At 40.6% G+C, this 144179-nt stretch overlaps 2 protein-coding genes across 2 annotated transcripts; one reads left to right on the top strand and one right to left on the bottom strand.

Annotated features, from left to right (window-relative positions):
* The first annotated feature begins 431 nt into the window (after positions 1 to 431).
* Positions 432 to 59988, top strand: LOC126094965 (probable isocitrate dehydrogenase [NAD] subunit alpha, mitochondrial). The gene is made up of 6 exons (XM_049909619.1): positions 432 to 582; positions 860 to 991; positions 29263 to 29435; positions 39213 to 39476; positions 46471 to 46720; positions 59464 to 59988. Exons 1-6 carry the CDS (start codon positions 556 to 558, stop codon positions 59698 to 59700), a joined length of 1083 nt encoding a protein of 360 aa, XP_049765576.1. The 5' UTR covers positions 432 to 555; the 3' UTR covers positions 59701 to 59988.
* Positions 59989 to 73438: 13450 nt separating this feature from the next.
* Positions 73439 to 75978, bottom strand: LOC126095028 (uncharacterized). The gene is made up of 2 exons (XM_049909689.1): positions 75752 to 75978; positions 73439 to 75023 (listed from the first exon to the last, which is right to left on the bottom strand). The coding sequence occupies exons 1-2, from the start codon at positions 75865 to 75867 to the stop codon at positions 74303 to 74305; spliced, it is 837 nt and encodes a 278-aa protein (XP_049765646.1). The 5' UTR covers positions 75868 to 75978; the 3' UTR covers positions 73439 to 74302.
* Positions 75979 to 144179: the final 68201 nt, after the last annotated feature.

Consider the following 144179-nt stretch of genomic DNA (forward strand, 5'->3'; position numbering starts at 1 on the left):
ATAAATTTTTTTCCTCTCTTCTGTCAATAGCATCTTGAAAATAGGAGCAAATCTTTTCCTCCAAGCAGTGACTGTTAAAACGAGTAAAAATGTCGTCTCATAATGGCGCCGATGCTGCAGTCCATCTGCTTACCTTATCACTTCATGCAAAAAATTGTATTAGGTGTCTCTAGTCAAACACTGACCTTCATGCGAGAGTTATTATGTATGTGAAATGCCTTCTTCTAGACGTACTTCTGGCAGTAATTTCAATTAATCTCTTTACTGCGCGTCCCTTGTTTCCCTTTGTCCTTAGTCTTAGTAACAAACGATGGAGACGTAGTTTTGGTTCACCCAAATGCAAGCACAGCAATGGAAAATTTTAATTGCTATGAATCTTCACCCTGCTTTGTTTACAGTTGATAATGGTGTACACCGGACTTTCAAGTTGGCGCCTATTGCTTGCAGACGACATCGCGCGGCCTCTTCCAAAGAACTTGGCGTCTTGCGAGACCTATTAGATGTTGCAATCTATTTTCACCGAGGTTTCGGTGAAGATCTGCCTCCACAAGGAAAATGGCTGGCAGAGTACTAAGGCACTTGGTAAGGTCGTGAAGTTTTATGAACTACATTGTTTTTCAACGTTATTGCAATTTGTTTCGTTCATTCTATAGCATAAGAATTCGAGTTTACTTGTAAAATTCAGTTTTGGTACATATCTTGTGGCGTGTTAATTCACATCCTTAATAGGTATAGGGATTTGTGTTGGTAAAACGAGTTATCTTCATTATGACGTATGAAAACGCAGATACACTGTCGTTAGCAAGTAGCGGCGAATCGGTGTCAGTGTGCAAGTACTATGTAGCAATTTGATTTTCAGGTTAACGGAGTGGTGGCGGCTCCGTTGCGACGATACAGTAGCTCAGGGCCGAAAAAAGTGACCCTAATTCCTGGTGACGGTATTGGACCAGAAATTTCAGCGTCGGTACAGAAGATATTTGCTGCTGCTCAAGTAAGTTCAAGTACAGAAAAAAATTTCGCATAGTATGTGTAACGGGTCGACGAAAACTGAATCACTCTCTCCAAGTGGCCTTATGGTATAGTTTCGTTTTAATTAATTTACTAGCGGCTGGGAGCTGTTTTATTCCGGGAAGTATGTGAGAGTAAAATTGTCGGACATATTCTTCGCCCATCCATAGTAGGTAGTGAGACAGCACAGTAACAATGTCAATTAAAATACTGAATGGATATAGATTATATGTATATAACAACCATAATAGAATTTTTCACAAGTGACTGCTTTGTGCAATTTACCACACATGATTGCTGTAATGTGTTTGGTAATTTTACTTTATAAGATTCCATGTTAATTGGTAAATAATTCATTTACAGAGTAGAAACTTTGGCCAGTGAGAAATGGATTAAGCTGTTTTTTGAGCTAGCTTTCTGCCTTTAATAATTCGATGTTACGGCTGTGATTGTGTACCTTATGAACAGAGCGAGGTGGCGCAGTAGTTAGACACTGGACTCGCATTCAGGACGACAACGGTTCAGTCCCGCATCCGGCCATCCTGATTTAGGTTTTCCGTGATTTCCCTAAATCGCTCCAGGCAAATGCCGGGATGGTTCCTTTCAAAGGGCACGGCCGACTTCCTACCCCGTCCTTCACTAATCCGATGAGACCGATGACCTCGCTTTCTGGTCTCCTTCCCCGAAACAACCAAGCAACCTTATGAACACTTTTCTGGTAGGTTGAGGTTCTCACATAGGAGACATAGATGTTATTGTCATTTCTTGTTCTGTGCTGTGCTTGTAAAGACTATTGTTTCAAATATTTACAGGCATGGAGGGTCCTTATTTTTAGTGCCAGGAAAAGAAGGGCAGCACAAATCTTGTCTGCTTATGTTGCTTACAATTCTGGTAGCTTGTTGAATGCAAATCGACTAAAGGGTGCATTCCCCCAGAATATTATTCAGTATCTGATTGCAGACTGGAAATGTGCATGCTATTCCTATATTATAGTTTCTCTGTTACAGCTTGTGTTTAGCTTAACTTGTGGTATTGCATTCATTTGAGTTTTGGTTGTCATTGTGCTAAGGTGGTTTTAAGTTTTGGTTGTCATTGTGCTAAGGTGGTTTTAAGTTTAGGTAGTTGGTGCAGATGAGGGTTGTTTGTGTTTTCAGTGAGTTATTAAGGTTATTTTTTGTTCGTATCTTTGGTATTTTTGCTAGGGCTGATAAGGCTGTCCTGCGGAAATGTCTAATTTTTTTATTGCTATTTCATTAGCTGTGGATATGACAGTGAAGTTCACAAGTGTATCATTATGTTCTGAGATGGGTGATGATTACAGTTTCTGCAGATGTTCGGTCTTATTGCTGAATATGTTAGGTGTCACATTTGTGGCGTGGCATTGTTGGTGCACGTGTGTGCGTGCGTCGGTTATATTGTATAATTATTGTGATGTTTTGTGTTGTATATTTATGGTAGGTAGGTTGCGTTGTAATTGATGTAGTGAATATGAGGTATTTGGGTTTTTGAGTTGTGGGGGGAGGGGTTGTTTCCACTTTACGGAGTTGTATGTGTTGTTTTTTTGGTATCAGTAGCTGTGGTTGAGCTCTGTAGGTCAAGGGAAATGTCCAGTTCTTGTGTTTTTGTTGGTTTAGCAGAATGCCGTAATTTAATTTTTTTAACTATTTGTTTTGGGTTGGTTTTTTTATTGTTGTATATCTAGCTTGTCCCTCATCTTAAACCCCCAGTTTTCTGCAATTATCCCGTTAGTTTCATTTTGTTTTTGAAGTGAGACATTGTGTCATTTTTAATGTGATGCACATTAGGAGTCTGAAAGTTGCTTTGGATAAGATCGTTTGCTATTCTGCTAAAGTACTTCTTAATGGTGTTAGTTACTGAGATTATATAAGATACGTCTCCATTTTCCAGGTTTAGGCTTATACTTTTTGCCACTGGCTTGGTGCCTGTTTCAGATCTGGTGCATCTTTACTAATTTTGTGGTAGATTCTACTGTAGGGCCTATTCCTTGAAATAATTTTGCATTTCTAATCACACGCCATTGTCTGTATTCTGGGCTCACTGGCCACTTTCTTCGCACAAATCGTCGCCCAGATGAGCTGAACGTATTTTATTTATTTATTTATTTTTTTTCCCAGATCAGGTTTCTTTTAATTGAGTCTGCTATGTACTAAATTTTGGTTAATTTAATGCCATTTGATTTACAGTGCAGGATTCTAAAAATGAGGTTTTTTGGAACAGTGTGAAATAAATTTTTCTTGCTTGAACTCTTGGAGCAAGAACTGTTGGTCATTTTAACAACCTGACCTTATTGGTGCTTAGTGTGTTAATTTGAATTCATGCTATTTCATTACATTCATTTAAGAAAAACTATCATGCACATGAAAGCCCAAGCAAAACCAGTTTTTCATTGTATGTTGATAGGGTTAAATGGTAGGTTTGAGTAGACATCTCTGTGCTTTAAAAATACGTATGTGCATGTTGTCTGTGGATTACCCATGTAGTAGTAACGTTGATCTTACCAGCAGACCTTCCATTATGTTATTTAAATACCTTGGTCCAGAACTTTGTTTTAGGGGATCAGCGGTTTGGTAATTATGAACAGTTGAAGTATAGACTCAGTATTCTTTCTCATCAAAATCACTACTAGTAATAATAGTTGAGAAGGTGTGTCATTATCTTTATTGGTAGCAAATGTCATGGTAATAATCGTGAAGGATACGTGCTAACACAAAAGAAATTAGCAAAGCTGGAATATGTATTCATTTAGGCATGGTAATAAAATGTGGTGGTAAAACAGGAAGGTTTAAATCATGGTAGGGAGAATAGAACATTAGGTCAGTGTATACATAAGATATCTATAGCCCCTACTTTGCAAACAATTGTGAGGTGCATGTTTATAGCCCAGGATATTGCATAAACATCTCCATAATTCCTACGTGGGCCATACATAGCTTGCCACTGGTTCTTGAAACTTAGTAAGTAGACTTTCATGGGATGGTTTGCGTATATCTTAGCGTCTGTCAGTTCTCTGTAACACACACACACACACACACACACACACACACACACAGTATGACCATATGCAGTGCGGTCAGTTATTGTTAACAATTTGTTATTGTATGGTGTTAATATGCTAGAATTTGTCATGCAAATGTTGGAAAGATATATGAACTTGGGCAGAGTTTGTTCTGAACTTTGCATTACCTACAGTTCATAGACTTGCGGAATCTGTTGCCAAGCCACCTGAATCACTTTTAAAGAATATTGTTTTAACAGGAGAAAGTTCTCAACAATTTGTATGGCTTAAGGTTCTCTGTCTATAGTAACTCAAATTAATATATGTGAAATTGGTGACACCATGAAAGTGTCCTGTTTGCATCAACAGTTGCTTAGTTGTCTACCTAATATTCACAAAAATATTCATTGGAGATTGTGTGTATTGTATAATGCAGGTTTCTTGAATTTACCTGGTGACTCGTTTTTATTGAAAACTCGTATAAAGATTGAACATAGATCTTCGGCTATGCTCATATTAGTCTGTTACTACAACATTTATTTTGTACTCACATTCATTGGCTTCATGAACTTGTAACCAAATTGTCACTTTGAACCTGTCCTATACTTCAGGTCATGCTAGAAATAAGTCTGACACCACAATCAGTATCTTGCTCAGTAACACTATCTCGCTCTAACCCTATGTTTGCAGTTTCATACTCGTGTACTGAAAGTGCTTTAAAAACTTGACGCATTTTCAGTCACCAAGACGGAAGCACATGTAATGCATGACACACAAATGTCATGAAGAAAAATAAGCAGGTAGTGATGACTATATTTAACTTCATATAAAAATGATTGTAGATAAGATAATTATCTGTACTTAACAGGTATTGAGTATTTTAATGTTCTGAAAAGTGTACACTAGTATTAAAGTTGGATTTGTGTACACATACTTGAACCAGAAATCTGTAGGGAAAACTCTGCAGTTGCAATGCCATGTACATATCAGTTGGGGCCACTTCCAAAATTTTGTCTGATAGTTATCCTGTATGTGCTCCCAGTTTCACTGAGACTGCATGATGGCATTATTGACGTAAGTATATAATTAACAATATACCATGGAAGCTTACACTGAAACTTCACCGCAGTGCTTAACATTTGAAGCATATTTGCTTTACCTCAAGTGTTGGTGCACAAAATATTTGCGAAAATTAAAATCTAGGAGCTAAGAAGAAAATTGAATGTAGGTATACAAGAGTGCTTATGCCGATAATAAATTGAGTAAACTAAGTTTTCTCCTTATCCATTCACAAAACTTTTAAATGTTTTTTGACAAAAGTTGCAGTTGGGGCACAATTTTTTTATGGAAATATTTAGTGCTAGATGGTGTGCTGATATTGTATTTGAGTTCCTTAATGGCAGTGCTTTGTTCTGGCCATGGTAACACTGGCCTTCTTAAACCAGTCTGAGAATGCAGAATTAAGTCTTCATGTGGAATACTTGCTTGGAAAGGCTTCTGTGAGAAGCACCTATGTTAGATGGTTAATAGGTTTCTTTACTTCATTTTATACAGAGTTGATTAGATAGATGGAGCTGGTCAATTCTGGAAGTTATCACAATCCATTGCATTTATTGTGTTTACAGATATTATTCCCTATGTTCTACCTTCAGGATGTCCAAATTAGTAACAATTTGACAATAGGTGTATATGTAATCCATCCAGTATTAATCTACAGTACACTATATTCAGTGGTCAGGTTATGTGCCCTTGTGGTAGAGCTTTCCAACAATGCAGTCCTCACCCTTCTGCTGTCTGAGCTGCTAGCTCCTGATGCATGCCCAGCAATAATGCCCATCTTCCTGAGGCATTAGGACTCGTGGCAGTGGCTGTCGTGCCCAATGAGCTTTGCTGTGGCTCGGTGGCACCTGTGGAGGAGAGCCTTGGATCGGGGTAGATGGCATCAGGGCAACTGCTATAGCACCTGAAACTGTATCAAATTGAACCAACACAATGGCTGTTCTGACTCGGCCATCTAGTTATTCAGCATGGACAGTTACAGTCCTACTAATTTCCCTGCCCTGTTCAGTGCATGGGAAGAGGGACAAGCTGTACTGGGACTGAAGCAATTTTCTCAGTTCATGGTTTGTACTAGAACAGATGGAGCTATATTTGTGGTGACAAAACAGTTATTTTTTGAGGAACACACAGAAGACAAATATGGAGAAGTTGACTCATTGGGAAAAATTTTCTGTTTCACTATTGATTAAAACCTCATGTGCTGCACATTCGCAAACTCTTCAGGCATTTGAATGACTGGGCTACATACCAGTGACTATTCCGTCAAGTAAAACTTTGAATGTAGTGTAAAGAGTTATCTTTGACAGAGATGTTAAACTCCAGACAGAAAAGACGATATGAGCTGATCTTGAATGACAAGGCTTATGCAAGAAGGCCCCAACAATAACTGAACAGGTACTTTCATCTTTTCCATTGAAGGAAATTTTCTCCCAGAAAAAGTTGAAGTTATGGTATAGAAATGTGATACGAAATCTGATCTCTGATGTGTACACTTTGGTCATGTCTCCAATGTGTGAATTGTGGTAATGTCACCCCACTGCACAGCAGACTCTGTGGACGATCGACTCCATGAAGGTCATCCTTATGAACAATCACCTTTTGTGTATCAGTTGTACTGAACAGCATTCACCACTTTCTCTGGTTTCAACAGTATTTGAAAAAAATCAAGAAATACAAGAATATAAATCATTTGACTGCCTTCTTTATTTGCCATGTACTGAGGCAACAAAAAATATAAACACCTCCATCATGTTGATGTGAGTTACCCAAGTCATTGCTGTCACACCCATCCCCCATACTTCAGTTATTTCCAAACAATATCTACCACTGCTCTCCACACTCATGGTTCCTGTGACTCCATCTTTGGTAAACACTTCCCCCACCCAACTGGAGAAGCGGCTTCCTCTTCCAGCATCAATTAATATCAGGGCTCCCTTCTGGGACCCATCTTCCTGGAAACCCACATATCAAAGGCCTGACACCAGCCATGGCTGAAGGAGCTGTGGCCTGTGGGTCCCAGCACTACCCACCCTTCATCCGTTAGCCCACAGCAGATAAGTAGATATGAGAAAAAGTAGTTTATTTTATGGTTAAAATTGGTGTTAGTTTTGGCTAAAGTCTGTGCATTTTTTTTTTCCAATTTCAGTGTTACTTTGCTAGTTTTGGTGTTATTTATTGCCAATTTTGGTACTATTTTTGCTAAATTCAGTTCTATTTTGTTGTCAAATTAGTTTATTGTGAACTTCACTGTTACTGTTTTTTGCCGATTTTGATGTTATTTGTTTCCTTTTACATGTTTTAATCAATATTAGTGTAATGATTTTTTTTTACGATTGTGGCATCTTTTTCTGCCAAGCTTGCAGCTGTTTTTTTAAAGATTCGGTGTTACCTTTTGTTCCATATGTAGTGCAATTCTTGCAACATTTGGTGTTTCTTTGCCATCTATTGCCAAATTTGCTATTTTGCAATTTTAGTGATTCATGGTTTTTTGTAATATTTTGGATGGCACCTACCACTGCTCTCCTCATTCACGGTTCCTGCAACACCGTCTTTGGGAAGCAGTTCCCCCACTCAGCTGGAGAAGCAGCTTCCTCTTCCAGCATCAGCTGGTGGTAGGGAACCCCTTCGGGACCAGTCTTCCTAGAAACTCACAGAAGGAACCAGTCTTCCTAGAAACTCACAGAAGGAACCAGTCTTCCTAGAAACTCACAGAAGGAACCAGTCTTCCTAGAAACTCACAGAAGGAACCAGTCTTCCTAGAAACTCACAGAAGGAAATGAACTTTCATTTTAACATTATACATGAACCTCAGCCTTGTGGAAAAAAAAGGCAAAACGCAACTTCAGTTCTGAATATTTACAATATTTGTCCTCAGATTTATAACATTTTCAATACAAAAAGGTGATACAACGAAAATTTATTTTGTAAAATTCTTAAAGTTCATGTTATTTTGTTAAAATCTACCAATTTTTTGTTATTCATATTGTTGCTTTTACAAAATTTACGTCTGCCTATAGATAAGCCCTTCCAAGAATCTTGGGCACTAAAAGAAGTGAAAGAGGAGAAGACTACTCTGGTGACCCTGGAAGCACTAGATACCCCCCATGCCGTCGGATTCCAAGCCATTGTTAATTGATGTTATCCCACCCGCACCCATGCCAGTGGTCCTGGGACATGACTGGTCCTCACGCCTCACCAGGACACCCTCCATGAGATGATACAGTGGAATAGCCTCAACTAATTTCCTCTTATTCAAGTCTGTATTCCCTTCAAGAAACTCACTTCGCTGTGACCATTTTCCAATACTTAAAGGATACTGTACATTCCATTGGAATCGTACTGGCCTCAGGGGGGGTAACTGGAGAGGTCTGTACTTTGGTTTGCACAGATTTCATCAGTGAATGGATTCCTCTTCATTCGGAATGGGAAGCAGTAGCATGTGCAGTGTGGACTGCCCCACTGATCACCATTTCTAACATTTCTTTACCTCCAGGCAGGGAACTTACTTCCCATGAGGTGACCATCTTAATCCGACAGCTCCCTACCCTCCTCCTCCCCCTTCTCACCTTCTTAGGGATTTTACTGTGCAACATCTCTTGTAGGGGAAAAATACTTCATCTGATAGGTGCCTTCTGGTTGACCAGCTTCCTTCCAGTCTTGATCTGGACCTGCTCATTGATGGTACTCTAATCCAATTCAGTGCCATTCCCGCTATCTTCTCACCTGCTGACCTTATGATCTCTTCCCCCAGTGTTGTGGCTTCACTACATTAGCTGATCTGTAATGAACTTCACAATGGTGACCACTTCCCAGTGATCCTGTCACTTTATCACCGCTCGACAGTCCAGTTAACACAGTGGGCTCTTCAGAAAGCCAACTGGCAGTGGTATACCTCTGTCACCTCCACCCCCTCTGTCAAATTGCATTGACAGGGTTGTGGAAGACATCTCTGACGCAGTCATCCTCATCACTGAAACTGCTGTTCCTCTTTACAGGCACACTTCACCACTGGCCAGTCCCATTGTGGACCAAAGACATAACAGCTATTAAGAATAGTCTTAAAGCCCTGGAATGTCTCAAGTAACATCTTTCATAGGCTGCTTTCCACACTTTCCAGTGTGGATCACTATCTAATTAAACGCTGTATTAAGGAATGGTGGGAGCACTCCATTGTCTTGGTAACTCTTGCTTCTTCCTCACAAGTGAGGGCCACCAAAGAACAACTGTGCTGGGTCTTGTACTGATGCATTGGTTCGTGCTGAATAGCTTGTGACTCACTTTGCAACAGCAATGATGTCCGCATCTTACCTGGCTACCATTCTAATGCGAAAAGAAGAAGTTGAAGGCATACGTCTATGTTGCACCCCCACTCCTCCTGCAAAGGGTGATAGAATGAACCTTTCACTGACAGGGAACTGCTTTAGCATCTTGCCTTGTTGTAAGGTACAGCCCCAATCCATAATCAGATAATGCAATATCTAAGTGTTATTCAGAAGTCATCTGCTCAGAATATTCAACTGTATTTGCCTCGAAGGTGTTTTCCCTTTGTAATGGTGAGATAGTGTCATTGACACAATCCTTAAACCAGTCAAAACATCGTCTTTTGATGTGTGCTGACTGATGAACCTCACCAACATGCTTTGCAACTGGATACGTTGACCCACTCCGCAACAGCGATTGAATCCTCATCTTACCTGGTTACTATTCTGATGCAGAAACGAGGATGGTTGCTGGCAAATTATACTGGATTCTCGAATCTTGCAGCCTTTTGTCTCTATTAATGTGATTTCCAAGGAATAATACACAACTGACCATCTGATTAAGTTCGAAGTGGCAATCCAGTAGGCATTTTTCTAAATGTCAGCACCTCATTTTTGCCCCTTTTTTTTACCTAAAGGCATAAAACATCTCTTGGTCTCGTTACATTTTACGTACCCTCCATGGCTGGTGTCTTCCGCATCTGCATCCATGTTCTGCAAACCATTGTGAGGTGCATAGCATAGGATACATCCCATTGTACCAGTTATTAGAGTTTCTTCCCATTCCGTTCACATATGGAGCTTGGGAAGAGTGGTGTGTGTGTGTGTGTGTGTGTGTGTGTGTGTGTGTGTGTGTGTGTGGGGTGGGGGGCAGGGGGGGGTAGTAATCATTCTAATCTTATCCTCATGATCCATATGTGAGTGAGTGATATGTAGAAGGTTGTAGTATATTACTAGAGTTGTAATTTAAAACCAATTCTTGAAACTTTAACAGACTTCACATGATCATTTAAGTTTGTCTTAAAAGGTTACCAGTTCAGTTCCTTCAGTATCTTTGTGACACTTTCTCATGGATCTAACGAACCTGTGACCAATTGTGCTGCCCTTCTCTGTATATGTTCAATATCCCTGTTAGTCCTGTTTGGTACGTGTCCCACACATTTTAGTTATATTCTAGAAACATTCGCACGAGTGATTTGCAAGCAATCTCCTTTGTAGACTGATTACACTTCTCCAGTATTCTACCAGTAAACCGAAGTTTACCACGTGCTTTACCCACAACTGAGCCTAAGTGATCATTTCATATCCCTACAAAGTGTTACACCTAGGTATTTGTATGAGTTTGCTGATTCAGATAGTGACTCATTGCTATTGTAGTAATAGCATACAACAGTTTTCGTTTTCTGAGGTTTACTATTTTACATTTCTGAACAGTTAAAGCAGGTTGCGAATCTTTTACAACAGCTTGAAATCATATCAAGATATGACTGAATATTTACACAGCTTATTTCATACAGTACTTCATATAGATAACAGCATCATCAGAAAAAAGTCTGAGATTACTGTTAATGTTGTCTGAAAGGTCATTGATATACAACATGAACAGCAATGGTCCGAACACACTTACCTGGGACACACCTGAAATTACTTCTATGTCTGATGGTGACACTCCATCCAAGAAAACCTGCTGTGTCCTCCATACCAAAAAGTCCTCAATCCAGTCTCACTTGATACCCCATAAGATTGTACTTTTGACAACAAGTATAAGTATGGTACTGAGTCAAGTGCTTTCAGAAATCAAATAATAGTGCATCTATCTGACTGCTGTGATCCAAAGCTTTCAGTATGTCATATGAGAAATGTGCTGGTTGGGTTTTATGTGATCCGTGTTTTCGGAATCCCTGCTGGTTGGCATTGAGTAGGTCATTCTGTTCAAGGTATCTAATTACATTTGAGTTCAGAATATGTTCTGATAATCTGTTACAAATCGATGTCAAGTATATTGGATGGTAGTTTTGTGGATCACTTCTACTATCCCCCTTGTAGACGAGTGTGGCCTATGCTTTTTTTCCAGGAACTGGGTACGGTGTTTTGTACATGGATCTACCATAGGTTATAGTTAGAAGTGGGGCCAGCTAAGATGCAAATTCTGTATAAAATCTTATAGGGATTCCAATGGGCCCTGGTGCTTTGTTCAATTTTAATGATTTCAGCTGTTTCTCGACAACGCAGACAGTAATACTTACTTTATTCATCTTTTCAGTGGTATGATTAAATTGGGGCAGTTCTCCTGCATTTTCTTTTCTAAAAGGAATGTTTGAAAATTGAGTTTAGCATTACAGCTTTTACTTTGCTACCCTCAGTTTAAGTTCCTGTCTCGTTCACTAGGGACTGGACACTAATTTTGGTGCCAAACAGCCTTTACACATGACCGGAATTTCTTTGGGGTTGCGAAATATCATTTGACAATATTCTGCTAAGGTAGTCATTGAAGGCATAACTCATTGCTCTGCTGACATTGAAATGCATGTCATTCAACATCTCTGTCTACAGCCCTGTGCTTTGTTTTACAGCTGTTAATGCAGTAATCTCTGTGTCTTTAGAAGTTTCTTTACAGTGACTGTGTACCATGGAGGGTACCTCCCATTATAAACTGTTCAACTGGGTACATATCTAACCAGTGCATGGTCAGCTATTCTCTCAAGCTTAAGCCCTGGTTGTTCTACATGCTTCTGCCCTGTGCTAAAAGTTTTAAGTTCCTCATTGAGATTTGACATTTGACTTTATCTAGTTTACTGGACATGTATATCTTTCTGCTCGTTTTAGCTGTCCTTTGTAGTTTGGTAATCATTGTTTGACAACCAGTTCATGGTCACTGATACCAGTTTTGATGTGGACATCCTCAAAGAGGTCAGGATTATTTGTTGCCATTAGATCTCATCGTGAGTGAGGTTCCTATCTATCTGTTGTTGGCAGTTTTCAGAGAAGGCATTTAGTGATGTTTCACAGGATGTCTTATCACACCCAACACTAACAATACTGTAATTTTCCCAATTATTTTTTGGATGACTCGTCTCCAGCGTAGATTACGTTATGTTAGGGAACTTAGTACAAGTGAACTGAGGGTTTCTCTAATTTCCAGGTATATCAGATAATTTCCAGTTACATCAGATCAGTCTGGTGGGTGATAGAAGGATCCTGTTATCATTTTATGCCCACTTGCCCGAACAATGTCGCATGCAGCTTCAATTTGTATGTAGGTGATTAGAGTCTCGTGTCTACTGCAACAAATACACCATCTCCATTGTCCATTTGCCTATCCTCTCAATATACTCAAATTTTCCCAAAAAATCTCACTGCTATCAGCTTCAGGTTTCAACCAGTATTCTGTACCTGCTGTTATCCAAGTGTCACTGCTTTTCAGGAGCACTTTTGAACTCGGGCACTCTGTTGCGAATGCTTTGGCAGTTAATCATTAGTATTTCAATACTCTTACCTGTGGGAGGCATTTGTTTTGATCATACACTGATGCTTCTGGGTTTCCTATAGCTATCGTTACCTGGAATGTATGGTGAGTCTCACAATCTAAAAATCCATTGTTTGTGCCCCGTACACAGCTACCTGAGTAGCAGTCTCTGCCATGTAGTGCATGCCTGACCCATTTAGGGGGACTCTGCAGTTCTCAACCCTATAGCACAAGTCCAGGAAGTCACAGCATAGATCGTCACAGAACCTTCGAAGTCTCTGGTTCAGTCCTTCCACAAGGCTTAGAATGAAAGGGCCACAATCAGTTGTGGGGGCAATGCTGCAAATTTTGAGTTTCATTGATAGGCCTACTCCAAACCAAGACTTAGCTTCTCAACCTTCTCTGCCAGTCACTTGAGTGGCCCAAGTATGACTTCAAAGTGCAGATGACAGAAATCATTTATTCCAACGTGCACCACAACCTGCAATTGGTTGCACCACATTCCCTTAATGGCTGCTGGAATACCCCCTTCAGCTTGCTGAATGAGGCCCCCAGGCATACACACTGAGTGCAATTTGTCCTTTTTCCTGTCCCTTACTGTGATTTCGCTAAGGAGTTCCATCGTTTGCCATATGTTTGAACTGCCAATTATAAATAGACCCCTACCCTTTTGCATTTGCCTCTTCTTGACACCAGACAAAACAGGTTTCCCCAAACCAAGTGTAGTGTGTCCCACTGACTCAGTTTTAGCTTTGGTGGAAGACAGCACCTCTAATTTGTAGGTTAGGGGGATTGCTACAACACCCTGAGTCCTGCCTGGTCCCCACCACCCTGTATAGAATGTCTAGATCTACCATTGACTAGCCACTCACAGTCAAATGGATGACTAATGACAGATACTGTACTTTCTGCAGAGGAGACAGTCTCCACAGGAGAGGATGCTTCAGATACCTCTGGTACTGGTATCACAGGTTCACAGGAACTCTTCCAACACAGATTTGCAGCAGCTGCCAGTAGTTTGACAGTAGTCAGTAGTGATTTTCAGCTGCTTACAGGTGTCAACCAAATCATCCTGTGTTCGAGAACAGCAGTAACAGTAGGGCTGCATTTTGGTTTGTCTGGTGCACACTGGGAAATGAAGAACTAACTTTAAATGAAGACCACCGATTATCTTTTAATCTTTTGAGGTAAAAGTTTGCTAATTCCCTACAAGAATTGAAGCAAATACACAAAACTAGATCTCGATTAAGTCAAAACAAAAACCTATGGTAAAAGTTACTGGTTTCCTAAATCATTTTGAGAGGTTAATTATAGTTGTTGGCAAACTTGAAAATACAGTTAATTTACGATGAATGTGGATAATATATATGATTACTCTTTAAGAGAAAACCAGATGTAGCACAATATGTTAGTTAGAATATCTGTTGCAGCAGCTAAATCACAAATGCCAATTTACTACAGATTACTAATATATTATGCAGAGGACAGTGGTAGCTTCCGAAAATTCTAAAAAAATGCATGTTTATTTGCATTTATATACAATAAAATTCAGGGGTGATGTTTTCTTTGGAAGGAACTGTGAACCACAAACACTGATTTCCTGCAGAATAAATTACATACCCAAAACACTCGGGTGATGACTTACAAAAATATAGTTCTGTAAATGTCGGAAAATTCTCAAATAACCAATTACTCATGTAATTACGCAATGAAATCGGAGAATTGATACTCTCTACAAGTTTGTATTCGTCAGTTTTGATACCACCAGTTGTTCCTGTTTAGAGCTGGTACTTCAGTCAGCTCTCCACATGTCCAAGAGAATGGTGTACCTCTGGGCTACGTTCTGAGTGTCACAATCTTCAACACTGTCAATGGGCTCGTTACCTCTAACGGGCCTCTGCTCAACCCAGCAGTGTATACAGGGTGTTACTAAAAGGTACGGCCAAACTTTCAGGAAACATTCAACACACACAGATAAAGAAAAGATGTTATGTGGACATGTGTCTGGAAACGCTTAATTTCCATGTTAGAGCTCATTTTAGTTTCGTCAGTATGTACTGTACTTCCTCGATTCACCGCCATGATTTCATACGGGATACTCTACCTGTGCTGCTAGAACATGTGCCTTTATAAGTATGACACAACATGTGGTTCATGCACGATGGAGCTCCTGCACATTTCAGTCGAAGTGTTCGTATGCTTCTCAACAATAGAGTCGATGACGGATGGATTGGTAGAGATGGACCAATTCCATGGCCTCCACGCTCTCCTGACCTCAACCCTCTTTATTTTCATTTATGGGGGCATTTGAAAGCTCTTGTCTGCACAACCCCGGTACCAAATGTAGAGACTCTTCGTGCTCGTATTGTGGACGGCTGTGATACAATACGCCATTCTCCAGGGGTGCATCAGCGCATCAGGGATTCCATCGACGGAGGGTGGATGCATGTATCCTCGCTAATGGAGGACATTTTGAACATTTCCTGTAATAAAGTGTTTGAAGTCACGCTGGTATGTTCTGTTGCTGTGTGTTTCCATTCCATGATTGATGTGATTTGAAGAAAAGTAATAAAATGAGCTCTAACATGGAAAGTAAGCATTTCTGGACACATGTCCACATAACATATTTTCTTTCTTTTGTGTGTGAGGAATGTTTCCTGAAAGTTTGGCCGTACCTTTTTGTAACACCCTGTATAATGGCTTTTGCAACTGGTACAGTTCCCAGTCTGTAGTCTTGGCTGAATGCCGCCTCCAAGATGTCATCTGTAGGGTTGCTGCTTGGTCTGTTTAGTATGGTTACTATTTTCTCATGCAGAAATGAGCGTTGTGTATTTGTCATTATATCGCAGTCTGTCCTAACCCAGAGCTCTGCTTGGGTAGTTAGTGCTTGGATGTTGTTTCATACTTTTTTCTTTTTTTCCCCCTATATCTTTTATGAATGCTGACTTGGCTGCTCCATATCTGTCAACTAAAGGCTACTTGCATGTGGAAGCTTAACAGCCTGCTTCTTTGCCCACAGCTCTTAAAGTGGAGATCATGCTACTCCGTATTTACCAGGCCCTGGTATCATCCCAGCTGGACTATAGTTGCCAGGTTTATGGCTCAGAACCACCTTCAGCTTTGAAATTGTAGACCCAGCCCATCATCGTTGCAGTTGACTGGCCATTGGCTCCTTCTCGACTGGTCCCTCTGTCATTGCAATTGACGAGTCTCTGGCACATTTCAACTTTGTCTGTAGGGAGCCTCATTACATAAGCAAGAATATTTCCTTTTTTGCTCTGATGTTACTAACTGTTGCTCATTTACTTAATCACTATCTGATGATTTTTTTTGTCATCCAATTTACCACATAATTTTTTTTAACCTCCATAGAATGTACTCCCTGGTGTTTCCCCACACATCCCCCATTGGTTAGCACCCAGACCACAAATTAGGACCGATCAATTCCAGTCCTGAAGTATGTCACCCCTTATGACCTTCTGGCATCTGGTCCTGTTATTTCTTGAAGAGTATCAGGGTACTACCATCAATTATACTGATGGCTCTGGAACCATGGATATGACGGGGCATGCTTTCATGTCACACACTAGTCAGGAACAACATTGTTGCCAGCAACATGTAGCTAATGGCCATTAACATAGCCGTACATTTTATTAAAGCTTGCCTTGACTGTTTTAATTTGCAGTGAGTCAATGAGCAGTCTCCCAGCCCTCTGATCGCTGTTACTCTTCTCATCCTGTGATATATGCTATTCGTGACCTCCTCTCTGACCTCAGTCATACAGCTTGCACAGTTTTCTCTAGGTCCCAGGGCTTGTGGGTATCCCAGGAAATGAACTGGCCAACTGTTTGGCTAGAGGAGCAATTACTTATCCCACATTCGCTTTGACAATCCCAGGGTGTGGATTTGGTGGTGCAAATACTGCCTCTCCTCACTCCCAAATGGGACAAAGTATGGTAAGCTCCTGCCCCTCGAAGAAAATCTGAACTATGGAGGAGATTACTGCTGCATGGCACTCCTCCTCCTCCTCCTCCTCCTTCCGTTTGACCCAGAAGCAATCACCTGTCCATGTCATCTCTGCATCAGTGATACCAGACTTATCCTAGTTTAATTCATTTTGTATACTGAGTCGCTTCCACATTGCGGTTACAGAGCCTTACAGACAGAAGCTCAGATCCTGGTGGTACATCCCCTCTTCCGGTCCTCCATGTTAAGCATTTTCTTCCAAATCATTGCCTCTGGCGTTGATTGATGATTCTTGAACAGTTGACGTGGTTCTCCACTTTCTCCGTGAAATTGGTTTTTATTCTCAGTTACAAGGCTTTTAAAGTACATTCATGGTGGGGTGATTAGGTTTGGGACATCTACTTCATTCTGGGTTTGGGGATCCCCAGCCCTATATGCTCTTCCAGTTGCCTCTTTCATACCAGTTTTGTATCTCTTTTACTCTGTTTTAAATTTTAATAGCTTTTAGAAGCATTTGCCTCTTTTGCTGCCACACCATATTTTCCATGGTAGGGATTGCTTAGTGGGTGCTCTTTAATGCCTTGACTATAATGGGTCAGGAGGATGGCTCCGATTCTATGCGGAGCCCCAAGATCACCTATTTCTCTCATCTTGTTTTTATTGCTGATGGTCCAACTGATGGCCATTATGTTTTTAGACTTTTAACTTTGATTGTCCTGAATCTCCCAACTAGAAGGTTTATTTTGCTCTGAAGTTGTCTTTGCACACAAGGCATTGTTGAGAGTCTGATGTCAGTCTGGTTTTTCTCTCCATGAATGAGCCATGGGAAACCCCTCATCTGCTCTGACGTACGTATTTGGCTTGACCCAGTTACTTCTGCATAAATTGTTTCTCAGCTCCGACATCTGGATTGCCTTAAATGCCTCGATTTTACTGCTGCTATGTACTTTCATCATCAGAACACGTTCCTGGTGGCATTGTAAACTCCGGATAAACTATCCCTGGACTGAGAGACTAATGATCTTCCTTTTAAGTCCCTTAACCACAAGCAACCAACCATCTTCAGATACTCAGTTTCAAGTAATTGTGACCATTGAGGTTAAAGATTTGAAATGTCAAACACAATGAATTATTCAAAAGTTATTCATAAATTTTTATTATTAGAGATGAAGATACACTTTTTCGAATGGATATTGTTGTTGACCAATAGCTTTATGTGACTTACCTTGTGATGTACAACATGTTGAAACTGTCCTTTACAGTTCTGAATTTTTATGTGGGACATCTGTGCAGGCAAGGGATTAGCGAGATATTCTTTTAGTTCTTCATTTACGTAATGAGTATTACAAACAGCTTCAACATATACTTTTTCAGCTGTATCATTGGTGTGGCACTGAGCGAGGTGGTGCAGTGGTTATAGCACACTGGACTCGCATTCGGAAGCACGACGGTTCAAACCCGCATCCGGCCATCCTGATTTAAGTTTTCTTGATTTCGCTAAATCACATGAGGCGAGTGCTGGGATGGTTCCTTAGAAAGGGCCGGCTGACTTCCTTCCCTAATCTGATGGGGCAGATGACCTAACCATTTGGTCCCCTCTAATTAATCAACGAAGTGGTGTGGCACCATTGTTGCCAGCACATTTTTATCACTATCAGTTGGTTTTATGTCCATGAGAAACAGATTGAAGAAGTCGAGGTATACTTGACACGGTGACCCTCTCTATAGCTTCTGGTATATACCAGATGTTACCGCTTGTGGGCAATGAAAAGTGTGAAAAGTGCATTACATATCGAAACTTTTGATAGAAGTGTTAGCAACTTACAGTGCTGTTGTGTGTCAACAAAGTTTCTGTGTAGGGGTGACAATTTCCAAGTAAAGAATGCAAAGGGCTGCCAGTGACAAATTGCACATTGCTGGGAAGCTGTTCCAGTCAAAGTAAATAGATCATTTGCCATAAGCTCTGTAGGTGTCAGCAGTGTGGAGTGAGATAAGTGTCATTTCCACAACAGATCCTTTTCATTAAGGCAATCTCTTTCTGTCATCCACTTTAATGTCCTTCTTAGTGGGTACGTGCACATGCGCACACGCACACACACGCACACACTTGTACTAAGAGAGCATGATTTAATGAATGTGTGATCAAAATTTTTAAGCCTAAATATTACCACAGTTTGTATGCTGGTATTTCAGTAGTGCAAAGGTCACTTCTGTGTTGTCTTATTGTGATAAATTTAACATATATGCGTAAATGCACCTCTGTTGCTCCAAAGATTTAGTTACAGGGATTGATCACCGATCCATGTTCTCGTAATTGTGTAAATATACTTTGCAGGTGGTTAAAGTGCTTTGCTTCATTGCACTACATGCTGAAGTCATCAATACATGTTACAAATCAATAGGTTTGACTAACCCATAATCTTGAAATTCTGTATTACATTGTGTAGGGTAAGTGGCAAGGGACTGAATTCAGAAAGGTCAAATGGGCCTCCTATGAATGGTTATTGACAAGTTCTCAATGTGTAGGACAGGTAATCATCAAACTCAGTTTGGATGTTGGTTGTTTGGTAATAAACACAGGGCTGCTAACCTATCATTTACAATTTTATAAGTGCTTTTGTCCAAGGAATGGCAGATTCCTTAGGCAGATATAAGGAACCTTGCAAAACTTTTCTGAGCCAATTGACAGGATCTTACCTATTGCCTATCTGTGTTTTGGGTCTGTATGATGAACTGTAGATTTTTGTACTGATGCTGAAGTCTGAGGGGCAGTTGAGCTCCAGTAATGGAGCTTTGGTAAGCAGAACAAAATCAACACACAATTCTCTGGATGTTTGTCATCGGTAGTGTGTAAGTGTCAAAGACTCAGCATCTGGGTCTTCTAATTCATAAGATGTATTTGGTGGAGGCCTGCAAAAGGCTATTTGACAAAGCCCGATCTGATGACTGGATGAACAACAGGGTCAAGACTATCAGTGCGTGCCAAGAATCTTCCATGTGTCAACTGGTTTGCTTGACATACCTAAGTTTTCCAGTATGTCATCAGTTACTGCAGCATTTGCAAGAGCATTAGGGCATTGTAGCAGTAAAACATTGTCAAACTCTTCCTTATGCATTAATTCTCAGTTATTTGATTCAGACTGTGACACTGCACAGCTATTTGTGATAAAATTCTATCAATTATTTATTGTCTTGTGTTAATTTTGTGTGTGGCTTGCTGTGAGATTATATAATTATCACATAGGTGATCAACACTATTGTCAATTAATTTTACTGAAAACACAACTCATACATACCAACAGAAATTACATAAGTCAGTTTTGGATTCTTTGTTGCAAAATAACATCATTGTAAAATTGTTGAAAAAGAGAATTTTATGACAATGGAATGCAGGTCAACAGCTTTATTTGATTTTATGTCAACCTATATTCTTTTCAATTGGTACAATGTCCATGGTTTTCAGTGAAACTGGAACTGTCAGTAGAGATACTTGAAGGAGAGTTGTTTCTCAGACAAAACTGATGTTAAATAAACGTCCAATTTCTTTTGGACGGACATATTTGAGCTTAAATCTAAGTTAACAGATTTTCAATTTCTGTACCCATTTAAATGCGCAGAACTTCCTACAAATAGTGGAAAATTAAAATTATTTGCCATTTGACCCTCTTTGCTCTATACATTTATTGAATGAACTGTAACATTTGCCTCAATAGTTCCAATCTGTTGATGCCTTTGTCAGTTTTTACACTACTGAGCAGCTACAGTTGTGCAGCAAAAAACTGTATATTGATGCAAATACAGCAAGCATTTCCATCCTCGTTGTATTTTCTGTGCTTTCAATAGATTGGGAAAATAAAATACAGGAAATATTGTTGAAAACAAAACAGTTTTAAAGCATTGAACAAAGTTTTCCAAGGCTTGTTCCATGTTTTAAAGCATGTTCTTTATTTACTATTGGCTTTCTTGGCCTATCATAGCTGGAGTTAGCAGAATTTTCCCTCGGAACTTTTAGTCCACAGGGGGTATTTTATTTCATTCCTACCCTTATTTCACTCCTACCCTTATGTTAGAGCGGTTCTAGGTGCTTCAGTCTGGCACTGCGGGCCGCTACGGTCGCAGGTTCAAATCCTGCCTCGGGCTTGGGTGTGTGTGATGTCCTTAGGTTAGTTAGGTTTAAGTAGTTCTAAGTTCTAGGGGACTGATGACCTCAGATGTTAAGTCCCATAGTGCTCGAAGCCATTTGAACCATTTTTTCCTACCCTTACACAGCCAGGAGTTGCTGGCGAGCATTTGCCAGTCCGGCACCTAGGGATGCACTCTATAGGGGTAAGGCTCCTCTGAGTAGGAATATTTTGAAAGAGTTATTAAAACCATGTATTCAGGGGATTCTTTGATGACACTGATCATTATTTAATCTGCAGTGAAATTGAGATTGTGAGGCCGAAAGTGCAGGAGGTCAGGTCCATATGTAGGAGGATAAGAGTGGAGAAACTTCAGGATAAGGAAATCAGGCACAAGTACATAGCAGCGATCTCAGAAAGGTACCAGTTAGTTGAATGTAGTCAATTAGTCATTGGAAAAGGAATGGACATGGTACAGGGACACAGTACTAGAAGTGGCTAAAGAATGTCTTGGAACAGTAGTGTGTAAAAGTAGGATGAAGCAAACAGCTTGGTGGAATGATACAGTCAAGGCAGCCTGTAAAAGGAAAAAGAAGGCGTATCAAAAATGGCTACATACCAGAACCCAGGTAGACAGAGAAAGTTATGTTGAAGAAAGAAACAAAGCCAAACAGATAATTGCAGCATCCAAGAAGAAATCGTGGGAAGACTTTGGAAACAGGTTGGAGACTATGGGTCAAGCTGCTGGAAAACCATTCTGGAGTGTAATTAGCAGTCTTCGAAAGGGAGGTAAGAAGGAAATGACAAGTATTTTGGACAGGTCAGGAAAACTGCTGGTGAATCCTGTGGATGCCTTGGGCAGATGGAGGGAATATGTTGAAGAGTTGCTCAATGTAGGTGAAAATGCGATCAGTAATGTTTCAGATTTCGAGGTAGAATGGGATAGGAATTATGATGGAAATAGGATGACATTTGAGGAAGTTGAAAAAATGGTCAATAGATTGCAGTGCAATAAAGCGGCTGGGGTGGATGAAATTAAGTCGGAACTCATCAAATACAGTGGAATGTCAGGTCTTAAATGGCTACACAGGATAATTGAAATGGCCTGGGAGTTGGGACAGGTTCCATCAGACTGGACAAAAGCAGTAATCACACCAATCTTTAAACATGGAAACAGAAAAGATTGTAACAACTACAGAGGTATCTCTTTAATCAGCGTTGTGGGTAAAATCTTCTCAGGTATTGTTGAAAGGAAAGTGCGAGTATTAGTTGAGGACCAATTGGATGAAAATCAGTGTGGGTTTAGGCCTCTTAGAGGTTGTCACGACCAGATCTTTAGCTTACGGCAAATAATGGAGAAGTGTTATGAGTGGAACAGGGAATTGTATCTATGCTTTATAGATCTAGAAAAGGCATATGACCGGGTTCCTAGGAGGAAGTTATTGTCTGTTCTACAAGATTATGGAATAGGAGGCAAACTTTTGCAAGCAATTAAAGGTCTTTACATGGATAGTCAGGCAGCAGTTAGAGTTGACGGTAAATTGAGTTCATGGTTCAGAGTAGTTTCAGGGGTAAGACAAGGCTGCAACCTGTCTCCACTGTTGTTCATATTATTTATGGATCATATGTTGAAAACAATAGACTGGCTGGGTGAGATTAAGATATGTGAACACAAAATAAGCAGTCTTGCATATGCAGATGACTTAGTTGTGATGGCAGATTAGATTGAAAGTTTGCAAAGTAATATTTCAGAGCTAGATCAGAAATGTAAGGACTATGGTATGAAGATTAGCATCTCCAAAACGAAAGTAATGTCAGTGGGAAAGAAATATAAACGGATGGAGTGCCAAATAGGAGGAACAAAGTTAGAACAGGTGGACGGTTTCAAGTACTTAGGATGCATATTCTCACAGGATGGCAACATAGTGAAGGAACTGGAGGCGAGGTGTAGCAGGGCTAATGCAGTGAGCGCTCAGCTACGATCTACTCTCTTCTGCAAGAAGGAAGTCAGTACCAAGACTAAGTTATCTGTGCACCGTTCAATCTTTCGACCAACTTTGTTGTATGGGAGTGAAAGCTGGGTGGATTCAGGTTACCTTATCAACAAGGTTGAGGTTACGGATATGAAAGTAGCTAGGATGATTGCAGGTACTAGTAGATGGGAACAATGGCAGGAGGGTGTCCACAATGAAGAAATCAAAGAAAAACTGGGAATGAACTCTATAGATGGAGCAGTCAGGGCGAACAGGCTTAGATGGTGGGGTCATGTTACACGCATGGGAGAAGCAAGGTTACCCAAGAGACTCATGGATTCAGCAGTAGAGGGTAGGAGGAGTCGGGGCAGACCGAGGAGAAGGTACCTGGATTCGGTTAAGAATGATTTTGAAGTAATAGGTTTAACATCAGTAGAGGCACCGAAGTTAGCACTGAATAGGGGATCATGGAGGAACTGTATAAGGGGGGCTATGCTCCAGACTGAATGCTGAAAGGCATAATCAGTCTTAAATGATGATGATGATGATGATGATGATGATGATGATGATGATGATGATTAAAACCATGTTGGAGATAAGAAAGAGGATAATGAGAAGCCAGGGAATGTAGAGGATGTCGTATGAACGTAATCTGGACAGTAGAGGAAGGGATAAAGACCATGAAATTGGGAAAAGCAGCTCACATTGCTAGAATGCAGTGGCTCTGTCATGTCATGTGAATAATATGGAAAGGAATTACACCTGAAGACTGGAAAAAGGGCATCATAGTACCAATTTTTAAGCAAGGTTGCAGGAAACTGTGTTGTCATTATAAAGGAGTTACTTTGATGTGTCGTGCTGCCAAGGTATTTGAGAAGATTGTGGAAAATAGCACAGAATATAGTTGGAGGAGGACAGAGATGGGAGCAGTATGGGTTTACACCAGAAAGGTAAACCATGGATCTAATTCTCTGTGTAAGGTAGGTCCAAGAGACGTACTACATGTATGGTAAATATTTAGTAATGGTGTACCTGGACATTGAAAATGTATATAGTAGTGAGAAAAAAAAACAAGATGTAGTAACCCTGCAGAAAAGGGGATTGGGAGGTTGATTATTAGAAGAATAAAGAAAATGTATCAAGGAAGTATGAGTTGTGTAAAAGTTGGAGGAGAAAACTGATTGAAGCAAGGGAGTAAATTATTTCCTCTGCCTTTCATTGCCTTTAAGGATGAGATAATGACAGGCTGGCAGTGCAGATAGGAGGTTAAAATAGGAAAGCAATGGTGTTTGCAATGATTCAGTGGTGTGGAGAAGAGGAGGAGGAGGAGAGGGACAAGAAAGTCTAAATGTATGGGAGGAAGTGATGGAACAGTATGGATAGAAAAAAGGTTAAAGTGATGGTTACAACAAGGAATAAGATAAAAGTATTAGAGGCCAAGTGCTAAAGAAAGTGAAAAGTTTCAAATGCCTGGGAAGCACAATGGAAGAGAAAGGGAGGAACAATGTGCAGATTAATGAACGGGGAAAGCAAGCATATGGTTTCCTGCAGAGTGTAAGCAGCCGGGCGTGGAGCAAATGTGTGCCACCAAAATGAAAGTAGTTTTATTCTGAGCATATTATGCTCCAGTGCTTGCTCCATGTTTCAAGGCTTTTTTTATCTAGTAATGGCTTTCTCACTTTTAATGAAGAAAAGGCAGGTGAACAGGATACAGACTGGTGAGAAATTTCAAAAAAGCAGAATAGGACTTCCTGCCGTAGCAGGGAATGAGACAGTGTAAGATGTAGTGAGAGAAGCTGATACTAGAGACCATAGGAAAAGGGCAAGATTAAAATGGTAAGAGCATTTCAAAGAAATGAGGGTTGGCAGGATACTGAGTCTGGGAGATGGACTGACAATAGGAGTCAAGCGACCTAGAGGAAGATTGAGATAGTTGGATCATTAGAGTGAAAGAATGTGTGGTGAAAGAAGACTAGGATGGAGTGGAGAGAGAAATACGATGGGAGGATTGGAAAACATGGAGAGGCCAGGGGCTGGATGTAGACGACAAAGATGATGAACTTATTAACTTTACATACGGATGGTACAGCTACTGAAATAAAATAAATTTAGGGAATTCATTTTACAGTGGAGAAAGTAACAGTTTCCATTAATTTCAAATAAAATATCTTTTATATGACACTGTAAAACATTGCTGTAGAACACTTTGCTGAAGACTTTAAAGGCCAGTAAATCTGCTGTTCCAGTATGGAAGTGTGCAGTTGTGACAGTAGGATTTGAAAAGGTCTCTCCCATTGCTCTCCCCTCCCCCCCCCCCCCTCCCAATATTGTCTTCATTGTTCTGCTTATGTTGTCCATTCATCTCTCAAGGTAAGAAAACAGTGGTTTCAAAGCTTAAGTACACTATTTTTGATTGCTGCCACAAGCTGTTGGAACTTTTGATGTGGGCAATAACACACAAAAGACTACTATCTTCAGTAGAACAATTTCTGATTCCAAACATTTATCCATGTAGCAGCTTGGCAGTATCACCCCTGTATCTGATATAGTTAATGGATGAGTCTGTTATTGGTGAATAGTAAAATGGTTGTTTATATTTTTATGGCTTTTAGCTATATGTGAAAAATGTTTTATAGATCTGATTTTTTCTTTTTTATTGGGGGGGGGGGGGGTCTGGGACACTAATTTGTAACCTAATTGGTCCTAATTGATACTGAGCTTCAAATATTAATCACCAAAATGTACTCCAGTTGACTATGGTTGTTCTTCATGATGTGTTTCTAGCATCAAGTTTAGTAAATTAAGTCACTCTCATGAATGATATTCTTGGGGCACTGGAAGCTAGATGGATACTTTAATGATAGTCTCCAGGTCTGTTTTTACTAAGTTTCGAATTCTGTCAGTCAGCCTATAGCCCAAAGATAAGTATTTCCAGAGTGTTTTAGATGGACTATAATAGTAATGTTTACGTTGATAGACATATGTGCTGATGGTTGTTCAGTATCGTGTCAGTACCCAGGATGAAACGAATTTCAAGAAAAAATAATTGAAAAGCAGTCACTCCAGTGTAGTGTCAACTTTTTGACAAACATACACTGTGGTGTGCTGTAGCTGTGAGGTTACGATGGACATGTGCTGTGTCATGCCTTATTTTCATATTGACAATGAACAGATTTGAATGTGTTCAATTGGAAACATTATAAAACATATTATTTTAGGTAACTGATGTGGTTGCCAAAATTATCACTTCGAACTTTAGTGGATCAATCTGCTATGCTGATTTAACGATAATAATTTTGTTTAATGGTTTATTCTTATAAGGACCAAAATAACATGCAATGTGCAGATGTTTTACCACATTTTGTTATTGCTCTTAGAAGTTTATCTAAACAGCAGAGCTATATGCTGTGTGCTTTATATACGGATGGCATGGGAGGAAAGGAGTATGACAGGAATGCTGACATGAATGTGGACATGTGGACATATGCCCTATTCTGAATGATTTCAGTACATTCTCTTCCATTAATACTAATTACTGATGAAGCCATGTTTGTACAGAATGTTAAGATCAACAAGTGTAACAAAGGTAACATGTTGATAGATCAAGTCATTTTAGAAGAGTAGTGATAGGACAGAATTACTTATATTTTTTGCAAAAATCAGTTGTTGGGCACCTTGAGAATGTTCCTTTGAACATGGAGTGCAGTGTACTTGTAGCATGATGGAGCTGCTCTACATTTAGCCAGACATGTGAAGGAACATCTCTGCTGCCCTTATTTGTAGGTTTGCTCCCGGTAATACAATTAACTGGCCATTAAGGTTGCCAGACCTTACACCATTTGAATTTTATTCGTAGAGTTGGATGATGTCTGAAGGGTGCAAATGAAAAGTGAACAGATAGATGAATAGCTTTGGCCACATCGTGGACACTACTGCACTCATTAGGAGAATGTTCAGAGGCAGAGAAGCAATGAAACAGATTGTCCTAAGAGTGCACAAATGCATTGAAGTTGATGATGGGATATTCGAACATTTACTGTGAACTATATAACATCCGTAATGTGACATGTATGACAATGCTTAGAGGTGAATGTGTTAAAAGTATTTTTCAATTAATGCTTTGTAAAACACACATTGTAATGGTTACCAACTGTTGTACCTGTGTAAACCTGACAATGCATATAATATAGAAAATAAATAACAATGTTCTATGTGGGACCTATAATTTGGCACGTGGGCCCCCAGTTCCTGATTAGTGGTTCTAAGCAGCTGTTGGAAGATTTCATTCTGTAGTGATTTGCAGATATATGTTGCCAACTGTGCAGCTTACTATTAGTTGGTATTGACTGCATTGTTTTCTACCTTGTCACTTAGCAGACCTGTTGCAGTCTGTGTTTTTTGTGTTGTTTTCATAGTGAATTTTTCAAAAATTATTGTAGATGGCCCATGCAGGAGTTACATTCTACTCCAGTTCGGAAAAGAAAGTCAGTTATCAGGAGCGAGTGGCATTAAGTGATCTTGAATATGATGAAGTGCTGCAATGCGGACAAAACTAAAAAGAACTGTTGCTTCCGAGTATGCAGTTTTCCCTCAGGATTGTGACATACACTGGAAAGAGATGGCATAGCATTGCTAGAATTAGTGTTTGCCAGGAATTACCCAGATGTGCCTCCAGGAATTTCTGGCAAGGGTTAAGCTTCAGGTCTAATTCTATTAGAGAGTAATTCAGAATAGCTCCGCATTTGGCCCTTTTTACTTTAAGTTGTGTGCTCTATTACTGACAGAGCACTTTGTTTCTGCACATGTGTCGTCAGGAACACAATAGTACAAAGTGAAAAGGTAGTGCCTGATGTGTGACAACTTTTGCCAGTTCTTGAACAGGAGATTGGCTAGACATGGAGAAGTATCTTCCTGAGAAAAGTGTTGAAGTCCATTGGTTTTGTGTGGAGAAAGGTTGGAAATGAGAAGGTATGTGGCAGGATTGTGCATTGGTACTGGTTTCTTACCAAGATGAAAAATATTAGGTAGGCTGTCACAGAAATATTTTATTTCGACAAATCTTGAAGGAACAATAATTTAACATGCAGCAAATGCTGTCAGAAAAAGATGTGGGTATTACTGTGTGGAAAAGTATCTTGAGAATACTAATAGTTGGAAGTTTGGATTCCAAAAATGGATTTGTTAGGCAAGAACGGAAGTTCTGGGCCATATCAACCCAGGAAGCCTATCATTGGCAGATGAATTCCACTAATTTGAAAAATGATTGAAAGTTCTAGTACTCCCAGATCTTCCTCTCCGCTCTGTAATAATCATGGACAATGCACCTTATCACAACAGGCAAGCCAAGAAACTGCCCTCGAAATGTGATAGGAAAGTATCTATGACTCACTGACTTGGGAGAACAGATCTGCGAAGTCATTTGTAGTTGACAGATTGGTGACAAGCAAGGGCCACAGAGTAATTTGTTTGCCGCTACAAAATTGAAATTAAAATAGACAAAAATAAAGACTTATTGGGGGATCACAACATTGCAGATGATGTATCACCTGAAAATTTGTTGAATCTTGCAAGCCCTTGTTTCTGGGCTGTTACTGAGGAAGACTGGAAAAGCTGTTGCAGAAAGGGACTACTGCTTGAGCAGAAGTACTGGAGGCACGACAGTGTCATGGAAATAGCCATCGAAAATCTCACTGTCGACATCAGCATTTCAGATACCAGTGACAATTCTGAAAACACTTCGGTGCAATAGTGAAACTGCTAGTGCAGCAGAAGCTTCAGAAAACTGGACTGTTTCATTCTTCTTTTATTTCTTCATCCATATTTAATATTATTGTATTTTTGTTAAATTGTGGGGCATCCAGTAAATTAGAAAATCAGTAAGTAGTCTTTCATTGCTTGTGTCATAAGTTGTACTTTCTTCTACTTCTAATTTTGTATTTTGGTAACTGATAAGTAAGTTTCAGAAGTTAATGCCTTTATTTAACTTGTCAGTACAATTGTCTAAATTTCTATACTGCAAAGTATGTAACTTATTTGCTCCATCGTACATACAGCTGTGTTTGTGGAAGCTCAAAACAAAGGTTTGTGTTGCCTGCACTGTTTGTTGACAGTGTAGAGATGCAGAGCCCATTCCTCTTCATACCCTGCTTCTCCCCTCAGCTAATCGCCCCCCCCCCCCCCTTTCCCCCTTCTGCATCCCCTCTCGAGATACCAAGTTATGGTTTGCAAGTAATACTTTAAATTTGTTTTATGTTGAAAACCATTTGGATTAGGGCACATGTCCATATGAAGGGTGTTTGACCATCCCACCCAGGTCCCCATGTGTAGTGTAATAAGTAGGAAATAAGATTATGGTAGTACAGTTTCTTACCTAATTTATATTGTTTTTGTGCAGGTTCCTATTGAATGGGAGTCAGTTGACGTGACACCTGTTAGAGGTCCTGATGGGAAATTTGGCATTCCACAAGCAGCTATTGATTCCGTCAATAGAAACAAAGTGGGCCTCAAAGGCCCACTCATGACACCTGTTGGCAAGGGCCATAGGTCTCTCAATCTAGCTCTTAGGAAGTAAGTATTAGTTTACTAACCTAATTGGTGCTTTAAATTGAGGCCGTAGGTGTATGATGATTAGTTGGAGTTGCAATTGTGTGTACTCGTGTGTTTGTATGATGTGTGGCGGTGATAAGGTAATTCCTCCCTTATTTTCCTGCTCTGGCCCATTTGACTGTGACATAATCTGTCAAGCTGAGATGGCAGTGTTTTATCAGAGCAAGACTCAACCAGATTGTCTGATAAACCAGTAATGATTGTTCTTTAGTGTCACTCCAAATACTCATGCCATTTGACCCCAGAGCAGCAATGCAGAAGTGTCTAATGGTAATCAGCACTGTTGTTTGCTGTCCTTGTACTATTATTCCTGGAGTCAAACCTTGTAGGCACAGACTTTTTCATGACTACATGGCTTGAGGCTTTGGAAGTGCCTCAGAGCTATGTAAACTGAATTGAAATGTATAGCAACCATCCACTGCAGTGTAAACCTATATTGTGTCAACAAATGAATTTATCTAGGCCCAAAAGAAATTGGAACCAATCAAGACAAGCAAAATAGCATTCAGCAATTCAGCTCTGTTCACCACTTCTGTATTTGTCTGTTAACCATATACATTCATCCTGTTACAGGATAGTGTGTGGTAAATATGTATACTGCTTGGTATTTTTAAAGAAGAAAACTTGAAGATTGTGTATCAGTTTCTGCTCACAGGCAATTTCTTAATGCGGCTCTGTAGACAGTCTGAGTTACCACCAACAGTGAAAACAGAATGTAGTTACATTTTACTGTCTAGCCTTTTGAAGTGAATCCACATTGTGATCATGCTGAAACAAGAAAAAATTGCTCATCTGTTGAAATGACAATAGCACGTAATTGCTATAACAAACAGGGCTGCAAATGTAGTGAGTGCCTGTTTGAAATACTATTTATTGGTGTAGATGTGCCATTTCTCACAAATTTGGTTCAACCCTTCTTCACTGGTTATGATCTCCCTTTCTAATTTTCAATATTCTTCTGTAATCCCATTTTTCAAAAACTTTGTTCTCTGGTCTGTACAGTTTGTCCATGTGAGATGCTACAGTGATGTCCTCTCACTGACCCACTCATTTTAAAGCTTCCAAGTTTTGGAAGTGCAGCAGTTAATTAAGATAAGCAGTTTAGAAATGTAAGCTGTTTGGGTACAGGTTTTTATTTGAGAAAGTTGTGCAAACTGCATTGTGATCTGAACTTGGGATCACAAGATTTTGAATTTTGATTGAGTCTTATAATCAGAATTGATAGTAGTGGGCAGTGGCCCCATGCAGTCATTGCCACATTGTGGGATGACAGTGTGTGTCAAAATAGTGTGTGAATATGGTGGTGTTGGAACATGATGTTGAAAGGAAGATTGACGTAAGAATACAAAAGAGACAAGAACTAAAATTTTGACACAGTTTGCAGGGGCAGACACCTCTTCACAATGGACAGGTGGACCCCTCCTAGGCTCTGCAGGTCAGGAAAGGAAAAAATAGTCCTCAGAAAATTAGTAGAACCAATACAGGGTCCTATATTCACCAAAAGGGAAAATATCAGTAATCAGGGTGTATACAACGCAGGACAACCGGGAGATCTGGGAAAAAACCGGGAATTTTTTCATGTGGGAGAAAACCGGGAAAAACCCAGGATATTTTTAGAATTCCGGAAATTTTTCATTGTTTTAGTTTTCAGTTAAATTTTTGTAATTTTGACTGGTAAGAAACGATATGCTAACAAAGGATATTACTGTATCCCGCTACTGCAGAATAATACTTTAACAATAAAACATAAAAGAGAGAAAAACGAAAATAACTTAATTTGCAAAGGAAATACGCCATATACGACGACACACAGTGCTCATGCAAGCGTCTGCCGAAAATGTGTCAAATACTTTAGGAAGACTGTGCAGTGCTTCATAACGACAAATTGCCTCCAATGAGCATGAAGTCACAACTGCTTACATCGATTTGTTTTAGCAGTTACGTGCGGGCCCATGCACATGCGCAGTTGAGTCACATTTGAGGAGTAGATTCTCCCGCTTCTGGCTACAGGAATGTGGCTGTCGGCTGTGCAAGTAGTGGCAGCAAGCAGCTAGATGCTACTGGCAAAAGGGGGGGGGGGGTCTAATTCATATTCTCGAAGAAAAAAAACTTGTTTCGCAAGCACCTAGCATCCAGTGCACTTTTGTCTATCGATTATTCACATGATTTTTGAACGCTTCCCTGTTGGTTTTTTAACATTTTTTAACACATTTTAAGTTAATTTCTGAATGAATCATAAGTAACTTTCCGCAGACAAAAGGGGACGGGGCTATACGAGCTGAGGGAGTAAAGCCGAATGGATGAATGCCAATCGCTGTCTATGTGGTTGATCGGGTTTACGAATGATCAGCATTGTTATAATTACTTGCGAAATCCATAGATTCAGACTACCAGTTTTGGAAATAAATGACAACAGGGATAACAGGTGAGAAAGATTACGTATTATCTTCTCGGTGGAGGTTCGAGTCCTCCCTCGGGCATGCATGTGTGTTTTTGTCCTTAGGATAATTTAGGTTAAAGTAGTGTGTAAGCTTAGGGACTGATGGCCTTAGCAGTTAAGTCCCATAAGATTTCACACACACATCTTCTCGGTGTATACAAGAAAATGAAATTTTGACAGAAAATTTTTGGCCAGATCGTTACACTAGTAAGGACCAAGCAGTACAGTCCCCAGCTAGCAGCCACAGAATTTCTATTCTGGAAGTGAAGCGGAAAACGTGTTGTTCGAACATGTAATAACACCTAACCTGAAAATAATAGCGGGATAACTAAACCTGTGATTCTGGCAGGGTTAGTGAAGTTAATCAGCAAACAAATTTTGACAATGGCAGCAATAGCTACAGAATTGGTGATGGCAAGATTGTTGGTTAGAACAAGGAAGGAGAAGAAACGGGGACATCGCACAAATTATGGAAGAATAAGACGATTCCAAATTTATATAAAAATTTTGTAACGCTACTTTTCGATCTCGTGCTTGAGAAGCTGGTGTGTGTGAATGAAATTTGGAACTATTTCCTAACACAAAGCTTTTTGCTTGTAGTAGGCCTAATTGGCATTTGATATTGGTACTTCATGGATAATATTCTGTCGTGTTATAAAAATGGCCATTTGTGCCAAAACAGTCTCGTTTATTTGGTGTGTAACAAAACTGCTGCCATATTAGAAAGGCGTATTTTGTTTTATCTTGCAGACAGTGACAAAATAGACATAATCAGATCGAGAAACCACACCAGTATTGGGTATTTATTTGTATTAACAGCTTTTTCAGTATTAGATAACGACATATCGATTTTTCATGTGGCAAAATGTTTGGCGAACTTTGATTAGGTGATAGATTCTTTTGCAGAAAGGAAAGCACGCCATAGAGCTGTAGCAAGATTAGAGAGAAAAAATGCTAGGAGCTAAGGTTTGAAGAAAGGGTTAATTTCTTGCTTATCTCTTGTCAGTATTGGTTTTATATATCCTATATTTAATTTTATGTCACCCAAAACAGCAAGTTATTAACTAATAGGCAATAAAGAGCTCAGATTTTCTGAAGAGTTCTTGGTCTCTAGATTACAAATAATCTCATCCGCTATTAATTGCGAGATTCTTTTAAAGAGGGGGGGGGGGGGGGGGCAGGCTGTCAAACCGGCCGACTGGGAGCAGGAGATGCACTAAAAGACATTTCAATTTCCACTCTCCTGAATATAGTTTGGACGTGCGGTAGAAAAATGCTTTGTGTAGAGGCGTGGCACTGCACTTTGGCATACTTAAGACCAAATAATATGTCTTACATTTCCTCGAATACATATGTTTTATGTTTCAGACTTTTCAGAAAGATGTGCCCTACAAGATAAACATATTTTGAAAATTTGATCCTCGAATACATATGTTTTATGTTTCAGACTTTTCAGAAAGATGTGCCCTACAAGATGAACATATTTTGAAAATTTGATTTTTTTTTTTTTTTTTTAAGTATTGACCCGGTTCGCAAATGTCGTAGATCAGGGGCTGATGCACAGAACAGTTTGAGTTATAGTGGGTAGCCTCCACGTGACCCGTGTTTACATTTAGTGATTTTGCTGTTTCCCCTTCATTTACTCTCACGTGAAATAAAAGCAAAACGGATATCTGTGGTCGGGAGCTATCAAGTGAATTAAAACACATTCACATAATTACGGAAGGCTAAAATATGTCATTAGTTTCAGATTTCATTTTATTTCCATGTTTCTGACAGTCAAGCATTAATCGCCTTGCGGAACAATGATGTTATTTTTATCTGTTTGCAAAAAAAATTTGACTTCTGTTAACCTTTCCCGCAGAGGCAGTCAATGTGTTTGAAATGAAATGTTTAATTCCACAGTACTGGCTAGTTTCAACTGTTCGCTGCATTTCAAGTGCTCGTTTTCATTTTCTAGCACGTATGGCATTATGCCATAATAAAGAAACGAACATGATATAATACAGTACTGCTGCTCCAAGAAAATTTACATCCCGAAACCCACACTGAAAAGCTTAATATCAGGTCAAGGTCTACTTCATTGGGAATCTGGACATGCGAATGTGCACATTTTAATGTGGTTCACGAAATTCCGATGCTCTTGCAGTATCCTCTGATGTCTTGTTTCTTTTATGACATAATGTATGATCTTTCAATGTTTTACATGTACGTACATACGGGCTTCCTACGTCATGATAGCTACCCAAGCCTGGTGTCGCCTGTTATCTGCGCTCTCTGGCAACTGCTGAAACGAACCTATTTCTAACAGGTCACGGAAAAATATTGCGAATAGTGGTTTGAAAAGCGTTACTTTCAAAGTAAATATCCTTTTACGTAAGTTGAACTATGTGCAAGAATGTACCATGAATTTATTAAATCACAGAGCATTAGACTCTCATTTAAAAATCTCTTTGATGAAGAGCCATTTAGAAGAATTTCGAACCCTGAAGATCAGACATTTTTGTCATAATTAAAAATTTTACTGGCACATTTGTGTAACATGCACAAAAAAGATCAACAGTATATGTGAAAGCTTTGCTTTTCTTGTAGCAACACTATGAATATTAATTTAAACTATTGACTTTCCCTGTTTGTGTGTTCGTGCAACTTAACAGTGATGTTGCTGTCGGCTGACTACATCACGTGTCCTATGCTATGAATATCCGCTGTCATCGGCTGGTGAGATCACGTGACATGAGCTACGAACGGCTTACAAAAGCGAAATCTCGATTTCAATGACTCGGAAATTAACATGCGGTGTTTGGTGGAATTCCAATGTATACTTTCGTAATACGAAAATACGCAGTGTACATGTTGCTGCACATTAAAGATATTTTTCCCTGATTTTCATTTTATAAAGTGCCAGGAAATTGTACGCCTGTGGATTGATAAGGAAAATATACTGTCGTCCGGGAGAAAGTGTATTTTTAACTGGGAAATCTGGAAAAATCCAGGAATTTTTTTCCTTTTCCATGTATACACCCTGGTAATGCATGTTGGCTGACATCTGGCAGTTCCACCTCACTTGTGTAACAAGCATTTTCTTTGCTCAATTAAATTAAGTGTCTGATAAAATGTATATAAGTAAGAAGTGCTTTTAATTGTTGTTGATGGAATTGTGTTTTGATAGTGAGAATATTTGGCAGACTTGAACAAAGATAGTGTGGTATACAAAGCTCATGTTGCATAATATGCCATTGCTCAGGCTACTGTCAGTATGTTGTTCGAAGTTGTTTATTTAGTTCTATACTATCTAAGTGTTGCCAATAATGTCACCGATGGCTTTCTGGCAGCAAATGTTGATTCAGATTATTTTGTGCAGATCCAAAACTATCCTGATGTCTCATTTCTAAGTCCAGTGTGCCACAGAGTAGAGCTTGTGAGGCAGGTAGCAGAAACTGTACGGCACACACTTGTGCAGCCATATTTTCTATGTGTTTAACTATTTCGTTGGAAGTGGAAGGGCTGACGCAATTGGGAGTAGTTCCTGGGTGCATAATCTTCAGAAATTCTGATTAATGCAGTGTTAACTTCCCGTAATGGCTTTAACCCATGTACACTAATCAAATTGGAGGACACTAGGACTCAACAAGATATCACGACTTTACCAGATTAGTTAGTCCCTTATTTGATGGTGTACCATCCTCTCCTGGAGTGTTGTTGTGTTAAAGTGGAATCAGATCTCACATATGGGAGCACAGTGTATGAACATCTGCATAACAGGTAACTACAGGTGAAGCTAACAGGCTGTGAATGTGCAATTGGACTTAAAGTACACAGCACCAGAACAAACAGTTTTTGTAACTGTATGATGCACCTCTTTTAATCCTCTGATTACTGTGTCTGTTAGTTTATATTGTATTACATTGCATGTTAAGGATTTAGCTTTTATTTTCCCTTCATGTAAACTGATGTATTAATAAGGCAGTTTTCATTATGATTGGCATAAAATATCATTGGAGGGAATTTAAAAATGTTCCATGCAACATTTCAAATACTTTGAGAAAAGCTCCATGTTTATTGCATCTACAATTTATTTTCTCTGCATTTTGGCCACCTTCAGTTATTTTGCTGCCCAAATTACGGGACTCTCCTAGTTTTAGTGTGCCATTTTGTAATCTGCTGCCCCCAACACCTCATTTACTTAACTGCATTTCATTATCATTGTTTAACTTTTATGTTAATCTTACTACATGTTATCAACACCTTAGTGTAGAAGTTATAGGTAACCTTTCACTCAGTTGTTTTGTACTTGATAACTTCAGAATGTTCCTCAGCATTATCAAAAGTTTTAATTTTATAAATGATATAAATAGCATGTTGCCATGTGGGATACTGTTTCGTTGTAATTCACACACAGTCCCACAGATGCAAACAGTGTTATTGCATTACATATATGGAATTAGTTCAAAATGTAAGAGTGTAAGTGTACTAATTCATTGAAATGAAAGATACAGACATTCTTACCAATGTAATGTATTGTATTTTTTGTGATTTTTAAGTATAAATGTAAACCATGAAACTTGATTTTTACATTGCACAGTTTTTAATCTCAGTCATCATAAAAGTGAAAAACTATTATCACACATTTTTCAGAAAATTGTGTTACATTCCTTACTTGGAAGCATTCCTGTTCAATTCATTACATAATCTGTAACAAAAATATCACATTTAGTAAGCTGTGTAATTAGCAGTCAGTACATATTTGCTGCACATGTTGTAAACAGAGAAATTTTTTACAGTTGCAGAATGTTGACTTAATGTATTGGTTTTTTGAAGCACCACCATTTCCCTTTGACCACGGTGCTCTTATCTGCAATGCACTTGCGCCATCATTTGGAAGAAGACTCTATACCTTGTGTGAGATTTCTTGTCAATGATGAACACTGGGAACATTGATGCAAATAATTGTCTGTTAGATTACGTGCTAGGAGTTTCATAAATTCACTACACTTGGTGTTAGCATCAGTATTATGTGCATGATATATTATTTGTGCCTTTATTGCCGCAGTGTTTATCATGCTATAAAAATCGTTGTAGGCCATCTGTTGGTCTTTCTGGCTACATTATACATAGTGCACAGCTGATAGACAGAATCTGCTCCTAATTTGGTTGCATTATAAAAGATTGTAATTTCTGTTTTCTTCTTACCACCAGACATAGCATCAGTTGCATTATCATGATGTGTTATGGAGACTATGAAAACTGCCTTGGTTCTCTTAGTGACATTGGTATTAGTGTTGTTTTTCTGAAATCCAGGTGGTGTTGATGCTAAGTTCCTGAGGAAGTGAGGTATTTTACAACATTTGTTGGTAATGGCAAATGACCCTGCAGGCTATTTACCAGCATATATTTCCATGATGGCGATGAATATATCCTACCAGCCACCAGAGCAAATATTTTTAGCCCATATTTATTTGGTTTGTTAGGGACGTACCACCTGAAGAAAGACTTGTCTCTGAAAGCTCCTAGCTTTTCATCAATAGTGCAGTACTGGATAAGTGTTTTTACCATTTTCCACAACGTAAACAAACAGTTCATGCATAGGTGCTAAATTATCAACCTTCCTCTTGCGATCCCTTTTGTTGAACCTCAAACAGAATGAGAGGCACCTAAATTGTCTTTGAGTCTTTTATCAGATGCTGTAACTCAGTTCGCATTTTATTGGTGACCCATATATCATGGGTGTGTGTACGGTTGTCTTTCATTGTCGCACACAAATACAGTATTTCTAATAAAGCCTTTATTTGAGTTACATCTGTCAGATGAGCATTCTTTTCTCTCAAATAATGACCCTGTATGCCAGATCTCTCATTATTTGTGTACTCAACAATGCTAGGAAGCAGCTAATTGTCGAAAAAGTGTTCCCAACATTCCATTGTTGTTCTGCAATTTTTCGTGGCATGTTTCACTCCCAGTAAATGACAACGTTTTTTGTTAAGTTTGAACATTTTTTGGTGGACACGTTTTGACGATATTGTATAAGTTTTCCTCTGTAGCAAACATTCACCAACATAGTTATCACTATCACTGGAGTACCCTTCTTGCTCAGTATCAGTATTTTCTTCTCTTGTTTACACACTGCGTCTTTCCATATCACTATAAATACAAAATCATTACCCGATTCGTTGTCATTGCCCTGCAGCCAGAGTACAGTTTGCTGTAAAGTGCATTTACTAGATTGCAGAACCCTTGCGAGGTCACATAGGATCTGATAATGATTATTTGTCTTTTAGCAACACTGTTACTAACAGATATTTAAAACTGCTAGAGTAAATAAAAAATAAAATATTTATCTTCAGTAATGGCAAAGGTTGTGTGGTGTCTGGTAGAATCCTGTGATGCAATGTTGGGAACTACCTCTTCCCTCCAACACTGTATTTAAACCAATGTGATGTCAATGAATAAGGTGTGTTTGCATCTAGTTAACTGGAAGGTACATACAGCACAAGTCCACTGGTGTATCTGTTGAACAGTAGTTAGGAAATAGTGTGCCTGGCATCTGTGAGGGGTTTTGCAACCACTCCACGGAAAATTTCTCTGGAATCCAAATTGGTCTTCATCCAGGCTGGTTTCTACATGTTGCTCCATTCACCCATAGATAATTTGCCTTAGTGTGTTACAACCATTTCAGTTCTGTGTTTGCCAGTAACTATGAATAGTGTTTCATGAAAGAAAAATGATCGATAATAACCCATCCATTTTGAAAACTGGAGGTGGGGTGAATTAGTGGACTTTGTAGTTATTCTGAAAAGTGTCAATATTTCACTGTGGAGTTGAATATGGGATACTGATTTCCTTAATTAAACTGTTCACCTGTCTGTATCTTGCTGCTCAACTTGGTACAGTAATTTCCATTGGAACAGTTTTCTTTTTTTGTGATCTGAGACTTTCTCAGCATGTACACTGCTTCCACAGTTCTCGGGTGTATTGCCAAATCGAGTTGTTAAAAGTTCACTTTCGGATATTTTGGTGATTCGATCTTGGCAGTACTCCAAAGAACCATGGAAGCAGTTTTCTTTTTCTGCATCACATCAGATTTCTTTTTAATGTGCAGTACTTGCAGTAAACATCCTATTGATTTCATTGAGCAATATTATTATACCTATTTAATACAGTGGTGATTTGTAACAATGTAGCACATTAAATAAAGGTGTTTTTATTTTTTATGCCTTTCATTTTATACTGTATTACTCTAAAAGTGTTATAATATTTTATTGATTAAATTTTGATTACTTGCTCATTCTTATTTCCAGAGAATTCAACTTGTATGCAAATGTGCGGCCTTGTAGGTCGCTGGAAGGCTATCGGACACTTTATGATGATGTTAATGTTATTACCATTCGTGAAAATACAGAGGGTGAATACTCTGGTATTGAACATGAAATTGTGGATGGGGTTGTACAAAGTATAAAGCTTATTACAGAGGAAGCATCTCGACGAGTAGCGGAATTTGCCTTCCAGTACGCAAAAGAGAATGGCCGCAAGAAGGTTACTGCAGTACATAAAGCTAACATCATGTATGTACTTTAATGGTGTAATCATTTATTTGTCTCGCTTTACAATGTTGAGTTTGATTATGTCTAAGAGTCATTGCAAGCGAAATCAGCAATATAGAAAATAAGTGAGCCTTGATGATTTACAATTTTGTAATTTCTTGTCATTTTATTCTAACTATCAAATTAAGATAAAATCGAAAAGTAAAGGTTCTTTGGTCATTTAATTTTTGAGTTACTAATTTTTAAACATTCTGAAATAGTATGATTTTCACCAAGTTTCGAAACCTTAATATGGCCATATCTCTAAAATATTTGATGTTAAGACTTGGAATTTATAGCATTTTATTCAATTTATTGTCGGATTTGTAAGTATGCACTGCTTGACTGAATTCGTTAAAATGTAAAATTTTCCCAAACCAAAAGTTTTTTAAATTTTGAAAATTTCAATATCTGATCTTTTTAGAAAAAAATGTATGTCAGTCATACATTGTTTATTAATGTGTGTGTCAAATTCCATGATGGTATTCCAAAGGGTACAATAAATGTTGACTGTTATTCTTATTGCCAACTGTATCTCAGCTGCATTTGGTTTGGAAGCTGGTTCATAAAACTACTGCTATAAAAGTAACAAAAACAATCAATCTTTACAAAATAATTTAATTGATAGATAAAAAATCTACTCACCATGCGACAGCAGGACACACACATAAGAGAGTTGTAACTAGGCAAGCTTTCGGAGCGAGTGGCTTCTTCTTCAGGCAGAAGGGTTGAAGGGGAAGGAAAAGGGATGAAGGAAAAGGACTGGAGAAGTCTGGGAAAAGTGGTAGATTTTGGGATAGTCATCCAGAGCCGCAGGTGCCTGTTTCACCACAGGCACTTTCTGGATTCTTTCCCCAGAGACCAGTTTCTTAGAACTTCACAGGCGGCAACTAGCACTACAACATGTCCTTTCTTATCTTCACTCTGTTTTAGTTTTCTACATCTTTCATTGTCTTGTCTCCCGCCCACCTCTGTTACGTACAATGCACTTAGCTTTTCACTCTTACCTCGTGCATGATGTTTAAGCAGCAATCTCTGTCTTGCATATTACCCTATCTTCCACCTTTAACCTCAGATCTCGTCTTATGCAGTCCCCAATAATCAATCTTCCCTTCTCATTCTGTGCGGTAAGTCTTCACTGACCTGTGGTTCTGGTTGACTTTCCCAAAATCTACCCCTTTTCCTAGACCTCTCCAGTCATCTTCCTTCATTCCTCTTCCTTCCTCTTCAACCCTTATGCCTGAATAAACCACTGGCTCCAAAAGCTTGCCTAATTACAGCCCTCTTTGTGTGTGTGTGTGTGTGTGTGTGTGTGTGTGTGTGTGTGTGTGTGTGTGTGTTTTTTCCGCACCACTTGGTGAGTAGATATTTTATCTGTTGTTACAATGTAATTGAGTACTAATTAAGCACACTTTGCTTTTAACATTTTAAAATTATACTAAACTATGGTGTGATGCTAGGCACTCAAATAACACATTGTTAAATAATAAGAGCTATGTCACTGTTTAATTAATAATATTGATTTGTAAAATATTCAGTCTTTTTTTTACACGTTAAAAGGGAAACTCCCCATCGCACCTCCCTCAGATTTACTTGTAAGATATCCCAGTGGACAATCCATCAAAAACTGAATACAGATTAAGCATGAAAACAGGAAGAAGGTGTACTGAACTACGAAAAAAGAAGCAAAATAGAAACAGTTAATGGTCCAAGCTGATGATGTGCAACATAGAGCGAATTTGAGTCATCACTGTATCATGGTTGTGTGGTCATGGTGTTGGACTGTGAAGGGGGATATCCGTGCTCAGATTTCACTTGTGTGTCCCCCCCCCCCCATTTTTTTTCCTCTCCCCACAAAATTATGAACTGTCTATACAGTCATTGACATGTCTGTTCATTGTATTTAAATTTGTGCCTGTGTTGGGGTGTACAATATGTTTGCAACAGCAAGGTGTAAAGGAGCCACCTCCAGTTGTGTGTTCCTCCTACTTGTTCTACATAAGTACCACATGTTAAGACCCTTGCATTCAGTTTTGGAAGTTTTGACTCTTGAATTCCTCCATTGTAACAATGTACTTCACACCCGTTTGTTTTCTTTTCTGTAAGAGCCTCTCGCCTATTCTCACTCACAATTCATCACATTTACTTGCAGTGATAATATATTCGTACCAACACAACTCATATTCTGCAGCCAATGTGTAGTATGGCTATTGACAAGACTACAGGAGGAGAACAGACATGTCAGTGACCAGATGAAAAATCATAATTTTGTGGGGAGGGGGAATGGGGCACGAGGGAGATGAACACGGATCTTCCACTCTGTATTCCAACACTGTTACCACATAATCACAAGGCCATGGCTCATGCAGTTCGTACTGTGTTGCACATCTTGAACTTTGACTGTTAACTCTTTATATTTGGCTTCCTTTTTCACAGTACACCTTCTTCCTGTTTCCATGCTTGATCTGTGTTCAATTTTTGACAGGCTATCACTAGGCCATTTTACCACTAAATCTGAGGGATCGCGATGGGGAGTTTCCCTTGTCAGTAACAAGTTCAAAACCATAGAAACTATGCACAGGTACTGTGCTTAACAATAAAATATAATTTAATAGATTCCCACTTTAAAACAATGATGAAATTTGCTGCACCCATTAACAAATATGTATTGCACACAGACAGTCTTTTTTTATTTTTTAAACAAAAATCAAATTTTGAAATTTTCAAAATTAAAAAATAATTTAAATTTGGTATTTCTGTGAACATAGAAGGGGCACTTTTTTTAAAAAGCTTAGGAGGAACTGAATGAAGCGGTACAAATTTTAAGTTTGTAAGTCAAATAGTTTCTAAGATGAGGGGGTTTTAGGGTTTAAGAACTTAAAAAAGCACGTAGTTTTGGAGATCTTAAAAATAATTTTGAAATGAGAGATCCAAAAAATTTAATTTGGAATTTTTCATGTAAACTGCTGCTACTACTATTGCTACAAATGTACAAAAAATTATCAAAAGTCTTAGGTGTCAAGAATCAGACTATTGGTTGATGTCACATGGACCGACCCCTAAATATTCTATGGTTTTAGTATTTTTATGTATTCCATTATCAGATATCATAGCACAGTGTATATGCATGTGAATAAAAAATTTGAAGCACATGTAGTTTAAGACCATGTATAAATAAATTAGCTCCTTGGTGTATGAAATCTTATTGGCTGTATAACAAGGCATACAGAAAATGAAGAAAGAGTACCTTCTGTACATAACTCCATCATCATCATCATCATCATCATTTAAGACTGATTATGCCTTTCAGCATTCAGTCTGGAGCATAGCCCCCCTTATACCACCTCCATGATCCCCTATTCAGTGCTAACATTGGTGCCTCTTCTGATGTTACACCTATTACTTCAAAATCATTCTTAACCGAATCCAGGTACCTTCTCCTCGGTCTGCTCCAACTCCTCCTACCCTCTACTGCTGAATCCATGAGTCTCTTGAGTAACCTTGCTTCTCCCATGCGTGTAACATGACCCCACCATCTAAGCCTGTTCGTCCTGACTGCTACATCTATAGAGTTCATTCCCAGTTTTTCTTTGATTTCCTCATTGTGGACACCCTCCTGCCATTGTTCCCATCTACTAGTACCTGGAATCATCCTAGCTACTTTCATATCCGTAACCTCAACCTTGTTGATAAGGTAACCTGAATCCACCCAGCTTTCGCTCCCATACAACAAAGTTGGTCGAAAGATTGAACGGTGCACAGATAACTTAGTCTTGGTACTGACTTCCTTCTTGCAGAAGACAGTAGATCGTAGCTGAGCGCTCACTGCATTAGCTTTGCTACATCTCGCTTCCAGTTCTTTCACTATGTTGCCATCCTGTGAGAATATGCATCCTAAGTACTTGAAACTGTCCACCTGTTCTAACTTTGTTCCTCCTATTTGGCACTCAATCCGTTTATATTTCTTTCCCACTGACATTACTTTCGTTTTGGAGATGCTAATCTTCATACCATAGTCCTTACATTTCTGATCTAGCTCTGAAATATTACTTTGCAAACTTTCAATCAAATCTGCCATCACAACTAAGTCATCTGCATATGCAAGACTGCTTATTTTGTGTTCACATATCTTAATCTCACCCAGCCAGTCTATTGTTTTCAACATATGATCCATAAATAATATGAACAACAGTGGAGACAGGTTGCAGCCTTGTCTTACCCCTGAAACTACTCTGAACCATGAACTCAATTTACCGTCAACTCTAACTGCTGCCTGACTATCCATGTAAAGACCTTTAATTGCTTGCAAAAGTTTGCCTCCTATTCCATAATCTTGTAGAACAGACAATAACTTCCTCCTAGGAACCCGGTCATATGCCTTTTCTAGATCTATAAAGCATAGATACAATTCCCTGTTCCACTCATAACACTTCTCCATTATTTGCCGTAAGCTAAAGATCTGGTCGTGACAACCTCTAAGAGGCCTAAACCCACACTGATTTTCATCCAATTGGTCCTCAACTAATACTCGTACTTTCCTTTCAACAATACCTGAGAAGATTTTACCCACAACGCTGATTAAAGAGATACCTCTGTAGTTGTTACAATCTTTTCTGTTTCCATGTTTAAAGATTGGTGTGATTACTGCTTTTGTCCAGTCTGATGGAACCTGTCCCAACTCCCAGGCCATTTCAATTATCCTGTGTAGCCATTTAAGACCTGACATTCCACTGTATTTGATGAGTTCCGACTTAATTTCATCCACCCCAGCCGCTTTATTGCACTGCAATCTATTGACCATTTTTTCCACTTCCTCAAATGTCATCCTATTTCCATCATCATTCCTATCCCATTCTACCTCGAAATCTGAAACATTACTGATCGCATTTTCACCTACATTGAGCAACTCTTCAAAATATTCCCTCCATCTGCCCAAGGCATCCACAGGATTCACCAGCGGTTTTCCTGACCTGTCCAAAATACTTGTCATTTCCTTCTTACCTCCCTTTCGAAGACTGCTAATTACACTCCAGAATGGTTTTCCAGCAGCTTGACCCATATTCTCCAACCTGTTTCCAAAGTCTTCCCACGATTTCTTCTTGGATGCTGCAATTATCTGTTTGGCTTTGTTTCTTTCTTCAACATAACTTTCTCTGTCTACCTGGATTCTGGTATGTAGCCATTTTTGATACGCCTTCTTTTTCCTTTTACAGGCTGCCTTGACTGTATCATTCCACCAAGCTGTTTGCTTCATCCTACTTTTACACACTACTGTTCCAAGACATTCTTTAGCCACTTCTAATACTGTGTCCCTGTACCTTGTCCATTCCTTTTCCAATGACTGTAATTGACTACATTCAACTAACTACCTTTCTGAGATCGCTGCTATGTACTTGTGCCTGATTTCCTTATCCTGAAGTTTCTCCACTCTTATCCTCCTACATATGGACCTGACCTCCTGCACTTTCGGCCTCACAATCCCAATTTCACTGCAGATTAAATAATAATCAGTGTCATCAAAGAATCCCCTGAATACACGTGTGTCCCTCACAGCCTTCCTGAATTTCTGATCTGTTATTATATAGTCAATGACAGATCTGGTTCCCCTGCCTTCCCAAGTATACCGGTGGATGTTCTTATGTTTAAAAAAGGAGTTTGTGATTACTAAGCCCATACTGGTACAGAAATCCAAGAGTTGTTTCCCGTTCCTGTTGGCCTCCATATCCTCTCCAAATTTACCCATAACCTTTTCATACCCTTCTGTTCGATTTCCAATCCTGGCGTTAAAATCACCCATGAGCAGAACACTGTCCTTGTCCTTTACTCTTAACAACTACATCACTGAGTGCCTCATAGAAACTATCCATCTTATCTTGATCTGTCCCTTCACAATGTGAATATACTGACACAATCCTAATTTTCTTGCTAGACACTGTCAAATCTATCCACATCAGTCGTTCGTTTACATACCTTATCGCAACTACGCTGGGTTCCATTTCTTTCCTGATGTAAAGCCCTACACCCCATTGTGCTATTCCTGCTTTGACTCCTGACAGGTAGACCTTGTATTCTCCCACTCCCTCTTCTTTCTCACCCCTTACCCGAATGTCACTAACAGCTAAAACGTCCAGCCCCATCTTACTTGCAGCCTCTGTCAGCTCTACCTTCTTCCCAGAGTGGCCCCCATTGATATTAATAGTTACCCATCTCATTACCATTTGTTTGCCAAGTCGTATCTTAGGAGTCCCTGGTTTGTCAGTTAGAGGTGGGACTCCGTCACCTCCAAAGGTCCGAGGCATTTTGCTCTGTACATAACTGTTACAAATTAATTTATTAGGCTGATGCTAACAAGCTGAGTCACAAAAATTGCTAACTTGGTGTATGTAACATATTATCAAGTATCAGAAAGTAAAGGCAATTTATTTTATATAGAAGGTGCAGAACCTGCTAATTATTACAGCTCCTCTATTTTTGCTTAACACACAAAGTTTTCAGGCCAACAAAATGTGATGTTCAAATAGCTTCCTAAAACATCATTCCATTTAATTTGTAAGTCTCAAATGACCTTCATATTTCTGTTGTATGGTTAGCCGGCAGTGTCAAAACTCGAGCTGCTCCTCCCTCCCATCCTGCCCCCCCCCCCCCCCCTCTCTCTCTCTCTCTCTCTCTCTCTCTCTCTCTCTCTCTCTCTCTCTCGGGTGTGTCAGAAAATCCTTACTTTTCAAATGAGTGTTCCACCATTTACTCGCAAATATAAAATTTTATAATTGCTTAATGAAAAAATTCTTACTTTATAAATTCCCTTTGAATACACCATAATCAGTCAAAACAAATTGCCATTCAAGTGCTATGTCAAGAGTAGATTTTAGATTGTAATGTATTTGATAACTACTGTTCTTGCTAGCTGTTATACATTTTTATCATGTAAGGTTTCTAATTAAAGTATTAAAGCTTAGCTGTCAGTATTGTGTTGCAGGCGAATGTCAGATGGTCTTTTCCTGCGTTGTTGCCGTGAAGCAGCTGAAAATCACCCTGAAGTAAAATTTGAAGAGAAATATTTGGACACGGTATGCCTGACAATGGTTCAGGATCCCAATAAATATGATGTTCTGGTGATGCCCAATCTGTATGGTGACATCTTGTCAGATATGTGTGCAGGTTTGGTCGGTGGACTTGGCCTTACACCAAGTGGAAATATTGGCCTGAACGGTGCTCTTTTTGAATCGGTGAGTTTATATATCTGTCATATTCCTAATTCGACATAAAATGATTTGTCATCAGTTCAGATTCAACAAGTATAGCTTGCAGGAAAATTAAATATGTAAAAATTCACATCATCATCTTCATCTTATACTCTGCAAGGCAGCTGATAGTGTGTGGTGAAGGGTATTTCTGGTACCACTTTTTGATACCCTCTTCCCTGTTCTGTTCGCTAATGGCATATGAAAAGAATGATTATTGGTAAACCTATGTATCTAATTCCTCATATTTTCTCATGGTCATTTCCTGAGACATATATGGGAGTTTTCTGAGTCCTCCCGAAATGTACTACCTCAAAATGTCAACAGTAAACCACTCCATGATGCACATCGCCTCTTTTCTTGCATCTACCACTGGAGCTCATTGAGTATTTCTGTAATGCTCTCATGACGACTATAGTACTTTTAAAATTAGTTTGATACAGAAAGAAGGAAAGCCTTGTTGCCAGCATGAGCTGAGCGCACTATCAGGTGACGATAACACCATGCCTACTTGGTGTAGAACCTGTCGGGCTAGGTTGACTGCATAAAAAGCAAGTCACACAAGCCAGCCGATGTGCAGTCTTTCTCAAATGATTTTAAATATTTTGGCTTGAACGCCACAGTGTTTTGTGAGGCACGCCCCAGTTGGAGGTTGCATGCTGTTGCCTTCATCTTGTCTTTGAACAGACTTAATCCAGCCTGTTGTGGGAACCTACACTGTGACATCGACTCTGAACCATGATTCTGCATTTCTAACATTAACAGATATTGCCAGAGTTGAAAGAATTGACAGATAAGCCTCCTAGAACTGTGGGGATTAAACCTGATACTACTCGATTAAAATCAATATCGCAAAAAAGAATTATTCTTTTCTTTCCCATATTTCAAGACACAATGACTGTATCCTCCATATAATTTTGTGAAGGTCCCATCTGAGATTTACTGTAAAATATGTACCTCACATTTAAAATTTTAATAACAAAATAAGACAGTGCTGTGAAAAAATAGGAATAGGGACAAGCCAGGATAGTGTGTAGTTTGGATGGGTGGTGGAATACCACAATGGGAGGGGTGAAGAGAGTGGTGGGAGAATATTACTCACTGCAGGGCACAACAAGAAGTAATAGGAACCCTGGCAGAGAATGTGATTGTCAGACATGAGGGGATACTACTTTCTGACTGGAGTGGTTCAGTGAGTGAGTGTAGGTGACTAGAAATCCATTTCTGGGCAATGTGGGAGAAGTAATTATGTAAAGTCCTCAGTGACACTCTTGGCATATGTGGAGGATGACTACTCGTCACTACAGATGGGACCACAATATATTGCTAGGCTGTATGGAAGATACTTTGTGATGTGGAATGAATGGCAGTGGGTTGATAGAAGGTATTGTTGTTGGTTAGTATTTTTGATATGAATGGAGGTACTGATACAGCCACCTTTGAGATGGAGCTTGACATCAAGGAAGAGGGCTTGTTGGGCTGAGGAGGGCCAGATGAAGTGAATAGGAAGCATGACACCATCCTGTGCCAATCTGTTCATGGGCTGTCAAGAGAAATCCATACTTAACCACCCAGAATTCCAAACCCCACACCTGGTTAAGATTCGTTGATGACATCTTCATGATCTGGACTGAGTATGAGGATACCTTATCCACAAACCTCCAGACCTTGAACAGTATATCCACCATTCATTACATGTCGTCTTCATCAACCCACCTTCTTTGATGTCAACCTCCTCTTCAAGAATGTCTGTATCAATACTTTTGTCCACATCAAACTTACCACCAATAAAACCTCCACTTCGATAGCTGCCACACAATCTGCACCGTGGATTTCTTTCTGTACAGCCTAACCACTCATAGTTGTCACACCTATAGTGATGAGCAGTCCTCCAAATATGGCTAAGAGGCTAACTGGCCTTCACACCCAAGATTATGCTCTATACTTAGTCCAGAAACAGATCTCTCACACCTGTCCTTCCCGGTCACCTACCAGCCCCCATATATCCACTGTCCAGCCAGAAAGGAATGCCATTTGTGACTCAGTGCCATCCAGAACTATAGCAGCAACATATTCTCTACCAGGGTGTAGACTCTCATTATGCCCTGGAATGAGAAATATCCCCACCACCACCACCACCACCACCACCACATCCTTTTCACCTCTACCCTCATGCTTTCGATTGCCTTTCCAAACTGTGTGTCTAAGAGTGAAACAAAGCAAGGATAAGGCATTAAGTTTTATCTATGACTGACGTGATTGTTACCAACAGTGTTATCTCTGACATATGCATGTTTACTCAACAGTGTAAAGTACTTTTAAAATCTTGCAAGTGACTTGCCGTGAGAATGGCTGAAAAGTTGTCAGCTGAAATATCAGTATAAGAATTAATAATATAATGTTCACACTGCTGAAAAATGATAGAATATGGATTATCCTTGTCTGCCCCTACTCCATGCCTGCTCCTTGCCCATTGTCCCAGCAGTAGACGTAGGTGCAGATTTGTCCCATATATCCTCCCAACACCGCCTACTACAGTCTCACCATAATCATCAAAAGGCCTGTGAAAGCAGCCAGCCATGTGACCTACCAACTACGCTGCAGCCACTGAGCCATGTTCTGTGAGGGCATGACAACTGACAAGCTATCTGTACAGAAGAATGACCACTGCCGAATAGTGACAGAGAGACAGCTGGATCACCCAGCTGCTGACTGTGCTGCCCGTGTGCCCTCCATGGAGCTCGCATCTTTTTTGTGAGTACATGCTTGGCCACTGTGGGACCCCAGCCCTTTCTGTGCTACAAATCTATCTTTCTCCTATTTTTTTCCCCTCTCTGCCTTTTCTTTGGATGGTCTTCTTGATGCCGATTGTGCTTGTATCTGATTTGTGTTCTGGGCACTTGTTTTTTGACCTTCTGGCCTTCTACAGCTTTTGTTGGGTTTGACTTGCTACTTTTCTAAATTATACAGAAGTGTAGATCATGCAGGGAAGGTCACTCAGCAGGGTGTACATTCCACATTTTGTATGTTTCTTTCTTTGCACCCTTCTTCCTTGCAACGGTGCTATACCCAAAACCTAGCACAGTAGCCATTCTGTCGTTGTGGGTGGGGTGGGGAAGTAAGTCTGGTTGTTGAGTACCTGTATGCCGTGACCACACTGTGATTGCACTGTTCGTGCCTCAGGTGGAAACTCACCAGGGAAGCCAAGGAGCATGTACCCACATGGCTGGGGTGTGGGCCAGGTAACCATTGTTGTGACTGGGTGGCACCTATGGAGGGAGCCCCTGTTCAGAGTGGGTAATACCATGTGGAAGATTTGCAGTGAAGCGAATTAAAATTTTCTTCTGCTGGTGGCCGCATAGCCCCAGTCTCTTCTAAAGCTGATGTATTATGATGAGGAGATTACAATGTGGTGAGATACTACCCCAAAAGTCCCCTTCCCTGGCTAAGTAATGGGAGAAACATAATACTCACAGGAAAGGAAAAAAAATACTCCTCACAGTACTTGGTTTGTTGTAGGACAGATGGAGATTGTTTTTACTACAAAACCATCATTCTTCGTTGAATACCTCGAGGACAGGTTTGGAGAAGTGGCAGTGATTTCGAAAATGAAAAGTATCTCTGTTCTGATTATAACGGCCTCACTTGTTCAGTCATGGGGGCCGCTCACCTCTGACAAACTGGGTGACGTTTGTCATTATAACCCCCCCCGGAAGTCATGAATATGGCACAGGGTATCATTTGCCACAGAGACCTCCTTTTACAGACTGAGGACAAGTTGCATGCTAACGTGGAGCTATGATGTGAGCATTTTGTCTGTCATGTCCAGATAGATAGCAGAATGGATACTGGAGGTTTCATCTTTGTCTTGGAGATGTCCTGTGCCTGAGGCGGCCAAGGTGATGGTGCGTCACTGTGATGTCAAGCCGTATATTCCTCCTCCCATGCTTTGCCACAAACACATGTGATTTGGACACCTCTTCATGTTGCAATGCCAACCCCATCTGTAGGGATTGTGGCAGTTGGTTGCACACCAACATTCCTTGTGCCCTCCCCCATCTGTGTCAGCTACAGGGAGCACCATTACCCCTGTTCACCAGACTGCATCATTTTCAGATGAGAAAAGAAATCCAGGAATACAAGACCCTTCAACACCTCATATATCAAGAGGCCAAGAAGGAATACAACCGCCTGCATCATACACTTGTGATGATTACATATGCTACTGCTATGACAATGTCATCATCTTTAATGCCATCGCCCACTGTCTCTTCTGTGTTGGGCCCTCAGCGCTGCTTGTTCGAGCAGATCCCTTGGTGGTGTGTGTCCTCCTCCTACTGTTTTCCCCACTCCTCTTTGTAAATGTTGATTCCCTATTCACTGGGGATGTCAGTCCCAAACACTCAGCCAGAGAAGCAGCTCCATCCTCCAGCACACCTTACCAGGAAGGGGTCCCTCAGATCACTCTGTTGCCAGGACTCTGCTGGCCAGCAATAGGATGCCAGCCAATGGCTGAAGGTGCAGCAGTTTGCGGGTCATAGGACTTAGTGTTCCACCACTGTCCCAGAATCTCAGGCAGATAAGCCCTCACAGAAGTCTAAATTGTCTAAAAACAAATAGTAGTACTCCAAAAAGAGGTAGATTCTGGTAGTCTCCATGCTGCCAGATGTCTGCTGTATCCAAGCAATGTTCCTGGTGGCCCCTATTGTCCTTGACCTCCCAACGCACCTTTATTTGGTGAAAATGTTTGATGGGTGTATCTTCAAAATTATTGACAGCAGGTGGCCCTGAGGCATGGCCTGCTTTCTTGGTCCCTTCACACCCCAGAAGGATACTAATAGCACAATCCTCCAGAGGAACTGTAGTGTTTTTTTCCCACTTGACTGAGCTGTGGCATCTTTTATGCATTTCCCCTGTTTCTTGCATTGCCCTCCGGGAAACTTGTTTCCCAGCAGTGCAGACTCCTATCCACTGCAGCTGTCTGGGCTATTTTAAAAATTGCACTGACTATCAAAGAGCACTGGGCGGTGTTTGCACATATGTTCTGGACTCTACAGCAAACACATGCCACTGAATTGTTATTTGGAGGCTGTTCTTGTCAAGACATCTCTGAAGTGAAGTGTCCCAGAATGCATTGTCTGCACTATTTTCTCAACTACCCCCATCTTTCTAAGTACAGGGTGACTTGAATGCCTACAACCCTTAGTGGGGTCTCCTCAGGGGGCTCACCATTCTTTGGTGAGTTGGGGCTTGGCTACCATGGAGCTCCAGCCTTGCAGCACATTTTCCCTTTCCATGCTGCAAATCTATCCTCTTCCTCCTCTTCTCTCTTTCGCCTAACCTTCCTCCACTTCGGCATTTGAGGTTCCTCTTTCCCTTTTTCCTCCCTGTGCACTCCCGATGACCAGCCCACTCCCCTGACATGTAACATGACTGGGTAACAAGTAATCCCCAGACTCTTTTCGTCAGTTAAGGTTCGCACATATCCCAGGTACGGACCAGGCCTAGAGAGGAGTGATTGACAGAGTAGTTACCTTCCCAATTTGTCAATTGGTCCGTCTCTCGGAAGCTCAGAAAGTGTGACCTGAGGTGTGAACAATCAGCCCCCCACCCCCTAATTGGAGGGAGCAGGGCTGGACACGCATGCAATCACCATATCAGACTACATCTACTAAATGTAAACAGAATGAGGCTAAAGATTCCAAGAAACTCCCAGCTGCACCATGATTTTTCGTGGTATCCCGTACTGAAGATGGTCAGTCCTTTGCTTACGTTAATCTGTTTTTTATTCAGAAAGGTATTAATGCAATTGCAGGCATGTGAGATACTGCCTCCTTTGACCTCCTCTTTGCTTCTGCCCCACTCGCCCCCGCCCCTCTCCCCGGGATGCCATTCTGTTCTCATGGAGGAGTCACATTGCTCGTCTCGGTTTACATTAATAGTTGGATCACGTTCATAGTTAAACCATCTCCCTGCATAACTGGCTGCAAGCTGTTGCAGTCTGCATTATCCTTCCTCACTTCCCCTTTTCTCTTTGCAACATTTACCTCCCTTTGTCATTCAGTGTCACCAGAGCAGACTTTCCTCCATCTTATTGGGCAACTCCCTCACCCCCCCCCCCCCCCCCTCCCTTGGTGGACTGAAGCGTGCCACTACGCAGTTCGTGTGTGGAGAACTGCTCTCCGCAGGTTTAACCGTCGTCCTACAATGACGAACTAGATTTGGTATAAACAGTTGTGTGCACAGTGTTTTTGCATTCTTTAGGATAGCAAAGAAGCTAGCTGGATTTAATTTATTAGTTCTTTTGACAGTTCCACTCCTGTTGTGTGGGCCAACCTTCGATGGCTCTCTGGGACCAAGGTCCATCCTCCAGTTTCCAGCCTTGACCATAGCAGATGATGTCATTGTGGACCCCATTGCTATCTCCAACAACTTAGGCCCCTAGTTTGCGGAGATTTCGAGCTCGACCCGCTATCGCCCTACCTTCCTCCATAGTAAATGACTGGAGGCAGCTCAGGTAATACCCTTCTCCTTTCAGAATATTGAATGCTACAATGCTGCCTTTACTACGAGGGAGCTAGATCATGTGCTCACTTCATCCCTATCTTCCACCTCATTCAGATGTTGCAACATCTTTGTCTTGCAGGCAAGCACTTTCTCCTTCATATGTACAATCACATCGGGGCAGATGACTTGTCTCCCAGACACTGGTGTGAAGCCACTGTCACCCAAATCTAAGCCTGGTGAGGGCAAATACCTTCCTTCTAACTACCGTCCCATTTCTCTCACCAGCTGTGTTTGCAAGGTGATGGAATTTATGATACGTGCCCGGCTGGTATGCTGGCTCCAGTCTCGCAATTTACCAACCACTGCACAGTGTGGCTGATCATCTCATCAACCCATGTCATGAACTTTTTTTTTAATACCGGACTGTGGATGTGTTTCTTGATTTGGCAAAAGTCTGCAACACATGCTGGAGGACTAGTATTCTCCATACCTTCTACAGGTCCGATGTCGCCTACCCTGTTTCCTTCAGGAATTTTTAAGACAGAGTTTTCATGGTAAGGTGGGTTCTTTCATGTCTGACACCTTTATCCAGGAAAACGGGGTATCTCAGGGCTCCATCCTGAGTGTTGTCCTCTTTGTTATAGCCATTAACCCTGTTATGGTCTGTCTCCTGCCGGGCATCTCCCACTCCCTTTTCACTGACAATTTTACTATCTATTGCAGTTCCCCACAGACTTGTCTTCTTGAGCAGTGTCTCCAGCAACTTTTCGATTGTCTTTACTTGTGGATCATCGACAGTGGCTTAATTTTCCAGTGACAAAACCCCTTGTATGAATTTCTGGCAGCACATTTGGTTTCTTCCTCCATCTTTACAGCTTGGGCTTGTTGCTCTTCTGTTAGCTGAAACTACAAAATTCCTGGGGCTCATGCTTGATTGAGCACTTTGATTCTCCCATGTGCCTTACCTGGCTTCCCGGTGCACCCAGTCCCTCAGTCTCCTTCGTATCCTCAATGGTACCTCCTGGGTAGCATATCGGACCACTCTCCTTCGTTTGTACCAACCTCCCGTCTGTTTGAAACAAGATGAGGGGTGTTTCATTTACGCATCAGCACGTCCGTCCATTTTATGCCGTCTAAATACAATCCACCATCGTAGAATCTGTTTGGTCACTGGCGCCTTTACACTAGCCTGGTTGAGAGTCTGTATGCTGAAGCTGATGAATTACCACTGTCATAGAGGCTTGATGCTCTTCTCGGCAGATACACATGCCTTGCCACCCATTCTGTGCCTCCTTTTCCGATGACTCCTTTGACTGCCAGTATTGGGCATGTCCCTCTTTTCTGCTACCTCCTGGAGTTAGCTTTCGACTATTGCCTTTAAACAGCTCCATGCCTGGTCCCATCACATATAAAATGACAGAAACAAGAATGCTGGGAGTGATATATTGCTGCTATTGGACCACATACCATTCCATTGCAGGTTTCGAGGCAGACTCAAAGCCTCTACAGTACCCTCCACTTGTACCGGGTACCTCTGTAAATGGTTACATTTACATTGATCTGGAAATGGTTGCCAAACATTTTGCTTTTCACTATGCTCCAGCTTCTGCATCAGAGGATTATTAGCATGCATTTTGTGTTATCAAACAGTGGGTAGACGGGCATCATGTGAGTGGGGTCTCTGGGGCCAATTATTGATTTTTGTCTGCAACTTCTTGTCCTTGTACTTTCTGGATTTGAGTTGGTGCTTCCCACAGTAATGCCGATAATATACAACAGAATGGGTACCCACAGGGCTTTGTATTGAATGTGCCTCTTGTGACTATCAGTGATCTAGCTGCAGCTGTACGGTCTCCCTGAATGCTGACTAGTTTTGCTTTTTCTAGTGTGTGTGTGTGTGTGTGTGTGTGTGTGTGTGTGTGTGTGTGTGTGTTGCTGAACACTGACTGCAGGATGCCATATAAAAGGAGCAGTCCCAGGCTCTCACCCATTGCTTCTGGTTTTCTGCTGCCTAGACATGTCATGCACCTCTGTCACTGTTGTACTGCCCATCCCTAACGAGAACTCTACCTAGACGACCATATGCTCATTCTAGTGGAGCCTTATCGTTTCCTGGGGTTGGTGTTTGACACCCACATGACATGGCTTCCCTATCTTCTCCAACTTAAGCAAACCTGCTGGTCATTCTCTTTGCTGTCACAATAACACCAGCTGGGGTACAGTCCCCTCTACACTTTTGTGGCTGGTAGGTATCTTTCAGACCAGCTCTTAGAACAGTCTACACTTGCGGAGGCTGGTGTCCCTCCCCTACAGATCAGGTGATAACTATTTCTCATCTGTGCAGTACACATTCACTGGTCTCCTGAGCATCCAAACTACCACATCCTTTTTTACTTGTAGGGAGATCTGCCTCCAACAACAGTAGTCATGGTCTGAAGGTATGATCGCAGTATGCAGACAGATGACCCCTACGGTGTTTACCCCATCGCCGGATTGGCCTCGACCTCACCTTTAGACTGAAAGACTAGTAAACCTTACGGGTTTTTGTGCAGCCTATGCCTGAATGTCCATGATGCATTCCTGGGCTCAAAAGTGGTATGCACTGAAGGCTCTGTTGATGGACGAACTGGTTTTCTCTACACACATGCAAGATGCAGTGAACTACACTCCCTGCCAGACAGATGCAGTATATTCACTGCAGAATTGGCTGGTGTTGCTCAATCCCTCAGCCACCTTCATTTTTGCACTGGTGAGTCATTCTTAATTGGCATTGACTTCTTCAGTACTCTTCAGACTGCCGACCAGTGCTATCCAAGACCCCCTAGACACCCATTGGTTTTAATGACCCACTATCTCTTGGATGACCTTCACCATTCCAGATGCTTGTTTGGTTGTCTTTGTATGGACTCCTTATCACATTGGGATCTTGGGGAAAAAATACGCTGATCCGTTGGCAAAGTTCGCTACCAGGATGCCAACTTTGGAATTAGGGTACTGGAATTGGACCATTGGTTGACTCTACACAGACAATTGTTGGAGGCCTGAAACATGGATTGTTGTGCCCAGGTTGCTCGAAATAAACTGCAAACCATAAAGGAGACTCTGACTGTGTGGCAGTCTTCACTTCATGCATCTTGCAGTGAATCAGCTGTTCTCTGTTGGCTTCTCATTGGCCACTCTTGGCTGACCCAAGGCCACATCCTCCAATGTGAGGATCCAACCCACTGTCAGTGTGGTGCCCGTCTCTCCGAGGGCCATTTCCTACTGGACTTCCCCGATTTGGCCGCCCTACAGTGAAACCTTAAACTTGCTGACATGCTAACTCTGGTGCTAGTGGATGACACCAAATCGGATGCTTTGCTTTTACATTTTTATCCGTGAGAGTCTCTGTAGTTGTCTTTTTATAAAATGGGATGCGAGAAAAAACACACACATTTTCTGAATGACAGAGACAGAAAACTCGTAAACCTCACTTTTAAGGTTTGTTTTTTTAGAGTGTAGCACTTGACTTGAATTCTTCCTTTGAATCCTACTGTGCTCTCGTCCAGACTCACATTTCATTTTTGTACATAAAGTTCTTTGCATTCACTGTAAATATATTCACCAATGTCCTTCACCTCGCTCTCTCTCGTACATTGACGTCTCTGAGCTGTGACAAGTGGAACTGAATGCAATATCCAAAATATTTGAGAAAAGAATAGAGATGAGAAAAACATGCTTGAAAAATGGAGTTGTTCTTGCCAGTCTTCTGTAAAATTAACTAATTCTGCCTTCAAATTCAAGGCCATGTTCCATTTTACATCATAAAAAAGCCTTCAAATCTTCTAATTAAACATCCCTCCACAAGTGTCGCATTAAGTGTTTTGAAAGTGGAGTAACTATCTGTATCTGTTCCTTAGAATAAATATTCGCAGCATTCACAGTTTCACTAATAAAACCGTCAGTGAAGAGGAATTGTAAATATTCAAGTTTAGATTTTGGTCAGATACTATGAGAAATGGTGAAACCCTATTGAGTGACAGAAAAAGAAAACCTAATGAGATCACCATCATTATTGCAATAAACTTTACATGTATCTGCTACAGGTTCTCGGTTCATCAGTAGATTTTGATTCACTGCACACAGTAGAAGTATCTTCTAGGTCACTGGTCACTTTCATCAACAAATTCCCCTATGTCTTCAGTGCCTTCAAGAAGCCACATGGCAGTATCATGACAACTTAACAGGTTTTTTTACCAGCCATTATCCTACTAGAAACATGTGAATGCAGGTCTATGTGCTAAGTGCTGCCCTGCACCTAGCGAATTGCAACAATGATGTGAACGGAAAGCACAGTAATGGAAATGTTATAGCAGAAGCGGGAAATATTGGACATAGTTCAAAAAATGAATCGGAAAGATTAAAGGACCAAAGACCTCGTAATTTGGTTCCTTTAACTCCATTAATCCATCCATCCATCTATCCATCAAACATCATTACTTGACGTAGACTGCTTCACAACCTGGATTCTCCCACCCCTACCCCCCTTCCCCTGAGCCTCATTCTTTGCTAGTCCCTTTAGTCCACCTATCCTGCTCTACTCTGTATCCTTTCCGTGTTACAATCCGACTCCACCCTTACACAAGCTGTTCGTCCCACCAGCAAGTGTGTGTAGTCCTTTCCCCTCCTCTGTATTCTCCTCTCGCCTTTGCTGCTCTTCACATTCCCCAGCACAGCCTATTGATGCTGCATGAAGCCCAAAGCCTGTTCCCACCACACCCCCGTGTCCGCCGCTCGTGGTCTCGTGGTAGCGTTCTCGCTTCCCGAGCACGGGGTCCCGGGTTCGATTCCCGGTGGGGTCAGGGATTTTCACCTGCCTCGAGATGACTGGGTGTTTGTGTTGTCCTCATCATTTCATCATCATCCAGGAAAGTGGCGAAATTGGACTGAGCAAAGATTGGGTAATTGTACGGGCGCTGATAACCACGCAGTTGAGCGCCCCACAAACCAAACATCATCATCATCACCACACCCCTGCACGTTACCACAGGCATCACTAAAATCTCCCCCTCGAGATGACTGGGTGTTTGTGTTGTCCTCATCATTTCATCATCATCCAGGAAAGTGGCGAAATTGGACTGAGCAAAGGTTGGGAAATTGTACGGGCGCTGATAACCACGCAGTTGAGCGCCCCACAAACCAAACATCATCATCATCACTAAAATCTCCCCCATTTCCAGCCCCACCCTTACCCACTCTCTCTCCCATTCCTTGCCCCACACTTCTTCTTTTCAATGTGCCCATCAGTCACTCAGCGCCTCCTCTGTGTGACGAGTGGCAGTCTATACTTTTCAGATTTTTCCATAAGTGTAATTATCAGATAGGGTCACCTGCCTATGATGATATGACCTTGGCAGTGAACAGTGAGAGTTTGGCTCTCTGTCATGTTCATATGTACTGCTTGAAGTACTGGGTACAAATTAACCCGTTAAGAAGCCGGAGGGAAATATCTTGCCTAAAAGAATAGACTTTATTAGGAAAAGAGGGAGTATATGAGAGGATCTTGGTAGTAATTTTCTTTAGAATCAAATATTTGCTTTTAGGTAACATGGCATTTCTGCAGTAGATAACCATGTTGAATTGAGGTCAGCCATACATCAGTATGTGGACATTATCCATTTAAGTGGGTATACAATCTTCATGGAGTTGTCTGTGGGAAGAATATCTTAATGTATTTGGTACTGGAAGTCAAATCCAACACTTACTGATGAATCTATGTTATTGAATTTTAAGTAGTAATTTATCTCCTCCTTATGATATGAAAATTACTGACCATCACCACTTCTTCTTCTTCTGCTGCTGCTGCTGCTGCTGCTGATGATGATGATGATGATGATGATGATGATGATGATATTCATAGGTGTGATTAAATTACATTGGTTTAACCTTTCCCTTCATATTAATCTCAATGCTTGTGCTGTGTGCCATTTTCTTCCAGTCACCCGTTCCATCTGTGAGCGTTTACTGACAATTTCTGATCACCACATTCATAGTTTTCTAAAATTTCACAAGGATTTGTGACCATGTCTTTCGAAAAGTGATATCAACTTTTTCCTGTATTTTTCATTGAATGGACAGTGTTTGAAAGAGAACTTCACTCATAAATTTATTTGAAAATTATGTGCATTGTTTTCACAAGTTGTTTGTAGAATTCAGATATTTATGAAATGTTTGTCTTGTAGGTGCACGGTACTGCTCCAGACATAGCAGGACAAGACAAAGCCAATCCTACTGCACTCCTGCTTTCTGCTGTTATGATGTTACGCTACATGGAACTCAATGACTATGCAGCACGAATAGAGCAAGCTTGCTTTGATACTATCAAAGAAGAAAAGTACCGCACAGGGGATTTGGGCGGTCCAGCAAAGTGCTCGGAATTTACTAATGAAATCTGTCGCAAAATTGAAGCTTCACATTAGAAAATGTTAACCAAGACAATAAAACCCACTTGTTAATCAACTATACTGTTGATAGTTTGTAAAGAGTTTGAATTGTAAATGAACAGTTTAGTAATATTTATTTATTGTTGTAGGAAACTGCAAATTCTCAAGTGTTATTTATTTAATTACTAGTCTGTCTTTTATAATTGTAAGACATTAATGCCAAAAACTGTTAGTCATGTCCTGTGCCACAGTGATGGCATTGAAGACAAACTATGTTGAATAAAGCCCAGAGTTGTGTGAATAAATATTATTATTTTCTAAATAGTTACCTTTTTTACTTTTCTGGTAGTAAACTCTGTACTAAAAATGAAGAGTTACTAATAGTCAGATGTGATTCTAAATGTGTCTGTCTAATCATTCTTTTGACGATGTCTGTTTTTAGCGTACGCTAATCTTCAACGAGAAGGAGCAGCATAATTTTCAGATATCATTGTGTACTTTAACGTACACAAAGGACAGCGTCTTTTGTTCCAGCAACATTTTTGGTGGTGTGGTTTTTAGAGGTTATTTCACAGCTTTGAGAGTTAAGCATTGTTTGTGCCATTCGGACTTTTTTGTCTTTCTCTATTAAAAGTATTAAGCTTCATGGTGGTGCCAGTAGTTCTTCTTCTGTATTTCAAGGGAGTGTGTGTAGCCCACTTCTGAAACCAGAGGCATTTAACAGAACTGTTTCCTCCTCCTCTTAATTGGTTATCCCGTGTACTGCCATCCAGTTTGGTTAAAACGTAACATGCCTGCCGTGGCAGGTGCTGTTTTCAAGTCTACTTGCTGTCATGTCTTCACTTTGCTATCTGTCTCTTAATGTTAATCCAAAAAGGGACCTCCACTGCTGTACATGAGAGCAGGCCTAGCCATTATATTATCCAATCTGTTCTTTCTTTCCTTGTAGTTCTACCAAGGTATCTCCTTATACAATCATTTGTAATGTATCCAGAATGAGATTTTCACTCTGCAGCGGAGTGTGCGCTGATATGAAACTTCCTGGCAGATTAAAACTGTGTGCCCAACCGAGGCTCGAACTCGGGACCTTTGCAAAGGTCCCGAGTTCGAGTCTCGGTTGGGCACACAGTTTTAATCTGCCAGGAAGTTTCATATCAGCGCACACTCCGCTGCAGAGTGAAAATCTCATTCTGGAAACATCCCCCAGGCTGTGGCTAAGCCATGTCTCCGCAATATCCTTTCTTTCAGGAGTGCTAGTTCTGCAAGGTTCGCAGGAGAGCTTCTGTAAAGTTTGGAAGGTAGGAGATGAGGTACTGGCAGAAGTAAAGCTGTGAGTACCGGGCGTGAGTCGTGCTTCGGTAGCTCAGTTGGTAGAGCACTTGCCCGCGAAAGGCAAAGGTCCCGAGTTCGAGTCTCGGTTGGGCACACAGTTTTAATCTGCCAGGAAGTTTCATTTGTAATGTATGTTTATTTTTGAATTAGTTTTGTGTATTGCCATCTGTCCTGATTAAACAATGGAAAATCCAGGATGGAATGTAGCAATATAATGCTACTCACCATATAGTGGAGTAGCTGAGTCACAGAAAGGCACAACAAAAAGACTGTCGGAAAGTTAGCTTGTAGCCAACAAGGCTTTTGCAAAACATCACACACACACACACACACGTAAATGCAACTCTCACAGATACATGATCCCAGTCTCTGGCAGCTGGCTCCAGCAGCCAGAGAGAGAGAGAGAGAGAGAGAGAGAGAGAGAGAGTGTGTAATTTTGACAAAGGCCTTTTTGGCTGAAAGCTAACTTTCTGCAACTCAGCGTCTCTGCTATATGGTGAGTGACATCTGTTCTGAGCTGTTTTAACGAATTGACTTACCTATTATCTTATTGTTTAGCACTGTTGTTGCTCATGTTAATATACTTCCATTACTTTCGTTTTACTTACAGATATAGCCAATCTACAAGAGAATTTTATCAATATATATCACTGTGAAGCTGGCAATGAAAGAACAGTTATGTTGCAATTAAGAACATGTAAGAAAATTGTACTATGGTACTGAATGCAACTGCAAGAAAGGGACTACAGTAACTATTTCAGAACACTGAAAGAGGTTTCAGCTGTGTATTGATTCAGGGGGGACTTTTCAGTAAATACATGATTTTGTGAGCATAATCTGTGACTTCTATTTTTCATAGCCACAGTCCTAACAGAACTGGGACACACTGTATAATGCAACTAAATGAGACATGCTCTTTTACCAGCAGAAAAATGCTCCGATCAGAGTACAAAGAATGTATGTTCCTGTTTACATAAGACTCTGAATGAAAGTTTGGTACCAGCTGCCTCATTCTGCTTCCTCAGCACCCTTGAAAAAATTCCCAAAAATTTTGGTATGCACAAACATTTGTGCTCCTTTCAATGTGCAACTTGCCTTGCACTCCTATTACTGTAAACTGCTCACACCCACTAGTGTGTCAATGGAAGTTGCTCATATGCATCCACTCCCACTTGTCAATTCTCATTCAGCCCAGTTCAAGGTCATTATCTCTTTGTCACTGTCTCCTCTCTCACAGCCACAGGCTCCTTTATTCCATCCTACTACTATTACTACTGTCTTGTCTCACTGTCACTATCTTGCTTTTTACTCTCTTACTGTAACTATCTCATTTATTCCTTCCCACAGCTGCTGCTGCGCTCTCTCTCTCTCTCTCTCTCTCTCTCTCTCTCTCTCTCTCTCTCTCTCATTGTCATACTCTCATTATCACTGGCCCTCACTCACTTCCACTTTCTCCTTTTTATTCCTCTCCACACCCCACTTTCCTGTCACTGTCAGCTATGTACCACTGCCACTGTGTCCTCATTTTCTCACACTGTCATTGTTCTTCGTTCTTTTTGTACCATAACCACTGTCTACTATCTTCCAGTATTTATTACTTTTGTGTCTCCTCTCATAAAAAAGTCAAAATATATTTACATGCCAAAATTTTTGGGAAAGTTTTTAAAGGAGCCAAGGACATTAGAATGAGGCAGCTGGTGTCCCAATTTTCAGTCAGTCTTTTAAACTGGAGCATATTTGTCTTTTTTTGTGCTCAGATAGCATTTTTCCACTAGTTCCCTTATTTTCCCTGCTGCAGCAAGGCAAGTCACTTACATGAAAAGAACTTTATGGGTAAGTAAAGTATTGATAGTTTACGTACGTGAAATTGAAAAAACACAGAACTAACTTACACCTGAAGCCAGTTCTTAGGTGCACAAATATTTTTTATGACCTTTAGTACTACATCAGGTTCCCAGAACCCATCTGATGATAATGCAGGCAGTTTATATCAAATTTCTTGATACTATGTTATTTTATAAACATCATTTCCGCCTCGCACTGGATTTTGTGTGTACGAGTAGTGTAACTTTAACATATATATCTTGGAAATAGATAAAGAAATTAGTAAAATTTTCAAGGTCGTTAGAGATCGGGATCTCCGGACTATATCGTGGAAACTAGGGTGCTCACCTGTCTTGGAATTGGCAGCTTGTAGGTTTTCTAAGGAAAGGCTCGTAAACCAATGATGCCTCCACAAGTATCCTAAGGCCCACTGTAGACCACATCAGATGCAAAAAGAAGCAAATTGCCTAAGCAGGAGGATGTGTATATTATCAATACTTTGACTTTGTACTATAGGATAGTGACAATGGGACAGTCCCTCTGTCGGCTATACAAATGGGTTGTAGCCCAAGTGCTATACAAAACACTTGACCCCACCTTACCATCATTGATAGAACCCAAGGTATGTGCCCTGAAAGTATTCCATTTTTATGCGCAGCATTGTGGAATATGTTAAGCAGTATGTGCTGCCGCATGTCTACTGATACGTTATAAGTTGAATATCAAATTGCAGACCATTGTGAATCTGGTATGGTATAATGCACCAAACTGCTATAAAGAGAATGATCCTCTGTAATAACTTCCACTATCAGTGGTGAAATCGAACAATGGAAAGCCCAAGATGAAATAACATTATGAAAAAGATAGAGTACTACTATTATGTATGGATGGTGTTGAACCATGCAAACACAACAAAAAGACTGTGAAACGCTTAAGCTTTTGGGCAAATTCCTTCTTCAGAGATAGGAAACCTCACAAACACAACTTGCACACATGTAGTCACTGCCTCCGGCTGTTGTGACCATGTAGACATAGTTTTCGCACAATGACCTGCTATGTATTAGGTGTGCTTTGCAACGAAACGGGCAACTAACGAACGGGAACCAAAGATGCAAGGGTGGGATGGCTGCTCTTTTGGATGGCAAGAGAGTTGTAAAGGTTAGTGAACCATGTTGAAAAACCTACTTCAGCAAAAAATTTGTGCTGTGGAGGCTAAGAGGTGGTGACTGGTTGCAGCAGAAAAGAAACTTGATCTGCTCAGCTGGATGTTTATTTCAAAACCAATTGTTTTTTGTATGGGTCAGCTGTTACACAAGAATTTCTGGCTCAAGAAAACAAGCTCCCAGCCAATTAATTGATGGTACCTAGTGTATCGTTCACATAAGCTTTGGCTGAGAGAGACTGCTGAACCTTTTTGAGAAATAAAAAATGAACTAGGGTGCTCAATAATACATCGAATTGGACCAGTTTCTGACATGGGTGGAGCAGATGCCCAGTTCCACATCAAATGCATGAAGGTCCCGCATGGCAGTCCAAAGCAAGTAGAAAAAAGAAACTAGGTCCATCTGCCACTGAAACGGGTGCTATGCAGCAAACTTTCAACTACCTCAATTAAAATGTCAGTTTTCACTTCAGTAGTTAATATACCTGACAGTGAAAACCATCCTGATGTCACGACTGCGGATTCTAAATTGTTGAAGAAACATGGAAGATACAGTGATTGCTTACCTGTGAAGAAATCCACTGTTATTTACTTCAAAAACATTGCAAAAGATACTTTCAGATGGTTATTGTCAGTCAAAAAGGCCATCTCCAGAAGTGTGCTGACATGTAGTTGAAACAGCTGCAGACATACTTCCTGAAGATCAACTGCAGGTTTACAGTGCAACATAGTAGTCCTCGTCAAAGCAGTTTCTTACAGTGAATGAGGTCCTCATTGTAGTAAAAGATTTATGAACTGATAAGATGTTGGTCCTGAGTGTGAGAAGTGACTACACTCTTTAATTAAATGTAGTTTTAAACACTACCGTGTGGACCTAAGACTATACGAGGTGCTACCCAAAACATCAGAGATTTTCATTGTAAAAATAGGAAAATTATACTTACATCCTAAAGTCCTCTGTCATCTTCAAAGTCACCTCAGGCATGAATGTAATCAACCCAGCATTGCTTCCATTTTTGGAAGTGCTGCTGAAAGTCCATAGGGTGATGAGTGTTCAAGAACTGTTGCAATTCCACATGAATGTCTTTAATAGAGTCAAAACATGGATTTTCATCTTTGGGAACAGGTAGTAGTCGCATGAGCTAGGTCTGGTGAGTAGTTAGGATGGAGGAGTTTTGCCATGTTGGTTTTTGGCCAGGAACTCCTTTACAACGAGTGAGGCGTGTGCGGTTGCATTGTCGTAGTGCACCAACCAGTCTTTCATTTTTCACAACTCTGGCAATTTGTGCCAACCATTTCCCCTCAGTCGCTTCAAAACCTCGCAGCAGAACTGCCCATTGACAGTCTGACCAGGTGGAACAAACTCCTTGTGCACTATTTCTTGGATGTTGAGAAAAATGAAATTGACTTCATGCTGCTGCAAACTTATCAATCCTTGATAGGCCTTGGAGATGATGTTTTCCATTGTGATGATTGCTGCTTTGTTTCAAGGTCGTATCTCTAGAGCCAAGATTCATCACCTATTATTACTCTGGTTAAGAATTTTGGACACTTTTGAACTCTTTGTTGCAGTTCAATGCACATCTGAATCCTGAGGTTTCATTGGTCGATGTTGAGAAGGTGAGGAAAAAACTTCGGTGCAGTTTTACACCAACTACAATTTGTTGACATGTACTATATGAAAGCCCAAGTCTCTTACAAACATCATGAATTGTCTACCTTCAGTCTGTTTGAATAACGTCACACACTTAAGTGATAATTTCCAGTGTTGTGCATGTTGATGGTCAATCAGAATGTTTGTCATCTTCCACACATTCTCGACCTTCCTTGAAATACTTCAGTCACTCAAATTTTCTTGCTTGACTCGGTGCACCCTCATCAAATGCCTGTGTCAGAATGTGGTGGGTTTTGGCTGCAGTTTTCTTCATCTTTAAACAGAGTTTGATGCAAATCTGTTGCTCCTTCATTTCACAGTTTCCAGCAGCACTGAGACACATCCTGACATGCACCACTAAAACTAACAACTGCAGGCACCAAGGACGGTGCAACTTTTCACTGCAGTAGCCAAGACATGAACCTTGAACTATCTAGCAGTAGAATGTCGCACTGCCGCTGGTTTCACCACTACTGTGAAATGCTCAAATATCTTGGGTAGTGCCTCATATGTTACTACAAGTAGCTTTGATATGCACTATGCATTTACTCCTTGTCTATTGTGATTTATTAACTCTGTAGAGAAGTATCACTCAGAGTGTATTTTAGTAAAGACATGATATAGTAGAGTATTCAATTCTAATAGATGATTAATGAGTTGTTAATTATTGAGAAAAATCATTGTCTTTATTGTATGCCGTGACAAGCAATACTTGGCGTACTGGCAAAGTCTTTTTTATGGAGTCTATGCTTGATTATAGCCTCTGCAACGAGTTATAGCTTTCGCAACAAGCTAAGCGCTCAGATACCTGGTCCATATAGCACTACGCAGAGCCTGCCGACTGATTCACAATCTCTCTCTTTCAAGCAAATGTGAATATCTGCAATTAATTCTTTAATATATTGTCTTACCATACAATTACAGACTTTGCTTAAAATAATTGCAAGTACAGTTAGGAAGATAGTAAATCATCCCTGATACTTTCCCAGATTTAATTAATCGATTAGTGATAAATACATGAGGAAACTTGAATAAATGGAAAACCAAAAGTATGGCTGTAGCACACAGCTTGTTGGCAGCTGTCACACACACCTCTTTGTCACCATTGCAAGTTGGTGGCCTGGCCGCACCCGTCTACAAGAATGATGACTCCCTGAAGCTAGTTGATGTGATGTCTGGTGGAGGATACAGTGCCTCCTATACAGAAACAGTATGTTTCAATGTTTCAGCAATGTTGTCAAAGGAAGTGGAATGTGATCATTCATTCATTTCAATTTCTCCAACAAAGCTGACTAAAACACCTGAACTTTTGATGGAAAAAAGATTTTCCATATAATTAGGGAATCCAATGTACCACACCAGTGTGACACATTTCCGCAGGACCCTGTCCCACAATTAGTAAAAATACAGCAGAGGTGACTGGCCAGTTTAGCCACGTAAAATTGAAACATTTTGAGAAAAATAATGCTACAGGTTTGGGATCCATGAAAATTAACATTATTCAAGACTGCTTGCAGTCATCATCGATGTCAGTGGATATTGTTATTCCTTCCTCAGCAGACATGCTATAGTAGTATGCCACAGTCACTCAGCTGCCAGGTACTCCTGGGTGGAATGGGTTCGTGGAGGAAGCAACTAAAGATATCCCTAAACAACAAACCCTAATTTCCTGCCAGACCATCATCTCACCTCCACCCAGCAATTGTGGCAGCAAAGACAACATTGTTTTGTGCTGTCAAGAAGTGTCAGGTTTTGAGAGTACAAACTTCTGTAGCAGCCTTCAACCACCACTCTACCTATATGCTCATGAAATTTTTGCCAATTGTCACACAATTATCGAATTTTGTCAGATCAGGCAGATTTTATTTGATCTCGCATCTTATTAGTAATTAGTAGTTACATTAGTTATTAGCATTTAAAAATAAAAATGTTACTTAATTGAGATTCTGTATTTGTTAATTAACAAATTTTGTTTTATATAATTGAAAAAAAAAGTACACCAGTAAGAATCAAACGAGCGACTTTACAAGTATAAGAATTATGCACTGTAAGAATAGTGCACTACACACTTCACTACTTGTGGCTCTGACAAAATACTCAAAATATTTCTGCTCTGAAGCACTCAGAAAGCTTCAAAGGAAATGTGTCGAGTTTTTGTGAGCAATGTATTGCACTGCTTTAGAAAATGTGCTTCTGGCTCTGACCTTCCAATGCTGTAAATATGAAGACTATTGAAAAAGACCAGTCTGTATGGTGCCTGTGGCTGTGAGAATTAAGGCAAACAGTCAGATCACAATATCTGATTCAGACATTTATCCCATGTAGCTGTTAGTCACCAGACAACACCTTAATGTTTTATTTACACCGAGTGGCCAAAAATTATGATGATGATGATGAGGAATGTGATGATAGCGAGTTGCTCCTTCTCAAGCCCTCAAAATTGCAGTAACACATTGAGGCAGCAACTCTGAGGTGTTGGAAATCTTATGGAGTGAGATTAGTCCACAAATCTTAGAATGTTGCCTACAGTTGTTTTTGTGAACTTTGTTCTGCGCTCATTGAGCATATGTTGATATTGACAGATTTCCATAAATGCTTGGTCAAATTAAGATTGTTGGGGGGGAAGGGGGTTAAGCAATGCTCGTGAATTTACTGGAATGTTTGTCACCTGCATGTAACCATTGTGTGACATATTGCATTGTCCCTTTGAAACACATGTTCATCAGGATACACTTTTCTGCTAGAAAGGGAAGCACATGATCTGCAAGAATGCTTCACATTATCTGCACCTTTATTTAACACTAGTGTAAATTTCTGGATGGAATAAAATGTAAAATAAAGAAAAGCCAACCATTCAACTTGGGCTGATGAAGGTTGGAGGAGGTGCTGCAAGAAAGGCAGATCTGCCACTAAAGGGCCCAGTGGGTGGGGAGCAAGATGAAAAGAGGGGAGGGAGTGCGTGCTTGCTCACATAGGGGGAAGAAGGCAGTACGTGATATGGATGGGGAAAGGTGGATTGTGAGAGTGTATGATATTCTGGAGAGAGAATTCTCACCTGTGTAGTTCAGAGAAACTCGTACTGGAAGGGAGTATAGAAATGGTCCATGTAGTGAAGCAGCTGGTGAAGTCATTTGTGGTGTGCAGAATATTCGGCAACTGGATGGTCACGTTTGCCACAGTTTGGTGGTAGCCATTCATTTGAGAAGGTAGTTGATTACTTGTCATGCCCACTGAGAAAGCTTTATGGTAATTGCAGCATAGCTGTTGTTATATAACATGTTTGCTTTCACACATAGCCCCTTCTTTTATTGAGTAGTAAACATCTCTGACGGGACTGTGATAGGATGTGGTAGGTGAGTATATGGGTGAGGTCTTTCACCTGTTCGAATCACAAGGGAATGACCCATGGTGTGCAGGATTGTTGGGTGAGCAGTGGAACACTACATTTGGTGATGAGAGTAAGATTTTGGGAAGGATATCCCTCATTTTGCATAATAACAAGTGGGAGTTGACGCCCTGGTGATGGATGTGGCTGAGCTTTTCAAGGCCAGGGTGATACTAGGTGATCAGAGGCATGTTAGTCGTTGGCTGGTTAACAGGTTTACTGGTGTCAGAGGAGATTGCATGATAGATCTGTTCATGGATGGATAAAGGCTCTGGTAAGGTTACCTGTATTATCGACAACTCCTGCTTTCCACTCAGATGCAGCATGAACAGGTGGTGAAGCTATAAGGAAGGGACTTTTTCACATGGCACAGGTGACAGCTATCAGTGTGGAGGTACTGTTGGTGGTTAGTGCACTTGATATGAACAGATGTATGTAGGGAGCCATCTGAGAGGTGGAGATTGCCATCCAGAATGGTGGCTTGCTGAGTTCGGAAGGACCAGGTGAAACATATTTGGGATTTGGTGTTGAGGTTATGGAATCTGAACTGGACAAGGATTCCCTAGATGAGAAGGATTATTCCAGAAGGCCCATAAATAAGTTGGCATAAGACTGTGCCATGTGAGTACCCACAGCAGTACTATAGGTTTGGCCTTCAAAAGTGCAATAATTGTGGATTAGAATGTGATTGGCTTGGAGGACTAGGTAAGCAGTGGGAGGGGGGTTTGGTATCAGGAAGATGTTGGGAAAGATAATGTTTCATGGTGCCAAGGTCTTGGGCATGAAGGATGTTGCAGTACGAGGCCTTCACATTCACATTGTTTTTTTTATGTATATAGACTGAAGTAGTGGGTGAAAATTTGTACCAAGGTCAAGAATCGAGTCTCCTGCTTACTAGGCAGGTGTGTGAGCCACTTTGGCTCAGCAGTTCACACAACTGCCAAGGTGACTTAGTGGCTAACGCACCTGCCTTGTATACAGGAGACCAAGTTTGATTTCCGGCCTTAGTACAAATTTTCACTCTCCATTTCAGTTGATATACATAACAATTGTATCTGTATGAGTTCAGTAAAGTCTCTAAAATTGAGTCGTTACATTGACATTCATTAGTAAGCAGTCTGGTGGTAATGCGACAGGAACTGTGGAGGGGCGGTGAAGAAAGTGAAAAGTGTATTGAATGTAGGATGGTTATGGGCAATAATTAGGAGTTGTTGCTTAGCAGAGGCAGGTGTTTGCACTCTGGGAGCATAGTAGCTGATGACAAGGGAGACCTTCGGGTTTGGGGAGTAGGCTTGTTGCTAGTGTGAGGAGGAAAATTGGATGGACCTCAGGCATTGTGGACGTGCTGGAGGGCATGTTTTGCTTCTGGGATAGTATCCTGGTCATAATATTTGTATGCAGAGCTGTTGGAATGTTGGTGAAGTCAGTACCATAAATATGACTGCTTTTGCAAATGTCAAATACATATAGGTCTGAATATTGCTGGTAGTAATTACAACAATCAATAATGCTTACCAAAATACATTACAATCTGTATGGATATTAGCAGTATACATTAGTCACTGCTTCCAGGCAGTGGACCCTAATTACAACACTGTCAAGACAGCCCAGACCGTAACTGAGCGGCCACCTACCTGGACAGAACCTTGTTAATAGGCGGGACGCGTAGCTTCATGAGCATAGGCCTCTCTCACACACCCATCAGCTCGATACAAAAACTGGGAGTCATCAGGCTGTGCTGCATGCTGTCACTGTTCCTTGGTCCACTGTCAATGTTTGCAGGTCTGTGTGTCATTGAGCTCTGTGTCTTGTCAACAAAGGGACACAAGTTGGCTGCTGGAACCTACGCAGTGCATTTGTCTTCATGCAGTGGTTGAAATGGATTGGTGAGTGCCCCATATCCTAATTGGTGGGTCTCTGAATCACTGACTGATGTTGACGTATATGGCTTTGTGTAGATATCATCCTGACCAGTCCTGTGCAGCAGTTTACACACGTGAAAAAGTCTCTGGGATATTGAAAATCAATTGCAGGCATTTTTGACATCACAAACTCAAATTCTTATATAAATCTGATATGACCATGAACAAAGCCTGTTAATGGGTGACACGCTGCCATGTTCAATACACACCTGTCTCCAATACCAGTTAGATACAGTGTACCACCATATCCTGTTAGTGCAAAAAGTTTAGAGACTGGATTAATAGAGAAAAATTAACATGATGGTTTTAATGCTTTAGAAGTTCTACATGGTGTCCCATTGAGTGCAACACACAGAATGCTGATGCAACTGTGTGAAACTGTAAGAAAAACCCTGCTTTGGTATGTTGTTACTTACACTTCACATTCACGTCTTGGCGGACCATCAGAGATCCATTCTGAACTTTGTTGATTTGCAGTAGATTTGTATAGATAACATATAGTGTTGTCACCCATGATGAATTTTTCCAGAAAAGAATTACCCCTTATTAATTTTTCTCTTGAGTCGTGGCAACCACTCGCACATTGTCATTTTTGTTTGGGAGTAAATTTGTGCGGGACAGACTTTAAAACACTTTTCTCTTCTTCAAAACTTCTTGGAGAATGTCTCAAACACTTGATTTAGAAAAGTTCAGTTTGTTGCTGCATTGTGTTTTGTGACTCGACGGTGTCGATGCACTTCGGTCGCACTTACACTGCTGGACACTGCCTACTCATTAACTGACTGGTTGAATGCATATATTGTATGTTGCTTACAGTTGTTAGTCCAAACTGCCACCGTAGTTGCAGCACTGATGCTACTTACATGCCAGGAATAAAATGTCTCAGAACTTTTGGATGGACAAAGAATGCAGCATCTAGGAGTAACATTTGAGTGTTTTGTGCAGCTCACCTTTGGACCAGAGGGCCCCTGCTGTGACATTTATAAGTGAACATTGGTATATAAATGAGGTAGTGTGGATACACTACTCCCCAAGATCTATACTTTTACCTTAAGAAATAAAGAGAAAATAGTAGCGGGTAGAAATTTTTGTTTAAAGGGTAACAACTATAATATGATAGAAGTAAGTAATTGTTGCATTATAGGGTATTATAGAAATTATAGCAAACTAATCACAAGTAGAAAAAAGAGAATAAAATAATTATAGATTACCTTGCACAGGCCTAGAAATGGCTGTGTATACAGTTTATCAACTGTACCCATCACGAATGATTTGTTTCTTACTGACTCCAGTTTAAAAAAAAAAAGGTAACACTAATAGTAAGAAAATGTAAGTTTTGATTTATCAATAAGAGCCTACAAGAGAGACTAATACAAAAATCTGAACAGTATGTTTCATTGAATTTTCGTCTGAAATTTACTGTTGCTTCAGTATCTTGCAACTTAAGAAAGCTGCTATCTCCTCAGTTCTGATATCTATAAATAATGAATCTTCCTTATAATATGTTATTACTTTCCATACAGCTTTATAACAAACATTTAGTGGCAGCTCATGCTATTTTCAATGGTTCAGTGAAGACCTGGCAAAAACGTGACTGTGCAAATTATAAATATATACAATTAACCAATTACTCTTTGTTTCTTTCTCGCATTAGATTATTTTCTCTTCATTTACAAAATACTTTTATGATATGAAAAACTTGTTCAGATAGCATGCACATGTGCTGAAGTGTTGCCTAGGCATTGCCATGGTTCAATCTCTCTTCATAATCTCCATGAGCAAGATTATGGGTGTTCCTTCAGCAGGGAGGGGCAAGAGGAAGCATTGTTAGTAACATGTGCATTTGCACTAGTGGAAGAACCAGCTTGAATGAAAGTCAAACTCTGGTGGAAATGCACAAGTTGATCCAAACAGAAAGGCTATAGCACACAACCGAAGCAGTTAGCAAGTGTGTCTTCATTTTAATGGAATGATTTTCTTACAATTGTTTTAATGGTGTAGTGAGTTATTTATTGTGCTTAATGTTCATATGCATATTCATCTGTCGTTGTAGTTGCTTTCGAAGAATAAAAAACAGTATTCAATGTCTTTCAGAATTGCTCAGCTTCAAAATTGGACAAGTAGTGCAAAATAAAGCAGTTTGGAAGGTCAATGCATCAACTCAAAGTAAAATAAGGGCAAAAAAGCTGTGGTAAGACATTTTGCAGGGCTTTCAATGCAAATATATATAAAAGAAATTGCTGGCTTCTGCACCTGCATTTCTACTAACGCACTACATCGTTTTCCATGCTTGCTGCTTGCTCAGAAAGATACAAGCTAGACATGCTCTGGCGTGTCAGATCTAAGGCTGCGTTCACACTGCCGGCCGGGCCGAGCCGAGCCTGGCCGGGCCGCCGCCTGCTTCGATATCAAACACATGGTTTTGAATTGCGGTGTTCACACTGGCGGCCGGGCCGCGCCGACACGGCGTGAGCCTCCCGGAGCCGAGCCGACGACATCCCGAGTGTTTAATATTGCCGGCGCGAGCCGACCGCAGGCGCGAGCCTGTGGAGCAGCACTACAGCTTCTGCAGTACACGCATCACACGTCTCCCTTCTGCTTTCATCACAAGTGTGACTGCACACGTCTTTTATTTTAAGATGTTACCTCACATTTCACAATCAGTGAGGAAAAATTACGTTTATTATGATGGTACATGCGAAATTACTTTTATTTCATTTATTTAATCTACCGTATTTACATGCATTTACAACAATAGCTTGCCAGCGATCGCGGCATTGCCGCCACTGAATAGTTCGCATTTACTTGTAAACGGAGGCAGATATGAGTGTCACTGAGGGACGGAAATGTGTCCCTACCAGATGACAATGCATTGTAAAGTCATGTTGTGGCACGTTACTATAAGCTGTTGTCTGTGACATCTTTTTGCGATGTTCTTACTTTAATGGATGCAGAATAACATATACATGACATTAACTTGTGTCCATCAATTTGGTATCAGAATTTCGGCTAGTATGACAGTAATGATGCAGTTTCCAGATTATGGAACGAAGTAGCCAAGGAGTGTGTTTCAGATAGTACGCACAAATATAAATTATTTTCCTTTATAATTTTATTTGTTTTATTTACAGTGAAATGAGATACAAAAAAATACAGTAAATAGCAAAGTACTTTCAATTCCAAAATTTATTTGAGAGGTTTTTTAATTATTTTAAGTTGCATTTTTAACGAAATATTCAACAAAAGTGTTCCTGACAGTTTTCGAACGTAATGTGGAATTTCTGTTGAATGTGGCACCAGCTGTCCGCATATCAGCATTGTTACAAAACTTTTCAGCTTCAACATTGCATCCTTCTCTGTCAATGACAATTGACAATATTATGAAGTAGACAAATGCACTTGACTATGTGATCAGCTACGTCAACGGATGTTTCAATTTCCTTCCTCAGTAGTCTCCATTTATAGGTCATTATACCAAATGCACATTCAACAACTTTTCTTGCTCTGGAATGCATATCATTGTATAGAATCTTCTCGTTGTCCAAATTTCTCCGAGGAAAAGGTCTCATCAAATTCTCTAATAAGGGGTAAGCTTCATCTCCCAAAATGACGTACGGTAATTCCTGACACATTCCTTCAAGTCTTGTTGGTGGCGGTAATAACAGCTCCCCATTTGTAAGTTTCTTATATAACATACTTTCTTTAAACACACCTGCATCAGACTGTTTACCGTAGGCACCAACATCCACAGCTATAAATTTGTAATTTGCATCAGCAACTGCTTGGAGTACAATCGAATAATACTGTTTGTAATTGTAAAACATGCTGCCAGAAAGTTTAGGACATTGGACACGTATGTGCTTCCCGTCTATACATCCAACACAGTTTGGAAATCCCCATCTCGTATGCATTTCACTGGCAATTTCTTTAAATCGAGAAACAGTTGGCGTTGGTAAATGAATGGGAGCAAGTGACTCCCATATGGCCATACAAACGTCTTTCACCAACACTGATACGGTGGACACTCCTAATCGGAATGACGATGCTAGTGCATGAAAGGAGATGCCAGTGGACAGATACCTGAGAAAAAAAATCGTAAAATGTGTTACTCAAGTGTGGTGTTGGGCGAAGTTTTTACAGTTTTGTTTGCACAGTAGATATTTACTTAGTCCATGTCATTTCATAGTTACACAACAATAAATAATTAAAGAGACATTTTCTTGCATCCTTCTATATTATTTCAATTAAAATAATGAAATCGAAATGCAAAGACCTGAGAGACAGTTACAGAGAATAACTTGTATAACTTGGCAAAATAAGGTCATGTGATCCAGGGAATTATTAAAATGCAATTCCATTCGGGCTTTGTTCTGTCATATGATTTTCCTAAGTTCCAAGAGCTATGCACAGTTCCTTACCAGTGGAAATAGAACCACTGAGTCAAAGGGCATATCAGTCTGTCTATCTTACAAGGTAATGAAAAGAATTCTGTGAGGTCATCAGTGGCTCCACATGATGAACCATCGCCACTGCCAAGCGCTGCATCATGAAGAAAAACGAAGAAAAAGTTGGAAAATTCTGAAGGAGTGTATTTGCGATTCTTCGTTGAAGGCACAGCAAGACATTACCCAAAATGACGAAGTTAATTACTTACTGATGATTCTCTGGAGTCCCATAAACTCTCTTCCCCTCAGAGGTAAGCGTTTGTGAAATTTAAAATACAAAAGCATGACTACAATTAATTGGAGGTAGTGAATGCTGCACAAAGTTCTACTGCAAACCAAAAAGTGTGTACTAACGAATCTTACCTTATCGTTATACACAATTTTTCTTCTGCTGTTATACTTCTGCGAAAATTTGTGTTCTGTTTCGAAATTTTGTCTTGAATGTTCTGCAGCACATACTGAAATGTATTATGATTCATTCTGTAATATGAATAAAAATTTTCAGGATAGTTTTTAAGTTCTTCATGTAAAGAAAAAAGCTCTCCTAAATGTCTGTCGCTATTTATGGGATGAATCCATAACCTCCTAGTTCTTCTGTACTTCAAAACTCGACGAGTTACTGCAGAGTCAAAACAATACCAATAAAAGAGTGATGATGATGATGATGTTTGGTTTGTGGGGCGCTCAACAGCGTGGTTATCAGCGCCCGTACAATTACTCAATCTTTGCACAGTCCAATTGCGCCACTTTCCTGGATGATGATGAAATAATGAGGACAACACAAACACCCAGTCATCTCGAGGCAGGTGAAAATCCCTGACCCCGCCGGGAATCGAACCCGGGACCCCGAGCTCTGGAAGCGAGAACGCTACCGCGAGACCACGAGCGGCGGACAAAAGAATGAAGACATTGTTCTACACGACAGCACAGACTAGCCAAAGGCGAGCAACTGTTGACAGCAGCTGCGTTTTCTAGTGACTTGCTTGTCAGCTGTCGAAGGGTGGGGATTTTTTTAAATTTATTTATTTGGCTTTCGGCAACTAGCAGCCATATAGCCAAAGAGTAGGGATTACCTTGACGGTGCAGCGCAGCCCGCCAAGGAAGGAAAAAAATAATGAAGAACAATGAAACGCACATCTGTGTCGATCTACAGTAGTTTCATTAACTCTCCATATTTTTTTTTCTGTCAAAGTAGACAACGAGACTACGGAATTGCGCTTCAGTTTCTGCAGTAAACGTATCACAAATCTCCAGTTTGTTTTTGTGATTAGTTTTACACCACTGATCACTAGTAATTAGTTTTTTTCTGTCCTGCATTATATGACTACATTAAACCAAGCTGTAACCGCTCGAACTCCGTGGCTTGCGGACGCGGCACTGACGCCACTGAATATCTCGCATTACTTGTGACCAGAGACAGATATCAGTGTCATTATCATTTCAAAAACTTTTTGGTACTTTTAGCTACATTTCATTCGCAACAATGTATGGTCTACCCGCTACATAACTTTTTCACTACAAGATTTGTAAATCAAGTGCACAACGTTGACAAATAGCATCATTTCACAATGACTGTTAAGAAATATGAAAAGATAAATGATTCAATACGAAGCTAAGAAGTTACACTAGCACGTGTACAAAAATCAGATTTTTAGCCGCATAATTTCTTCAAAATCGGCTGGGAAGCGTTACGAAACTAAGAAATCACGCGAAACGAAAAGTAGACTTTTTCTTTTTTCACGACGTAAGTTACGCTTTTAAGGAAAAAATGAGTTCATAAAACGATGTGGCGCAGTCTTATATACCTCTAAGAATTTTTAGAACATGAAAATCGGAGAAGTGGATTTTCCCCCATTCCGCCGACCCGGCTCGGCGCGGCGCGCAGTGTGAATGCCCTACACGTCGGCCTGAGCTGGCTAGGCACGAGCCGAGACAGTACGCGTCAGCCCGGCCCGGCCCGGCCGGCAGTGTGAACGCAGCCTAAGTCATCTAACACAGACCTTTAAGAAGCATGAAGAATCTATTGCATGTAAGAAAGATTATTTATATTTATCAATCCTTGGTAAAATAGAAATTAGGCAGCAGCTCAGCTCAGCCTCCAGACAGAATATAGAGACAATGACAATGTAAGGAAAAATCACTGTGTTTGCTCCAGAATAGTTGACTGTAATAAGCTCTGTTGTGAGTTTGAACTTGACTCACATGTATGAGGGGAAAGAGCTGTATCTAACAAGGCTGGAATATTCACATTGATAATAAATTTCTCTTAAGCTTTAGATGCAGTTGTAAAAGAGCAGATGAACAGTGCTAGAGTCTTTAAGGGTACATTCAAGAATATACAGAATGATTTACTAGAGCGTCTGTTACATGTGTGTCATGGGAAATTAATGTAGAAATAGCTAAGGCATATTTTGCATCTGTTAGCAGATAAAACTTCTGAGTATCTTGTAAATTTCAGTTGTCTGTTATCTACCAGAGAGCTCATTGAAAGATTGTGGACATTTTTAAATCCCTCTGGTAATGAGGCCTCCTCCTTAACAGCTTTCATTAAAAAGTCCTCATGAATGTTGTCCAACAACAGAAAGAAAATGTAACATTTCAAAGTTATTATGGTGGTTGCATCATGTGCAGGCAATATGCAGGGGTCCAAACAATTGTAAGAGAATATGTATTTCCAGAATGAGGTTTTCACTCTGCAGCGGAGTGTGCGCTGATATGAAACTTCCTGGCAGATTAAAACTGTGTGCCGGGCCGAGACTCGAACTCGAGACCTTTGCCTTTCGCGCGAAAGGCAAAGGTCCCAAGTTCGAGTCTCGGCCCAGCACACAGTTTTAATCTGCCAGGAAGTTTTAGAATATGTATTATTATGCATGCCAACTGAACTTAATTCCTGTCTGAGCTATAAGTCAAAATAAACAAGCAGTACTGTTTTTCAGTACTATTGGAGAGATGCTCTCATTCAGCTAAAGGAGAGGCTGTTCTAGGCGCAGTTGTGAAATGAAAAGTCCCTCATGCATCATCCACAACTTAAAAACAAGAACAGCCCTTACAGTTGATGAGAATAGAGATCATTCTAGAATGTTACCAATACAATGAAGATACCATCAACAAGACAGCAACTACAAATCAAGCATACGGTCTAAGGTTGAAACTGCAAAATTTTCATTTTAGTTAGAGGTGTTTTATAAAATAATTCCCTATGTGGACATCTTGTACAGCCAATTACAAAAGGGCACCACTGACCCCATCTCGAATTGAGTAATAGCATCATTCGAAATGAAATTTTGTAAATGAGAGACAAACTAATTCATTTCATAATTGAGGAAGAATAAAACATAGCAATGAGATGATGTGAGAGCATATATACAACAAGGAATGTAGCAGCAAAGAAAGCATGTGATATAAAAATTCAGCAGAGTAAACAGAAGTTTGAATTCTTATTTAGTTGACTAGCACAACTTCCTACCACAGAAAAATAAATTTCCTGAAAAAAATTTGTACAGTCATGCTCATTTTTAAATAAAGCTAGGCTAAAAACAGAACAGATCATTTATTCTCATTATGATTTTTGAGAAATGTAATGTGGAATAGCTCTTCTGAAGTTTTTACTTGAAAATATCCTGCAAGAACCTTTTGGTGACATGAAATTGTTGACATTAGAAGCTACCATCTCAATGACAACATGTGAAGAACAAGATGTTTCTCCACTGTGTCATGGATCAAAACATTTCTTAGAAGCACTGTGGATGAAGACAGCATGGCAAGGCCACTGATCCACAGGTTTCCAGATTTCAACAAGAGAGTCACAGACAAATTTGTCATGAAAAAGCAAAGGAGGATGGACTTTCTCCATAAATATGCCTCTACAAAGGATTAAACCCCATAAATGTTATCAGGCTTATTTTAAGGTAATTTTGGAGCTACAGAAATATTTTAAGCAATTTAAAAAATTAAATTATTTGGAAAAGTAAATTTCACAATGCAGTAAAAGTAGTGAACCCCCTGTCACTTTAGGCACCAGCTACCACTGCAAACACTGCTACTTACAACGCAGTTAAAAAATTTCAGTCCCTGAATCTAGATATTCATTTTATTTGTAGAAAGTCGTGAATGAGTACGGTTTTAATTTTCTTTTTAATTGGTAGGAATGTCAATTTCTTGCTTTTTTTAGATTATAGCTTATTGAATATCTTCCCACCAAAGTACGTGACTCCACTCTGAACCCTGGACAGGGAAGCAAAGGCCACATGAAAATGGTTTTTGTGTCGTGTATTGTGACTGTGCCTACCACAATTCAATTGAAACCAATTTCTATCATCAGCACCAAAAGCCATTAAGTAGTAAATTATTGGAAAGTGAGTGTAAGAATTCAAAGTGTCATAAAAAGGCTTCTGCAAGATATATGATTATCTATTTTAAACAATTGTCTTATTGCTCACTTCTGCTGAAGAAACACTTTATTTACTTCACATGTACTGACCCATAAGGCAACAGGGAGTGAAAATATGCAACACACTTGTCTTTGTGTCAGCACAATGGGAAATGCTTCTCAAGCTGAACTGGCTTCTTGGTTAGTTTATCCATGTGTTAAGTCCATTTTAACTTGCAATTCAGCTGGATCCCAAGGAATTTTACACACTATGCTTAATTCAGTATATGATGGTTAACGTCTGCTTCTGATGCTAAAAGGTCATTCATTACTGGTTGTTTGAAATTTCTTATTATGAGTGACTGTGAGATTAAAATTTAAATTGTTAGCTTGGAACCACTTGTACGCCTGTTCCACAATCATCTTATGTGTATCTCTTGTTGTTGAGTCTGGACTCTCAATTAGTATGCATGTATCATCAGCAAACATAGTTTTTGATCTGCCCTTTAAAGTCACTGGAGATTCATTCATGTGGGCTAGAAATAGGAGTGCATCCAGTACCAATCCATGTGGCGCTCTATATGTTTTGCTCCCCATTCTTGGGTTGTTTTCATGCCTGAGGAACAGTTTGTTAATTTGACCATCTGTTTTCTGTTAAGTAGGTAACTTTCCATCAGTGCCATTAATGCCATATTATTTCAGCTGCTAAGTAGAACTTTGTGACCAACACAATCAAAGGCTTTGGCGAAGTCACAAAATATGCCAAGAGGTTAATTTTTCTTGTTTTGACCTGCTAGCATTTCATTTGTAAGGTCTTGTAGTGCTTTCTGTGTGGAGACTCCTTTATGAAAGACAAACTGAGAGTTGATTATCAAGTTCTGCTCAGTTAAATGCTATCATAGGCCACTTCCTTGAATACTTTTGGAAAGAGTTGAAGTGATATAGGTCTGTAATTACGCTTCATTTGCCTATCTCCAGTTTTGTAAATGGGTGCTACTACAGAATATTTAAGCTTGTTAGGAAATGTGCCTCAAGTCATTGATTCATTATGAAGATCACTTAATGGTAATCCTTCAGGTTAGTTCAGTATTTTAATATTTTGCTAGAAACACCACCATAACCAGCAAAAAATTATTATTTGGTGACCGTACAAATTCTTTAATCTCATTAGGGGTTGTGTTTTCCAAACTAATGCCTTTTGCTGGTACATGCAGTGCCTATACAAGTAAATATGACACACCTGTGCTTTGTTGCTCATTACTGCTTGCAGTGTTTCTGCAAAATTGTCACTATTTCTGCTAGAATTGTTTTCTGGAGGCCCAATTTAGTGTGGAATACTAGTTTTATTATTTTATTCTTGTTTAATAATATTCTGAATAGTTTCTTTCTTATTCTTAGAGTATTTTATTTATTTGAGCACAGTGCATTATTTCAGTTTTTTAAATAACAGAATGAAGACTCAACTAAACTTGTGATTATGGAATTCAAAACTTAACTACTGCTTGGCTGCCTTTCTGAAGTACTTGTAGCTCTCTCACCCTAACACAAGTTCCTTTAATCTGAGGCCTACCCACATCTTATCCTTGCTTCTGTTCAGCTTTGTCCATCTTCAAAGCCGCGTATGATTAAGTAGAGCTAAATTTTCCACCAACAGTGTCTCCTTTCTAAATTGCTCCTCAGTGCTCTTGTAATATCTCTCTATACACAGTGACCTAGTCATTGTTTATGATTTATTGATACTATACTAATTGGGCAGTAAATTTTATTCTTAACATTTATCTGTCATGATCACATAAATCAACGACTGTTAACCTTACAGCTAAATCGCTGCATGTTGTTGGATCAAAAACAAGCTGTCAACATGCTTTTGCAATATGTGCTTAAATCCTCATAGGGAATTTTACTGTGGAAAATAATCATGAGATGCATATTAACAATCCTTGGTTCTGTTGGTCAGTACTACCTGACAGAAATTCAACATTAAAGTCTCCACAAACAATGATTTCCTTTCCGTTTAAGCCTACCAAACCTTATTAAGGCTGTTTCTTGTGGAAGAATGGCAATAGCCACAGACTAAAGGTAGAACTTAAGACTCAAAATTAATATTACAAAGACTAAATGATTAATGGAAAATCTCATATAAAGATGTGAAACAAATACTAACAAAGAGATAGAAGGGCTGGCCAGTACTTACCTCAGCTCAGTACAGCTGATAGATACACATAAAACAGAACCAAAAATTTACATTCCTAGCTTTCGGAACAAATGTTCCTTCATCGGGGAGGAGAGAGGGGAAAGAAAGGGAAGAAGGGAAAGGAGATTGTCACCCAATATTATCCTGGCCTCGAAAACATCAACAAATTACTCCGCCAGGGATATGACTTTCTCAAGTCACCCCCTGAAATGAGATCATCCCTTGACAAAATTCTCCCCACACCACCCAGAGTTGCCTTTCGTCACCTCCCTAACCTCCGTAACATCCTTGTTAAACCCTACAATATTCCCAGACTACCTTCTCTACCCAGCGGTTCCTACCCCTGTAACTGACCCCGCTGCAAAACCTGCCCCATGCATCCCCCCACAACCACCTACTCCAGCCCCGCTACTGGTAAAACGTACACAATTCAAGGCAGGGCTATGTGTGAAACAACACATGTCATTTATCAACTGACATGCCTGCACTGCACAGCCTTTTACATCGGCATGACAACAACTAAACTGGCTGAGCGCATGAACGGACACAGACGAACTGTCCGCCTAGGAGATGCCCAATACCCAGTAGCGGAGCATGCCCTCCAGCATAATTCTAGGGACCTAGGAACCTGCTACACCGTATGTGCCATTTGGCTTCTCCCACCCAACACCAGTCCCTCTGAACTGCGGAGATGGGAACTTGCACTCCAACACATCCTTTCATCCCGCCATCCCCCTGGACTGAACCTACGTTAAACAACCTCACTCCCATTCACTCTTCAGTCTTCTCCTCTTTCCCTTTCCTCTTTAGCCATTCACGAATCTTTTCATCCTGCATAGTTGTGTTTATCTTTATACTATATACCTCTTTACTTCTGTATGCATCCTCTTTGGTTTGAAACTGGCACAGTACTTACAGTAGAATATCTTTGGCTTCCCTCTGACAACCATGCCTCCATCCTTGCTACCCCCCCCCCCCCCCCCCCCATTTTCCTTTCCCTGTTGCTTCATAACCTGGGTTGTGAGTAACTGAATCTCCTTTCCCTTCTTCCCTTTCTTTCCCCTCTCTCCTCCCCGATGAAGGAACATTTGTTCCGAAAGCTAGGAATGTAAATTTTTGATTCTGTTTTATGTGTATCTATCGGCTGTACTGAGCTGAGGTAAGTACTGGCCAGCCATTCTATCTCTTTGTTAGTATTTGTTTCATATTACAAAGACTTATTGTTAAAAACTAGGCGTGAATATATAGATACAGTGTCAAGGGATCCAGTTAACACTGGCATTCATGAACAGAAAGAAATAAATAGCTTAAAAGATGATAAGCATAAATCATCTAGTAACCGTACCATCAATCATAGCAGTCATATGATTAAGTTTTTTGTTGAAAAATCTATCAATGACCAAATTAGTGATCTCCAATGAATAAGGGCATTAGAATTAAATGCAGAGTATGAGTAGCATCAAATTAGCTATATCCAATGAATAAGGGTATTAGAATTAAATGCTGAGTATGAGTAGCATCAAATTAGCAAAATCCAATGAATAAGGGTATTAGAATTAAATGCTGAGTATGATAAGCACTATGTAACAACAAGAAGATAAAACACACAGAATATATGTCTAATGCCATAGTTACAGCAGTAGTTCCAGTAACCCCAATTTAAAAGGAAGGTGGAAAACATAGACTTTAAAACTATTTGCCAGTTTCATTTTGTTTTCTAAGATGGATGAGAAAGTTAATGGCATTTGTATGTAAACACAGTTAGATATTTCAGAATAAGAATAGCACAGCAGTAAACAATCACATTGCTTCATAATCTATGGATCTGGAGATTGTAGGAACTGGTTACATGTTTATAAAATCTTATATGAACAAAATGAAACAATTTTTGTTGCTTAAAACTGACAATAACAATTTCAAATATAAAATTATTGATATCATTTATTTTTAATTGATTCATTCAGTTACACAGTGTTCCATAAAGGCTGTCATGAAATAGATCTCTCAGGGAAGTGCAAGGCATCAAGTCATACACTCATGGAAATTGAAATAAGAACACCGTGAATTCATTGTCCCAGGAAGGGGAAACTTTATTGACACATTCCTGGGGTCAGATACATCACATGATCACACTGACAGAACCACAGGCACATAGACACAGGCAACAGAGCATGCACAATGTCGGCACTAGTACAGTGTATATCCATCTTTCGCAGCAATGCAGGCTGCTATTCTCCCATGGAGACGATCGTAGAGATGCTGGATGTAGTCCTGTGGAACGGCTTGCCATGCCATTTCCACCTGCCGCCTCAGTTGGACCAGCGTTCGTGCTGGACGTGCAGACCGCGTGAGACGACGCTTCATCCAGTCCCAAACATGCTCAATGGGGGACAGATCCGGAGATCTTGCTGGCCAGGGTAGTTGACTTACACCTTCTAGAGCACGTTGGGTGTCACGGAATGCATGTGGACGTGCATTGTCCTGTTGGAACAGCAAGTTCCCTTGCCGGTCTAGGAATGGTAGAACGATGGGTTCGATGACGGTTTGGATGTACCGTGCACTATTCAGTGTCCCCTCGACGATCACCAGTGGTGTACGGCCAGTGTAGGAGATCGCTCCCCACACCATGATGCCGGGTGTTGGCCCTGTGTGCCTCGGTCGTATGCAGTCCTGATTGTGGCGCTCACCTGCACGGCGCCAAACATGCATACGACCATCATTGGCACCAAGGCAGAAGCGACTCTCATCGCTGAAGACGACACGTCTCCATTCGTCCCTCCATTCACGCCTGTCGCAACACCACTTTAGGCGGGCTGCACGATGTTGGGGCGTGAGCGGAAGACGGCCTAACGGTGTGCGGGACCGTAGCCCAGCTTCATGGAGACGGTTGCGAATGGTCCTCACCGATACCCCAGGAGCAACAGTCTCCCTAATTTGCTGGGAAGTGGCGGTGCGGTCCCTTACGGCACTGCGTAGGATCCTACGGTCTTGGCGTGCATCCGTGCGTCGCTGCGGTCCGGTCCCAGGTCGACGGGCACGTGCACCTTCCGCCGACCACTGGCGACAACATCGATGTACTGTGGAGACCTCACGCCCCATGTGTTGAGCAATTCGGCGGTACGTCCACCCGGCCTCCCGCATGCCCACTATACGCCCTCGCTCAAAGCCCGTCAACTGCACATACGGTTCACGTCCACGCTGTCGCGGCATGCTACCAGTGTTAAAGACTGCGATGGAGCTCCGTATGCCACGGCAAACTGGCTGACACTGACGGCGGCGGTGCACAAATGCTGCTCAGCTAGCGCCATTCAACGGCCAACACCGTGGTTCCTGGTGTGTCCGCTGTGCCGTGCGTGTGATCATTGCTTGTACAGCCCTCTCGCAGTGTCCGGAGCAAGTATGGTGGGTCTGACACACCGGTGTCAATGTGTACTTTTTTCCATTTCCAGGAGTGTACATTAATGGGTAGAAACAGCTACTGCAGGCTATGTCTGGCAAGTTAAATCAAGTATTGCTAGTGCTTTTTTTACTCACATTGATAATTATGGTACTTCTTGTTTACTATATAAAGGATGTTTCTCCTAGGAGTTGTCCAACACATTTTCTCTGGCGTTTCAATGGGTATTTGCACTCTCGTAATGGTAATGTTTGGATGTAAGGAGCTTGTAGATCCACAGGGTCTAGGAGTCAATTACGATGAATAATCACTCAATCCGTATATGCTGTATAATGCTTTTATAGATGATACAAACATACACTGTACAAGCAACCAAATGCGACAAAGCCATCAGACCAACTGCCAGTCAAAGAGTTTCCTGTGTGGGACCCCTGTTGACCACCAGTGATATTACTTTGTGGGGCATCCGCTCACTATATCCACCTTGTTCCCCACCCACCACCCCATGCAGAGCACAGTGAGGGATGCTCCACAAAGTGTCAATGCAGAGAGATTGCATGGGGCTGGGTAGGCCTTGATGCATTTTCATCTGCTTGTTGAGGATGTCAGACGGTGAAGTACACTTGATGACACACAGGTAATAATTGTGGAGGCAGGCCAGTAGGCAGTGGGACCAGTTATAACATGAGTGTATTGTGATATCAGCTGGGTAGATAGAGCAGAGTGTGTGTTACCAGCGTTGGGTGGTGCCGGCGATGGTACAGGGTTCATCAGAAGTAAATATGGCACTGTGATTGTGATGATAGCTTCAATGGAAATGGATGTGAAGGAAGTGGTGTCAATGTTGTTTTGAAATTTGATGGTCTTTTGGAAGTGCACTGTGATGGATCCATCTGCAGTCTGGTGGTTGGCATCTAGACCTTTAATAAGGAGGCTGGAAAGGAAGTCACGGATGTCCAGTCATAATTTGAATGTTGATGGTCAGCAGGGGGCGAGTCAGCTAGTGACTGAGAGGTGAGTGCTTGGTACGGGTTGTAGTCTGGTGAGGCGTCTTGAAGTGTCCATGTGGGTTTGAGTTAGTTGACATAAACTGGCGTAGGTTTTTAGGTAACATTATGAAGTCACGGTCTGTGAGTGGTTTGTGAACAATGACAGTAGGCACTGAGTGTGGGAGGGATATGGAGGTGTTCTGTGTGACTCTTAAAACACATAACTAAATCTGGTAGGTCTGGAAGTGTAGGTGACAGTTCTTTGAGCATGAAGTCTGGTGGAAGACACAGCATCTCACTGTGTTATGCAAACTTACAGCAGAACCTAAGGTAGCACCTCAGTGCATGTTCCTCGTGACACAAGGCCACTTTCAATGTGCAGTGCCATCACTTGAACAAACCATTGCTTTGAAAATGATATGTTGTAGTTCTGAAGTGCTGAGTGCCTGCCATATCGCACAGTTTGAGGAAGAGAGCAGATCTGAACTGCTTGGCCAGGTCTATTGTGATGGACATGGGACAGCTGAAGCATGATTAAATGCTTTGGCAGTAGATTTGGCCATTATATCTTTTAGTGGTGTTGCTTCAACCCATCATGTGACGCAATCGATCAGTGAGAGAATGTAGCAGTAGCTGTCGGAGGGAGGTAGTGGGCTGACAAGACTAATATGTACATGTTGAAAGTGCCCTTTCAGGATTTAGAAACGGCGTATGGGAGGTTGCACGTGATGTGACTTTGTTCCTTTGACACATGATGCAGGCATGAGACCAAAGTGTACAGCCTTTCTTTACATTAGGTCACAAGAACCTGCCCATCCCCAGTCGAGTGGTCGGTCAAATGCACATGTGTGCCAAATTGTGGAGCTGGTTGAATATGATGTGGCAGAATTGTTGAAGTACGATGGGGCATGTCCAGTTTGTGAGACATCACAGAGCCATAGGGTGCACTACTACAGGATAGGATGGGATTCAGTCTGTAGGTTCATGGATGGGTCATGAATGATGGCTTGTAACTGTTCATCATGTTATTGTGCCTCAGCGAACTGATCGTAGTTGAGGATAGATGACAATGCACTGGTGCTTGAAAAATAATCTGCCACAATGTTCTCCATGTCTTTGAGGTGGCCTGCGGTAAACTGGGCAACATAATCTAATTATCAAAACCATCAGAACAGGTGTCCTTGGGTAGATTTTGAATAGAGTCAGCAAGTGAGTGACGATCATGTAGATAATGAAGCACTACATTCTGTCTGAAATAGTGTACTGATTCATAGAGCACCATAACTCCCTGTCATATGCAGACAATGTGTTGACATGAGCTTGCATGAAAAGAAATGGAATAGCTGCTGCCCATCCCCCATCTTTTGCTGCAGCACAGCTCCATTAGCGGTGAATCTCACATCTACTGTTATGTTGAGCTGTGCACGAGAGAGTGAATTTGTCAAGATGATGGACTCAGTAAGGCAGTCCTTAATGCTTTCAAAAGCAAACTTCATCTTGTTTGTCCATGTGAGTTTGTGTTGCTGGCGGTATTATTGCTCGTGAGGGTTTGCATTAGGGGTGTTTGCAGGGAGGCTGCCCATACAAGATGTCCTATGTAGAAGTTTATCATGCCTAAGAACCAATGTAGTTCTTGATAGTCTTGTGGTTGAGGCAGTTGTTGGATAGTTTCAATACCCCAAGTTGTAGGACAGATATCCAATGCATTGACACTGTTTCTGAGAAAGACAACTACTTTGAGTTGAAGTGGGCATTTGGCTTCACTGATTACAATGCCAGCATGAGAGAGGGCATCAAAAACTTATCTGAAGTGGCCACTGTGAGATTACTCATCTGAGAATAAAATTAAAATGTCATGGAGATATGTGTAACAGTAGAGAAAACCATCAATAAAGCATTGCTATGTTTGTGCCATGCTCTTAAGTTTGTAGAGCATGAACATAAATTCAAACAGACCAAAAGGCATGATAACAGCCATTTTTTTAGTGTCACCTGGATACGAGGTTATTTATAGGTACACGATATTACAGGCAGCGACACTAAAAACAGTGGTGTTTGCTAAATAATTTGTGAAGTCCTGTATGTTTGATACTAGGTGGCTGTTGATAATGGTATGCATGTTGTGGATTCTGTAATACCCGCACAACCTGACAGACCAATTTTATGGGGGGAGCCCAGGAACTGTCAGAGGAGCAAACCAGCCATGCTTGTAACAGCTCCGTAGTATATAAGTATCCAAACTAGTGCTCATTCAGCAGTAAGCAATACACCCTGAGGAAGACGCCTTGCAATAGTCACCAAAATGTCAGAACACAGATGACAATGTGGCCTCAAACCCAAAATAATTTTATTGACTGTGACAATGGCCACAGAAGCCAACGTTTACATTTAATGAACCTGTATGGGCAGGAGATCTACACAAACATCAGGCGGCTTGAATCACTGAGACTGAAAAGAGATAAACTGCTGAATGATCTTGCATTCCTGAAGAGATGTAGGGATGCCAATGTAGTACCAACATGTTTACGGCTAACGTCCCACATAAAATCGTACAAGGCCAGGAATATCTGTGTACAGGCTAACAAAGCTTTTTTGCGGGACAGGGATCCGCCACATTCTTGGTAGTCTCGACGCAAACAACATAAAACTGTGTGAACTGCACCTCTTTCTGAGTGGGAAACTGGATAAGGATGACTGGCAGAAGGTCAACAGGTTAACCTTCCAAAAAGCCACAAGGTCAAGTGAAAGTACCACTAGTCGTCAGGTGATGAAGTTTGACAAATTGAAAGGGAAACAACAGATGAAGGACCAATTCTGGACATGCAACGAACAATAGTGAACCTCTACAGCCACACCTTGAGTGATGCAGCCACAAAAATTTTGGCCAAAGGGATGAACTATGCAATTGCACCAAATCTAGTACCGCAAGAAGACATTATCGAATCAGTGGAGGCCTCGAGTCTTGGCTCATGCAAAGCCTCCGAAGCGAAACATCAGTAAGGAGGAATGTCATGCCATCAAGGAGCTGAAGAACAACTCTCAGATAGTGGTAATACAGGTGGACTAGGGAAATGCCACCATAGTGTTGAACACAGTAGATTACGATAGCTCACCAACCTACAAATACAGATTCATACATCAAGGACTCCACTCATTTTATAGCCCTTCTGAAAGAAACGCGTGTATCAGAGATGGATCTGATGGTCAGTTTTAATGTGCAGTCTTTGTTCACGAATGTACTCACCATGAACATCTTAGAGGAACGCATGGCACTTGATATTTGCGATCTAGTCCACCACTGTTTGACGACCACCTACATCAGGTGGAAAGGGGATTTTTCTGAGCAGATGGATGGTGTAGCTATGGGTTCCCCTCTTTTGCTGGCCACAGCAGACATTTTTATGCAAGCTTTCGAAGAAACAGCACTCCAGTCTTCACCATTATGCCCAGAATGCTGGCTATGATATGTTGATGACACTTTTGTTATTTGGCCACATGGAGAAGAAGAGCTTCAGAACTTTCACAAACATCTCAACCAGCAGCACAGCAAAATTCGCTTCGCTTTACCATGTATTGCCTTTTCTCAACGTGGAAGTTTACTGTAAGCCAGAGTTTATAGGAAGCCCACCAACACGGACAGGTACCTGCATGCATCCTCCCACCATCATCCTACGCAAAAGAATTTATCCCTGCAAACTTTAACTAAGAGAGCCTACAGGATCAGTGATGAACACAACCTGCAATCTGAACTACAGAACCTCAGGTCCATTTTTGGAGCTAATGGCTATGACATGAGGATGATACACAAAACCATGGCACCGAAGGAGGGCAACAGGGAAATGCAGAACGAAGCACAGAACACCATCATGCTACCATATGTACAAGGGGTTAGTGAAGGTCTGGGCAAACTTCTACATCAGGCAGGCATTAAGCCAATTTTTTGTAGCAACAACAAAATAAAAGACATTCTGGGCTTGACGAAAGATACAATTGACAAGTTTCATTCCACTGGAGTTTATGAAATCTGGTGTGAATGTGGACTGGTGTATGTAGGTGAGACTGGGCGTCCAATAAGCACAAGATTAACTTAACATGACAGATATATCTGCCTCAAACAATACAACAAATCAGCGGTGGTAGAACATTAGGAACAGTACAGGATGACAATCATATTTCGAGAGGCCCGTGTACTGGCAAAACAGCTGTTTAGTTTGAGGAGAATTAGCCATAGAAATAGCTATAGAAATAGCCAAGCGACCCGACAATATGAATAGAGAAGACAGGTACCGACTTCCAGTGTCTTGGCTGTCAGCTGTGACAGCTTTGCGGAAGGACAGCTCTCGCAGAGCAACAAGCGCGCAGTGGGCCACAGCGGCGGAGGGTACACAGAGCGCCGACGCGGCCTAGTTGATACTAGGCAGTTAGTAAACAACACTATGCTGTAGTCGCTTCTCAGTCTCCTATTCACCGATTTCCACCAATGGTAAGCAGTAAAGGAAACTCCAATGGAAAATACCCACTTCCGCCAATGACAATACGCAATGCAAAGAAAAATAAAATGAACTCTTAATACCCTTCCTCCTCACCCTCACATCCGATGACAGCACTCCTCCATAGTACATCTACATCTACATACATACTCCGCAACCCACCATACGGTGCATGGCAGAGGGTACCTCGTACTACAACTAGTATCTCCTCTCCCTGTTCCACTCCCAAACAGAACGAGGGAAAAATGACTGCCTATATGCCTCTGTACGAGCCCTAATCTCCCTTATCTTATCTTTGTGGTCTGTCCGCAAAATGTAAGTTGGCGGCAGTAAAATTGTACTGCAGCCAGCCTCAAATGCCGGTTCTCTAAATTGCCTCAGTAGCGATTTGCAAAAAGAACGACTCCTTTCCTCCAGAGATTCCCACCCGAGTTCCTGAAGTATTTCCGTAACACTCGCGTGATGATCAAACCTACCAGTAACAAATCTAGCAGCCTGCCTCTGAATTGCTTCTATGTCCTCCCTCAATCCGACTAGATAGGGATCCCAAACACTCAAGCAGTACTCAAGAATAGGTTGTATTAGTGTTTTATAAGCGGTCTCCTTTACAGATGAACCACATCTTCCCAAAATTCTACCAATGAACTGAAGACGACTATCCGCCTTCCCCACAATTGCCATTACATGCTTGTCCCGCTTCATATCGCTCTGCAGTGTTATGCTCAAATATTTAATCGACGTGACTGTGTCAAGCGCTACACTACTAATGGAGTATTCAAACATTACGGGATTCTTTTTCTAATTCATCTGCATTAATTTACATTTATCTATATTTAGAGTTAGCTGCCATTCTTTACACCAATCACAAATCCTGTCCAAGTCATCTTGTATCCTCCTACAGTCACTCAATGACAACACCTTCCTGTGCACCATAGCATCATCAGCAAACAGCCACACATTGCTATCCACCCTAGCCAAAAGATCATTTATGCAGATAGAAAATAACAGCAGACCTACCACACTTCCCTGGGGCACTCCGGATGATACCCTCACCTCCGATGAACACTCACCATCGAGGACAACGTACTGGGTTCTATTACTTAAGAAGTCTTCAAGCCACTCACATATTTGGGAACCAATCCCATATGTTCATACCTTAGTTAGGAGTCTGCAGTGGGGCACTGAGTCAAACACTTTCTGGAAGTCAAGGAATATGGCATCCGTCTGATACACTTCATCCATGGTTCGCAAGATAACATGCGTTTCGCAGGAGTGATGCTTTCTAATGCCGTGCTGATGCATGGACAGCAGCTTCTCTGTCTCAAGGAAATTCATTACATTCAAATTGAGAATGTGTTCGAGAATCCTGCAACAAACTGACGTTAAGGATATTGGTCTGTAATTTTGAGGATCCGTCCTTCTACCCTTCTTTTTCCAGTCGCTCGGGACTTTAGGTTGGGCAAGAGATTTGCGATAAATGCAAGCTAAGTAAGGAGCCAATGCAGTAGAGTACTCTCTGTAAAACTGAATTGGAATCCCATCAGGACCTGGCGATTTATTTATTTTCAACCCATTCAGGTGCTTCACAATGCCAGGGATGTCTGTCACTATGTCCTGCATACAGGAATCTGTATGAGACTCAAACAACGGTATGTTTGTATGATCCTCCTGCGTGAAAGATTTCTCAAATGCTAAATTTAAAATTTCAGCTTTAGTTTTGCTGTCTTCCGTTGCCAGGCCAGACTGATCAGTGAGTGACTGGATGGAAGCCTTCGACCCGCTTACCGATTTTACGTAAGACCAGAATTTCCTTGGGTTTTCAGCAAGATCTTTTGCTAGGGTATGATGGTGGTAGTGGTTGTATTCTTCACGCATTGCTATTTTTACAGCAGCACAAGTCTCTACTAACGTTTGCCTGTCCTCATTCTCCTGATCTTTCTTGCACTGCGAGTGCAACTGACTTTGCTTCCTGAGCATTCTCCAAATTGCGCTGTTAAACCACGGTTGGTCTTTTCTGTCCATAACCCACTTTTTTGGCACATACTTCTCCAATGCGTGATTTACAATGTGTTTAAAATTTGCCCATAATTCTTCCACGTCCATCATACCGGAAGTAAATGAAGTCGATTCATTTACTAAGTAGGATGCTAACACTGCTTATCTGTTCCTTCTAGTAAGAATACTCTCCTAGCCTTCTTGACTGACTTTTTAACTTTCATAACCATAGTCGTAATGACAACATCATGATCACTAATCCCTGTCTCAACACTGACACCGTCGATGAGGTCTGGCCTGTTCATGGCTACCAGATCTAAAATATTTCCCTTACGCGTTGGCTGTCGATTTAGCTGCTCAAGACAGTTTTCGGATAATGTGTTCAAAAGTAATTCACATGACAGCTTGTCTGTACCACCTGTAATGAATCCATAGACATCCCAGTCTATACTAGGTAGGTTGAAGTCGCCTCCGACTAATATAGCATGATCCGGGTACATCTGCGATACAGAGCATAGACTGCCTTTGAATGATTCTAGAACTGTCATGGTGGAACCTGGTGGCCAGTAATAACACACAACAATTAGCTTTATATAGTATATAAGTATCCAAACTAGTGCCCATTCAGCAGTTAGCAATATACCCTGAGGAAGGCACCTTGCAATAGTCGCTGAAATGTCGGAATTTTAGAGATGACAATGTGGCCTCAAACCCAGAAGAATTTTATTGATTGTGACAATGGCCACAGAAGCCTACGTTTACAGCTCAGCCACTGCCACTTTGATGGGCCTCAGTAGATCTCGTGGTACACAGTGTCATCTGTGGCACACTGAGGGCCATGTGTGGTTACAGTATTATGGACTTTTCCTGTTTGTAATGGCACACTGTATGTATCATTGTGGTGGAAGGGTGCAGGAAGATTCAGTAGCATGTGGACAAGGGAGCAGTGCAGTACTGAACCCTACAGGGGTATTTATAAGGTGTCAAGTGTCTGTAGATGGCAATAGAGATGTTGGTGAAGGGGTGCTGATGGGTGTAACTGATCTACAAATCAGTCAAGGTGTTGCCTGTTATGTGGAATTCCCATTTGACATCTTGTATTCTGTGTTAGATTACATTATCATGTCAAAGGTGAAAGTTTGTTTAATGCTAGTCAGGGTAGATTTTTTGAATACAGTGGATGATGTTGAACTGTTCCTTAAGGAACCATTGTCCATAAGATGTGTCAACAAGGAGCAGGTGTTGGCACAAGGAGTAGGCCAGGGCTTAACAACTGGCCAGTTTTGAGCGGGAGTACTCGCGTCTGCTCAGGCACGTGCTCGTGAGCAGGTACAAGGTCGCTGAGTAGGGACGGAGGGGTGGGAGGGAGGGGAAATGCACACGCACGTTTGAATAGGGCCGCAGCGTGCCTATTGAATTCGCGCCGACTGTGTAATGTTTAAAGTACTACGATCAGCTCTAACAGTTGCTTCACTGGTTAAGAATCATGTCAAGTTGCCGTTGTGTAACCCCAACTATGCATTCGCAGTTCAACCCCCATTGCAAGGAATTGTATCTGTTTACAGAAAAAGAGGGTGTTGCAAAATGTTTAGTATATCACAAAACGCTGAATTCTTTTAGAAAATTTAATTTGCAGCAACATTATATGTCGTACCATGCGAAAGACTACAGAAGTGGAAAATGTGATGGACTAGATCGTGCACAGGAAGTTATTAAACTTAAAAGGAAGCTATCTGAAGAAGATCTGGATGGCAAAGAAAAATCAACTGAGGCAAAGTGAGTTACAAAATTGCTTTGCTTTTGGCAAAATCCCTGCGCCCCTTCACTTATGGCAATTTAATAAAAGAATGAATGGTAGTTGCAGCGGAACATTTGTGTCCATCTCAAGTTGAACAGTTTCGGATTGTGCCATTATCTAACATGACCATTATGCGTCGCATACAGGACATGGCAGACGACGTCCAGAGCCAGCTTGCAAATATCTGTAAAGATTTTATGGCGTATTCCCTAGCTCTGGACGAAAGTGTTGATATCACTGGAACAGTGCAGCTTGCCATATTTATTATTGAGATCTTCAGGTGAGGGAGGAGCTCCTCGATGTAGAAGCCATGAAGAACACTACAACTGGAGGTGATATTTTAAGTAGTGTTGAAGAAAGTGTTAAAAATATACGAGGGCCATTCAGAAAGTAACCTCCAGTTGATTTAAAAAAATACACCAAGTTAAATAAAAATATTTTAATATATACATCTTACAACTACATCTTTGCACTATTTTTCTACATAGTCTCCATAGCGATTGAGGCACTTATCGTATCTCTTCACAAGCTTTGAAATTCCTTCTGCATAAAAATCACCAGCTTGTGCCTGGAGCCAGCCTGTGACCGCATCTTTCAGCTCTTCGTCGTCATCAAACCGCTGTGACCCGAGCCATTTCTTCAAATGCATGAAGAGGTGATAATCACTTGGCGCCAGGTCTGGGCTGTAAGGTGGATGGTTGATAACGTCCCACTTGAAGAACTCAAGAAGGGCCGTTGTTCTGCGAGCAGAGTGAGGATGGGCGTTATCATGCAAAAGAACGATACCGGAAGTCAGCATACCACGGCGTTTGTTCTGTATAGCCCGTCGTAACTTTTTATTGTTTCACAGTACACGTCTTGATTAATGGTCGTACCACGTTCCATGAATTCAACCAACAACACCCCTTTGGCATCCCAAAACACCGTTGCCATCAGTTTTCTGGCAGAAAAATCTTGCGAGGCTTTTCTTGGTTTGGTAGGCGAATTTGAATGTGCCCACATCTTTGATTGTTCTTTTGTCTCAGGGTTCACGTACTTAATCCAGGTTTCGTCACCGGTCACGATTCTGTTTAACAATGGTTCTCCTTCGTCCTCATAACATGACAGAAAGTCTAATGCAGAGGCCATTCTTTGAGTTTTGTGGTGGTCGGTAAGAATTTTGGGCACCCATCGTGCACAGAACTTATGGTAACCCAATCTTGCTGTCACTATCTCGTACAAGAGAGTCTTAGAAATCTGTGGAAAACCAGTAGACAACTCCGACATTGAGAAACGTCAATTTTCACGAACTTTTGCATCAACTGTCTGAACGAGTTCGTCAGTCACCAATGATGGTCTACCATTCCTCTCTTCATCATGAACGTTTTCTCGTCCACTTTTAAATAAACGTACCCATTCACGGACAACTCCTTCACTCATAACTCTTGGTCCGTACACGGCACAAAGCTCACGATGAATAGCTGCTGCAGAATATCCTTCGGCTGTAAAAAACCTTATGACAGCACGCACTTCACATTTGGCGGGGTTTTCTATTGCAGCACACATTTCAAACTGCCACAAAAGCGCAGGTACGACGTTCACTCGACCACGGCTTGATGCCGACTGACCTGTTGAGTGCATGAACGCACAGATGGCGTCGCTACTTCCCCCACAACCCGCACTGTGACCGATCGGAGGTTACTTTCTGAACCGCCCTCGTAGGATTGTCGTGGAATTTTTTAGTTTCAGTGTCTACAGACGCTGCACCAGCGATGACAGGGAAAAAATCAGGTTTCGTTGCGCTGTTGAAGGAGAAAATGCAAAAACTGACCGTGCCGAATGAAATAAGGGGCGTTCACTGTGTGATCCACCAGGAAAACTTATGTGCAAAGAGTATCACTCTAAAAAATGTGATGAGTGTTGTTGTTTGTACAACCAATTATATAAGGAAGCATGGGCTACAACACAGGCAATTTAAAAGCTTTCTTGAGGATGTAGAAAGACAGTATGGTAGCCTGCCTTATTACAGCGAGGTCCGCTGGCTTAGTCATGGCAAATTATTAAATCGATTTTTTTGGCTATTAGATGAGATAAATATATTCATGGAAATAAATAACATGTGTGTTCCTGAATTGAAAGAGCCTTCGTGGAAATGTGATCTCGCGTTCTTAGCAGATTTAACTAGCTGTCTGAATGCTTTGAACATTTCACTACAAGGTAAAGATCTGCTAATTACTCATTTCATAGATCGAATAGGAGCTTTTAAAATGAAATTGACACTTTGGGTGAGTCAGCTGGAAACAGGAAACCTAGCTCATTTTCCTAAATTATCATCCATGCAAGATGTTCACAAAGACTGTGAACGTTATTCACATAGTTTAGTTGCCCTTAAGGAAGAATTTGATCAATGCTTTCAAGATCTGACAGCACTAGAGAGTCATTTTTATCTGTTCTCCTCTCCATATTCAGCGAATATTGAAGAGATTCGTCCTGAGCTACAACTAGAAATTATTGACCTGCAGTGTGACAGAGAATTCAGAGACAACTTTCAGAACAAGAAAAACATTTTGGAATTCTGCAGACACTTCCCTCAGCATAGATTTCCTTGCTTGCACAAACTGGCAGCTACAATAATATCAAAGTTCGGTTCCACGTATGTTTGTGAACAACTGTTCTCTGCAATGAAATGTAACAAGACGCGCCTGAGAAACGTATTGTCTGATTGAAATTTAAACTGCACGCTGCGCTTACAATGCACAAGAGCAATTACTCCGAACATAGAAGCAATTGTAAAGGGCAAAAAGTACAAGATAACCGAGACTCCCACACTTCAGTGACACCTTTTATTGTATAACAGTTCACAAATTAATACGAATGTAGAGGCATACAACACTAAGCTAATAAAATTATGTGGCATGTGTACATTCTCCTTTATTTGTTTCATTTGTCACAGTAATAATTCATGAGTGATATCCCTGCAGGTGGCCGCGGATTTACATTGACTGGCGGCAGCTGTTGTGTGCCTCACGTGACTCTCCCCACTCTCCGATCTGGTCCGGTAGTGGGGGTAGCATGCTCGCGCTGCTCCGTGCTTGCGCCTTGCTGCTCACAGCTTGCTCTGCAAGCATGTATGTTGTGAAGCCCTGGAGTAGGCCATGCTGTTATAATAGGCCACTGAAGGGGCGTGGCAGACAGAATCTGCAGTAATGCAGGTGCTGGCAATATGAGTTAACTATTTGTCAAGTCTGGAACCAAGTGGAAGTGCTGGCACTGATAACTGGTTCTGCTACATCCACGATGATCAATGGCTGAGAGAATTTTGCATTGAGGACGAGGTCTAGTGTAGCATTATTGGCTGCATGGAGTTGAACTAATGCATGGGATGGTGCTTGATCTGTGGAGGTGGGAGACAAAGTGCTGACCTCTGAACCTGTGTTAGCAAGGTATAATCCAGTACTGAAGTGGTCAAGTACAAAAAGTCTTATATGAATGTGTCATATCTGTTCTTTTGAATGTTACTGAAAGAACAGATACCATGTGAAATCCCCATCTGGTGGTATATTATACGTAAATTGAAGGTGGAAGAGAGGAGAAAGGAAAGGGTAGGGATTACTGGTATCAGTTGCATCAGCACATTATACAGAATCAACAGCAACAACTGAAAATGTGTACTGTACTGGGATTTGAACCCAGGATCTCCTGCTTACTAGGCAGGAGCATTAACCACTGTGCCATCTGGGACGCATCGTTATCGCAATTGCATGGACTATCTCAGCATGCCTCCAGCCAACCCACAGTCCCATGGTTAATGCATCTACCTAATAAACAGGAGATCCCAGTTTTGAATCCTGGTCTAGTACACATTTTCACTCATTGTCACTGATTCTGCATACTGTCCCAATGCAGCTGACATCAGTAATCCCTTCCCTTCCCCTTCACTGAGCAAGGTGTGCAGTGGTTAGCACACTGGACTCACACTCAGGAAGATGATGATTCAAACCCATGTCTGGCCATCCTGATTTAGGTTTTCCATGGTTTCCCTAAATCACTTCAGGCAAATGCCAAGATAGTTCCTCTGAAAGGACGTGGCTGACTTCCTTCCCTAACCTGAAGGCTTCCCTAACCTGAAGGGACCAATGACCTTGCTGTTTGGTCCCTTTCCCCAAATCAATCAATCATCAACCAACCAACCTTTCCTTTCTTTTCCTTTCTCCCCTCCTCCAGCTTCAATTTACATATAACAAAAAGTCTTATGGAGGAGGTGGTGGGGCAGATGCTATCCATCTTTGTCATCATGGGGATCAAGGTGACTTAAAAATTCTACACGGCCCAATGCACCTCTGGTGAACAGTGCACATAGTTTGGGAAATTGCATAGAGGATGGTAGCTGTGGAGAAAAAAGTCAATTATACACAGGTGCAGCATGATCAGCAGTATGTTGTGGAGTCATGGAATGAACACAGTTGACTGTGTTCTGCACAGGCACCATTGACAGGTAAGTGGGGGTTTGCTGATTCTGTACAAAGGTCATTGCTCTAACAGGGCCAGTGATGTCAGCACTGACAGAAGTCAGGCAGGGCCTTCTCAGCATGTAGTTGGTTGTCCGTTGCTTGTACTGTTGTTGCTGTTACAATTGAGGTATTGTCTGTGTTGTATGATTGAATATATACAATCAGTGAACTTAAGGGGTGTTTCCTGTTCACAGGCAACAATTGCCAGTTGAACCTGCATGGGGAATTTCACAAATTACGGAGTATGTAATGTGTATTTGGGCATAAGATGGTTGGCATTCTGTGGGTGGTATAGTTGTGATGGGGTCTTGTCACTTAAAACTTCGCAGTAAATGAAGTGATGTATTTATTCATCCAGTCAGTTACATGATTATTTCAGTAAAGTAAAGTTGTGTTGTTAGTGTATTCTTATACACTATCCATTTGATTCTCTATTTGGTAGTCAAAGTGAAAAATACCAAAATAAGTGGAAACTTTATACAGTGTAGGCTTAGTTCTTGGTTTACGTTTTGTTTCACCATGTAAACAATACAGGTTATGTTGTTTTTGTTTCTCCAGAAGTTCTGAATTGGTTTCCAAACATTAGGCCTACACTTTCTAAGACATTTAATATATTAATTGAGTAGTCTATGAAATTATTCTTGTTTTAACTCAGACGAAAGCTAATATTTGTTTGCCATGAGTGAGAAGTGTATGACTTGCTGTAGGATTGTTGGTTCTGGGGTGTGGTGTGAGGGTTATTGTAGTTTCTTTCATGTGGGTGACTGTAGCGGCACGGGAATTGGGGAAATAAACAAGGCTCATTAGTTGTGCAGGATTTGCTGTAGAGATAGGAAGATAGTGGAACAGGAGGAGAAGATTGCTGCCCTTCAGGTGGAACTAGATAAAGCAAAACTAGATCTGGAAAGGTTAAGAGGGGAGAAGGGAAAAGAGAGGTGGGAAGTGACAACAGGTTATGGAAGAAATAGGAATAGGACATTTTCAGACAGTGTGGTTCTGAATGTGGAAAACAGGTTTGATCTGTTCTCACAGTTGGAAACTGATGAGCCACAAATAGATGTAGGAGTAGACAGGACACAACAAAAGTGTTCGAAAAGTAAGAAGTCAGAAAAATCTGCGAAGAAGAAGAAAGTTTTGTTGTTAGGTAGTTCACCTGGTAGAGGTGTTGGCCAACTGTTGCAGGATGAACTAGGGTCAGATTACCAGCTCACAAGCTTTTTTAAACCCAGTGCAAGTCTGGGTCAGGTGACAGAGGATGTAGGTTCACTTTGTAAAGACTTCACAAAGGAAGTCGGGCAACAGCATAGATAGGAACCGAAATTATTCAGTTGAGAGTGACATGGTAAAGATAGCTTCAGCAATGAGACATACTAGTGTTGGGCTTGTGTCTGTTCTGAGTCACAATGACTGGCCTCATTTAAACTCTTCTGTTAGGGAGTTAATTTAAAGGTGGAATGGCTGTTTGGCTCGGGCATGGGGTCTCATATCGGTGTGGTTCCTGTTGACTCTATCAGCAGGTGGGACTATACTAGGCATGGCCTTCACCTCAACAGGAAAGGGAAGGGAAAACTGTCTGGGCTAATAGCAAATGGGGGGGGGGAGGGGAGGGGGGACACTGTCACAAGTGTTAAAGTGCCAGTTGTTACAAGTGACAGATCAGCAGTTTTTTTAGGGTAGGAAGGGCAGAAACAAAAGTTGTTCAGAGACAGGCTGAAAATGACATTCACACTTATAAAACAGGCAGCAAATGTTAATGTACACAATTCACGCAGACAGCCTCCAATTGAAACTAAAGATACTCAAAAATTGGCAGGAAAATTAGGTTCATCCAGTTGTAATGCAGCCAGTGCACAAAATCAGCTATTAATATTGCATCAGAATATCTGAGGACTAAGGTGTAGCTTAATGAGTTGCTTATTTGTGTTGAAGAATGAGAGTTGAGCAAACCAGTTGATATAATCTGCCTCTCTGAACATTATGTGTCCACTGGTATAGATATGTTAAATGTTACAGGATTCAAGTTTGCTTCTTATTTCTGTAGAGGAAATATGGAAAAAGGAGGAGTTGCCATATTTGTCAGAAACCGTTTTGATTTCAAGAATATTGATATTAATAAACTTTGCTCAGAACAGCACCTAGAAGCTTGTGCAACAGAAGTAATATTTCATAATAAGTCCTTTATAATAGTAGGTATATACAGATCTCCTTCAGGAAATTTTAACCTCTTCATAAAAAATCTGGAAGCTCTGCTGTCCCACCTCATAACAAAAAACAAGTAAGTGTTTGCTGGAGATTTTAATGTGGATTTATTGAAAAGCTCTGTCAGTGAACAATTATTTCACTCAGTAACACTATCATTCAATTTAGTTCCTACTGTGAACTTTGATACTGGGATATGTAAATGCTCTGAGACTGCTATAGATAATATCTTTGTAGACAAATCTAGGGGAAAAAGTCATATCACAAAATAAATAGTAAATGGACTATCTGATCATGACATGCAGCATCTCATGTTAAATGTTGAAACTTGTCAGGATAAAAAAAAAATCTATTAAATCTGAGTACAGGAGGGTAATAAATACGTCAAAATTGAGAAATTCAGGAAATTTCTCAAAGACATGTACTGAATATTTGTTTACAATACATCTGACTCAAATGGAAAATACAAAGCATTCATTAATAAAGTTGCCTCCACTTTTGAGAATTGTTATCCCCTACAGGTTACTCAAATAACACACAAATCAAAAAATAAACTGTGGATTACACAAGGAATAAAGGTATCATACGGGACAAAAAGGAGACTCTATCTATCTAGAAACAGCTCTGAGGTTAGTGTTATATCCTAGCCAGTAATGCCAACCGAGCCCGCTGCCAAAAGGTTGGCAGCATCAAAGTCCGGACGCCGTTCGCATAAGCAGCGCCAGCGATACAGGAAATCGCTGCAAGTCTGCGCGCGCCACCGCTGGCTTCTGCCTTCTTAAGCGCTGGAGTCGCGAGCACTAGGACAGTTCTGTATTCGCCGCTCAGTTGTATACTCGCCACCGATTTGGGTACTTGCTAGTCAGTTGTGTGTTCATCGCAGCAGAGTTGTTGTTTGTCGTCAGCCGACGCTGACCTAGCCGCTCCAACTCGAACTAGACAGATTTCTGTAGACACGGAGTTCACTACTGTGTTTCTGTATCTTCGTTAATAAAGATAAGTACCGACTGTTATTTAATCAGAGTGTTTGGGTTTTCATCTTTCTGTTCACTGTTCCAGCGGACCGGTCAGCCCGCTATTAAAAGTGTGGAGGTGATTTCGTAAGCCGTTTCTACAGCGAAGTGTTTGTCGCTACGAACGCCGCCACAAAACTGGCGACGAACACTTCCGAACTCGTGTGCAGGGCTGGTTCAACTTGTTTCTTGTTATACTAGTTATAGAGATAAAATTTTGGGGGCTGGTTTGATTTGTGTTCACTATGTCTGCCGAATTACAACAGTTGATCTTGTTACAGAGTCAGCAAATACAAAGTCTGGTGGAAGCAATCGCCAAACAAGCGGCTAATCTACCAACACAAAAGGAACAAGCACAGGCAGCACCACCTTTCCGTGCTTTTGATGCATCAAGAGAAGAATGGCGAGAATATTTCGCGGAGTTGCAGGCGCACATGACAGTCTACAAAATCACAGGTGATGAGCGGCAGCTTTATTTAATTTCCGCTGCAGGCGCGGAAGTCTATAGACTACTTTGTAAGTTGTTCCCGGAATCCAAGCCAGAAGCTTTAGACTATGACGTTGTTGTTAACAAGCTTGCTGAGTATTTCGAGTTGCGAGTTCATGTGGCAGCAGCCAGATTCAAGTTCTTCAGATTAAAGAAACTGCCACATCAATCTAATAAACAGTGGTTAACAGATTTACGGGGCCTCACCCGTCAGTGCCGATTTAATTGTGTGTGTGGAGCTTCCTACAGTGATGTCATGTTACGAGACGCTATTACTCAAAACATTGCAGATTCTCGTATTCGTGCTGCTATCTTAAAGTTGCCTGACCCGTCATTAGAGACTGTGATGAACATCATTGAAGCCCAAGATACTTTTGACTATGCTGAGTGTGAGTTAGATCAGCCATGTATTTCTCAAATTGCCTGTGCTAAGCAAGTTATGTCACGCCCGCGGCCCCACCGGCAGAGTCAGACTGTAAACACTAGCCGGCCGCGTCATGTTAAAAACATTCGTCAGCCGCGTGTGCAAAATGATAGAGTTAAGTCTTGCCCTAAGTGTGTTCTTGCTCATCCTCGTGAACGTTGCCCGTTAAGGAACGCGGTTTGTCACTTTTGTCAAAGGAAAGGACACATCCAGACTGTTTGTTTGCGTAAACGCAAGAACAATTCTAGTGCTGCCCAGCCCATGGATATTCATGTTATTCAAAGCCAGCCCGCCCAGAAGGTCGCGTTTAAAGACTCTTCCACGGTTCGTGTGGGTAATCAACTTGTTCGCAATAAGCCACCCACCCAGCCCTCTGCTATGCGACCCAAGCGTAATTCAAACGCTGTAAAAAGTAATGTACAGACTGCAAGTGAAGCGGGAGTTGTTATTCCACCCGCCCAACCCACGAGTTGTCGTAAGCAGCGAACACGCGCTAAACGCGCTGATTTTGTGTCTTCCGACTCCACTGCACCGATCCAGAGACAGTGTAATAAACTATTTGTGAAGCTACGCATCCAGGATGAGACCTTCAATTTTCAATTAGACACTGGTGCGTCTGTGACTCTAATAAATAGTGCTACGTATGCGGCTATCGGCCGCCCTACACTTTCAGCGGCAAAACATTCTTTGGCTACTTATAGTGGAGAACAAATTCCTGTGTTAGGTGTATGTAGCGTGCCAGCCACTTTCCGTGGCAATACAAAAACAGTTTCATTCACAGTGCTCCGCGCTACAGACAGTGTAAACATTTTCGGATTAGACTGTGTTGACTTGTTTGGCCTGTCTATCCAAGACAATGTGTTGCAAATTACTTCTGTTGTTGTTCCTCAAGACAGCATAACCGGTTTGTGTAAACAATACAGTGACATATTTAAAGACGAACTAGGTTGTGCGGCGAACTTTGCCGCTCATATTACGTTAAAAGATAATGCTCAGCCTCGATTTTTTCGTGCTCGTCCAGTGCCTCACGCCCTCCGGGCACCTGTAGAAGATGAACTTCGTCGTTGGCAAAACAACGGTGTTATTCAACCCGTTTCAGTGAGCCAGTGGGCTTCTCCCTTAGTTATTATAAAGAAACCGTCTGGCAAGTTACGTTTGTGTGCTGATTTTAAGTCGACAGTTAATCCTCAGACTGTCATTGATTCTTTTCCTTTGCCTAGACCGGACGAGCTGATGGATAAGTTAGGGGAAGCTCGTTTCTTTTCCAAAATTGATCTCCGTGAAGCATATTTGCAATTGCCCCTCGACGAGCAATCACAACAGTATTTTGTCATAAACACGTCGTTGGGGTTGTTCCGTTTTCTGCGTTTGCCTTTTGGTTGTGCGTCAGCTCCAGCTGTTTTTCAGCGTTTTTTGTCACAACTTCTGGCTAATGTGCCATCGTGTTGCAACTATTTAGACGATATTGTTGTGTCCGGTCGGACGCCTGCTGAACATTTCCGTAATTTGGAGTGTTTGTTTACAGTGTTGTCTCAGGCAGGCCTACGTTGCAACATCGATAAATGTTCATTTTTCCTTACGGAGATGGCGTATCTGGGACATGTTATTAATGCTCAAGGCATTCATCCTTCCCAGTCACATTTAGCAGCTATTCGTGATTTGCCCGCCCCTCGCAATCTGCATGAATTGCAAGCAGTTCTTGGCAAATTGATATATTATATTAGGTTTATACCTAATGCATCACAGATTGCTGCACTGTTGCATCGTCTCCGCCGTAAGAATGTTCCGTTTGTGTGGTCAGCTGATTGCCAATCAGCCTTTCAGCAGCTTAAAGAGGCTTTATTGAATGATCGTTGTCTGGTCCATTACGACCCAAACAAGCCTCTAGTGTTAGCTTGTGATGCCTCTTCTTTCGGCCTCGGTGCTGTGTTGTCTCACCGAGTCGGTAACACCGAACGTCCTATTGCGTTCGCATCTAAATTGCTAAACAAAGCTCAGTGTAATTATAGCCAATTGGACAAGGAAGCGTTGGCTATTGTGTTCGGTGTCACAAAATTCCATCACCACCTCTATGGTAGACCATTCTATTTAGTAACAGATCACAAGCCTCTGACGTCACTGTTTCATCCGTCTAAACCAGTTCCTCAGCGGACAGCTCAGAGACTACAACGTTGGGCTCTTTTGTTATCACAATACCAGTATGAGATACTGTATCGCCCTACAGCTCAGCATGCAAACACTGACGCGCTTTCTAGATTGCCGATTGCTGCGGATGATGTCTTCAATTCCTCTGAAGACTCTTGCCATCAGATTGACGCCGATGAGCAGCAATCCCTCTGGGATTTTCCGATTGATTATCGTCAGCGTCAGGTGGCACGTGAGACAGCTACGGATCCTCATCTGAGTTTACTATTATGTTTTGTTCAACGTGGTTGGCCGTCCAAGGCAAAGGACATATCGGATCCTGTGGTTCGCCGCTATTATCCGCAACGTCATCTGTTGTCTGTTTCACAAGGAGTTTTGCTGTTACGCACCGAGAATGACCAGCTTCGTGTAGTGGTTCCCCAAGTGCTCCAATCCAAGGTCCTCGACTTGTTGCATCAAGGTCATTGGGGAGTGGTCCGCACCAAGCAGCTTGCCCGCCGTCATTGTACATGGATCGGCATTGATAAGCAGATTACGCAGATGTCTACAGCTTGTTCGACGTGTGCCGAACACCAAGCTGCTCCGTCTCAACGCTACTTTGAGTGGGCACGCCCTGCCGGTCCCTGCCAGCGAGTCCATATTGATTTCGCTGGTCCCTATTGGAATTCTCGTTGGCTCATCGTGATAGATGCATTTAGTAATTTTCCGTTTGTTGTGCCCATGCAGTCTACAACATCTGCACAAACTATACAGGCGTTGACTTCAATTTTTTGTATTGAGGGTCTTCCAGAACTTTTAGTGACTGACAATGGTCCACAATTTACCTCTGCTGAATTTGAAAGTTTTTGTTCTGCCAATGTCATTCGCCATGTTCTTACTCCGCCGTTCCACCCTCAATCGAATGGTGCAGCGGAACGTTTTGTACGCACATTCAAGGATCATATGGACCGCCTTCGTGCTACGCACTCTCGTCAGCAGGCCCTCATCACGTTCCTGTCGTCGTACCGGACCATGCCACGCGACGGCCCTTCGCCTGCGGAGCTTCTCCACGGACGTCATCATCGCACCCTACTATGGTTGTTGCACCCCCCGGATCGACCCGCCGCTTCTGAGCATCGCACGCGTTTTCAGCGCAACGACGCCGTTTTTTTCAGAGTTTATCATGGTTGCTGTCGTTGGGAACGAGGCACTGTGATAAGTGTCCAGGGTCGCGGTTTTTATACTGTTCAAGGTGCTACTGGGGTGCACAGGAGGCATCAGAACCAGTTGCGCCGCGCTGGCCGCCCGGATTCTGCCGCTCGTTCTTTGTCCACAGATTTGGTCCGCGGCGGGTTCCAGCCGCGCCTTCCGACTTCGCTGCCGCCACCAGGGCAGCAGCAACAGCCGTCGCCGCTACCACGCCGACAGCCCGTCCCGTTGATGCCTCCAGTGCAGCTTCATCCGGGAGCGCCCCAGGTGGTCGCTCCGGCGCCTGCGGTCCCTCTTCAGTCGCCACCGCCTTCGGAGCAGATGGACGTCGACCCCTCAGCCGGGCCGCCATCCCAAGCGGTGGCTGTGCAGCCTGTCCTGCAGCCGCTTTCCTTGGGCACCCCCAAGGAGTATGACACCGCAGTGCCTTGTCCGGCGCCCACGCAGCAGCCGTCGACGCAGCGTCAGGAGACGCTGCCTCTCTTCGTGGGTCCTGACGCCCCGTCGCGTCCAGTACCAGAAGCTGCGCCCGTGGGACTGCCACCGACAACAGTCTCCGCCCCGGTCTCCTCTGCTATGCCTGTGGCCAGACCCCTCCCCCGCCGTCGACGCTCGCCACGTCATTATTCAACGACGGTGCGGCGATTTGGGGGGGAGGAGTGTTATATCCTAGCCAGTAATGCCAACCGAGCCCGCTGCCAAAAGGTTGGCAGCATCAAAGTCCGGACGCCGTCCGCATAAGCAGCGCCAGTGATACAGGAAATCGTCGCAAGTCTGCGCGTGCCACCGCTGGCTTCTGGCTTCTTAAGCGCTGGAGTCGCGAGCGCTAGGACAGTTCTGTATTCGCCGCTCAGTTGTATACTCGCCACCGATTTGGGTACTTGCTAGTCAGTTGTGTGTTCATCGCAGCAGAGTTGTTGTTTGTCGTCAACCGACGCTGACCTAGCCGCTCTGACTCGAACTAGACAGATTTCTGTTGACACGGAGTTCACTACTGTGTTTCTGTATCTTCGTTAATAAAGATAAGTACCGACTTTTATTTAATCAGAGTGTTTGGGTTTTCATCTTTCTGTTCACTGTTCCAGCGGACCGGTTGGCCTGCTATTAAAAGTGTGGCGGTGATTTCGTAAGCCGTTTCTACAGCAAAGTGTTTGTCGCTACGAACGCCGCCACAAAAGTTAGAACTGTAATCTTTCTATATTGAGTTATTTGTGTAATCACTCTCTTATCAGGAGAACAGTTCCAGAATGGCTAAAATATGCTGCAGTTAAGCCTCTTTACAAGAAGGGGGATAAAGTGATACCATAATACTATTGACCAATTTCACTTTTGCCGGCTTTCTCAAAATATTTGAAAAGGTTGTGTTCAAGGCGTCTACTTACGCATCTGACTGCAAATGATATATTGTCCAAGTCACAATTTGGATTTCTGAAGGGTTCTGCTATAGAGAAAGCTATTTACACTTACAGTTTACTGCATTGTATTAACTTATTTTCGACTATCTCCTGACAAATGATCTGCATAGTAAGTATTATATTCAAATGTTTTATGTTTTTATGTCATACTTTCTGACATGTTCCACACACATGAGAATCATCTCATTTTTTGGGTCTATGGAACAAAAACTGAATCTAATCTAATCTAATCTAATCTAAATTCAGCTGGTGAGGCAGCGGAGTAAAGTAGCTTTCACCATATCAAATTAGTTGTGTGCTGTAGGTCGGAAGATGCAGCTGGCTGCATGCATTCTGCAGTGATCCCATCCATGTATTCCACAGTTTTTTCTTCAAAATCAATTAAGCATGAACCCAGCCACATGGATTGCTGTGACTCAAGAGTAGCCTCATTTGGTAAGAGAACGGGACCTTCACGAGACTGCAAAGTACGCTACTTTTTGTTGTCTGTCATTGTTTGGCAGTGCTACATATTAACTTAGCACTTTTCAGGAGACTGTTATTGTCACTTCTCACCATATGAGCTGCATGTGGAGTGTTAAGTGTAATGGCTGATGTTGTGGCTTGAGGAAAATTACACCACACAAAGCGGGCACACTGGCAGTATTGTTGTTGCACTGCTGTCCAGAATGTTGACTTTGCAAGCAACCATAACCATTGGGAGTTACCAATGTAAATCTACAGGGTACAGGAGACAGTTACAATAAATAATCACTTGAACCATACACTCTGTATAACACTTTTATTGATGATACAAACATGCACTGTATGAAAAACTAAATGTGACAAATTCATCAGACTGACTACAGGTCACTGATTTTCATGCACAGGACACAGGTTGACTGCCAGTGATGTTACTTTGCAGGGCACTATTCCCACAAGCCCAAAGAAATACTGCTAATCACATGTTTCATATGATTCCCTTGTTGGTGAAAAATGGCAGCTTGTGGGGAAGGCTAATCAAAGGCTGCGTTTTATTGGCAGGACACTTAGAAAATGTAACAGGCCTACTAAGGAGACTGCCTACACTATGCTTGTCCATCCTCTTTTAGAACACTGCTGCGCGGTGTGGGATCCTTACCAGGTAGTACATCGAAAAAGTTCAAAGAAAGGCAGCGCTTTTTGTATTATCGCAAAATATGGGAGAGAGTGTCACAGAAATTATACAGGATTCGGGCTGGAAAAGCATTTTTCATTGCGACAGAATCTTCTCACGAAATTCCAATCACCAACTTTCTCCTCCGAAAGCGAAAATATTTTGTTGACACCAACCTACATAGGGTGGAATGATCACAACGATAAAATAAGGGAAGACATCGCTCGTACGGAAAGATATAGGTGTTTATTCTTTCTGCGTGCTATACGAGATTTGAATAATAGAGATTTGTGAAGGTGGTTCGATGAACCCTCTGCCAGGCACTTAAATGTGATTTGCAGAGTATCCATGTAGATGTAGATGTAGATTACAAAATGAATGCTTCTAAAAGTTGAATTTTATATGAGCATTTGATGGAATGGTCCCAAATTAGTCTGCTAGATTATGTGGTGTAACATTGTGTATCAACAGGGACAAAAAATAAAAAGAATATCCAGTACTTCAACAGCAACTGAGTAGTAGTGCTGCATGATGGTAGCAGGCAGACAGATATCATGTATGGCGTAGCAAGTTGGAACCATCCTACTTCTTATTGTATCACTCCTGACAGTGATATAATGTTTTTCTTTATTTGATCTAGTTCTATGAATGGCCCAAATTAGCCACTTTCTTACTCAATCAGAAATTCACTGTGTGCTTTTCCAGTTACTAATGACAATAATACTTTATTTTTAGAAAGAGATGTTGGTAATTTAAGATTCATAAGAATTGCATGGAGTTGAAATTCTAGATGATCAAATACTTGATTGGTGACATACTGCATCCAAAAATCCTCTTTTTCCTCTTCTCTGTAAACATTTCTTTTTTTTCAAAAATTTTCTGTTTCATAAATTATACATAATCAAAGTTATCATGTTCTACAACAGTCAACTTGCCAATTATTTGATGAGGAAATTTCATTTTCTAGCCAATTTTTGGCAGGTCCCGTGAATACCCAGAAAACATCAGAAATCATCATGTGTAATGTCAACAACTCTGTGTCTATATTAAAGAAGTCAGAGAATATCTTCCATTATGTGAACAGCATCATGTAGTCGGTTACAAGTTAAAGTGCATACTGGTATTACAGTAAATCTCTTATTAATGTGGTTGAAATACTGACAGTCTTGACTGTTAAAAAGCTGGTCATTGTTGAAACAATACTGTGTTGCAACAAATATGAATAAAAAGAACAGTGTGTACTATAGTATAGTGTATGTTGGTTAACAAATATCAGTAAAACCCAGCAGGTGAGTAATTCAAGACTACAGATTGAGACAACTGAAGATCAGTAAGCATATCAGGTACTGTAAGTTGCAAATTGCGCGACTTTGCTGAGCACAAGTTTCCCGCCTGGCACTTTGAAAAGAACTCATGATCATAAAATTGGTTAGGTTTTTCAAGTGGCAGTCAAATATAGAGGGGCAATGCCATTAGACTTTAATGTAGACCTAACTGCAGGTGTCAAAGTGAATAACTATTATTTAGGGACTCAGCATACTGACAGTGAAAACAACTTAAGACTATTTCAGTGTTTGAACATATAGTAACTTTACATAGTGATAAGATTAAACAGTACACCAACAAATATAATAAAGGAAACAAGGGCAAATTCAGTGCATTGCACATGACCTACACAAGGACAGTGTCATGTTGAAAACCAGCCAATGGAAAATGAGGAGATGGCTGGCATATTGGTAGCAATTAGCCTATGGAAAGTTGGGCATGTTGTCGCCATAATGGAATGGCTATCAGACAATAAGTAGCCAGATTGAGGTCAACAAATCAATTTTGTGATAGGAAATGAAATAATTTGTGGTAGCAACCCATACGGAAAATATGATATTGTAAAAGTGTTTGGTTTATTAATTGTTCAATACATATTACCAAATTGACTAACAAAGTTCAGAATCACATTATGAGTAAAAAAGAATTTCACTCATATTGGTGGGGTCTGTTTAATCAACAGTCGACTTGTTAGGATAAATCTGAAGTAATGAAAAAGGGTGTGAAGTAGATATTTAGTAACATCAGAAATGGTGTCAGGAGTTTAAATTTAAAACATGGACAACAATAGTTGTGGTCTTGAAAGTGACACTGACAGTTGTAGAGTGGAAATCGAAACCTTTTGTATTTGAAATGCAGAATTAGCTCAAATAGTAGTGATTGCAGAAGTTAATTTTGTAGATTAAAGTCGGATTTGAGCAGTGATATTGCTCGACTGAATTAGTTTAGTAAATGGATTCATTTAATTTCAAAGTAAATAACAACTTAGATTCAGTGCAGTTTTGTTTGGAGGGGAAAACTGAAGATGTACAAGAGAATTTTTTTGGTATTGATAGGGTATCTAGTAAAAATGAAACTGGGAACTGTTGCAATTAGCAAATGGAAGTTGCTATTAATTCTCATCAGTTTAATTCAGAAATAGTCATGTTCTGTAATAAGTGTAATGAAATTATTTTCTAGACAGAGCCAATACATACTGTTGATGTAAAGAATATGGAAGGAGCTGATGAAATAGTTAACAAAAAGATTGATACATTTGATAATGTTGTGACAGAATGCTAGGTTGAAGAGATGTATACAACACTTGCAATTTTCAGTATGTTAAATAAGCTGCAAGTAACTGAAGATAATGTACGTAAAGTTCTAATGAAATGTATGTATATAGGAAATGAGAATGTTGATAAAGTCAATGAAAATGTCATAAAATTACCATCAGTAAATATATCCTAGATTTTTGAAAGTAACAGCAACGTAATCAGTGTGCATTATGTAGCTTTCATTGTGAGGACAGTGTTTTTAATGGAATTGTATTTACAGAGTTTGTATAAAAAGTAATGAGACTGATTTTTTGCTGACGTGACTGTACTTCGCCGCATGCACTCACCTGGGGGAATAAGTGGTGGGGGCTGTTTGGCCCAAAACACATGCCATGCCAGTCACCTGTGGGTTATTTTCTTGGCAGCATTGTCTGGTGACATCACAAAGTCGTCAGTTGTGGTACAACATGAAATAAACAATAGAGCAATGTTACACCATCAAGTTTAGTGTGAAACTAGGAAAATCAGGTATGGATATATTGGATATGTGTCAGCAAGCCTACAGCAATGATTGCCTGTCAAAAGCCCAGGTTTTCAGGTAGGTGAAGAGCTTTAAAGAGGGCCAGGACAGCGTTGAGGATGAGGACCACTCCGGACGCCCGTCAACCATCAAAACTAATGAAAACATCGACCGTGTTCACGTTTTAATGAACACCAACCATCGGATAAGTGTCAGGATGATAGCAGATGACCTTTAACTTGATAAAATGACAACAGAGGACAAGATCATCACCAAGGAATTGTCAATGAGGAAGATCTGCACCAAGATGGTCCCGAAGATTTTGTCAGACATTCAAAAGCAAGCAAGTGTGGATGCCTGCCAAGACAATCTCCAGAGCCTTGAATTTGATCTCAAATTTTTAGATACATTACCACCAGAGATAAAACCTGCATGTGTCAGTACGACCCGGAGACAAAGTGCACGAGTGCTGAATGGCACACCACAGCATCACCACGTCCCAAAAAGGCTCGCATGAGCAAATCGAAGGTGAAAGCCATGCTGATTATGCTTTTCAACATCAGGGGCATGGTTCATCATGAGTTTGTGCCCCAAGGACCAACTGTCAAGGGTGCTTTTATTGTGAAGTGCTCAAGAGACGGAAAGCCAGGGTCCATCATGTGAGGCCAGCCATCGGTGATGACTGGAAGCTGCATCATGACAATCCCTTTCTTGGCCAGGTAGCTAGCCAAGAAAGGGATTCCAATGAGTCCCCAGCCCCCCCAGAATCCTGATGTGGCCCCAGCAGACATCTGTTTTGTTCCCCAAACTAAAAAGTTCCCTGAAAGGACACCATCATGGGACCCTGGTGGAGTTCCAATCCGCCAAGATGAGGGCTCTGAAGGCCATCCCAGACTCAGAATTTGTGGCAGCATTTGAAGTGTGGAAATCTCACATGCAGTTGGTTGTTGACTCTCATTGTCATTGTTGTGGTCTTCAGTCCAGAGACTGGTTTGATGCAGCTCTCCATGCTACTCTATCCTGTGCAAGCTTCTTCATCTCCCGGTACCTACTGCAGCCTACATACTTCTGAATCTGTTCAGCGTATTCATCTCTTGGTCTCCCTCTATGATTTTTACCGTCTGTTCTGCCCTCCAATTCTAAATTGGTGATCCCTTTATGCCTCAGAATATGTCCTACCAACCAATCCCTTCTTCCACTCAAGTTGCGCCACAAATTTCTCTTCTCACCAATTCTGTTCAATACCCCCTCATTAGTTATGTGATCTACCCAACTAATCCTCAGCATCCTTCTGTAGCACCACATTTTGAAAGCTTCTATTCTCTTTTTGTCTAAACTATTTATTGTCCACGTTTCACTTCTATACATGGCTACACTCCATACAAATACTTTCAGAAATGACTTCCTGACACTTAAATGTAGACTCGATGTTAACAAATTTCTGTTCTTCAGAAACGCTTTCCTTGCCATTGGCAGTTTACATTTTATATCCTATCTACTTCAACCATCATCAGTTATTTTGCCCCTCAAAGACCAAAGCTCATTTACTACTTTAAGCGTCTCATTTCCTAATCTAATTCCTGCAGCATCACCCGACGTAATTCAACTACATTCCATGATCCTCATTTTGCTTTTGTTGATGTTCATCTTATATCCTCCTTTCAAGACACTGGCCATTCCGTTCAGCTGCTCTTCCAGGTCCTTTTCTGTCTCTGACAGAATTACAATGTCATCGGCGAACCTCAAAGTTTTAATTTCTTCTCCATGGATTTTAATACCTACTCCAAATTTTTCTTTTGTTTCCTTTACTGCTTGCTCAATATACAGATTGACTCTCAAGGGTCATATATTGAAGAGTACTAAGTGGTTGTAGCAACATCTACAATAAATTTTTATTCACAAACTCAGTCACATTACTTTTAATACAAACCCTGTGTAAATTGTAATAGGTTCAAAGAGTTTGATTTGGATATGGTTGGATTTGCAATTGATTTGGCTGGAAAATGTTAGATTTCATCCAATTCTGTAACACAAGCCTGGGTAGGTGGAGGTCAGATGAACTATGAATAAATGAATAGACACACTTTTCTTTAGTGATCAATGCTACTTGGTGAGTACTTCATTACACTTTCATTTCATTTTATTATCTTCCTGTAAATCATCAGTGATGTAGGAATTGTCACAACAAAGTTATCATACAAGTACAAGTACAACAAACATAATAATGGAATATCACTTTCAAGGCACTTTTTAAAAGTACAAATTTAGACACATAAATTAAAATTTTTTGCAGTAAATTTAGACACAATCAAAATACTCATCTATGTCATAAAAAGTTTTTCTTAAAAGGTAATTTTAAGCTCATTCTTAAATTTTACTTCATGTGTTATTTCCTTCATGAACAATGGCAGAGCATTGTAAAGTTTTATTCCAAAATAACTTACATGCTTTGGGGTTTGTGTCGTCCTTACCCTTTCTACATACAAATTCTATTACTTCTTGTATTATAATTGTGGCAGTCCTCATTTGTACATGTTGTTGTTGTGGTCTTCAGTCCAGAGACTGGTTTGATGCAGCTCTCCATGCTACTCTATCCTGTGCAAGCTCGTTCATTTCCCAGTACCTACTGCAACCTACATCCTTCTGAATCTGCTTAGTGTATTCATCTCTTGGTCTCCCTCTACAATTTTTACCTTCCATGCTGTCCTCCAATACTAAACTGGTGATCCCTTGATGCCTCAGAATATGCCCTACCAACCAATCCATTCTTGTAGTCAAGTTGTGCCACAAATTTCTCTTCTCTCCAATTCTATTCCATACCTCCTCATTAGTTATGAGATCTACCCATCTAATCTTCAGCATTCTTCTGTAGCACCACATTTAGAAAGCTTCTATTCTCTTCTTGTCTAAACTATTTATTGTCCACGTTTCACTTCCATACATGGCTACACTCCATACAAATACTTTCAGAAACGACTTCCTGACACTTAAATCTATACTCAATGTTAACAAATTTCTCTTCTTCAGAAACACTCTCCTTGCCATTGCCAGTCTACATTTTATATCCTCTTTACTTCAACGATCATCAGTTATTTTGTTCCCCAAATAACAAAACTCATTTACTACTTTAAAGGTCTCATTTCCTAATCTAATTCCCACAGCATCACCCGATTTAATTTGACTACATTCCATTATCCTTGTTTTGCTTTTATTTATTTATTTATTTGTCCATATAAATCTCTTTCGCTGTACATATATTGTACAAAGGATATTGGACAGAAAACCTTTTTAGCTATTGGTTTTTCAAACGTTAAACATACATTATTTAAAAATTTTTATGACAAATTGGATCTATACAGTTAATAATTGCAAATTTTTTAAATACTGTATATTTATAACTTATTTCTACAATTAAAGATACAAATTACATTTTTTCTTGCATAAGATACTGCGAGAATGAATAGTAGCAGTTTTCCAGAAGGTAGGCTGTCACAGACTATTTAAAGCTTTCTAGTTCAGGAAGCCCCCCATGAAACATGGACCTTTCCATTGGTGGGGAGGCTTGAGTGCCTCAACGACACAGATAGCCGTACTGTAGGTGCAACCACAACAGAGGGGTATCTGTTGAGAGGCCAGATAAAAGTATGGTTCCTGAAGAGGGGCAGCAGCCTTTTCAGTAGTTGCAGGGGCAACAGTCTGGATGATAGACTGATTTGGCCTTGTAACACTAACCAAAACGGCCCTGCTGTTGTGGTACTGCAAACGGCTGAAAGCAAGGAGAAACTTCAGCCGTAATTTTTCCCGAGGGCATGCAGCTTTACTGTATGATTAAATGATGATGGTGTCCTCTTGGGTAAAATATTCTGGAGGTAAAATAGTCCCCCATTCAGATCTCCAGGCGGGGACTACTCAGGAGCATGTCGCTATCAGGAAAAAGAAAACTGGCGTTCCACAGATTGGAGCATGGAATGTCCGATCCCTTAATCGGGCAGGTAGGTTAGAAAATTTAAAAAGGGAGATGGATAGGTTAAAGTTAGATATAGTGGGAATTAGTGAAGTTTGGTGGCAGGAGGAACAAGACTTTTGGTCTGCTGAATACCGGGTAATAAATACAAAATCAAATAGGGGTAATGCAGGAGTAGGTTTAATAATGAATAAAAAGATAGGAGTGTGGATAAGCTACTACAAACAACATAGTGAACACATTATTGTGGCCAAGATAGACATGAAGCCCATGCATACTACAGTAGTTCAAGTTCATATGCCAACTAGATCTGCAGATGATGAAGAAATTGATGAAATGTATGATGAGATAAAAGAAATTATTCAGGTACATCTACATCTACATCTACATTTATACTCCGCAAGCCACCCAACAGTGTGTGGCGGAGGGCACTTTACGTGCCACTGTCATTACCTCCCTTTTCTGTTCCAGTTGCGTATGGTTCGCAGGAAGAACAACTGTCTGAAAGCCTCTGTGCGCGCTCGAATCTCTCTAATTTTACATTCGTGATCTCCTCGGGAGGTATAAGTAGGGGGAAGCAATATATTCGATACCTCATCCAGGAACACACCCTCTTGAAACCTGGCGAGCAAGCTACACCACGATGCAGAGCACCTCTCTTGCAGAGTCTGCCACTTGAGTTTGCTAAACATCTCCGTAACGCTATCACGGTTACCAAATAACCCTGTGACGAAATACGCCGCTCTTCTTTGGATCTTCTCTATCTCCTCCGTCAACCCAATCTGGTACGGATCCCACACTGATGAGCAATACTCAAGTATAGGTCGAATGAGTGTTTTGTAAGCCACCTCCTTTGTTGATGGACAACGTTTTCTAAGGACTCTCCCAATGAATCTCAACCTGGTACCCGCCTTACCAACAATTAATTTTATATGATCATTCCACTTCAAATCATTCCGCACGCATACTCCCAGATATTTTACAGACGTAACTGCTACTAGTGTTTGTTCCGCTATCATATAATCATACAATAAAGGATCCTTCTTTCTATGTATTCGCAATACATTACATTTGTGTATGTTAAGGGTCAGTTGCCACTCCCTGCACCAAGTGCCTATCCGCTGCAGATCTTCCTGCATTTCGCTACAATTTTCTAATGCTGCAACTTCTCTGTATACTACAGCATCATCCGCGAAAAGCCGCATGGAACTTCCGACACTATCTACTAGGTAATTTATATATATTGTGAAAAGCAATGGTCCCATAACACTCCCCTGTGGCATGCCAGAGGTTACTCTAACGTCTGTAGACGTCTCTCCATTGATAACAACATACTGTGTTCTGTTTGCTAAAAACTCTTCAATCCAGCCACACAGCTGGTCTGATATTTCGTAGGCTCTTACTTTGTTTATCAGGCAACAGTGCGGAACTGTATCAAACGCCTTCTGGAAGTCAAGGAAAATAGCATCTACCTGGGGGCCTATATCTAATATTTTCTGGGTCTCATGAACAAATAAAGCGAGTTGGGTCTCACATGATCGCTGTTTCCAGAATCCATGTTGATTCCTACAGAGTAGATTCTGGATTTCCAAAAACGACATGATACGCGAGCAAAAAACATGTTCTAAAATTCTACAACAGATCGACGTCAGAGATATAGGTCTATAGTTTTGCGCATCTGCTCGACGACCCATCTTGAAGACTGGGACTACCTGTGCTCTTTTCCAATCATTTGGAACCTTCCATTCCTCTAGAGACTTGCGGTACACGGCTGTTAGAAGGGGGGGCAATTTCTTTCGCATACTCTGTGTAGAATCGAATTGGTATCCCGTCAGGTCCAGTGGACTTTTCTCTGTTGAGTGATTCCAGTTGCTTTTCTATTCCTTGGACACTTATTTTGATGTCAGCCATTTTTCTGTTTGTGCGAGGATTTAGAGAAGGAAGTGCAGTGTGGTCTTCCTCTGTGAAACAGCTTTGGAAAAAAGGTGTTTAGTATTTCAGCTTTACACGTGTCATCCTGTGTTTCAATGCCATCATCATCCTGGAGTGTCTGGATATGCTGTTTTGAGCCACTTACTGATTTAACGTAAGATCAGAACTTCCTAGGATTTTCTGTCAAGTCGGCACATAGAATTTTACTTTCGAATTCACTGAACGCTTCATGCATAGCCCTCCTTAAGCTAACTTTGACATCGTTTAGCTTCTGTTTGTCTGAGAGGTTTTGGCTGTGTTTACACTTGGAGTGAAGCTCTCTTTGCTTTCGCAGTAGTTTCCTAACTTTGTTGTTGAACCACAGTGGGTTTTTCCCGTCCCTCACAGTTTTACTCGGCACATACCTGTCTAAAATGCATTTTACGATTGCCTTGAACATTTTCCATAAACACTCAACATTGTCAGTGTCAGAACAGAAATTTTCATTTTGATCTGTTAGGTAGTCTGAAATCTGCCTTCTATTACTCTTGCTAAACAGATAAACCTTCCTCCCTTTTTTTTATATTCCTATTAACTTCCATATTCAGGAATGCTGCAACAGCCTTATGATGACTGATTCCCTGTTTTGCACTTACAGAGTCGAAAAGTTCGGGTCTGTTTGTTATCAGTAGGTCCAAGATGTTATCTCCACGAGTCTGTTCTCTGTTTTAATTGCTCGAGGTAATTAGTAGTAGTTTATCCTGTAGTGAAGTAGAAGTGGATAGTTCTTGTAAATTATTACGGATGGAGGTTACACTCAACAACCGAGCTAGGTTAATAGTTGGCTCCTTTTACCGACCTCCCGACTCAGCAGCATTAGTGGCAGAAAAACTGAGAGAAAATTTGGAATACATTTCACATAAATTTTCTCAACATGTTATAGTCTTAGGTGGAGATTTCAATTTACCAGATATAGATTGGGACACTCAGATGTTTAGGACAGATGGTAGGGACAGATCATGGAGTGACATTATACTGAAAATTTAATAGGCATGGGTGACTGGAATTCGACAGTAGGAAAAGGAAGAGAAGGAAACATAGTAGGTGAATATGGATTGGGGTTAAGAAATGAAAAAGAAAGCCGCCTGGTAGAATTTTGCACAGAGCATAACTTAATCATAGCCAGCACTTGGTTCAAGAATCATGAAAAGAAGGTTGTATACATGGAAGAACCCTGGAGATACTAGAAGATTTCAGATAGATTATATAATGGTAAGACAGAGATTTAAGAACCAGGTTTTAAACTGTAAGACATTTCCAGGGGCAGATGTGGACTCTGACCTGAATCTCTTGGTTATGAACTGTAGATTAAAACTGAAGATTCTGCAAGAAGGTGGGAATTTAAGGAGATGGGGCCTGGATAAACTGAAAGAACCAGAGGTTGTACAGAGTTTCAGGGAGAGCATAAGGGAACAATTGACAGGAATGGGGAAAGAAGTACAGTAGAAGAAGAATGGTTAGCTTTGAGGTATGAAATAGTGAAGGCAGCAGAGGATCAAGTAGGTAAAAAGACGAGAGCTAGTAGAAATTCTTGGGTAGCAGAAGAGATACTGAATTTGATTGATGAAAGGAGAAAATACAAAAATGCAGTAAGTGAAGCAGGCAAAAAGGAATACAAACGTCTCAAAAATGAGATCGACAGGAAGTGCAAAATGGCTAAGCAGGGATGGCTAGAGGACAAATGTAAGGATGTAGAGGCTTATCTCACTAGGGGTAAGATAGATACTGCCTACAGGAAAATTAAAGAGACCTTTGGAGAAAAGAGAACCACTTGCATGAATATCAAGAGCTCAGATGGAAAGCCAGTTCTAAGCAAAGAAGGGAAAGCAGAAAGGTGGAAGGAGTATATAGAGGGTCTATACAGGGGCGATGTTCTTGAGGACAATATTATGGAAATGGAAGAGGATGTAGATGAAGATGAAATTGGAGATATGATACTGTGTGAAGAGTTTGACAAAGCACTGAAAGACCTAAGTCGAAACAAGGCCCCGGGAGTAGACAACATTCCATTAGAACTACTGACAGCCTTGGGAGAGCCAGTCCTGACAAAACTCTACCATCTGGTGAGCAAGATGTATGAGACAGGCGAAATTCCCTCATACTTCAAGCAGAATATAATAATTCCAATCCCAAAGAAAGCAGGTGCTGACAGATCTGAAAATTACCAAACTATCAGTTTAATAAGTCACAGCTGCAAAACACTAATGTGAATTCTTTACAGACAAATGGAAAAACTGGTAGAAGCTGACCTCAGGGAAGATCAGTTTGGATTCCGTAGAAATATTGGAACACATGAGGCAGTACTGACACTACGACTTATCTTAGAAGAAAGATTAAGGAAAGGCAAACCTACATTTCTAGCATTTGTAGGCTTAGAGAAAGCTTTTAACAATGTTGACTGGAATACTCTCTTTCCAATTCTGAGGGTGGCAGGGGTAAAATACAGGGAGCGAAAGGCTATTTACAGTTTGTACAGAAACCAGATGGCGGTTATAAGAGTCGAGGGACATGAAAAGGAAGCAGAGGTTGGGAAGGGAGTGAGACAGTGTTGTAGCCTCTCTCTGATGCTATTCAATCTGTATATTGAGCAAGCAGTAAAGGAAACAAAAGAAAAATTTGGAGTAGGTATTAAAATCCATGGAGAAGAAATAAAAACTTTGAGGTTTGCTGATGACATTATAATTCTGTCAGAGACAGCAAAGGACCTGGAAGAGCAGCTAAACAGAATCAACGGTGTCTGGAAAGGAGGGTATAAGATGAACATCAACAAAAGCAAAACGAGGATAATAGAATGTAGTCGAATTAAGTTGGGTGATGCTGAGGGAATTAGATTAGAAAATGAGACACTTCAAGTAGTAAAGCGGTTTTGCTATTTGGGGAGCAAAATAACTGATGATGGTTGAAGTAGAGAGGATGTAAAATGTAGACTGGCAATGGTAAGGAAAGCGTTTCTGAAGAAGAGAAATTTGTTAACATCAAGTATACATTTAAGTGTCAGGAAGTCATTTCTGAAAGTATTTGTATGGAGTGTAGCCATGTATGGAAGTGAAACGTGGGCAATAAATAGTTGAGACAAGAAGAGAATAGAAGCTTTCGAAATGTGGTGCTACAGAAGGATATTGAGGATTAGATGGGTAGATCACATAACTAATGAGGAGGTATTGAATTGAATTGGAGAGAAGAGGAGTTTGTGGCACAACTTGACTAGAAGAAGAGATCAGTTGGTAGGACATGTTCTGAGGCATCAAGGGATCACCAATTTAGTACTGGAGGGCAGTGTGGAGGGTAAAAATCACAGAGGGAGACCAAGAGATGAATACACTAAGCATATTCAGAAGGATGTAGGCTGCAGTAGGTACTGGGAGATGAAGAAGCTTGCACCAGATAGCATCAAACCAGTCTCAGGACTGAAGACCACAACAACAAACAACAGTTCAGGAAGAGATTTTATATGTCTTGGCAATCTGTTGTAAAGTTTTGTTCCTGCATGATATACACCTTTTTGCCATAATGTGGTGTCACAATGATTAAAATGTATGTCACTGTCTGACCTGGTACTGCAATCATGGACACTTTTGTTTTGAGGAAAAAGTTTTTCTTTTCTCAGTATGCTTTTTTTGACGTGCATGATTACTTCCAGTATATAAATGCAGGGAAGGGGTAGGATCTTTAGATCTTTATAGAAAGGTTTGCATGGTTTTCTGCACTCATTCATTTCATTATTCTTATAATTGCCTTTTGTTTCCTGAAAACTGTTATGGCCTGGTGTACATTTCTGCAGAAAATGATACCGTACTTCAGTATTAAATGTACACAAGTGAAATATACACCCCTAACTGTTCCTGCACTAGTATTGTTGCAGACAATTCTTCCTACATAGCTCATTTTTGCTAGTTTTGAATTTAGGGATGTGATATTAGTGCTCCATTTAATATTTTCCTGGATATGAATCACAAGAAATTTAGTTTCATTGACAGCACTAATGTTTTCGTTATCTATACGTATTACAGGTTGTGCTGGATTTTTGTTTTGATCAGTGTGGAAATACATGAGTACTGTTTTTTGAGAATTAACTATAAGCCTGTTTCTGGTAAACCATTCAGACATGCTTTTTGTAATATCTTTTGCAGATGCACTAAGATTTTCTTCTTTATTCCCTTCAATCAATAGACTGGTGTCATCTGCAAACAGTACTGGTTCAGAATCCCAAACGTGTGATGGGAAATCATTAATGTAGACCAAAAAAAGAAAGGGACCTAAAATGGACACCTGTGAAACACCATGACTTAGTCCACATGGTTCTGAAAGGTGTACCTGGAGTTCATTTCCTTCCATGTACTTAATTTCAGTTACCTGAGAGCGATACTCCCTGCTTAGCCATACATTGATGATCACCTTTTTTATATAGGGGTATTACTTTTTCCATTTTCAGTTGCTGAGGGAAGACACCACATGATAAGGATGAATTGCATATGTCCAATAGAGGTGAAAGTATTTGTCTTGCTGTTATTTTTATAATATAATCTGGAATATCATCAATACCAGTTGAATACTTATTCTTCAGTGAATTAATGGTATTTAGGAGCTCTGTTGGGCTTACTGGACTGAGGAACATGGACATATTATTTATTTCAATAGATGAAAGTTCTTTTCATGTTGTATTAGGTGGATTTCCAAATTGTTCCTTCACTAATTTTCCAGCAACAGTTGCATAATAAGAATTGAAATTGTTTGCAACTGCCCTACGGTCACTGACATTCTTGCCATTATGTGATATCACAATGTGAGTTGTCTTCTTCCCCATAAGATCCTGCACAGCTTTCCACAGGGACTTAGTTTGATTGGATGACTTCATAATATATTTGTCATTTTCCTTAATTTTTGCCTCTTCTGTGACCCGTTTCAAAACTAACTTGTATTTTTTGAAGTAATTAATAAATTCTGGGCTGCTGTAAGTTTTTGACTGCAGAAAAAGTTCCCACTTTCTTTTACAAGATACTCTAATGCCTGATGTAATCTAGTTTTTGAATCTATCTGTGCTTTTGGAAATCACTTTCGTTTGTGGAAAAGCTATGTCAAAGTTATACTTGAAAATGTTCAAAAAATTTTCCATCTTTTCTTTGGTAATAGAGGTATCATATACTTCTCTCTACAGTTGTTCACTGATTAGGTACTAGAAGTATTCCATATTTTCCCTACTATAAATTCTTTTATGGATGACATTTTCTATACTGGTCGAAATGTGATTTACAGGTATGGTCAGTAATTGCGAAAGGTGATCACTAAAGTTTTCTGATGTACACTTGTCCATGTTTACACATACCTGATCAAGGAGAGTGACACTAGTTTTTGTTACATGTGTTGGGGAGCTAACAGTCAGACAAAGATTGTAAGCTTTTATAATATTTAAAAATGTTTCCCTGTGAGGGCTATGGCTCAGAAAGTCAGTATTAAAATCACCACATAGTACCACTGTTTTCCCGGTTGTCTTAAGTTTGCCTGAAGCGAGGTCCAGTATTTTGAAAAAAAAAAAAAAAAAAAAAAAAAAAAACACTTATGTTGCTAATAGGAGATCTATACACACATAAAATAATAGTTTTTACAGACATTAACTCAGCAGCTGAGATTTCAAAGTCTCTTTCACAACCAAATTTGCAAACAGATGCTATACTTTTATAATCTACATTATCTTTGATGTTGATCTTATATCCTCCTTTCGAGACACTGTCCATTCCGTTCAGCTGCTCTTCCAGGTCATTTGCTGTCTCTGACAGAATTATAATGTCATCATTGAACCTCAAAGTTTTTATTTCTTCTCCATGGATTTTAATTCCTACTCCGAATTTTTCTTTTGTTTCCTTTACTGCTTGCTCAATATACAGATTGAATAACATCGGGGATAGGCTACAACCCTGTCTCACTCCCTTCCCAACCACTGCTTCCCTTTCATGCCCCTCGACTGTTATAACTGCCATCTGGTTTCTGTACAAATTGGAAATAGCCTTTTGCTCCCTGTATTTTACCCCTGCCACCTTCAGAATTTGAAAGGGAGTATTCCAGTCAACATTGTCAAAAGCTTTCTCTTTTCTAAGATAAGTCATAGGGTCAGTGTTGCCTCACGTGTTGCAACATTTCTACGGAATCCAAACTGATCTTCCCCGAGGTCGGCTTCTACCAGTTCTTCCATTCATCTGTAAAGAATTCATGGTAGTGTTTTGCAGCCGTGGCTTATTAAACTGATGGTTCAGTAAATTTTCACACCTGTAAACACCTGATTTCTTTGAGATTGGAATTATTATAGCCCTATTCTTCTTGAAGTCTGAGGGTACTTTGACTGTCTCATACATCTTTCTCACTAGATGGTAGAGTTTTCTCAGGCCTGGCTCTCCCAAGGCTGTCAGTAGTTCTAATGGAATGTTGTCCACTTCCGGGGCCTTGTTTTGACTTAGGCCTTTCAGGTCTTTCAGTGGTCTGTCAAACTCTTTACGCAGTATCATATCTCCTATTTGATCTTCATCTACATTCTCTTCCATTTCCAGTATATTGTCCTCAAGAACATCACCCCTGTATAGACCCTCTATACATTCCTTCCACCTTTCTGCTTTCCCGTCTTTGCTTAGAACTGGGTTTCCATCTGAGCTCTTGATATTCATGCAAGTGGTTCTCTTTTCTCCAAAGGCGTCTTTAATTTTCCTGTAGGCAGTATCTATCTTACCCCTAGTGATATGCACCTCTACATCCTTACATTTGTACTCTAGTCATCCCTGCTTAGCCATTTTGCAGTTCCTGTCAATCGTATTTTTGAGATGTTTGTATTCCTTTTTGCCTGCTTCATTTATTGTATTTTTGTATTGTCTCCTTTCATCAATGAAATTCAATGTCTCTTCTGTTGTCCAAAGATCTGTATTAACCCTCGTCTTTTTACATACATGGTCCTCTGCTGCCTTCACTATTTCATTTCTCAAAGCTACCCATTCTTCTTCTACTGTATTTCTTTCCCCTGAGGCAGTTATCGACTGCAAGAGTCGACCGCCTCATCTTTGAGAACAAACTTCTTTGAAAACTGTTGATCTCTGTGTGTTCTGAACTCTGTATTCGAGCAGATGTGTTTGTACTGACATGATCAAAATGAAGTTAATTCATTATAAACGAGAGAATACTTAATGTTGGGTTCGATATTACCATACGTAGCATCTTGAGACGCACACTCATGACCCCGACACTCACAAAAGCTGCTTACGAAGCCAAAAATGTGTACGGAACATCGCCATGGACAAACAATGCAGCAACCCTTTGTCGGATTTCTATGTCCATCGACTTCACATTGCGCCACATCTGGATGCAGTGTACAGGAAGTGTAATTAGTGTGTAAATTCCCAACTCTTGTGTGAGTTGTGCTTTTGGTAACTTTTGTCACCTTCTCACACACTGACAATGCGATCGAGGCGCACACGTCATCTGTCAAAACCCGCCAACGTGTCGGTAATTTCACTTCCGGAGAGTGCACTGCTCCTTTGCCGATTAATATGGACAATTTTGACTTGCTTTTGTGTAATGAATTAACTTTGTGCAGTGCTTCAACATCGGACAATCATGCCAAAAAATGGACTACAACAAATGGGGACTATGTTGCAAATCCCAGTTCGCACGAGCTCCGAACTACGGCTAAATTGCATGCCTGGTCGAATTCACAAACGCTCGTCATAGCTACCACATCTTCCGTGCTGCATGCAAATTCATTTGACCTGGTTTCCGCACAGCCCGTCTTCCAGAGTTCAAATGTTCACGCCAACTTTTCCACCGCTTCTCCGCGCTTGTCCCTCATTTGCAGCATTCAACTACCAACACTTCTCTCGGACCAACTTCCAATGTGGTTCATGGCCGCGGAGTATATATTCTCCTCTTATGGCATCACTGATGAAAGTGAAAAATACCTCGTACTCTTCAGGCACCTAAAGGACTATCATTATATAATTACGGACATTATCTGTGACAATTTGAGAGGCAAGTACACCAGAGCGAAAGCCGCTTTAATTCAGCGCCTGCCACAAACATCACAGGAAAAATTTCATCAAAGACATCCTACCGATCAATGACAATGCACCAACTACACTGACGACAATGCTGGCTGTTTCTCAGTGCAACACTGGTCGTGCCATGCCTCCCTCTACGCAGCACCCGAGCCGCACCGACTCTGCTCGACTGCTACCAACAGCAGCGTCACGGCCGCCTCCTGCTGGATCACTGACCTTGACCCAGTCAAAACAAACAGCTGCGTGACATACGATCTCACCACGGCCACCACACCCAGATCTTGTCAACAACTCGCTGACACTACGCATGCTTACCGCCCGACCGTTCACTACTCAATCGCACCCGTAACTTCTTCACGCATCCCAGAAGACGGTTTCAGCCGTATCAATGCTTCATACAGCAGTGAATGTGTTCTCACTCTGCCGCCGCCGAGTACTGAGTTTCACATTCGCGATCGCACACACGATCTATTCTACTCGAACTGTTACGTCAATACTGTGCCGCCAACCTTGTCTTGTATGCCAGGTTACCCTTTGATAGAGACAGATTCTGATTTCGACCCCATCTTACTCAGAGATACACAGCAGACTGCTTCATGACATACATTTTCGCCTGAACAACTGCAACAGCTACGTGAAGAAATTGCGACATACAACTCGTTGGTGCAAGATCAGTTACACATGCTGCAGCCGACACCGACCGAGCACGACATGCAACGAGATGCTCCTGTCAATGTTCCGCCTCTGACTGCTGACGATCCTTTGCCGTTACTACCAGCTACAACTAATACCCTGACAATCATGCTACATGGATCTATGTCCCAAACGTCACAACTGTCATCATCACGCCGCCTCAAGTGGAAATTCTACGTTACTGATGTGATACAAGCAACTTATTTACGCCGCTGCCACCTTTCCTTGGTAGTTCCAGACACTTCGTTTCTGTACCACGGCATTCCAGTGCTGCTTGCTTTGCTGCCCTCTTCACTACCTCCGCTATGTATGACCGACACATCTGCTATTTATGCTTCGATGAGTGAGCATCTTTCCGCTCCGACACACGAACGTGCAGCAGTTTCACATGAGCAGCTTGCAGCCTTACGACTAGACCACAGCGCCAACAGTGACAGCACACATGCAGCTCCAGTTCCATTGAACTGTGTTGCCTCTCCGCCATGGACCAGTAGTTCATCCGCTGATTCGACTTCTTCATGTTCACATTACGTCTCATCACCTTCCTGCTCCAACCATGGTTTCATCGACCATGTCTGCCTTCCACCACCTCTCGCTGTCACCATGCCTCACACACAGGGCTCACGGCCACAGCCCCACAACCTTCAATCATGGCTGTTTCGCACATCAAAACACCGGCAGTGTCAACTCCACCTGGAACATCCTGCCATCTACCGCTGTAACACACTCATCATCCAGGGACTCTGAGGTGACGATTCTGTCTACACTGAAGTCATCCGCTGCCAGTCATGTGCAGCCTGCTTTTTTCTCCCCTGCTGCGACATCAAGTGCCTCTATAACTCTGTCATTACCACAAGTGTTGCTCATCCGGCATCTCTTACACAACCTGTTAAGCCACAGCATGCTTGCTCCTTTATGTCATACGGTCAATAACAAACTGTTACCAAACACGCTGCACTTACCGCGGTACTCGCCGGCAAATACTTTGGCAATACATTGTATTGAATCTTCAACGCACTCTGCGCCTTTAATCGGATTAAAACTCCACTGTGCTGCATGGCCTCGGCATGACGATGTTTTCCCCACCGACACGCCACCACCTTCTGCTTCCACCGTGCCACCAGCAGCGTGGCATGGTCAACCTGTGGACGCCTTTCGCACCTCATTACCTCCACTGGTCGTGCCTACCAAGACATAGAGAAGCGGTCAGATTGTGCCTCGCACTAGCACTTGCCACAACACGATCGGTCATGTGCACCTGCGCCATCAACCGGCTGGGTGCACACACACCTCTCATCATCCTTAACATGCTCCGCACTACCGGTGGGGGCTCTGTGGTGATTATCAACTGCAAGAGTCGACCGCCTCATCTTTGAGAATGAACTTCTTTAAAAACTGTTGATCTCTGTGCGTTCCGAACTCTGTATTCGAGCGGATATGTTTGTACTGACATGATCAAAATGAAGTTAATTCGTTATAAATGAGTGAATACTTAATGTTGCGACTGATATTACCATACATAACATCTCGATCCTCACACCCCCATTCTTGTCAATCATTCCCTAATGCTCTCCCTGAAACTCTCTACAACCTCTGGTTCTTTCAGTTTATCCAGGTTCCTTCTCCTCAAATTCCCACCTTTTTGCAGTTTCTTCAGTTTTAATTTACAGTTCATAACCAATAGATTGTGGTCAGAGTCCACACCTGCTCCTGGAAATGTCTTACAATTTAAAACCTGGTTCCTGAATCTCTGCCTTACCATTATATAATCTATCTGAAACCTTCTAGTATCTCCAGGCTTCTTCCATGTATACAACCTTCTTTCATGATTCTTGAACCAAGTGTTAGCTATGATTAAGTTATGCTCTGTGCAAAATTCTACCAGACGGCTTCCTCTTTCATTCCTTCCTCCCGGTCCATATTCACCTACTACTTCTTCTCTTCCTTTTCCTACTATTAAGTTCCAGTCACCCATGACTATTAAATTTTCATCTCCCTTCACTATCTGAACAATTTCTTTTATCTCATCGTACATTTCATCAATCTCTTCATCATCGTGGAGCTAGTTGGCATATAAACTTGTACTACTGTGGTAGGCATGGGCTTCGTATCTATCATTTGTACATAGATTTTTCATATGTGCTCTTGTACACTGAGTGCTTTTAAATATATACAATGATGGTATTGTGAGTATTTGTAGTTGTTTTAAAAGGGGCATATATGAGTTCTTGAAGAATTATGTGTTATGTTTACTGTATCGAAAGCTTTAAATAGATCTAAGTTAATTTCCACTACACATTTTTTAGTGTAGAGATTCCTGACAATCTCTTCAGCTGATTCTGTGCTCTGGCCTGAGTGAAAGCCATGTTGATTGCAGTTCAGAAGTTTGTGAGCATCTAAGTAATTTGTGAGCCTGGTTTTCATTAATTCAGTAAAGCCTCCCAAGCTGGGTAAATGCATTCTTCATGTCCTGGTTAACTCCCTTCTTCTATCCTGTCTTTAAAGTGCAAGAGAAATGTAATCATCTTCTAAGATGCTCAATTCAAATGAAAATAAAAATTTCTGTGTCAGTGATTATGAACTATGTTTAAGAAAATGGAAGCAAAGGAATATTTCAGTGAAGTCAGCTAAATTATGTGAAAAATGCTTTGTTTTGTCTTTGGGTCTAATAATAGTAATAATAATAATAATAATAATAATGAAATATATAACAAATCTCTTTCATCTAAAAATAATGCAAAATTTGAGGTAAGCCAAAAATATGAAAGAGTATAAAATTGTCAAAAGTAGTATTGAAAAAATAAAGAGAACTGTAATTATAATGAAACAATAGAAATTTGTTCAGAAGCACAGAGAAAATCTTTCAAATAAATTCACTGCCATTTGTTGCAAGTATTTACGAATACTGCATAAGTAGTATTCAAATTGAAGTGAAATTAAGTTCAGTTGCCTACATGAAAGTGTGTTTCCAGTAAAATGTCTGACAGTATAACCTTTGAGGCTCAAGTAAAGGGAAACAGATAGTTTAAAGTGAAATATTACTTGAATTAACTTGTGTATTCCTGTTGGTAAAGAGAAGTTATTGGTTGCCAGTGTGAGTTATTCTTGTTTGTTGCTCTGAAGTGTCATTCTTTAGAGTCAATTTGTAAGTAAAACAAAGCAGAGATTTAAACTTTAATTATGAAGTAAATGAATTAATGAAGAAGTTGATGAAACATAAAGGTATAGGAAGTAATGAGATATAATGAAGTATATGAAATCATGATGTTTTAAAAAATAATATAAGGTACATATAATAATGAAATGATGAGGAAGTTATTAATGGAAATTATGAGAGGTATTACATGATGCAGCAATGGTTAAGAACACTAGTTCAGAGCCCTTTCTTCATGGTAGTTAATTTTTGTGAATGCACTTCATCAGTCAGCAAATTGTGAGTAAATGACATTACAGATAGTGATAAATGTTAAAATATGACTATGAACAAGAGATAATCTATGTTGTGGTAAAACATCTATGTGATATGAAGCAATAGTTTTCTAATAAATGTGAGATTTATGGCAATATGGTTAAAACAGTTTAGTAATTTCTGAAAAGTAGAGATAGGTCTGCTATTGAAAGAGTCCAGGTAAGTTATCTGAAAATGCAAAAGTGATAAAGTAATTATTTAACAGTTAAATAGGAAATGATAGTTATTATCATCCTAAACAGTTTTCAGGCCCAGGCTGGATATTTTTCTAACATAAGCCTTGCTATCAAGTACTGCTTTCCTACCATATTTCTGTCTTGTCTCTGGTCCAATGTTTGCTTCTTTTTTCAACACACACCTCCACACCTTTCAGTCACCTATCCCCCTCTTGGTAATTTCCTTTGCATCTCCACTTAATGCATCCTATTGGGAATCCTATTATTTTCCATTCTCTTTAAGTGTCCATGCCACCTTAGCCTTGATGGTTCCATCAAATTATGCAAGGTTTCTCTTTCACTATTTCCCTTACCCTTTCATTCTTCACCCCATCTCTACTTGATGCTTCTCACATTTATTTACATGAAATTTCATTCCATACTATCTCACAGTTTCTTCCCAAGCATCCAGCTATTCCTGACTCATCCCCTATTTCTTTTTTCCCCAGATCATTAAGTTATCTGCGACCACCATCGCGTTTGTCTTGCTTCCTCCAGTTTTTTCTGTCACTTTGGTCATTATCTCATCCAAGACCACAATGAAGAACAGAGGTGACAACACACTACCCTATTTCACACAATTTGTTTTCTGAAACCTGTCATTTCATGGAACTCAGACTTCCACTGTACATCTCCTCCACTCTGCTTGTTGTTTACACAGCAAATATAAGATCAACAATTGATTTCACAGGTCTGAAACTGTGCTGTTCCTTGTTCAGATTCTGCAATACAGGATCTTTCCGTTTGCCTTTGCTCAGTGTGGTATCAGTGTAGCCCCTGTAGTTTCTACAATCCTTTCTACTCCTTTTCTTGAATATAGGGACAGTTAGTGACCTCTTCCAATCTTATGGGGTCTTATTATTCCACAACATCTTCACCACCTGATACAGCCACTGTTTCCCAACCTCGCCTGCTGCCTTAACCATTTTGATGCTTACTTCATCCATACCTGGTATCTTCCCTTCTTTTCATTCATCACCTCATCCACTCAAACAGTGTCCCATTTCCATTTCTTTCCATGTCAGGTCCTCCCCCCCCCCCCCCCAATTTTAGTTCTACCTCCTTCAATCTACCATCCTCATCTTAATATCTGTTCAAATATAGCAAGTGCACAAAGTACTCCTTCCCCACTATTTCACTTCATCGCTGCATCCTCTCTCAGACCTCTCCTGTTACTTTTGGACATTCAATATAGCACTTTCTTACATCCTACTCTATCTTCATTCATTATCTTTGTCCATTCTTCCATCCACTTTCTTCTCTTCTCAGCCATTTTCTTATTTGCCTGTTTCTTCTTTTTCTTATATGCCTTTCTTGCTAATTTCATGCTTTCTTGGAACAATGGTGTAAAGGCCTTGTTCTTTCTTCCCGCTACCTCCTTGACTCTTTCATTCCACCATGGTGTCTCCTTCTACCATTTTCTGTCACTTGTACTTCCACATGCAGCTACTGCAGCTTTTACCATAGCACTTTTAAATTGCCCCCATTACTTTTCTCCTGTTTTTGGTTCATCCTTTCCTAACCTTTCCATTGTAATCTTCTGGTACTCTCCTTGACTTTCTCTTCCCTCAGTTTCCATATTCTAATTCTTCTTCCCTGGTTCTCTGCTTTCTTCCATTCTTTCAGGATTCTCATGCTCATCACCAGTAGCCTGTGAACACTATCCAATGCCTCAGATGGTAGTACCTTTTCATCAGTTATAGTTCTCTTCATTTCCCAGTCATAGAGCATGTAATCCACCAAAGACTTTTTTGCTTGATTATTGCTGTACCACATTATTTTGTGGATCACTTTCTTCCGAAACCAGCTGTCACTAAACCATTTCTCTTTCAGAATTCCGGCACGCTCTTGCCTTCTTCATTTCAGCTTTCCCATACCCCCGTTCCCAGTACATTTTCATACCTTTGTCTTTGACTCCCTACATGTGTATTCAGCTCTCCCATGACTATTATCCTGTCCATTCAACTGTTTTTGTAGTTCTCTCTTGAAGTCCCTCTCCTCTTGAAATGTACAGCCAACTTGAGGGGCGTACACCTGAACCACCTCCATACTTTTTCCCTTTGTGATTATTCTCATCTTCATTAATTATTTTTTGTACCTCTTCATTTAGACCATCCCTCACAACTACTTCCACTCCCTTTTGTCTTCTTTCATCGTTTCCACTCCATTATGATCTGTCACCTTTCCTCAGTTCCCTACTGCCTTCTCCATTCCATTTTGTCTCTCCCATATCTAACATAGCTATCTTCCTCAATTGTATCATATCCCCTATCTTCTTTACCTTTCCTGATAGTGTTACAGTGTTCAAACTTATAATGTGCAGCCCATTTGCCTCGCCAGGTTGTTGACTTTTATATCCATCCTTTCTGAGGTTAGTTCCCTTGTTGAAAGCTGGTTTGTACTGATGCATCCCATTCCTTAAATGAGAGGCACCATGGCCTTAAATACATATACCAGAGAAAAGCTGTTTGTGACTGAGAATAGTCGATAAGTGGTGAACACCCAACTGTTGGGATGTGTTTTAAATTGTAGGTGCTGACATCAGTATTTAAGTGTTTGGTGCATGAGGCGAGGTATAACAAACCACCACGCAGCCCAAACACTTCAGATCGTTGATCCACTGTTGGTTGGCTAGGCCTATCACAGTTTCACCAGACCCCATTTTCTGCCACTTTTTGGAGTAACAAAAACTACAACAACAACAACACAACAATAGTGGTGCTACAGATCTTTCCTCAAGAAACTGATGTTCTTACCTCCCTTGTGATGTGAAACTGCCATTAATGTTTTTTTGCACTAATGATTGCAGGTTGTGATGTGCTATGAAAAAGTGTTTATTGATAATTAATTTTATTAAATAGGAAAGAAACTTGACAGAATTTAGCAACAGGTTTCAGTAACAATAAAAGTGAATTTGAGAAATTAAGTATTATGCTTTGTTCCTGAGACTATCTGGGTTTTTTAATTTATTTTCTGTGTGTTTGCAAATATGGACTCTGCGTAGTGTGATGAAAGTGCATAGTGGACTACAAAGAAGTCTCATCAATAGCTAGTGAATGCTGAAGGTCAAGTTAAAAAAGACTCCAAGGGAAAGGAGAAAGTGCAAATAATTAAAATGTGAGAAACAACTGTAAGAAATTTTTAATTTGTTCTTGAACTTTTTTTTACATGATAATCAGCTTTGAGTTCACCTTTTGCATTGCCTGTTTTGTAAAAATACTTTTTACATACCGTGTATCATAATTTCTGTTGTTATTATTACGGGGGAGGGGTGTGTGTAATGTAACAGAGAATAGTGGAACTATCCTACTTCTTCTTGTACCACAGTAATATATTTGTGTACACAGTAATATATTTTTTCCCTTATTTGGTCTTATTTTGTGAAAGGCATGTATACAACAGTTACACAAATTAGCTACTTCCTCATTCAAGCAGGGATTTATAAAGGTTTATTACTTAGTGTCTAATTCCTTAATTACTTATAACAGTAGTCTAGTTAGCTTAACTGAAAGTAATTTTTACAGAGAGATATCCATAATTTAAAATTCATAAGAAACACATGGAATTGAAATTCTTCATAAGCAAATACACTCCTGGAAATTGAAATAAGAACACCGTGAATTCATTGTCCCAGGAAGGGGAAACTTTATTGACACATTCCTGGGGTCAGATACATCACATGATCACACTGACAGAACCACAGGCACATAGACACAGGCAACAGAGCTTGCACAATGTCGGCACTAGTACAGTGTATATCCACCTTTCGCAGCAATGCAGGCTGCTATTCTCCCATGGAGACGATCGTAGAGATGCTGGATGTAGTCCTGTGGAACGGCTTGCCATGCCATTTCCACCTGCCGCCTCAGTTGGACCAGCGTTCGTGCTGGACGTGCAGACCGCGTGAGACGACGCTTCATCCAGTCCCAAACATACTCAATGGGGGACAGATCTGGAGATCTTGCTGGCCAGGGTAGTTGACTTACACCTTCTAGAGCACGTTGGGTGGCACGGGATACATGCGGACGTGCATTGTCCTGTTGGAACAGCAAGTTCCCTTGCCGGTCTAGGAATGGTAGAACGATGGGTTCGATGACGGTTTGGATGTACCGTGCACTATTCAGTGTCCCCTCGACGATCACCAGTGGTGTACGGCCAGTGTAGGAGATCGCTCCCCACACCATGACGCCGAGTGTTGGCCCTGTGTGCCTCGGTCGTATGCAGTCCTGATTGTGGCGCTCACCTGCACGGCGCCAAACACGCATACGACCATCATTGGACCAAGGCAGAAGCGACTCTCATCGCTGAAGACGACACGTCTCCATTCGTCCCTCCATTCACGCCTGTCGCGACACCACTGGAGGCGGGCTGCACGATGTTGGGGCGTGAGCGGAAGACGGCCTAACGGTGTGCGGGACCATAGCCCAGCTTCATGGAGACAGTTGTGAATGGTCCTCGCCGATACCCCAGGAGCAACAGTGTCCCTAATTTGCTGGGAAGTGGCGGTGCGGTCCCCTACGGCACTGCGTAGGATCCTACGGTCTTGGCGTGCATCCGTGCGTCGCTGCGGTCCGGTCCCAGGTCGACGGGCACGTGCACCTTCCGCTGACCACTGGTGACAACATCGATGTACTGTGGAGACCTCACGCCCCACGTGTTGAGCAATTCGGCGGTACGTCCACCGGGCCTCCCACATGCCCACTATACGCCCTCGCTCAAAGTCCGTCAACTGCACATACGGTTCACGTCCACACTGTCGCGGCATGCTACCAGTGTTAAAGACTGCGATGGAGCTCCGTATGCCACGGCAAACTGGCTGACACTGACGGCGGTGGTGCACAAATGCTGCGCAGCTAGCGCCATTTGACGGCCAACACCGCAGTTCCTGGTGTGTCCGCTGTGCCGTGCGTGTGATCATTGCTTGTACAGCCCTCTCGCAGTGTCCGGAGCAAGTATGGTGGGTCTGACACACCGGTGTCAATGTGTTCTTTTTTCCATTTCCAGAAGTGTAGTTGTTTGCTTATGAATTGATATACCGCATTTTAAAACCCTCATTCTGCTCTTTCTGTAAACATTATGCTCAAGCTTTTTTCCTCCTATGTAACTAATACACTATGTGATCAAAAGTATCCAGACGCCTGGCTGAAAATGGGACACAAGCTCGTGGTGCCCTCCATCAGAAATGCTGGAATTCAATATGGTGTTGGGCCATCCTTAGCCTTGATGACAGCTCCCACTCTCAGAAGTATATGTTCAATCAGGTGCTGGAAGGTTTCTTGGGGAATGGTAGCCCATTCTTCATGGAGTGCTGCACTGAGGAGAAGTATTGGTGGTGATCGGTGAGGCCTGGCACGGAGACGGTGTTCGAAAACATCCCAAAGGTGTTCTATAGGATTTAAGTCAGGACTCTGTTCAGGCCAGGCCATTACAGGGATGTTATTATTGTGCAACCACTCCACCACTGGCCATGCATTATGAACAGGTGCTCCATCATGTTGAAAGATGTAGTTACCATCCCCAAATTTCCCTTCAACAGTGGGAAGCAAGAAGGTGCTTAAAAGATCAGTGTAGGCCTCCGCTGTGATAGTGCCATGCAAAACAACAAGGGGTGCAAGCCCCCTCCATGAAAAACATGACCACACCATAACACCACCACCACCACCAAATTTTACTGTTGGCACTACACACGCTGGCAGATAATGTTCACCAGGTATTCACCATACCCACACCCTGTCATTGGATTGCCACATTGTGTACCATAATTTGTCACTCCACACAATGTTTTTCCACTGTCCAGTTGTCCAATGTTTATGCGCCTTACACCAAGCGAGGTGTCATTTGCAATTTACCAGCGTGATGTGTGGCTTATGAGCAGCTGCTTGACCATGAAATCCTACTTTTCTCACCTACTGCCCTACTATCATAGCACTTGCAGTGGATCCTGATGCAGTTTGGAATTCCTGTGTGATGGTCTACATAAATGTCTGCCTATTACACATTACGACCCTCTTCAACTGACAGCAGCCTCTGGTCAGTCAATGGATGAGGTCAGCCTGTACAATTCTGTTCTGCACATCTTCCTTCACATTTCCACTTCACTATCACATCAGAAACAGTGAACCTAGGGATGCTTAGGAGTGTGAAAATCTCACATACAGACACATGACGCAAAGTGACACCCAATCATCTGACCACGTTCGAAGTCTGTGAACTCTGCGGAGTGCCCAATTCTGCTCTCTCATGATGTCTAATGACTACTGAGGTCGTTGATGTGGAGTACCTGGCAGTACGTGGCAGCAAAATGCACCTAATATGAAAAATGTATGTTTGTGGGGGTGTCCAGATGCTTTCGATTACATAGTGTATGTATCCAGTTGAGAGGATTATACATTTTCATTAGTTATCTTTTCTTTCAGTGTTGAAATATTTTATGTTTTATTAGTGATTTTTATTAATGCCAAATGTAAATGGACTATATTTGAATATTTATTTGCAAATGTATTCTGTTGTTGTGCTTTTATGTAATATTAATTTAGATAGTTGTGATTTATGTAAATGAAGTACTATAACTGTTAGGACAAAATTAACACCTATGCCAGTAATTGAAAATAAGACAGTTGAGAGTGGGAAGATGGTGAGGGAAATTAGGAGTACATTAAGGGAGGAACTGTTCATATGGTGAGGATAAAAAGCACTATTTTGAGACAAAGTTTTGACTGTAATGGGTGGAGAAGAGGGAGAACAAGGCACTATTATGAGGAGAAATCAAAGTGAAGCAGTTCTGGAGAAACTGCAGATGTAACAAAGAGTAATGTCAGAGACTGAGTAATGTGTGTTGGTGGAATGTGTTGGCAAGCTTTCAATGAGTAATGTCAGAGACTGAGTAATGTGTGTTGGTGGAATGTGCTGGCAAGCTTTTAATCAAACATCAAATAAATGAATTATAAGGAAACTATGGAGGTGGATCAAGAAAAAAAGATAAGAGAATCAACTGACAGAAGAACAGACAAAATTAACTTTCTGGTGAATAGTTCAAGACATAGGAAGAAGAAAAGAGGTCAAGAACAGTTCAAGAGCAGATGACAGATGTTGTGTGTTTGAAGAACTCAGTAACTAACTGGACTCTGAGTCAAACCTGACTAGCAGAAAGTGTGTGACTGTGTTTCATGTAGTTTCTAGTTACATGAACTTTATTTTTCGGAGTGGGGAAAGCCTTATTTGAAGTGTGCAGCGAGGAAGAATTGCAACAAATTTACAGATTGTGCTTTGGTAAAAGTTGAACTTTATATGGCCTTTTGTATTCATAAGGTAAACTGGATCAGCTTAATTTGCTAAGAGTGCAAAGTACATTGTGTGGAATTTTAAATAAAAGTGGACTACATTCATCAAATGTATCTATTGTGCAAGTACATTGTTGCTAAAGACAGATTGTGTTTTACTCATATTCTACATCTAACTCCCATTCAGACATTTTCCCTGGAGAGATTACATTTATTGTCACTGAGCCTCAATTTCAAAGGAAGTATTTATTTGCAAATTTAGTCTGAAGCAGGAGCAGATGTTATCTTTTCACCATCTTGGTCCAGTAGCACTGATGTGGTCAGTGAATCACATCACCCAGATTCCACTCCCAGCAACTCCATGTGAATCAATGACAAAGAAATTATTATACATCAATGCCCTATGATGCAAACACTGATATGTCAATGCAATTTCGTTACTTAATGAATTATCAGAAACAATTCTTTAAAACAGGAAATGGGAAACAAAAGTTAAATTAGACTCACATTTCAAAACTATAGAAAATGAATCACGTCATCAGTATTCAGCCTGTCTTACAGTGCATGGTAATACTAATCCCTCGCACAGATATTTGACACACAATTTCTTTGTATGTACAGTTGGATATGTTCAGGTTATTTATGACAATTTTGGAAGATTAAAAACAGATTAAGCTTTGTAAATTCATGTTATGGAATTCTGTGCTGTAATGTCAATGTTTTGTGGTTCTGCTTGAACTTAAACAGAGACAATATCTAGCAATTAACATATACTACATCATTTACTTAAGCAATTATCATTATTGTAATTTATCCTTCCATATTTATATTTTTGTTTTATGGTATGAGTTGGTGTATGTGAGAATGTATGCCTGTTGTCAATGGAGAGATGTGAGACATCACAGTAATGGAAAAGTTTTGCTCATCAGTGTATGTTGTTACCAACTGAACAGATATAAGAAGGGTAATTACAAGTGTTGTGTGTGTATCAGATAAGGAAGCAAAGAGCACTTGGTTTCTGATTCAGTGAGACATTGCTTAGAGTGTGTACAGTGGATAGCTGTTTTCTGTCTATTTCATAAGACAGCAGCAAGTAAGAGAGAGAAATGTTCAAGTTAGTTACAGAAACCATTAGCATCATTCTAACACCTTAGTTTTTCCATAAACATTTTATTTCAAAAATGATTCTTAATCAAAGTTCAAGAACAGTCTCATAACTATTGTTTATTTCCAGAATCCACTACAATAGTTTTGCAGTTCAGATTTTTTGGATTTCATAAATGTTTATTTTTCACTACAAAGTCTTCTTAGTTTGCCAATTACTCTGTCAGGAAAATTTCATTTTTAAGCCATTTTTGGTGCACTCTGAATTACAGTGAAAGTTGAAATTATTTTTGATAGGTAGTTCCTGTAATTTTGGTAATTTTCTTGTTACCCAGATCATAGCTAAATAGACTTGTTTTTTGCTTATCATAAATTTATATCCTATAATTTTGCTCTCTTTCCTGTCATAAATAAAAATATAACAACCAATTTTGATTATTATTCTTATGTACATCTGTATGTAGCTGTGTAGCACAATGTTTCAGTCAGTCAGTCAGTAGTAGTCATCCATAATGTCAACAGCTCTGTGTTGATGTATATGTTTAGTTATAGGATTACATGAAAAATTAAACCAGATCAGTAGGCTACACTCATTACCAAAGTTTCACAGGTCATAGGAGGCAGATTAGGTTGAGGATACATGAAAATATTTTTTCAAAATAGCTACTTTTCCTCTAGTATCTCTATGCTTATGTATTTTTTTTTTTTTTTTTGTAGATTTTTATGGAAGTAACCCACAGTTATTACTTCTGCCTTTTATTTTACAATTTAATGCTATGTACATCACTGAAGGTTCCATTGAATTATGGGAAATATGGAACGTGGTGTGAAAGGATGGAACGAAGGAAGGGAGGAAGGAAGGAATAGAATAAGTCTTCAGTAATGCGATACAGAATAGTATCTATCTTGGAACATCATTCAATTTCTTTGATTTCCAGATGATAATTTGGTAGTCTTACCACTTTTCAATTTCCTGTAGTGACATGAAAAGCTGAAAATTCTCATTTACCAAGCTTATTAGGTTTTGATAAAAAATCCAAATATTCTTTTGATTGGTAGCATTTATGCTATCCAAGCTGCACTTATTCTCACTAATGGCTCTGTCTTTCAAAAATATTTCCTCTGAAACAAAAATGGCCTAATGAAAACACATGTAATGACAGCTACTGGACAGAGTGTGTTCTGGCTACAATTAATGCTTCTGAAATTGGTCATAAAGTAAACTCTTAAAAAAAAAAAACCCTAAGACGTAGATCAAATCAATTTTGATATGACTGTGTGAGTGGTGTATGATCACCCCATCCTCTTAATGCTTTGCATTTACACGTCCAATAGAACACTTCATCCAAGACTTGATGTATCACTCAAAGATTAATATTGCCTTCATATTATCGGTAAGAGCATTATCTACATCGAGTCTTACATGATTAAGATAAATTTCCTCTCATAAACTACTCCCTAGCAGAAACACATTCTTGGCCTTTTGACCTTCTTACTACTGTTGAACTTTATATTTTTATTTTGACAAACTATTGTTGAACTCTATAAACTCTCTCCAAAACATTGCCTAGTCCCCATACAAATGAAGTTATCATAGACGCCTGCACTAAAACTAGCAGGCTCATAGCATCTCTTTACCAGTATTTGGTTTGAGAACAGTCCTGGAATTTACTCTATTCATAACCTTACTGATACCATCAGCATTGTTCTAGATCAGCTGTTGGTCATGGAGTTATGCAAATTTATTACAGCACAAAAGGTCAGCCAAATCTTCTTTCATGCAGATTGCTTTGCAGAATCCTACATTAAAAAAAAACTTAAATAATTGTCGCATTGTGACAATATTCTTTTTGTCTTGACATATTATTTAATGCTAACTGTTCAATCAAAGGTTGTGGTCTTTTCTATGTTCTACTTACCCAAAAATGACTAGTTTATGATATTTTATGAAAAATACAGACATATGATTTATTAACATCATTTATTTAACTAAACATCAGGTTAAATATTTGTTGATGAAAAATATATATACTGGATGTGACCAGGTAACAAACTTTGCAGGAAGGAATGATATTGTGTTAAGCTACAATATAATGGGAAGAGGGGGAGGTGTGTCCTATAAATTGATGAAAAATTTGTAACTGGTCTTCATAAAATATTAATATGTTTAGCTTAATACAGTACTTGTATTTGTTGTCCTCAGGAATTATTTGCATTAATTGCTAACTGATGCTTAATAATTGCAAACACACTCTTCAAATATGGAATGCCTGAAGGCTCTGCATTAGGACCTCTTCTCTTGCTGATTTATGTTAATGGTATGATATGATACACTATTGTCCCAGCTCTAAGGAAGTATTGTATGCAGATGATACATCCATTGTGTGCAAACACTTAAGTGTTTGGTGTACTGGGAATTTTACTCTACAGCGTTATAATGAAATAGTGTAGTATTTCAATGAAATCTATTTGAATGTAAATGCTAAAAAGTTTACAGTAAAGGACGTCATCACTAAGATAGAAACAAATGGATTGTAATACATAATTATGCATAGAAATGAGACTGTTAAAAAGGAAAATTGGGTGAACTTGTTAGGTATCACATCAGGACAATCTGAGGTGAGATATGGATATAAATATTTTAGCCTCTAAGTTATTTAGAAACATTTGCCTGTGATATTATTAATAAACACTGGAAGGATTGGTATGTACCAAGAACTGTGTATCTTGCATTGTTGTCATCAGAGTTTATCTGTTCTGTAGAAATGTAGAATGCAAAAACACAAGAGTATCTACACAGGTCAGAAAAAAATTGCCAGATTTCTTTTTGGTGCCAAACAAAGCAAGTTACTAAGTAACTTGTTTCATAAATTGGATGATTATAAACATGTACATCCAAAAAGTAATATTGTTTGCTAAAGGAGTGAAACAAAATTTAAACTGTAACCTACACTAATCCAATTTATTTATTATCATCCCAATGATCACATTTGTGATATAGGATTTGTCAGGGTACATTTTAACAACTATATAATATCTTTACAAAATTTGTATCTGTGCTGAATTCATACTAATCTATCTTATGTTTAATACAATATACAACTAATAAATGTTTTTATAACATAATTTATTATGCACTGATGTAATTTCATTTGTCACATTAACTTAAACATATATTTTACACAGTTGTGCAGAGATATTCACTTATGCTATAATAGCATTTGTCAAGCATGTGGTTCTTCAGAACAGTTTTAAATTTATCCTCATTTTCCAGCTCTTTGATATGTTTTGGTAGTGCATTAAAAAGTTAAATGCCTTGATTACATACATGTTTCTGGCTTCGGGTCCTTGTTACAGCTTGTATGTGGAGATCTTTACATTGCCGTGTATTGTAATTATGGAAGTCTGTATTGGTTTTCATTTTGTCCTGATTTCTTTTGATCACCAACAGACATTTCAGAATGTATAATGATGGAATTGTTAAAATTTTCAATGCTTTAAAAAGGGGCCTACAATGTGTTTGAGGTGGGCTGTGGGTCATTATCCGAATAGCACGTTTTTGCAATTTGAAAATCTCATTTAGACGACAATTTGTTTTTCCCCAGAATACTATCCCATAGGATGCAATGGACTGAAAATAGCCAAAATATACTAATCTGGTACAGTCGTTACTACAAACTCTTGAAATTATTCTAAGCACAAAACATGCTGAATTTAGTTTTAGTGCTAAGTTCACCACATGGTCCTTCCAATTAATCTTCTCATCAATGTGCATACCCAGGAATTTTGCACACTGTACTCTTTCAAGTTGTTTGCCCTCCATGGTGGGATTTAGGTCGTCCTGTTCACTTATTTTTCCATATTGCACATAATTAGTTTTTTTTTGCATTCAGTGTTAGCTTGTTAGCACTAAACCATTTTTGTATATCTTGTAGGACATGGTCCACAGTACTGTGCAATGACTGCTTCATATCACTAACTATTAAACTAGTATCATCAGCAAATAACATGATTCTAGCTTTTCTCTCTGACACCTGAATATCATTAATGTAAATGAGGAACAGCAAGGGGCCTAATACACTTCCTTGAGGTACTCCTCCTGTGACCTCCCTTGGATCTGATCTTAGTTTAATTTTTTGATTAATATTTGGTGCTGTAATTTCAACCACCTGCATCCTCTTTTCCAGATAAGACTCAAACCACTTTTTTACTGGTCCTCTGATACCTATAGCTTCAAGCTTTTTCAAAAGTATGCTGTGGTCAACAGTGTCAAAGGCTTTTGACAAATCTAGATTTATCCCAACTACACTATTTCCCTCTTCCAATTTAGTGATTATTTCTTTTGTGTATTCTAGTACAGCTGTTTCAGTACTTCTCCCAGCTTGAAATCCACGCTGATTACTGTTTATCAGATTGTGCATATTAAGATAATGTGTGACTCTATATTTCATTAGTATCTCTAAAACTTTAGAGAAAGTTGGAAGGAGTGAGACAGGTCTGTAGTTTTCTATTTTAAGTTTATCACCCTTTTTCAACAGGGGAATGACTTTAGAAATTTTCAGTTTTTGTGGAAACATGCCCTCAGCCATTGACAAGTTTGCTATGTGCGTCAATGGTTTCGCTATCTGATTAGCTGTTTTCTTTACTAATATTATTGGCACCTCATCTACTCCAGCTGACATCTTGGACTTCAGACTTTTAATCACTTTTAAAACTTCTTTTTCGTTCGTTGGAACTGCCATCATACTGCTGGCTGCCTTGGGTGCTTCCATCTTAATCTGCTCCCCAAGATTCCTGCTTAATGTCTGAGGTACATTTAAAAAGTAATTATTTATATAATTAGGCATGGCATATTTATCTACCATTTTATTCTCCTCATCTTTTAGAATAATTTCCTTGTCTTTGGTAGGTACCCCGGTTTCTTTTCTCACAATTTCCCATGCTATTTTAGTTTTATTTCTGGACTGTTTTATTTCCATATTATTACTTAATAACTTTGCATTTGCAATTACTCTGCGGTATATTTTCCTATACCTCTTTACATATTCTATAAAATCTATATTTGTACACTCCCTCAACTCTGAATTAAGTTTTTTCATGTTTTCACATGATTTCTTAATTCCAAGAGTCATCCAAGAACTTGACTTAATGTATCCAGTAGACTTGACTCTGGTCAGTTTCTTTGGAAAACACATCTCAAAGTTCATCATATAAATCGATGCAAATACACTA

This window comes from Schistocerca cancellata, chromosome 8 (genome assembly GCF_023864275.1).
Source record: "Schistocerca cancellata isolate TAMUIC-IGC-003103 chromosome 8, iqSchCanc2.1, whole genome shotgun sequence".
NCBI classification, from domain to species: domain Eukaryota; kingdom Metazoa; phylum Arthropoda; class Insecta; order Orthoptera; family Acrididae; genus Schistocerca; species Schistocerca cancellata.

Excerpts from the sequence above, each read along its gene's own strand:
- LOC126095028 (XM_049909689.1), bottom strand. The coding sequence starts at position 75,867 with ATGAATCATAATACATTTCAGTATGTGCTGCAGAACATTCAAGACAAA. Across the intron at positions 75,024-75,751 it reads AAATTGTGTATAACGATAAG|GTATCTGTCCACTGGCATCT; the intron begins GTAAGATTCGTT and ends TTTTTTTCTCAG.
- LOC126094965 (XM_049909619.1), top strand. The coding sequence starts at position 556 with ATGGCTGGCAGAGTACTAAGGCACTTG. Across the intron at positions 583-859 it reads GCAGAGTACTAAGGCACTTG|GTTAACGGAGTGGTGGCGGC; the intron begins GTAAGGTCGTGA and ends TTTGATTTTCAG. Across the intron at positions 39,477-46,470 it reads GTACATAAAGCTAACATCAT|GCGAATGTCAGATGGTCTTT; the intron begins GTATGTACTTTA and ends ATTGTGTTGCAG.